Source organism: Enoplosus armatus, chromosome 12, assembly GCF_043641665.1.
Source record: "Enoplosus armatus isolate fEnoArm2 chromosome 12, fEnoArm2.hap1, whole genome shotgun sequence".
In the NCBI taxonomy this organism is placed as follows: Eukaryota; Metazoa; Chordata; class Actinopteri; order Centrarchiformes; family Enoplosidae; genus Enoplosus; species Enoplosus armatus.
The window spans coordinates 338,932-457,240 of NC_092191.1; the positions used below are offsets into that span (position 1 = coordinate 338,932).

At 44.5% G+C, this 118,309-nt stretch overlaps 5 protein-coding genes across 8 annotated transcripts; 1 reads left to right on the top strand and 4 right to left on the bottom strand.

The window, feature by feature from the left end:
• Positions 1-1,274: 1,274 nt before the first annotated feature.
• Positions 1,275-15,470, bottom strand: ppp2r5d (protein phosphatase 2, regulatory subunit B', delta). Of its 4 annotated transcripts, none has more exons than XM_070915446.1 (17): positions 15,444-15,470; positions 12,352-12,456; positions 11,572-11,743; positions 9,225-9,424; positions 8,569-8,679; positions 8,289-8,381; positions 8,061-8,191; positions 7,477-7,536; positions 6,967-7,075; positions 6,725-6,778; positions 6,285-6,455; positions 3,862-3,989; positions 3,104-3,205; positions 2,944-3,016; positions 2,350-2,397; positions 1,913-2,026; positions 1,275-1,412 (listed from the first exon to the last, which is right to left on the bottom strand). In XM_070915446.1, exons 1-17 carry the CDS (start codon positions 15,468-15,470, stop codon positions 1,275-1,277), a joined length of 1,836 nt encoding a protein of 611 aa, XP_070771547.1. The 4 variants fall into 4 exon arrangements, with proteins under 4 accessions (XP_070771547.1, XP_070771548.1, XP_070771546.1 ...); XM_070915447.1 differs by having other exon boundaries at positions 2,350-2,388; positions 11,572-11,749; XM_070915445.1 differs by having other exon boundaries at positions 11,572-11,749.
• Positions 15,471-19,482: 4,012 nt separating this feature from the next.
• Positions 19,483-33,639, bottom strand: znf318 (zinc finger protein 318). Its single transcript, XM_070915617.1, has 11 exons — positions 33,382-33,639; positions 31,399-31,508; positions 30,127-30,649; positions 27,922-29,167; positions 27,394-27,494; positions 27,170-27,269; positions 26,621-26,943; positions 24,760-24,954; positions 24,487-24,580; positions 23,761-23,879; positions 19,483-23,455 (listed from the first exon to the last, which is right to left on the bottom strand). Exons 1-11 carry the CDS (start codon positions 33,637-33,639, stop codon positions 20,891-20,893), a joined length of 5,634 nt encoding a protein of 1,877 aa, XP_070771718.1. The 3' UTR covers positions 19,483-20,890.
• A 3,449-nt stretch (positions 33,640-37,088) lies between these two features.
• Positions 37,089-50,111, bottom strand: LOC139294548 (serine/arginine repetitive matrix protein 1). Its single transcript, XM_070916464.1, has 8 exons — positions 49,963-50,111; positions 49,608-49,712; positions 49,282-49,419; positions 48,016-48,123; positions 47,553-47,590; positions 44,786-47,252; positions 44,152-44,260; positions 37,089-37,923 (listed from the first exon to the last, which is right to left on the bottom strand). Exons 1-8 carry the CDS (start codon positions 50,044-50,046, stop codon positions 37,325-37,327), a joined length of 3,648 nt encoding a protein of 1,215 aa, XP_070772565.1. The 5' UTR covers positions 50,047-50,111; the 3' UTR covers positions 37,089-37,324.
• A 9,963-nt stretch (positions 50,112-60,074) lies between these two features.
• Positions 60,075-98,667, bottom strand: LOC139293928 (cullin-9). Its single transcript, XM_070915611.1, has 45 exons — positions 98,526-98,667; positions 95,725-96,420; positions 91,773-91,927; positions 90,402-91,013; positions 89,847-89,988; positions 89,557-89,747; positions 89,093-89,279; positions 88,762-88,998; positions 88,084-88,282; positions 87,705-87,906; positions 86,649-86,839; positions 86,369-86,565; positions 85,940-86,088; positions 85,211-85,299; positions 85,017-85,122; positions 84,715-84,942; positions 84,226-84,316; positions 83,891-84,062; positions 83,467-83,572; positions 82,758-82,853; positions 82,496-82,671; positions 81,995-82,128; positions 81,702-81,887; positions 80,195-80,224; positions 79,027-79,163; positions 78,615-78,797; positions 78,243-78,400; positions 77,911-78,109; positions 76,909-77,080; positions 76,643-76,788; positions 74,388-74,514; positions 74,094-74,299; positions 73,593-73,846; positions 70,097-70,214; positions 69,185-69,433; positions 68,944-69,084; positions 68,683-68,847; positions 67,806-67,969; positions 67,618-67,711; positions 67,087-67,161; positions 66,409-66,519; positions 66,189-66,306; positions 65,975-66,108; positions 62,097-62,188; positions 60,075-61,961 (listed from the first exon to the last, which is right to left on the bottom strand). The coding sequence occupies exons 1-45, from the start codon at positions 98,665-98,667 to the stop codon at positions 61,739-61,741; spliced, it is 7,980 nt and encodes a 2,659-aa protein (XP_070771712.1). The 3' UTR covers positions 60,075-61,738.
• Positions 98,668-103,932: 5,265 nt separating this feature from the next.
• Positions 103,933-112,779, top strand: LOC139293932 (synapse differentiation-inducing gene protein 1). The gene is made up of 3 exons (XM_070915615.1): positions 103,933-104,526; positions 106,872-107,009; positions 112,621-112,779. Exons 1-3 carry the CDS (start codon positions 103,933-103,935, stop codon positions 112,777-112,779), a joined length of 891 nt encoding a protein of 296 aa, XP_070771716.1.
• Positions 112,780-118,309: the final 5,530 nt, after the last annotated feature.

Consider the following 118,309-nt stretch of genomic DNA (forward strand, 5'->3'; position numbering starts at 1 on the left):
AACAGGTTCTTCCTGGTTCTGCTGGATGCTGATTGGACGTCTACATTCACTGTGTCTCCTCCTCCTCATCATCATCATCATCATCATCATCATCATGTCCGTCTGAAGCTGCTTCAGTCTCCAGTCCACCTCTGATCCATGCTGACAGGTGATTGGTCAGGTCATGTGGAGGGGGCCGGCTCTGCAGTGAAGCTGCTGTCGAGGGACTGAGCGAGTCAGTGAACTCATCTGTGCTGCGTTCAGGTGTCACAGGACAGAGGTGATGTGTTGGAGCTCTTTTCCACTGCAGGAATTTAACGACCTGACACCTGGAGCTTCACAGAACCTGAAACTGGAGAACCTGGAAGGTTCCTGGTTCTGCTTTGTGTTTCCACTGTGTCTTACAAACCAGAATGTCTCAGGTCAAAGGTCTTGGACAGACGGAGAACGCAGCTCTATTGATTTTCTTGTTTACTTTTTAACATCAGTATCGTTCATTTAAAAATCCTCTGGCTGCTTTGTTTCCTCCGGAATCAGAAAACAAACACAAGTCACTGCTTCGGTTTCTTCAAGAAAAAAAGAAACGTCGTGATGCTGCTGCTCTACTGAGTGGAGACAGCTCACTGCTGCAAACACCAACGCCACCGGAACGTCACTGGGAATGAACTAACACTATGTGACGACACGTTCATTCAGCTTTCACCACACAGTGTCTCCAAGGGGGTCAGCAGAGACACCTGGACAACATGAAGACAGGTAGAGAGACAGACATGAGTTGACCCTCACTGCAGTTGAACATTCAGACACAGAGTTGAGAGGCTGAAACAGTGGAAACAGAAGCAGGACCAGAGACAGGACCAGAGACTCTTTCTTGTGGACTCTCTCCGGTGGTCGTTGAGTTCCTGGAGTGGAAAAGGCCTGTTGGTGATGCGTTCAGGGACCTTCAGTCTTTCAGGTCACGTCACACAGCTGGTCACCTGGAGGCCGCAGGTGTTTGAAGATGAAGGTGTTGGAGGTGTTAGTGCAACATGAAGCTGATGTCATCGTCACATGACTGTGGACACACTTTGAAACACCAGGCGGGACAGACGGAGCTTCTACAGTGTCCTACTTGTTATCGGCCACCGGGGGTCAGAGGTGAGAAGGTTTGTTTTTTTGTTTTTTTGTTGAACGCAGCATCAGATCTGTCCTGATCTGACCCCAGACCATTTTCTCCACGACAGCTTCAACTTCCTCCCCAGAGAGACGGACAGGAGGGGGACGGAGTCAGGCTCAAAAGGGACTGCCTACCCCGGTCAGAGAGCCTCCTGATTGGCTGTCAGGTACTCCTCGGCTCTCTTGTGGGCCTCCAGAGCTTTGATGGTGTAGACGTCCTGCGGCAGCTCCGACTTCCTCCTCATCAGGACCTTGTCCTTCTTCAGATCCTTCATACCCTGAGGAGGGGGACAGAGGGGGGGCAGAGAGAGACCAGGTGATCAGGAACTACCACTGTGTATTGTGGAGTCTGTTGCTCCTCCTCCTGTAGCATCGTAATAAAATGAAAAAAGTCTTTTTCGGGGGAAACAGGAACTCAAATAAACTCTGTAACTTTGGTTTGTCTCACAGACGGATGGAGCCTCATTCATGTCCAGTCTGAACAGGAGGAATGATTATAGCACTAAACCAGTTCACATGGACATACGAGTATTGTTTTAGGACAGACGTCTCAGGCTTGTCTGTCACCTCATTAATAACTCATTCATATAATTTAACATTTCTCATTTGCTTTGTTGTACTTTGATTTGATTTGTACTAATGTGAGGACATCTGTTTCACATGAACACTGCGTCTCTGCTGTCACCATGAAAGACGCAGTAACTGTCTCTTAGTGCGGTGTTTCTATTGGAGGAGCTGATCGATCGCTTGATCACACTGTCTGATGACGGCACAGTACCTGTGAGGCTTCGCTCTCCACAGTCTTCTTCAGCAGTTGGATATCTTCGGCTGTTGGAGTCTCTGTTTCCATCGAGTACACAGCCACAGTAGTACTGTCACTGTACAGCATGTACTGCGAATACACACAGATACATGTACACATATGGAAACGTTTTCAGATATCAATGAATAACAAACGGCAGATAAATGTTAGTAACATGAGCCATCATTTCAGATGGTCCGATAGAATCTCACTAGCCTAGCAACATTAAGGTTACAAACAACCCATAATGCAACACTCTCTTAAAGTAACAGGCCCAGTTCTGGCTTCACTGCTGTGAATATGCAAAATATGTCTAAGACCACGCCCCTTTTATGAACATCAGCTACATTAAAATACACACTAATATTTTTAACACAAATAACGGGACAGCACTGAAACACAACAGGACTGACCTCTTCCTGTGGGTGGAGTCCAGGCCGGAGGGGGTGGAGCTTATTGCTCTGAAAGAAAGGAACACACTGTAACTTTAACATTAGAGTATTTTTGTGTGGTACAAGTACTTGAGGACAGTGAGGAGTCAGAGAGGAGAAAGAGAGGAGACAGTGAGGAGTCAGAGAAGAGACAGTGAGGAGTCAGAGAGGAGACAGGAGTCAGTGAGGAGACAGTGAGGAGACAGGAGTCAGTGAGGAGACAGTGAGGAGACAGGAGTCAGTGAGTGGAGATAGTGAGGAGTCAGTGAGTGGAGATAGTGAGGAGACAGTGAGGGGACAGTGAGGGGACAGTGAGGGGACAGTGAGGGGACAGTGAGGGGACAGGAGACAGTGAGGAGACAGGAGTCAGTGAGGAGTCAGTGAGTGGAGATAGTGAGGGGACAGTGAGGGGACAGGAGTCAGTGAGGAGTCAGTGAGTGGAGATAGTGAGGGGACAGTGAGGAGACAGGAGTCAGTGAGGAGTCAGTGAGTGGAGATAGTGAGGGGACAGTGAGGAGACAGTGAGGAGACAGTGAGGAGTCAGTGAGGGGACAGTGAGGGGACGGTGAGGAGTACCTGTGGGTTCTGCCTGGCCAGCTCCTCTATCTTGTGCCAGATCTCCTCTCTCTCCTTCAGCTTATATTTCTCTCTGTGGACACAAACAGACATTTGATTTATTATCTCATGTTGTCGAAGGAGCACTTTGAGACACAAACTGTTGCTGTTTGAGTGTTACTTCTGTTTCTCGGCCTTGTACTGCTGCGTGCAGTCATCAAACAGCTTCTGGTTCATCTCCATGAAGAGCTTCAGGGCGTTGTAGATCAGACCGTGGATCGTCCTGAGGAGGAGGACACGTTTGATCAGAGAAACACTGGAACTGTTCAGAGATCAGATCAGAGTGCAGCGAGCCACCCTGACTCTCTAACTGTTACTCCACACAGCTGATGTCAATTGCAAATGATCAAATATTTATTCACTTTATTTACTGCAGAGGCAGAGACAGGCTGATGTTAGAGAAGCTTTTATTTCCCAGTTTACATAAACACATCACTGCCTCCATGTTCCCTGTTGGTCCTGATACATTCAGTCTATTTCCACTAATTCATCAGAACAACAGCTCAACACCTCCTTCAGAGTTTTCACATTAAATGTCTGGCCTTCCTTTTGTATGTAGGCTTTTAATGTGAACCCCCCTGCCCAGGAAGAGTTTTGTGGAGGGCAGCTTAACATGGATCCAGGACTGGAGTTAATGAGAGTCTGTTAAAACTAGAACACCACTCTGTTAATATTGCTAATTAATACTGGGTTCTAATGATTGAATGTGTGCTCTGATGTGCAGAGGACTGATAGGACTGATCTGGTTATTGATCAGGATCGGTGTTTCCACCCACAGCTCACACCGACTGCTGCATCCATCAGCAGAGATTCGTTACATCACTTAGTGTCTTTGTTTGTGTGTGTGTGTGTGTGTGTGTGTGTGTGTGTGTATGTTACTTGTTCCAGTGGCTCTTGGAGTTCTTGTAGAGGGCGGGGAACATGATGGGGAGGATCTTGGCAGCGTTGTCACTGATCAGACTCATGATGTACTCGTTATTCCAGTAATACAGCGCTCTCTCTGCCACCTGCACACACATTATCATCATCACCATCATTACCATCATCATCACCACCAACACTGTCACCATCATTACCATCATCATCATCACCACCACCACCACCACCACCACCACCACCAACACCAACACTGTCACCATCATTACCATCATCACCATCACCACCAACACTGTCACCATCATTACCATCATCATCTTTACCATCATCACCATCACTGTCACCATCATTACCATCATCACCACCACCACCAACACTGTCACCATCATCATCATTACGAACACTGTCACCATCACTACCATCATCATCACTAACACTGTCACCATCACTACCATCATCACCACCACCAACACTGTCACCATCATTACCATCATCATCTTTACCATCATCACCACCAACACTGTCACCATCATCATCATTACGAACACTGTCACCATCACTACCATCATCATCACTAACACTGTCACCATCACTACCATCATCACCACCACCAACACTGTCACCATCATTACCATCATCATCTTTACCATCATCACCATCATCATCATCACCAACACTGTCACCATCATTACCATCATAATCATCACCACCACCAACACTGTCACCATCATTACCATCACCATCATTACCATTACCATCATCATCACCACCACCACCACCAACACTGTCACCATCATTACCATCATCACCATCACCACCAACACTGTCACCATCATTACCATCATCATCATCACCACCAACACTGTCACCATCATTACCATCATCATCACCAACACTGTCACCATCATTACCATCATCATCACCACCACCACCAACACTGTCACCATCATTACCATCACCACCAACACTGTCACCATCATTACCATCATCATCACCAACACTGTCACCATCATTGCATCATCATCATCATCAACACTGTCACCATCATTACCATCACCATCATTACCATCATCACCATCACCACCAACACTGTCACCATCATTACCATTACCATCATCATCACCGCCACCACCACCACCAACACTGTCACCATCATTACCGTCACCATCATTACCATCATCACCATCACCACCAACACTGTCACCATCATTACCATCATCATCACCATCACCACCAACACTGTCACCATCATTGCCATCATCATCATCAACACTGTCACCATCATCACCATCACCATCATTACCATCACCACCAACACTGTCACCATCATTACCATCATCATCATCACCACCACCACCAACACCGTCACCATCATTACCATCACCACCAACACTGTCACCATCATTACCATCATCACCATCATTACCATCATCATCACCACCAACACTGTCACCATCATTACCATCATCACCATCACCAACACTGTCACCATCATCATCATCATCACCACCAACACTGTCACCATCATTACCATCATCATCATCATCACCACCAACACTGTCACCATCATTACCATCATCATCATTACCATCATCACCAACACTGTCACCATCATTACCATCATCATCATCACCACCAACACTGTCACCATCATTACCATCATCATCATCATCATCATCATCATCATCATCACCAACACTGTCACCATCATTACCATCATCATCACCACCAACACTGTCACCATCATTACCATCACCACCACCAACACTGTCACCATCATTATCATCACCAGCACTGTCACCATCATTACCATCATCATCACCACCACCAACAACAACACTGTCACCATCATTACCATCACCACCAACACTGTCACCATCATTACCATCATTACCATCATCATCACCATCACCAACAACACTGTCACCATCATTGCCATCATCATCAACACTGTCACCATCATCATCATCATCATCACCAACACTGTCACCATCATTACTATCATCATCATCACCACCACCACCACCAACACTGTCACCATCATTACCATCATCATCATCACCACCACCAACACCGTCACCATCATCACTATAACCATTACCACTGTCACCATCATCATCACTGTCACCATTACCACTGTCATCATCATCAAATTCGTTATTCATTATATCACATTCTGCACCAAATGAAAAAGGAACTGGTTCTGTTCTGGTTCTGATTGTGATGTAATTTTGGACCTGGTTCTGGGTTAGTTTCTTATTTAGGTTAGGATTCTTGACATGTATTTTAGGCAGTAGCTCTGGTTCTGGTTCTGCTTCAGGTTCTGTTCTTTGGTTAGGTAATTAGGTAGTTTAGGTTCTGTTTTAGTTTGAGGTTTTTTGTTCTAGCTCTGGTTCAGGTTCAGGTTTATGTTCAAGTTCTGGTACCTGGAAATGCGGGCTGGACACACACTTGGCGAGCTGTCTGAAGAGCGGCTCCTGGACTTTAACAAACTCTGATGGCTCTATGACGTCCAGGATCTCCTCCAGCTCGTTCAGGAACATCACCTCCTTCGGACTGTGAGTCTTTGGCCAGAACTTCAGCAGACCCATGATCACCTGCAAGGGTCAAAGATCACAGCCAACAGGAAGTCACACGACAGCACCTGAGCTCCTCCTTCACACAGGGCTCCACCCGAATAACATTTGAATGTTGTACAACAGCTGGTCCACAGGTGTGTTCCAGACCGGTCTCATTATGTTGTACAGGTGTGTCTGTTCATGGGTCCACCCTCTGTACTTTACCATGGAAAGAAAACACTGCCATCACCGGCAGCACATTTTGAATGTTGTCATAGAAACAGGAGAGACATCAGCAGCAGACTCACCGGCTCTGTCAGACTGCTGTCTTTCTCCAGGAACTGGACCACACAGTACGCCAACTGCAGACAGACAGGCAGACAGACAAGCAGTTTCATTACACACTGACTGTGACAGACAGACAGGCAGACAGACAGACTGAGAGGCAGACACAGACTGAGAAGCAGGCAGACAGACAGACAGACAGACAGGCAGACAGGCAGGCAGAGAGGCAGACAGACAGTCAGACAGACAGGCAGACAACTCTGACCTGTGGGTGGTAGACGCTGAGAGACTTGACTTTGTGAAGCGGCAGCAAAACTCGGATCAGAAACATCTTGTGTTCTTCTTTCAGAGGGAGAGCGAAGCCGTTGATGATACTGACAGAATCAGACAGAGACACGTTGGAGTCTGTTAAACTTCATACTGCTTCTCCTGCTGCAGCGTCGGATTCCTTTCTTTTATGTCCTTATGTCTGTGTCCAACACCCCCCCCATCCAGAAGCAGAATCCAGCATTTTGATGTGATTTATTCATTATTAAAGTGAAAAAACACATATTTTCAACATGGTCCCAAGATAAAATCTCTCTATACGCCCCTCTGGTTTTAACAGCTGGAGGTGGAGCAACATGACACCAGAGTTAAAACGCATTGTTTACTATATATCATACTGTACACATGATGCAGCTTCTGTTGTTCTGCCCTGAGCTGTACTGGAAGCAGTCCTACACTTCAACAGGACAAATACCTACCATATTGTGTGTGTGTGTGTGTCTGTTACCTCCCCAGTATCTCCAGCAGCTCAGCGATGCCGTTGTGATGTTCAGTCTCATAGATAAATCTGTAAAACAAAACCAGTTAGACAGACACTGGATTTAACTGGATTCACAAAACATCCAGTTGGTGTCAGTGCTGTCAGTCTGTCATGAGTCGAGTCAGCCAATCAGGTCATGTGACACATCGATCACCTGTAAACCAATCACTGTAGATGTAGTGAGTAGAATGATTCATGAAACATGATGTCATCCACAGACACAGGAGTCCAGACCAGGAGTCCCAGTCCATCAGTGAAGAGATCTGAGACTCTGATCTGGAAATAAGATCCTCCTGGTGTCTCACTGCTGTTCTGTACCTGTCTATGGTTCTGTACATGTCTGTGGTTCTCTACGTATCTGTGCTGCTGTACATGTCTATGGTTCTCTATGTGTCTTTGCTTCTGTACGTGTCTGTGGTTCTGTACCTGTCTGTGGTTCTCTATGTGTCTATGGTTCTCGATGTGTCTGTGGTTCTCTATGTGTCTGTGGTTCTCTACATGTCTGTGGTTCTTTCTGTATCTGGTCTTCATTGTGGTGCTTGCGTTCTGACCTGTAGAAGATGTTGTTGATCTGGCGGCGGATGTAGGCGCGGAGGCCGAGGAACTTGCCGTAGATCCGGTGGAGGATCGTCTTCAGGAAGTCTCTCTCTCTGGGATCCTCGCTGTCAAACAGCTCCAGCAGCTTTAATACAAACATTAAACGTAAAGTTCTGATGAAGTTACACATCAGGACATTTACACATTTCCATTTGTTCTGACGCTCAGAGATCAGATCTTACCGACATTACAAACTTTTGGTCGATGTATTTTTTGGCGATGTTTGGCTGGAAGTCTGGAGACTCCAGGAAGCGAAGGAAGAACTCGTACACCAGCTGTGGAGACAAACACACAGCAGGCATGTTGCTCTCTGGAAACACAACAACACATCATGACGACATGGAAACATACAAGTTTAAAGAGTCAGCAGCCTCTCATTCAAACAAACATCTCTGTAAAACACACACACACACACACACACACACACACACAAACACACACACAGACACACACACAGTGTACCTGCAGATGAGGCCAGGCAGCCTCCAGCGTCGGTTCGTCCTCTTCAGGATCAAACTCGGCTCCTGTCGGGTTGGAGGATGGAGGAAGGGTCCGGAACAAGTTCACCGAAAACTGAAAACACACACACACACACACTGTTAATACCAGACTCTGCAGCCTCTGAATGTGTATGCACTTGTGCTCCTCCATAACTAACCATGTAAATGTAAAGTACATTTTACATACACACATTTACTCAACTACTGTATAATTTTGAGGTACTTGGCACTTGAGTATTTCCATTTTCTGCTACTTTATATTTATATATTTCACTCCATCTTCTTAATATCATTTGTGTATAATATGTACTCATATTGTACATTTATCTGACAGCTTAAGTTACTTTACAGATTCAAATTATTAATAAAAATATAATCAACTAATAAATAATGATATATTATTATAGATGAAGCTACCCTGCAGTATATAAAGCGCCACCATCACCAGCTGCAGCATTAAAGTGATGAACACATGAATGCAGTAATAATTATGTATATTAACTGAGAGCTGAAGGCATTTTGTTCCTAAAGGCCTGTTTGAGGGTTCAGACTTGGTTTCAGGGTAGAACTAAGTTTATCAAGACTATCAGAAATATAAACGTGTGTGTGGTTTCTCACCATGAGGACGGCCTCGGGGTAGATGGACTCGGTCACCACTTCACTGTTGTGTGTGATGTACTCCACCATCTCGTTGAGTCCAGCTCTCTTCACCTCTTTGTATTTGAGGTCGCTGAGTGGATCGCTGACAAAGTCGAAGAGGACGCAGCACTGACGCAGCTTCTGAACGAACAGCTCCTCACGCTCCATCAGGGGGGAGTCTGGGGAGGTCGGCCACCACAGAGCAACATTATTAGATACCACATGTTCATTTCACATATTTAAGTTGATCATATATGAAGCTTTGATATGTAGAAAATGTGTGTTCTTGATGCAGGAAGAATTTCTCATGTAGACTGTACATGTTCTGAATCTGAGAAGTAAACTTCTGTTGCTCTTCTTCTACAGAGACTGAGCAGGTCTAGACCGTGCTCTTTATAACGTTATTCACAGAGACCCAACAGACACCCCATGAGCAAACACTTGTTATATAATTAAATCAATGTGACCTGGATAAGCAGCAGAAACCCGATGGATAAATGAACCAAGGAAAAATGATTCATTCATTCAAGTTTCCTGCTAGAACCTCCACCTGTTTAATCCACTGTAGGTTTGAGGTGGAGAACGTCTCCTGACAGGACTAATGTTACAGCCTCCAGCAGCCGAGAGACAGGATTGAACACAAGGCCTGTAAGTAAATGTACTAAAGTGCTTTACAGCTTGGTCTCATTAACACTCACATTCAGACACACATTGACACACCGCTGGCGACCGAGCTGCCATGCGAGGTGCTGACCTCCATCGGGAGCAACTGAGGGTTCAGTGTCTTGCTCAAGGACACTTCGACATTTGGACAGGGGGAGCTGGGGATTGAACCGCTCTAGCTCCCCTGCGACTGTGCTAACTGCTGCACCACCATGCTGCCCCAATAAACTATTTTCATAATCAAATAATCAAAACAAAAAGATTCATCCAGTGGTTCTCACATAAATGAAACAGAATGAAATACATGTGGATTTTGGACAGTTCAAAGACGTCAGCTCGGGTTCTGGGAAATTATAACAACTGACAACTTGAAGACAAAACTATTTACCGATTAATCAAGAAACTAACAGCAGACTAATGAATAATGACAACAGCTGTTAGCTGCAGGCTGTAAGTGGAGCAGGTCTGACTGCAGAGTCATGCTCTCATCACACACCTGAAACACTGAGGTCACCATGGTAACCAGGAGTCTGTCTGGTTACCTCACACCCATCTGACACTTTGAACAAATGTCGGAGGAGAATGAAAAGGACAAATTAATGCTCTAAATTTGGACCAGAGTTAAAAAGATCAGTCAATTAATCAATTACTTGATCAGCAGAACATTAATCAGAAACCATTTGGATAATCAATCAGTTCCAGTTTCTCCAGTGTGTCAGATGTTCTGTTTTCTATCAGTAAACTGAACATCTTTGGGTTTTTTGACATTTTATAGAAAAACAATTAAAAGATGAATTAAGTTAATAATCAGCAGATTAATTATTAGCAGATAATGAAAATAACTTAGTTGGAGATGTAATTTGGGCATCAAGTTTTAGAAGAAGGATTCATAGCATTGTTGGACTGTCAGTATTACGCTGTTCAATAAAACCTAAATCACTGTCTAATCTGTTAACATTATATGCTAACTGACAGAGTTAGTTAGAGACGATGGCATGCTAATATCTGAGGAGGTCATATTGTTGACTCTTGATCTAACTAATGATAATAATGATAACAATACAGACTTCAAATTACATTTCACTAAAAACACCTCAAATCAAAAAACATGATGCTAATAATGAAACTAAATGACCAAATACTGTCGGTTAACTTAGTTTAGCATAATCTGAACACAGATTTCTAGATAAATGCAGATATAAATAAGGGGTGACCCTTCAGTTTAATAAATCATTTGGCCTCCTGAAATGTTATTTAAAGGTTATATCATAGCTTGTGATGCTGCAGTGACTTTTACATAGTTGATTACTCCTGATTGGACAGCGCTACAGATGTTTCCGAGCAACAGATTTACACATTACTGAAGACAATTGTCAGTTTTAATGGTGCAACCTCATTTAGTGAATCACTGGTTAGAAACTAGTTAGTAGTTACTGAAAACTCAAAACGGACTTCATGAAGCTGCAGCTCAGTCTTAAAGGTGCATTAAAGGTACTGATGTCAGTCTACATGTGAAACTGCTGACACACTAGTGTTGGTGTTGAGTTTAGGTTAGTGTTGGTCTTGGGTTTAGGTTAGTGTTGGTGTTGGTCTTGGGTTTAGGTTAGTGTTGGTGTTGGTGTTGGGTTTAAGTTAGTGTTGGTGTTGGGTTAGTGTTGGTTACCTTTGAGTGCAGGTAGTTTCTGCAGCTCTCTGTTCTTGGTCAGGCTGAAGCGGGACGAGCTCTGGCGGCGCTCCTTCTTCACCAGCTGAGGACCTCCAGAGTATTTGATCTTGTTGAGCTGAGTGGGAGGAGGCGTGCTGTTACTGGGACGCTTACTGCCACTCTGCTGCTGCTGGGACTGCACACGCACACACACACACACACACACACACACACACACACAGGTTTGAAAGTTAGAACAACTTTTTATCAAAACATTTGTTCCCTGTGGTGTTGTATTGCAGTACAGTGGTGTAGTATTGTAGTACAGTGGTGTAGTATTGTAGTACAATGGTGTTGTATTGTAGTACAGTGGTGTAGTATTGCAGTACAGTGGTGTTGTATTGCAGTACAGTGATGTTCTGTTTACATCCTGTTTACTTCCTGTTTTCATCCTGTTTACTTCCTGTTTACATCCTCTTCATTTCCTGTTTACGTCCTATTTACTTCCTGTTTACTCCGTGTGTGGATGAGGTCGTGTCTTGTCAAACTAACCTGAGCTCCCACCATGTTCCCTCCACACTGAGAATGAAGTGCTGCTGTGCAGACAGATAGTCCTAACAGCAGCTGTCTGTCTGTCTGTCTGTCTGTCTGTCTGTCTGTCTGCAGCAGACAGACAGTCCTAACAGCAGCAGCAGTGTTTCACTTTTGCCCTGCAGATGTTTCTCATGAGACTCTGTAGCTCCATCGTGTGTTGAAGGAAACAGAGACGACTGACTGGTTTATATTTTAAAGACTCACCTCATCTGAGTTCTCGGCAGCAGCATCTTTCCCGCCGCCGCTGCCGCTGGTGCTGCTGCTGCTGTTACTGTTCTTCATGCTGCTTTTGGCAGATTTGGTTGTTTCCTGTTTACACACAGAAGAAACATTTAATAAAAAGACAAACCAACAACAACAGAACATATTTCAGGCCGGGCTGTGACTAACTGTTACTGCTGATTTCTTTCTTGGTTAATAGATTCATCGCTCTTATAAAATGTCTGGCGTCTTCAGATGTGTGGTCCTGTTTGACCAACAGTCCAAACCCAGACAGGTTCAGTTCACTGTGGAGGTGGTGGATGATACCGAAGCTGGTCTGTGTCAGAGACTGAAGACGGATTCACTCAGTCTGACTGTGATCGGAGAGTCACCTGACAGCCAGTAATAATTCATAATAAAAGATGACACTGAGACCAAACGACAACAATAAGGTAAATAAAGCCGTTCATTCATTACGTTACTGTAACATGTTGAACAACAACATGAACCGCAGCACTGAAATATTACACATTTATTCTCACATGAGACTCAAAGTATTAAAGTCAGAGAGGTGAGGCGTCGTGAACCTTCAGCAGCTTCATCGACTGCTCGTCTCAGCTCTAAATGTTAGTGCTGGGTGCAATTTGATACCTGTCAGTACATACTGAAACAATTAACTAATAAATCAATCAGTCGATGGACAGAAAATGAATCTACAACAACTAAGGATAAGAATAATAATAATAATAATAATTGTTAGTTGCAGCCCAACTACTATAATATCTATAATATAATTCAGTCCATACAGATAAAACTGGCAGGCCAATACATATTTTACGTGTGTGTTTATACAAGAAAAACTCATCTCAGCAGCGTCACAGTTAGTGTTGATGATATCAATCAATAACCAAGACATCTCATTATTATTTGAACTACACATCTTTGTGCAGGACGGACTGACTGACTCTGAACATCATCAAACATGTGATCACACCCTGATTATTGAGCGTTTCACAGAACGGAAACATTTCTAACAACAAGTCTGAGGTGTCTTCACTCCTTTCATGTGGTCCAGAGTTCAGACTGGTGTTCAGACTGTGAGGCACCTCCCCAGAGAGCAGTGAACACACACACACACACACACACACACACACACACACACACACACACACGAAGCACAGATTTTTTAGATTCAGTGTGACTACACTACACTTCCTGAGGATAGCATTATAGCATTATTAATCAATACTATGTATTATCTCTGATGCCCGTTGTAAAAAAAACTGTCCATTTAGACATCAGAGAAGAAGCTGCAGAACTTCCCTGAGAATCCTCCTGTTTTTAAGTTCCCTTCAGTATCACAGTGACCCAGTGATGGCTGTCTGTACATCCAGCTGATTCATCTACTTTTAATGGAGACGATTTGATTTTAATAGATTCATTGTTTCGTCCATAAATGTCATAAATCTGGAACCAGCTGAAATACCTGCCGGTTTATTTTCTGATTTATCAGTTGATTGACAACCCTAACCCTAATCCTAACCCACACACACACACACACACACACACACAGTACACATCTCAACTAGAGATGCAACTAATTATTTTCATTCATCATCCTGTAGTCTGAAATGTTAGAAAATAGTGAAATTGCATGTTTTCATTTCTCCCACAGCTGAAGGAGATGTATTCAAGAGTGTTTTAATCAAAAGATGTTACTTATGTTAGTTATATTATGAAGTTATGTGGCAACGAACAGCATTTAGTAGTATTTGGCTTGTTTGTTTGAGAAATGACTGTAGAGATAATTCAATTAACAAACAGTTGCCAATTAATCGTGTAGACCAACTAATTGATCAATCGACCACCGCTCACCAGCTTCAGCAGAGACATGAGGTCTCCTCTCATGTGCGTCCACCTGTTGTCATGTGACTGAAGCTACATACTTGGCTCACATGATGCTAAGAGATCCGTCTCCATGACAACTGTAAAAACATCCACCAACATCTGCTGATGAAGCCTTTGAAATGTGGTTGAAAATTCCAAAGAGCTACTAAATGGACCTTGAGTAAAGTTAGTAAATTTAGTCAAACAACTGTTTCCAAGGTCAGGAGTAAACGTTAAGGAGAACACTGCACCAAATTAGTGGTTATTGGAGCTGAAACTATTGATTTATTAGGTTTTCTGTTCTCTATCATTTCAAACTGAATCTCTTTGGACAAACACTGGACTTCACTTTTTTCTGAAATTTACGAACCAAATAGTTCATCAATTTATGAAAAAATAACCAATATCGTGAACGAAAATCTCAAACCAATGGCTGCCTAAGAGGAAGTCAATCAATGTAAAACGTGATGGATGACTTAGAAAATAATCAGCAGGGATGTGAAGTAAACAGTTAACAGAGAGGTGGTTGGTTTTAATACATTCAAGTACACAAGTGTGTGTAAGTGTAAGTACACAACCCGCTCCCATGTTGAGTCTCCGGTCATGAGATGTTTTTCACACGTTAAAATCAGCAGGAAAACTAACGGAGTCTGGTAGAGCTAACAGCTAACCGGCTCTCTCCTCGGCTCCCAGCTGGTTAGCATCACATATGTCATGTTTTACGGAGACAGACATGCATGGATGAGTCACAGTCAGTACGGGTTTATATCCGAGCCCAGCCTGTTTTCTACAAGATGAATAATTTAAGGGAACAGGCAGCGGTTCCTCCCCGGAGCTCCAGCAGCAGCAGCCCGTTAATTTCATCGGTTAGCCAGTTAGCATGGATGCTCCCTGTCAGCTAACATCTCACTTTAGCGTTGTAACAACTGGACACAACCGCTAATGTGGAGTTTGAAGTGAATACTGTGTCTGACCGGCTGGTACTGAGGAGACAACCGAAGACACAGACTTATAATGCTGCTGGCAACTCTGCAGCTAGCTTAGCTGTCCTCTGCTAGCGGGGCCTTAGCAGGTTAGCTAGCCGCTACTCGATAAAATGTAACGTCTAAAGTCTCCATTAGCTAAAAATAACGGCTGCTTCAAAGCCACCCTGTTTTATCAAACTGCAAAATAATTTAAGTCGCGCGCTCATGTAGCCGCAGGCTCACCTTCTCCTTCTTGGTTTTGTTCGGCATCTTGACTGTGTTGCAGGGTTTTTATTCCACGGAGGCTCCGTGATGTTTTTCCCCGGGATTCAGACGCTGTCACTCGGTCTGTCTCAGCCCCCTGCGCCCGTTCCCGGCCCGGGCAATCCGATTGGCTACTGACGCGCACATCTGCCTAGCGACGCCTGGAGGGATTTTTCTGATTGGCCGCCTGTGAGTTTAGTGACGAGGGTGAGGCTGAAGGGAGGTGAGGCAGGACTCGAGTCTTCCCCAGCAACAAAACACCTTGAACCTGATGGCACTGAGCACCGGCCGACCACTGCAGGAAGAAGCAGCTTCAAGTATTAAAACGGAAGTTATTTCCCAGCAACCAAACAAGATGATCATGTTATTAATAAATTATGTTGAGTGTGAAAGTTGAGTTTTCCATGTGAACATGTCATACATCACGCTGAGCTCTCCATCTTCCAGCCTGCAGACACGTGTTGAAGTTACAGCTTCTCTATTAGAAGTATTTCAGTGTTTTATGTGAATTAATCAGATTCAGACCACTCTGGGTTCAGGTGCTGAAAGTCCTGGTTGTTTGGTTCAGCAGTTCTTGGATTTATGTTTATTCGTGTACAAAAACTAAATTTATAAGTGTGCAGTCATGTCGGAGGGTTAAATAAAGATATTTATATCAGATGTGTTGTTAACTCTGAACCTTTCATCGACATGTCTGAATTATTCTTTATATCGACATTATTTAGTCCATATTTTAAAGAGTAAACATGTTTTATATTTGAGGCCTCAGCAGCACGTTAGGGTTAGTACTGGAGACATCTTCACAGAGACTCTGCAGGTGTTCACACTTGAATCGGCTGAACAACATTGTAAACGCAGGAGTGACATAAAAGGTTCTGTTGACGTAAAAACGTCTTCTCAGCGTCAGTGACGTATTACCTGAGGAATAACTGGCTCGAATTCCCTCAGTGTTGTCTGACGGGCAGCACGTCGTCTTATTTCTTGTCAGAAACATCACAGCACTGTGTCATTCAGTTTAGTCCAACTTAATTGTTCCATCACGTTTCTTCCTCAACAGCCATTCTTCCTTTATGATTCATTTCCTGTGTGGAGTCGCTGGTTCTTCTGTTAAAGGATCATTTCAACAGGTTTCTGAGCTGAGCTGCAACAACAACCATTTCTTAGTTAAACTCTAGTTTTCACCAGACTGCTTCTCCTGCTTTAATCTGATAAAACTGGAACCGTGTTTTCTGCTGCATCACAGAAGTAGAAACTTAAACACATTGTGTGAGCATCAAACAGCCGTACAAGTACACAATCAAACATATTTATGGAAATCTGCATGTGACCAGAAAACGGGAGCAATGTTTGTATGAAGCTGCTCATCTTACCTTCCTGCAGGAGACTCGTCCTCGACGTCCACTGTTTAACCAGATCCAATCTCCAGAGTTCAAGTCGTACAAAGAAACATTTAATCTGCTTTATAGTTATGAACTCCGCCATCAAAGTGACAGACACATTCAGATTTTGAAGTACTTCGTATACTGTTGGGTACTTTCATGTACAGCGATGCATCATATTCTACAAGATTAGCAAGTGCTGCCCTGTGAGAACCACGTATCTCTACAAAGTTGACTTTTCCTGTTTTCAGCGTTGTGACGATGCATCTTCCAGCTGATCTGAGGAGAGTTTAGAGTTTACTTATCTGAAGGAGGAGGAGGATGTTCTCAACACATGAAGGAACTCTTCATCCTTCAGTTCATCACAAATATTCACCACATCAGCAAGACTGAAAAATTGTAATCTGATAATTAACTAAAGCTGTCAGACACATAAGTGCGGTAAAAAATATTTGCCTCCGAGATGTGGTGCAGTAGAAGTAGAAGGAGGCATAAAATGGAAATACTCAGTACATGTACCTTGACCTTACAGTACTTGAGTAAATGTACTTTGTTACGTTCCATCACTGATCATGAGGAAAAGAAAACAAAATGGTTTGAAAAGCTTGTCTGGTCGCTATTTATTAAAACCACTACACACGTGTATATATACACACATATACTCCCCTCCAAAAGTATTGGAACAGTGAGGCCAATTCCTTTATTTTTGCTGTGGACTGAAAACATTTGGGTTTGACATCAAAAGATGAATATGAGACAAGAGATCAACATTTCAGCTTTTATTTCCAGGTATTTACATCTGGATCTGATACACAACTTAGAAGATAGCATTATTTGTAACGGAACACCAAATTTTTAGATGAGCAAAAGTATTGGAACAGAGACTTAAAATAGATTAAAGTGAATAAGACTTAATATTTAGTTGCAAGATAGCACCTTTTGTTTGAACCAACCCATTTTTCATGTGAGCAAAAGTATTGGAACATGTGACTGACCGGTGTGTTTTTTCGCCCTGGTGTGTCCTATTACATTGATTATTCAAACAATAAATAGCCCTGAATGTCTACGTTCAGTTTCAGATTTGGGTTTTGCCTGTGCAGACTGCATTTATAGTTAGAGGTGTAACCAACATGAAAACCAGAGGGCTGTCTATGGGTGAAAAACAAGCAATTGTGAAGCTGAGAGAAGATGGAAAATCAATCAGAGCCATAGCCAGTACAACCATTTGGAATGTCCTGAAGAAGAAAGAAACCACTGGTAAGTAACAGACGTCGAACGGGTAGACCAAGGAAAACAGCAGCAGTTGACGACAGAAACATTGTGAGAGCTGTAAAGAAAGACCCTAAAACAGCTGTTAGTGACATCAGCAACAACCTCCAGAGGGCAGGAGTGAAGGTATCACAATCTACTGTTCGCAGAAGACTTCATGAACAAAAGTACAGAGGCTACACCAGAGGATGCAAACCACTCATTAGCAAGAAGAATAGGAAGGCCAGGCTGGAATTTGCCAAAAAGTACAGAGACGAGCCTCAAAAATTCTGGGACAAAGTTTTATGGACTGATGAGACAAAGATGAACCTTTACCGAAGTGATGGAAAGGCTAAAGTTTGGAGAAAGAAAGGATCTGCTCATGATCCCAAACATACAAGCTCATCTGTGAAACACAGTGGAGGTAATGTCATGGCTTCTTCTGGGACGGGCTCATTAATCTTCATTGGTGATGTAACACATGATGTAGAGGATTACAAGTATCTGGGAGTTCACATAGACAATAAACTGGACTGGGTAAAGAACACCAATGCCCTCTACAGGAAGGGCCAGAGCAGTCTCTATTTTCTGAGGCGGCTGAGGTCCTTCAACATCTGCTGGACTATGCTGAGGATGTTCTATGAGTCTGTGGTGGCCAGTGCTATCCTCTATGCTGCATGCTGGGGCAGCAGGCTGAGGGTGGCGGACTCCAACAGACTAAACAAACTGGTCCGCAAGGCCAGTGACGTTGTGGGGGTGGAGCTGGACTCTCTGACGGTGGTGTCAGAGAGGAGGATGCTTTTACCTGCTAAAGAGGAGACTGAAGGGAGTGACCCCCCCAAAACAAACAACAACTGAAAGAGGCTGCAGTGAACGCCTGGAAAAGCATCACAAAAGAAGAATGCAAAAGTTTGGTGATGTCAGTGGGTCACAGGCTTGATGCAGTTATTGCAAGCAAAGGATTTGCAACTAAACATTAAGTCTTATTCACTTTAATCTATTTTAAGTCTATCTGTTCCAATACTTTTGCTCACCTAAAAATTTGGTGTTCCATTACAAATAATGCTATCTTCTAAGTTGTGTATCAGATCCAGACGTAAATACCTGGAAATAAAAGCTGAAATGTGGATCTCTTGTCTCATATTCATCTTTTGATGTCAAACCCAAATGTTTTCAGTCTACAGCAAAAATAAAGGAATTGGCCTCACTGTTCCAATACTTTTGGAGGGGAGTGTATACATACATATATGTATACATACATAATATATATATATATATATATATATATATATATATATATTTATATACACACACACACACATATAGGAACACACACATACATTAAGACTCCAGTGACTTCTGTGTAAAACAATCACTACACAGACCTGCTGTTTGTTCTCCACTAACTTTTATTACAACTCTACTTAAAGCAACAAAGTTTACAAGACGAGCAGGTTGTTTCTATTCTGACTCACAGAGAGACACTGACCACAGATCAGTGCATCAAACACAATGCAGGGCGAAAACCTGATGCAGAGTCACAGGAACCTGGATCTTCAGTTAACACGTGAACTGCAGCTTTCAAACTAACTGAGCTGTTTTTGGTCCGTGCTACGACTTTGACTTTCTGGCTGAACTGCGTGAACTCTGCATCAGATGGAAAAATCAACTGAACCTGGATAAAAAAAAAAAAAGGGTGTACAGTACGTTACCTGCAGGAGGAGGCAGAGGAGGCTCTGCTGAAAGAACGAGGAGACATTTTATCTGGGAACATGTGACAAAGACAGAACTTTAAAGGAACAGTTTAAAGGAACAGACTTCTTCTGTCAGATATCATTTCAGCTCGGCGCGTTGTTTTATATTTTTATGAAGAACAAGAATTCCCCTGAAGAGTCAAAACCCAACAAATGTATCCTACCAATACCCTAACCCAACAACAATCATCCATACACTTCATGACCAAAAGTATGTGGACCGCAGAGATAGCTGAACTTGTGACCCCTTAAAATTAGTCTGTGGGTTACAACCAAAAAGTAGGAGTACTTTAAGATGCCTCATATTATCCAGTAATTGTTTTTAAGTTTTTTTCTTTAGCTTCCTGTTCCGTTTATTGGTTTACAACCCTTTAAAATGATCTCATGACCCTTTGGGGGACCCCAGGTTGGGAGCCACTGAACTAAGTGGTCTAGCCCAAACAATGAGAAACAGACCCAGAACCATTTGGCCACATCAAGTCTCTTCTAACTTTGTGCCATAGAGCTCCACTGTTGTCCAAAAACTAGAAAATGACTATTTTACATCTCTCTTCTTGCCATCAAATCCCATCTGCAGACTCAAACCACATGTGAATGTACGGTGTGTGGACAGAAATGTGTTTGTAAATATCATTTGGTTCGACACAAAGGCATGAACTATAGGAAATACCTTTTAGTAAATATTCATAAACTCATTGTCGGTTTTTGTCCCTTTCGGGGGTATTTTTGTTATTAAGAAAAGTATAAGATTGTATGTCATGCAGGACTAGAGAAGTCCTGGACCACCTCTTTCCTAGACGCACAGGAATGAAACTGATATTTATCTGAAACATCGGACTCTGGAGAAGACAGAACAAGAGGGTTTCACTGAACGTCAAACTTGTCCTTTGAACAGATGAAGGTCAGAGTTTTAAAAGTCTCAAGTCCGTCAGCTGCCTTTAAGTCCAGTAAATTATTGATGACAGACTGTGGCTTATGATCTTCTACACATCCTGGATATACGAGTGGCTTTAAAGAAATCACCTTCCCAGAATCCAGTCAGCTCCTACTCAAAGTTAAAATCATACTCAAAGTCCAGGGAGGTCATATCAGAGGGGAGGCCCAGGGTTTCAGGGGTGATCGGCATCATCTGAGGATCCCCCTCGCTGTGTGCCCCCTCCTCCACATGCAACCCAGAGCCGGGATCTGTTGTGTCCAGCCCCTTTGGGTCTGAAGCTGCCGAGTCAGAATCTCCTGAAGCCAGCTCAGGCTCTGGCTCGGACTGGCTCTGCTGCTGCCGCGTCTGGTATCTGGTTTGGGATCTGGTTTGTCGGACAGGGTGGGGGGCAGGAGTGGTTCTCTTTGTTGGAGCTGTCTTGCCTCTAGTTTTGGGGCCTGGTTTGGATTGAGGTTGTGGAGCTGTGTCAGGATGGGTCTCTGTATGGGACTGCGGCTGGGTGTCCTGGTCTGGTTGGGGTTCAGATTGTGGCTCTGTTTGGATTTGAGGAGCCAGTTTGGGCTGGGACAGAGTTGGAGGTGTTGGTTCCAGCTCGGCAGGCTCAATTTGAGGGGCGATTTGGGACTCAGATTTAGGAGTTGAGAACTGGGTTTGGGGTACACTCCGAGCCTCAGACTGGGCTGGGGGATTCAGTTTTGTGTGGGTTGTTTGTGAAGTAGTTTGAGATGGAGCCACCTCAGCTGTTGAAGCTGGGGTAGGCTGCAAGGACCAAACCGATGCAATTTGAATGTCTGATTCTGGCTTGGTTTGGGGTCTGGGTGTGAAATTATTTGAGTCTGGTTGCGGAGATGTATCGACAACACTTGGAGGTTTGGACTGGGTAAGAAGCTGACACTGAGGTTGTGGTTTTCGGTCTTGCGGAGCAGGGAGTTGACTTTTATTCGTGCTACTCCTGTCAGCTCTGGCGTCTGTTGCTGGTTTGGTGATGGAGGAGGCGCTTGATTGGCCAATGTTGCTGTAGAAGATGTCAAATAAGTCCTGGGCTTTGGCTGCAGCCAGGTTACTCTTTAGTTTCTCGGACTTCTGAGCTCCGTCGCCCAGGTTCATGAAAGGTGGAGGCTTGACAAACACTGTGCGAGTTTGCTCGCTCTCCGGGACGCCAGGAGCTGCCACATCGGACACTATCTTTATCATTGTTGGTTGTGCGAGTTTAGCCATGGATGGGGCAGGAGTAGTTTCAGTTGGCAAAGGTTTAGCCTCAAATGGTGCAGGTTTAGTCTCAGACGGCACATGCTTTGGCTCAATTGGGGTAGGCCTAGAAACTGGTGGCACAGGCTTAACCTCAAACGGCGCTGGTCTTGACACCAGCGGCGGAGGTTTAGCCCCAAATGGCCCTGGCATAGCAACCGCGGGTGCTGACATAGCCTGAAATGGCCCAGGTACACCAATTGGTAGCTGAGGTTTAGTTTCCAGCAGTACGTTCTGAGCATTTACAGCCTTTGTGAGAGGATCTTTTGGAGGAGACTCTTGTAAACTGGTGTTTTGGGGTCTGATGGACAGGAAGGTATTCAGAGGTGCAGGTTTACCCATCATGGCCGTTTTCCTCAGGACTGCAGTGGGTGCAGGGAGGTTGGGCCGGATCCTTCCCCGGTTGGCGTCATTGGACACCCAGGGAGGAGGCGTGTTCTGGCCCGCCAGCTTCTGGGCAATCTCCTTAGCAACAGCCATAGATTTAGCAAAAGAATCCTCCACTAAAACTGGATTCTGCTTCATGGCCGCTTCGTCATCCTTGATGAACTCTGCCGCCACTTTCTCTGCCTCCTTCGCCAGAACGTTTTCCCTCTTCTTCCAAGTGAACTTTCCAAATGAAGCGGCCGTGGCCACGGGTGCTGGTTTACCAGTTTCCAGACTCTGCTTGCGAAGCTTTGCCCTCATGGCCGGACTGGGTCCACAAAGAATTTTGGGTGGGTCGTAGGGCTTTGGTGGCAGTTCAGGCTTGCTGACCTCTGTTTTCCCTGCTGGTTTCCCTGTTGGTTTCCCCGGCTCAAGCCTTTTAAAAGCTTCCTTCTCAGCCTTAGGCTTTCCTTCATCTCGCTCTCTGTCATATTTGGATCTGGATTCTGAATATTTACTGTATTTATATTTGTCCTCGTCGTCTCTAGGACCATATTTGGGACGGTCGTCATATCTGTCATCTTCTTCCCTGCGATACCGGTATCGATATTCTTCTTCTCTACTATATTTGTATCGGTCGTCCTCGTCTCTCCTGCTGTATTTACCCCTCTCCTCTTCTTCTCTGCTACATCGGTATTTATCATCCTTTTTGCCAAATTTATACTTTTCCTCTTCATCTTTCTTGCTATAAGAAGGCCTCTCCTCTTCCAGGCTTTTGTCATCTTTAAAATCCTCCTCTTTCTTGTTCAACTTCGGCTTATCCTCCTCTTCCTCTTTTTTAACTTTAGACTTCTCCTCCTTCTGAGCAGCGTCATCTTCTTCCTTCTTTTTATCCTTGTCTTTCTTGTCCTTTTTGTGTTTGGACTTCTCCTCCTTGTCTTTGTTGCTTTTCTCATCGTCCTCATGTTTGCGTTTCTTCCCACTCGTCTCTAAGGCCAGTCCTGCCTGGCGGTCGAGGTTCCTCCTCTGTTCATACAACGGATTCTCGTACATTTGTTTCTGGTGAAAGAGGCATTAAAACAAGAGTAAAGAGAGTGAATAAAATACATCCTGACATACAAACAATGAACATGTACATATGTGGTATGAACCTCACTCACATACACACAATACACGTTATTGTAACTAGAGCTTGGAAGTTTTGGCATGATTAGACATCTACCGTGGGTAATGCTGCGTTTACGTCATGTGGATTTATGGTTTCAATCTCGACTTCACCTGCGACCTCATTCTTACATGACAATGATTGGTTGTCGACCATCTCTGTTTGTGGCGCTTCTCTGCTTGTTCAAACAGTTAAATACCTTGTATTTCTCATTGTGAGTATGTGTGGTGACATGCTCTTCTGCACAGATAGCGTCTCCATAAAACTCTTTACACAGCAGGCAGAAGAATCCTCTGACGGGCAGCAAGAACTCCGAACCTGAAGCAAAACACACGCAACACATTTTAAACCCACGGGGGGTGATAAAATAAACTGTCAATCATGTTTACCTGGTGGACGTCTCCATTTCCAGTACCTGTCAGAACAGGAGAAGGTTAGAGAGGTGACATTTGATTATAAAAGTATTGTAAAAATAGATGGTGATAGTTCAGTGGTCTTATTTCAGAGCAGTAACCGATGGCAAAGTGCTAACTGCTCAGTGATACCAGAGTTACGACAGGAAATGTAGTAAAATAAGGACTCATTTTGAGCAGACTAACACCTGTAATGAGACGTTAAAGCACTTTTCCAAAGGTTACTGCAGTACGTTACATTTACAGCAGCCTACATTTGAGGATGAGACATGGAAAACAAATGAATTGACATCAGAGGTGTCGACAGGAGTCTCCTCTGTGGTTCGACGAGAGTCTTTGTCACTTCATTAGCACTGTTTTCATTAAGAGACAGAGAAACTGCAGCAGAGATCCACACTGAGCTCCACCTGGAAGCAGAAAATGGCTAACAAAATTCAGCGGTTCGGACACCAGGATCATTGGGAAAAAAGTGGTTCGGTTTCAGGGAAATGATGAATGTGCAGTACGAGTACCTTTGGCGGGTTTTGTCAGCTTCTCTACTGACGGCGTGTTCTTGAGGATTTTGGTAGGAGTGGAAGCCCAGGGCCGGTTGTACGGGTCCAGAGTCTGTCAAAAGAAAAGAAAACTTAAATATAAAGGAACAAATACATAAATGGACTGTTGTGTATGAATATCAAACCAACTCCTTCAAAGCACAAAATGAAAAAATAAAAAGATGATATTGTCTTGTACAGCCGACATTAATGGACAAAGATATTTTGTAAAATCTAAAAACTGTTACAAACCTTTCGATGCGTTTTGCTGTGCAAGTGCGTGAAAAAATCAAACATGGAACCAGAGGTGACGTTACAGTTTTTGCACCAGTGGTTTCCAGCGTCATAGTATTCAAACGGCTGCGGGGGTGGCGTCATAGCCGGGGCCACGGTGGCGACGGACGGTCCATCTGGGGACGCTGTCAAAGACGGCGTTGCCGCTGAGGTCTGCTGAGAAACAAAGATGGAGGAGGGTCAACATGGCGAGTGGAAGTCGACACAGTCAGGATTCACTCAGACAAAAACATTTCAGTTCCATCTTTGAAGATCGGCTCCACAAAATCTAAAAATGGAGAAGTTTCTTACCTTCGTTGATTTTCAGCCTCGAAGACGTTAGTCAACACGTGTTTTACGAGAATCTGGCAGTCGCCTTTATGCAGACAGTAACTTCAAATTCACTTTAAAGTTTGAGCTTGATTCGTTTTCAAGATCTCAAAGTCACAAAAAAGAACCAAATGTGCGTTTTGTGTCTTAAACTCTGAGCACAAACCTGAGATGATATCGTTCATATCAAAAAGGTCTAAGCCTACCAGTTTGGGAACTTTACAATGTTCCTATTAAACTTTCTTTCATTATTACTGAAGCTGTGAAGAAAAAGAGATCTTCTTCTAACATCTACTAACTGAGCTATCTATGTCAAAGCTAACAGGACAAGATCAGACAATCTTGTCATGAACGTTTATTATATTTAAAACATTTGAACAAGCTGAACAAGCTGTGCAGCCTTTTTTAAACAGAGATCCCACAATACTGCCGTAAAGAAGACCCGCCACTGTGTGACTTTAGAGGAGGCGTGACATGTAACACAACAGCGTCGGCGTCCCGTGTGACATATAACATGTATGTCGGGTTGATCTCGTCCTCTGCTTGGAGGTTAAGGAGCTCCCGGTCCTCGTTGTCTCCCCATTTTGCAGACGTTTTCGGTTGCTGTAGGTTAGCTGCTAACTTCTTCTTCTTCGAGTTAGCTGCTAACTGCTGCTAGATGCTTTTTAAACCCCCCTGGTGGTGGGTCGCACACATCAAAATGTCACACTCCTGTCCTGTCCTGCTGCATAGGGCCTTGGAACAACAAGGCCCAATGTGCAACACTCCCGCCTTGAACAGGCTGTATAAAAGGGGCTATAGTTCAAAACCTTTCGCAAATAAAAGCAACTGTTGCACAGAAGTCAGGTGGCTGTGATTCAAATCAAAATAAGGAAGCCTTTTTAAAAGAAGTTCAGTAGAAGAAGAGAAACATCGACAGCCTGATGCAGTGAATGATCAACACAAACGTGACACTGCTTCTCAAATAGAAGCTGGTTCTACTTTGCCGTCATTTTCAATCACTGTTTAGCATCCGTCAATAAAAGTCAACACTTCAGCACAAATGTTTCACATTAAAAGCCTTTGGTGGCTGAAAGGACATGCTCTCTTCCTTTCCTGACAGGCTTTTAATGTGAAAACACTGCAAAGTAGAAGCAACTAGAATTACTGACTGTTGAGACAGAAAAAACTACAAATGAATAACGGAAGGTAAAATATAATCAAAGAAAAGCAGTTTTGATGCAACATATCTGCCCACACAAACAAGCTTCATGGCCAACTTTTATATTTAGCTTAATCTGTTGACACCTTTCAGTGAACGCTGATGAATTCAAGGGCTAGGTTAGAATACAAGTTGTTTATCTTCACAATATTCAAAACATTATTTTAAATCAAATCAATGGTTTTAAAATGTTTTCCAAATAAATCGATATGAATAAAATATATTCTTACTTTAGGACATTACAAACGGACAGTAATGAGCCACAGTCAGCAGTATTTCCTGTTTTACCTCCTGTGTAGGTGTTCGTACCTTTAGTGTGGAGCTGCCAGCTGCCTGCCGTCCATCAGGACTCCTCTCTGGCTCCCGTTTCTTCTTCTCTGGTGGCAGCAGCGGCGGCGGGTGGTCCTCCTGGTCCGCGGCAGGCTTGCCGGTCCTGCGTGGCCGGTCGGACGGGTTCAGGCCGAGGATGAGCGCCACCTTGTCGATCTCGTTGCGTTTCTTCTCGGCGGCCTCGTGCTCTTTGCGCAGGTTGGAGATCTGAGTCATGACCTCCTCCTGCAGTTGGCTGATCTCCTGCAGCAGAGGGTCTTTGTGACCGTCCTTCTCCCGGCGCTTCTTCCTCAGGAGCTCGCCTGAAAACACAACGACACATGTAGAAAAAACAGCAACACAACAACACTGTCCTCTCCAACGTTCAGTGATGAACAAAACTTAAGAGTTTTTAGTGGTTTTAGTTTTAATGGAATCTGATGATGTGCTGCTCGTTCTTATCTACAGTAAAGCTATAATGTTCATCACATGGTCCACCACACAAAGCAGACTTGATGCGTCGGGTCCAGATAAGCTTGCAGGACTCACCTTGTTGCTTCCTGAGTCTCTCCAGCTCCTTCATCAGATATTCTTTCTTCTTCATCCTGAGCTCTCTGTCCTGCTTCAGCTTCTCTCTCTCCTCCAGAACCTGAACACAGAAGAACCGTCCGGTTCACCTGCAGTCACCATCATCTTCATCTGCAGCTACATCACTTTCACTCACACACTGAAGCCTTGGATTCATGACTGAACGTGATAAATGAAGGTAAAACCTTTTGTTTCTGGCTCTCGTTGTTCTGCTCCTCAGACACTTTCCTGTCGTGGCTGCTGCCTTTTCCTTTCTCACCGTCCTGAACAGAAGTCTTCACCAAACCTGAGGACACAACAAAGAGCAGGAAGTGAACTTCTAGTCCAACAGCATCAAAAGAAACCAGACATCCATCTTCTGCTCGTAACTAGGACTCCGTTCAGCTCCTCCTTCTTCTCTGGCTCTCATATACGTTGAGTTCATTGTCCATCACGAGCAAACTAGAACTTTAATTTTCCGGTGAAATAATGATCCTCATCAGTTTTATAGATGACATCACTACAGGTTATAAACAAATATGTAGTAAATGTACACAACATGTGTACTGCATAAAGAAGTGCACACAGCCAGAACCAGAAGCTAAACTTTGTGATCGACAGTTTGTTTCCTGTTTATGTCAACACATGATCAATAATCAATGAATGAATCAATAAACATCTTCAAAACTACAATTAATATTCCTTTAATAATCGATCACGCTGATCAGACTGACCTTTGGCCCCCGGCTCAAGTGCTGCTTTGTTGTAGGGCTGTTTGAAGGGCAGAGTGGGGGGGAAGTCTTCAGGGCCGGCCTGTGGGGGCAGGGCCATGCTGGGGGGTGGGTACATGGGCGGCCACTGCTGGTGCATGTAGGGAAGGTAGTTTCCATACTGGCCGTAACCTGGCGGGGGGAAGTTAGGGGGCATCATGCTGTGAACCTGTGAGGGGGGGTAGGTGGGTATGGGCACCCCGGGGTGAGGGGGGAGGGTGTTGGGGTCAGGGGTTTGTGGCGGCGGTTCTTTGTGCGGCTGCGGTACTGCATCGCTCCGCTCGACCTTGGTCTCTTTGACGTCTCTGTCTTTGTGAGATTTGGGCGGAGCTGAGGTCTTCCTCCGGCCGTCGTCGCTGCTCCAGCTGCCCCTCCGCCCCCCTCCGCGGCTGCGACTCCTGCTGCTGCTGCTGCTGCTGCTGCTGCTGGAGCTGTGGCTCCGCCTCCTGCGACTCCTGCTGCGGTGGCTGCCGTCTGAGCTGCCAGAGGAGTACCGTCTGCAGCGGGTGGGGGTCTTCGGAGGTGGCTTGTTTCCATGGAGCCGCTCTTTGGTCCTGGCGGCCATCTTGCTGATCTCAGCCATGCCCAGGTCCAGGCCGATGGTCTTCAGCAGGTCCTGGATCTTCTCGTACTCCTCCAGCGCCTGACGCTCGCCCTCCTCCAGCGGCTCCGTCCCTGGCGGGTAGGCGGGGTTCGACACCTGGACCGTGATGTTCTGGTCGGGGCTGATGGTGGGCCGGCTCGCGTACCTCACATCCACCTCCCCCGTGGTGGGTGGGGCCTGTATGTGAGGCGAGGCCCCCGGCAGGAGGCTGTACGCCTGGCCAATGACGGCTTTCTGCGAGGGGTAGTCTCCGTACAGTGCCTCCTCCGTCACGTCTCCGTACAGATCAAGCCCGTGGTGTCGGACCGGCTCTGACGCTGGTGAAGGTTTGGGCTCCTCTGAGTCTCCATACAGGAACTTCTCCTCGTCATCGATGTCCTCCGTGGTCTTCTCCTGAGCCTTGGCCCCTGCCGGTCCCCCCAGCAGGTTGAGGATCTCTTTGATCTCGGCGTCGAGGCCGGCGCGTTGAGCCATCTGTGGGTCGGACCGCAGCTCTGACAGCATGGAGGCCACCATGTGAGGCTCCATGCCTTTAACAGCCAGCAGCAACTGGTCTGCCACCCGAGAGATGTTGGTCCCCTCCAGACCTCTGGGAGAGTCGATGCTCTGAAACACAGAGACACAGAGCGGAGTGATGCCTCTGAACCACAGATCCTCTCCTGATGCTTAATCATTAGAACCTTTTATTTAAATGAACGAAAACATTTCTGTTGTCAGGTGAGAAGCCGCCTCCTCCTCCTTCAACTGGCTTTGAGCTTCAGGAGTCTGGCAGGAGTCCACGACAACATTTAGTTGTAGTTATTGTTCCATTTCTGAGCTTTCAGTCGATAACGTGGAGCCATCTTACACCGGCTGCTGATTAGAGACTAATTCATTAGGTCATTAGTCTACATATGAACAAAAAATGTATTGACGTTATGTTATTACAAATGAAAGTCACCAAATTTGGAGATGCAAACGTTTCACCTGACAACAATATTCAAACTCTACGTCGAAACATGTTGCTGATTCTATCTAAATTTTAATACAATAATTAATTAGGATTTTCACGTTTTTTTCATATTCCAGCTGTTTTCTGATTCTGAACTCTGTAAACAGCCTGCGGCTCTTTTTGAACTGGAAGATATTAAAAACTGTCAAGCTCTGAAAGTTGGCATCAAGTTCGTTATCTTACTTGCCTCTTTCTCTGGATTAAATCATAATGCTGATGATGTGTTTTCTTTATTAATGCTTGTGTTTGTTGATCAATCTTTTAGTTGATTGACGGATTCTGATGTCAAATATTTGTTGGTGCCAGCTTTTAAATTTTCGGACGGTTGGTCGGATGAAACCAGACCGGAGAGTCTCGCTGGGCTAAACGATGAACGATAAATGGGCTTCACTTATAAAACCCTTTTCAAAGTGCTTTACAGCTTGGTCTCATTCACACTCACGCTCAAGGACACTTCGACATGTGGACGGGGGGAACCGGGGATCGAACCCCCAACCCGCTCCACCTGCCGTGTGCCACCACCACCACGCCGAGCTGAATCCACAACAAAAATAAGTGTTAGTTCTGGTCCTACCCTGAGTGACGGCGAGTCCTCGGAGTCGTTGCGTTTCTTCAGGATGGATTTGGTCGGCAGACTCAGCATCTCCTCCAGCTCCTTCCTGCGTCGAGCCGAGTCCAGCTCCTTGAACTCTTTTCTGGATTTCTCGTCTGTGCTGCGGCTGCTGGAGCTCGAGCTGCTGCTCACGCTGCGACTCCTCTGCCTGCTCTTACTGCGGCCGTGGCTCGCCACTTTGCTGTAGCTCCGCCCCCTGCTCCGCCCCCTGCTCCGCCCTCTGGACCCGGACCTGGACCTGCTGCGGGGGCGACTCTTGCTCCGGCCTCGGCTCTTGGCCCGACTCCGATCCGGACTGCGACTTTTGCTGCGTCCCCGACTCTTGTCCCGGCTCCGGTCAGGACTGCGGCTCTGGCTCCGGGGCCGGCTTTTGCTCCTCGCCCGACTCTTACTCCGTCCCCGACTCTTGGCCCGGCTTCGGTCCGGACTCCGGCTGCGAGGTCGACTCCGGCCCCGCTCGTACTCTGGTCGAGGAGGGTAGTCTCTGTACGGATTAAAAAACAGATGCAAGAAGTGAACATATTATTAACAAATATTAAATATTAGATATGGATAGTTTAGTAAAGATGCACTTACAATATTTATTTATCATTGAGTACGATAATACAGCAACTGAAAGCATGATATGACAAATTTCACAATAATGTCATTAGAATAAATAAATCAGAGTAAAGATTAAATAATTTGGGGGTTCTAGTGTGACATAATGTCTCCTCTCAGCTGTATGTTTCTCTGAAGACTAAATATTATTTGGAAAAACATATTGCAGATTAGATAAAGTAAAATATTACTTTATAATATAACTGTTGACTTTCTGCTCGAAGTATTTTCTCAATATATTCCTTTTTATTCTTGTAATGATCATGACTTATTCAATATTTCAAGATCATTTTACAAACTTGACTTCATCTTTAGTCTACTATATTTATGAAATCCCAGTTGTTTTTCTGTAAAGGGTAATTCCAGTATTTTCAAACCTGGGCCCTATTTTTTTTTACACATATTTTGGTGTCTAAATAAGCACCAAAAGTTTTGGATCTGGTCCAGTCGATCGCCTCAGCCGGCAACCGTTAATGGGCTGCAACATAATCATTGTGGGCAGCTGCGCTGGTGACAGGACGCCCAACATTATGAAAGGGTCCTCACAGAGATAGACCTTTCTGTTGAAGTCTTGTCCTGACGGCTACATCCATCATGAGTCTAATGAACCAATAACATTTGGTTTTTTCATACCTGTCATGATGGCGTGAGTGGGTGGAGCCAGATGGTCCGGTCAACTCGTTGCCGACGGTGATGACCAGGTTGTGGTCGAGGGGACCCGCCCCACGTGGTGACAGAGACCTCTGCAACAAATATCACAAACACAGATTGATTATTGATTAGACATTAATGAGAGGTCGTTTCTGGCTTCCTGAGACAGTAGCTACAGCACGGCCTCTACTCCGGCACCACCTGGCTGAGCACGCCTGGTCCGGCACCACCTGGCTGAACACGCCTGGTCCGGCACCACCTGGCTGAGCACGCCAGGGTCCGATACCACTGACCTACAGAGGTAACTGGATGACACAGGAAGCGGTGAGTCAGGTAGAAGAGTCCTGCAGCTTCTCATAGTAGACTCATAGACTAAATGTTCGCTGTGCGTCTGGGTTTTAATTATTAATTAGGTGTGTAACTTTTTAGAGCTTTGTGATCCTGTGAGGACCGCTGCTGAGATTAAAACACATGAAAAGACGCATCGTTTTCTTTCTGCAGAGACGTCCACATACAATCAGATGAATCTGAACAGCCGAATGTTTTAGTGTCAACGAGGCCATTAGTCCTGGTCGGGGGGGTTTGTCTCCTCACGTCCTCTCTGGCATCAGTACAGCTCATATTTACTGTCATTATGGATTCATCTGGGATGTATTAATTCATCATTTTGTCTATAAAACAATGCCTATCACTTTCCAGAGTGACGTCCTGTTTTGTTCGACACACAAAAATGTTTAGCAAGCGACAAGAAAGGCTCATTCTGAAAATGACTGAAACGATTAATTGATTATTAAAATAGCTGTCGATTTCTGATCAAACAGCTGCTGTCATCTAAATCATAAAACAGATCAGATCAAAGGAGTTACTGTTCACCTGGTCAACAGGTCACATTCATGACCTTCCACCAAATCACTGTTTTATACCGGTCCAGTTGTCATGACAACAGAAAGATAAAAAACGTGTATGTGTGAAGTAAACTTCTGAACTTGACTGATTCCCTCACACAAACAAATGTTTAGATGAATATTCAGTAAACATTATTAACAGATGAATCAATAATGTAAATACAATTTAAGAAAGCATCTTAAGTCCTCAGCAGATAAAACCCAGACTGTCTGCACTGTCTGTGCAGAGTGTAGTGACCCTTTAAAGCACCAGACCATCACTTATCGATCAGTCCACCGATCAACTGCATTAATATGAACTCAACTCAAACTCAAATAAACTGGATGATGTGATGATCATCTCGCTGCAGTCAGTTTCAAGTCTCCTCAAGCTGATTTTCACAGAAATAAAGTGAAATCAATGGCTGTCAGACACATAATGTGTGCTTCAGAAAGTCGTCAATAATAATAAAAGTTCAGTAAACTGTTGGTTTGGTCCTTTGTTGTCCAACCACCATTGAACTCCACTCATATATCTGGCAGTTCAGTGAGGCGTTGAAACTTGGCTCTACAAATAAAGTTACTTAACGTAATTTCAAACCGTTAAGATGTTCTTTAAATCAGCAATTTAGACAACCGCAAAAAAACTACTTTTCATAGCGAAACACCGACTTTTATTATCAGTTTACGCTGCTTGCTAACGTTAGCCAGGACAGTGTATTTTTACGTGAATTAAGTGAAAACGACAAAGATATATTTATGCTTTAAAAGTTAAACTTTTAAGGGGAGGAGTTACTGGTAGTTTACTTGATGCATTGGTCGGGAACACTTAAGAATGAACGCTAACGTTTTGGCTAAACAAGTACTACACAATGTGGACAAGCAAGACGGTGGTAAATTGGAAGGCTTTTGAATGAAGTTTGGTGAACAGGTGCTAATAAACTATTCGTATCAGGGCTAATGTGATAGCTAACTTCAACTATAAGGCATTCTCAGGAGACAATAACATTAACTAACCGCAGTTTGTTGGAAAAATATAAATGTTCATATTCATTAGACCGTTTTAGCCCGACTGACTCACCTCTCTCGGGGGGCCACCGGCCCAGTACTCTCCGCCTCGGTGACTTCCTGAACCGGGGGAAGGGTACCTCCTGCGCGGTGGCGAGCGGCGGTAGGACTCAGGGTGACCATGGTCGTGGTAGCCGGCGTGGTACGGAGGCCTGGGCCGGCTTCTGTCATCTCTGTAGCCCGGTGCCAGGTAAGGCCTCGGGGGTGGCGGACCTCGGCCTTCGAAAGGCGGCGGGTAGCCTCCTCTCGGCGGAGGCCGACCACGGTACATCTCCTCCCGCAGAGATTCTATGGCTTCCCGCGGTCAACCAGCGGACGACTCCAGCGTTTATTTGATGCAAAGCACAAAGTTGCAGTCGCTTTACTTTGAGTTTGAACCATCTATTGAGATATTTAACAGAAACTTGATTCCCTGCAGCTCATTCTGTGATGTAGGCATGCACGCAAACCTCCTCTTTCGTCTTCATCTTTTCGTTTCATGGCAGACTGCAGTCATACCGCCACCTTCTGTACCGGAGCAGAAGACATGTTGTTGCACAAATAAAGACAATATATAACAATAAAATAAGAGAGCAAACAAACAATGTACATACCTTAACACACTAAATACATATATCCCTATATCAGCCTCCTGATATAGGGAGTTAAAACGTCCCTTCATCTCCATGACAACAGGGCAAATTCATGATGTGATCAAAAGCCTGAGAACAGCTACTACTAAAGGGACTTTTACTGCTAATATCTCTCCAAAAGAAGAATAAATCTGGAATCACTGCAAATTACCAGGGATGTGAGTAAATTCCGTTTGAACATTTTAAATAACACACAAATGGAGAAAGTCTGAAATAAATAAACAAACATATTTCTTTTAAATTCAAACAAAACATCAGAAAATCACCAGATGACAATATTTGATTCATTTCTTTTGGATTTATTTATTAAATAAAAAACAGTGATTTTAGTTCATCAGACAGCTGAAAAGTATTTACAATGAGGAGCTCAGGTCTGAATGTACATGAGGTACACATGGCCAAAAGCATGTGGACAGTTGACCCTGTGATCCAAAACAATGAGCTTTAATCAAAAACTCTTGCAGTCTCCACTTGTGGAGAAAGTCTTCAGATCTACTTGAGTAAAAGTACCGGTATCTCCTCACTCAACTTAACTAGTAACTAAAGCTGTACAATATTTGTCTCTCAGATGTAGTAATAAAAGTAAAGTACAAGTACCTCAAAGCTGTACTTGAGTAAAAGTGGTCTGTTCCAACATAACTTGCCCTCATCACCAACATCAGTGTTAAACCTCACTGACGCTCTGGTGTCTGTATGGTAGCAAATCCCAACAGCTGGTTCAACATCTGGAGGAAAGAAGAGTGGAGACTGTTAGAGCAGCACATTAATGTTCCAGGTGTCCACAGACTGACACGTAGTTGATCAGCTGCATGATCAAACTGTTATTCTACCATCTTTCAATTCAATTCAATTCAATTCAATGTTATGGATATAGCTAAAGTCATCTCAGGACACTTTACAGATAGAGCAGGTCCACGCCGACTCTTTATAATGTTATTACAGAGACCAACAGGTCCCACCATGGAGACAGAGAGACAGACAGAGAGACACAGACAGACATGCCATAGCAGCTATAATTATAATAACAATGGAAATATAACTGATAATAGCAGTTATAGCTGTAATAATAGCTGAGATATGATTAATAATAGCAATAACAGCTTTAATAGTAACAGAACTACGACTAATGATAATAACTGTAGTCATGAGAGTCAGGCAGGCCCATGGCAGCAGCAGCCAGGCGTACCAGGACCACGATCCACAGGAACCTGCGAGACGAGAAAGCTCAAAGTAAAACGTAGTGATGTCAGTAACTTCCACGTGATGGACTTTAATCATCAGGAGCAGCTTCACTTCACAGCCTGAGAGTCCAGTACAGCCAAGGCTGGACTACTAACGGGGGCAGAGTGGGCAACCGACCCCGGGCCCCAAAACTCCAGGCGCTCTGAAAGCTCCAGACTTTAGTTTGGGAATAGACAGTACTAAAGCACAAGGGCCTTAAGGGGGACCTGCTCTATTACCTCATCTTGAAGACCTGTCTTGAGGACTGTGCACATCGCATCAGGGGGGTTCATGGAGCCCCCAGCAAGTTTAACAACTACATCATAGATTATTAATGTGCTATTCGGAGCGGCCTCCCATTACGCTAAACACAGTTACATCTTCAGGACTGAACTACCACATATATGTATATATTTTACATTATATTTTAAGATCGACAAAGACATGAACAGATGATTAGAGCATTTTAAATTTGTCTTGTGAGGAGCTGGTCCCCCGGTGACTCTGGAGGCTCCTTTGATAAAGTGCTGTGTTCTGTGGTCGAGTGGATGGAAAGCCAAAACAGAAGTACAAAGATGCATTTTCATGTTTTTCATGAGATTGTTCTGCAGCGCTGAACGAGCAGACATGTGTGATGTTTCTGTTCAGTTCACCTGCGGAGTCCTGGAGTCATCCTGAGCTCCATCGTGGCTGGAACCTGCAGAGAAAACAAAAACTCACCTGATCGGCTCCAACAGGTACAACACGGCTGGAAACTTCAGTGGAGAATAAAGTGCTGGGAGATTATTACAAATATTCAGTCAGTTTGACTCATGTATATAGGACATCTTCTTTGTTTTCTACTTTTGGTTCATGTTCTACATTAACAGCCAGTCAACCTGCTGGCCTGTATGGTCAGCTCTATATTGTGTATTCTCTTACAAAATACCAAACTACAGAGAACACAGCAGGACAGAAAGGAAACAAAGTTTGATTGCGGGACGACAGCCAGTTCAGAAAATGCAGATAAAGAATGTCAAATAAACGGAAACCCATCTAACCATGTCAGCGATTACTTGTAAATATGTTGCAGACGGCATATAATAACTCATTCCATAACTTTTGTTATTATAGCTCAACTTTAACAATTCATCTGGAAACACGTTATGTTGGCTAATCAAATCCATCTCTCTGTCCAGCAGCTCCAAGACAAAAAGAGAGTACTCTTATTTTTCTTCATGAATGTTAAATGAATGCAAGTCTGCCAGTCAAATATAATTTGGTCAACAGATATCGTACAGAGCAACAATGATTTAAGAGTAAACTGCTGTAAAATGACAATATGGTGGGACTATAGTTACATATTTTTTCAGACAGTGGAAACTTTTTACAACTACTGACTCACACATATGTTCTGAAAAAGACAAACGTGAAATGTCCCGTGGGACAGGTGGAGCACTATTTCGGCTTTTACTTGTAAAAAAACTATTCTGATAATGTGTTTTACAAAATACGACTGACCTCACAATTTTCAAAAAATTTGCCTTTCATTAGCATTGGAAATGTTTACTGCAACACTTTGAGTCACATCGCCCAGCACTAACAGCAGTAATAAGACTTGACTGAACTTTTTAATTTTCAATCAAAAACAAATACAACGCAATATCATAAATGATGAAAGTGCTGATTATTGACCACTTCTATCTACATCACATTTACCTGCAGACGTAACAAATGTGTATCATTACAAATGTCTCCAAAAACATGAACATATCAACATTACAACATTTGTATTTCACCAGTATACGTTTTCTTAAAAATGATATCCATAACTGCAGGTTCTGACCTCTTGTTCATTAAGCTGAAAAGACTGAGAAGCAACAGCAGATCACTTGATGTCGAATTTATTGTTTCAAGATGGACAAACATGTTTTCCATGTATCACAGCTGCTCCTACACGGTAAGCTCCAACTGCAAAGACGACGAGATACTTTCTAGCTGGAATTTTATGAGCTTGAATAAAGTTGTTGCAGTTATTTGAATCAATGTGACTGCCTAGCTATCACTAGAAATAAAAGACAACATAAAAACAGCAGAAAGTAACTGATACACCTGAACTTTTCTCTAATTCACCTCCATCTCCCACTTCTCCAGAAAATCCTGCAGGTTCAGATTGAAAACATCGATGCCTTTGGGGGACAGATGGACGCCGTCGGCCCGATACAGACCCGTGTTTGCACCGCACCTGATGTTGTCGTGGGTCAGTGAGGTGCCGCCCAGCTCTGAGATGATGTTTTGGATCCTGCGATTCACCGTTGTTCGGACCAGATCAACTTCGTGGCTGTCAGCCGAGTGGCGCCACACCCTCCGAGGGAGGATGTTGGACCACACGAGGACACACTGAGGGAAGATGCTCCTCATGGAGGTCAGGTCCTTCTTGACGGAGGCCAGCAGGTCGGTGGGGCTGTCGGTGCTCAGGTCGTTGCCGCCCAGGTGCATGATGAGCACGTCCGGGTTGGGCCAGGTGACCTTGAGCTGGTGGAGTTGGGGCAGGAGCTGTGGCCACGTCATGCCCTGGATGCCCTTCCACCAGATGGCCACCTTGCTGGGGTCCATGCCCAGCTGCATACCTACCTCTGGAGACTTGGCCCGTGACTCCGCCCAGTACACCAGCGAATGACCACAAATCCAAACGTTCTTGGGCTCGCTGTTGATTGGCTTGCCTAGAAATTTTAACAGAATACATTTGTAAGTCACAAAGCCTTCAGAGAATCTTTTGCATGAATTGATCAAACTATCTCTCGCATTGCACTTCTAAACCTAGGACTGAACATTAATCCTCAGGCTGGTTTCACAAACATCTACTAGACTGGTCTGTAGACGCTAGACAGTATTTGTTTTTGCCCTTAGACTGTTATCAATGTGAGGTACACAGCATGGTTTTCTAGATCATCCACTGTGGGCAAAATCCAGAGATTCTGAAGGAAGATGAACTCCGACATCTATGAGGTGTAACTGTTGGGCTAAAGCCAGTTGATCTTTGTGAAACCAACCACAGATTTTTACAGGCTACAACTACCAATATCTACCAATATTTCTGAAAGTTAATTAAGTTCTATACTTTACAGTTTACCTGGTTCCGATATTGTCATAGCCTAAAAATGTACTAATGTAAAACCAAAAAACAACCTATTGGTCACAGAGAAATGTTTGTGGCACATGTATCTCTGTGAGTATTTAAGAACTTGCACCACATTCAGTTTAATTTCATGATTTTAATGATGGACGTGTCATTTAAGACAATTACATGCTGGTTTTTAAAACAATGAGAACATTCTAAGCCTGATCAATCAATGTAATTAAGAGATCAAAATGATCACCTACCTTCACCGTCAAGACAATAAATATTGCCATTCTGCAATGTACAACTTTTCTTTCATTTCAAACCCTTCTGCGTCACTTTAAAATAAAACTGCATTTATGATAAAACACTTAACATCACAGTAAAGATTTCAGTAGCTCTGACTCTTAGCTGTGTATTTACATCATCTGCCTAGCTAACGTATGCATGTCCCCATGTCAATGCTGTCTGTGTATAGAAACATAATATGCTACAAAAACGCCAACAAAGCAGTAAAAACCATTTGAATCCCGATAAGTAGTTTCATTAAAACCTCGTTAAAATTTCGTTATATTTGACAATACTTTAACTAACTTTTCTCCTATTCTGCCTTATAAGCTTCTTATGGTCTGAAGTTCAATCAGTCCAGTATTTCATTTAGAGAAAGGAAATGGAAAAGAATCTCAAAATTGTGTCCGAAAATGAATATGTTGTATGTTGATCACTGATTTAGAAATGATAACGTGGGTATTAATTATGAAATTGTAAAGAACCACTGAGTTGGGGAGGCTGGTGGATCGACTGATGGGTGTTTCAAAAGCTGATTAAATGGCCCATTCATCTGTAATATTTTAAAAATCATCTTCCATCCATTTTTAAAGGTAATTTGGGACATTTGTTTTCCATTTCTGTTCCCTCACTCCATACTGGACCTCATCTCCACTTCAGTCCAACCCAAACTGATCTAGACTGGTAGTCTGGTTGTCCGTGGCATGTGAACAAAAGTTACCTGAGCGGCATATTCAAAGGCAAAGATGAGACTTGCTGTGTGATCACAGTGGATTTAAATGCGAATAAGTGAGAGGAATGACAGATGTCCTACTGTTTGGGTGATGGAACTGCAAAGGTTAAGTGTTCAAACACCGCCTGACGCATGACAGTCTGTGTTAGTCCTGATTCAAAGACTGAAACAAAAGCAAAACAATTGACCAAAAACAGTTCTTGAGCCTGTCAATACGTCAAAAACCTGTTAGCATCATGTACTGCATTATATTACATTTAAACATGTTATGAACGAAAAAAGAACCTCAGATGTCTGCCTGTAGTGCCTGAATCCTTGACTCATATTCAAATCTAAGTCCCGATCTCACTGACTCATCTCGAAGCTTTAATATCAATAACCAACGGCTAAAGAGAATATCCGACTGGCGACCTCTAAACGATGGTATAAGCTCTCTAAGTTAGCTCCCTGAGCTAACGTTAGTCTCACAGACTTAAAGGAGAGGCTAGTTCACAGTCCGTGTCCTATTCATTAAGTTTTAAGTTAGCTTAAAAATACTGATGTGGTTAGGGTTAGGCTTATTTAGTGGGTAAATCTAGCCCTGCTGCTATGGGTTACATAAAAATGATGGTCAAGAATAATCACCATGATGATCAAAAATTGTGTCATATTCATTGATGTTAGTTATACAGTTACTTACCGTATGGATGACAGACTACCAGTAAGTCGTGTCTGAAATTGGTAAAGCTAACGATATCCAACTATCCCTTAAATTATCTCTCTACATTAGCTTCCTGAGCTAACGTAGATAGTTTCACGGACTGAAAGGAAAAGGGGGTTTGTAGCCTAAAATCCAAAAGGTCCAAATTCAGAGTTAATGAGATTAAGATACTGATGTAATTCACTTACTTAATAGACTAAGATAATTAGAAAGTAAACAAACAATTTAGCTTGGACAAGACACTACGTAATATTACTCAAACCATATTTTAAAAAAAAGATTGTGGAATATAATGTCATGGAATAATCACCTCAACGTTATACACATGACCCCTATAGTAAAACCTCTCTATGTTAGCTTTCTGAGCTAACGTCAGTTTCATTCTGAAAGGACAAGCTCACGGCTCAGAATACAAAAGGTCCCAATTCAAAGTTATTACCTGTAGAAGGTAGGTCATTTAAGTTGATATGTCTGTGATATAATTGGGCTAAACGTTTTTTAAAAATGGGACAAATTTAGCTTTGACACGATGTGACGTAACATTACTTAGCATATTCTTAACAATGACCATGACATTCAAAAGAAGCATTTAAGTATTTACTGCTTGCAGATATAGAGTTGACCACTTACTGTATTAATGACAGAGTGCTGATAAGTCACGTCTGACACTGTTAACGACATCTGACTGATGACCCCTACATGATGCTGTGAAAGCTCTCGACGTTAGCTTCCTGAGCTAACGTTAGTTTCACAGATTGGAAGGACAAAATGCACCAGCTAAAGCTGATAAAATCTGTCGGACAAAAATGAAAAACCTGCCTGCAATTCGGAAATGAACCCAATGATGTGGGAATGTCTTCAGACATCCCGTCCTTACCTCTGTGACTCAGTCATGACTTCGGTCACTCAACATTAATTCGATGATTCTTGCCTGGCCTTGCATAAATCAACTGTGACATAGACTTCAAACACTGAAGGGCTGAACTTGACTTGGACTTGAGATTTGGTTGCCAGACTACAACACTGCTTACAAATGTCATATACAATCAAGTAAAAGGATATCCTTAACTGCTGGCAAAACATTTTGGTGCCACCCATTTCAGATACAAAAGCTAGTGTGCAGTAGTGTAGTTAGTAGCTTTACATTCACACAGCTCACATAAGGAACTCTGCCTAAGAAATATGACATTTAATTTCAGTCAGTGGCATCACAACTCAGAGTCAGACACAACATGAAACAATCTGCCATGGTAAGAATTCGGTTTTAGCAGTGCTATCGATGATAAACCAGTGTATTGCCTGGCTGACCAACTGACTCATCCAAATAAATAATTTCAATGTGTGAAATACAAACTTCTCTAATTAGGAAGGCTTTGCATGGTCACAATTATGAGAAGTCTTCCTGGATCTTCTGTTAAAACGACTTCTGGATATCCAGAAAATACGGCTGAACTTCACCCAGTTTGATGCAAACAGAACTGAGCAAACTTGACTTACCCGTAACAGTTTTACTAGGACCTGGCTCAAAGACCACAGTCAAAAGTGCATTGTCCTTTATATTGGATATGGATATATTAGACGCCAAAATTCTGTCGATTATAAAAAATGAAACATCTGGAGAATCCCCAATAAACAACCCATATTAACTCAAAATAAAATGAACGTCTCAGTAAAACTCTCATAAAGGCTTTCATGAACATGGCTTGCATTTCTTCATGAATAAGATGTTAAAAACTATTAGTTTCCTGAATTTCACAGCCATATGAAATCAAGTGACATATCTATAAAGGGCAATGGCAAAGCCATTCCTACAATTCACATGAACCTGTATTTACCCCCTGAATTTTCTTTATGGTTTTGTTGGTCTTGGAAAGGCCCTTACATTTGCTCCTAACAATACAACCCTAGATGTTAACATCTAGGCAACTCTTACTAGACTGTCCTGGACTATTTAAGCCATGTCTGTAAAAGCCATCTTGACCTACAAGACTTACTGTGTCCCGGACCAGATGTGTTCTTCATGCAGTCAGCATCGAGCTGCACAAAAACATGATCTAAATGAAGTCTTGTATTGTTTGAGTGCATTTCATGTCTTTGTTGTAGCAGACAATGTCAGCTACGTAACCAATTGACAAGAGAGTGTCTAACCACTTTTAAGTAGGAATGAGTAGTACTACCAGAGTACTATATACTTTGTGCTACCGCTTAGTACTACAAACAGTAGTACAGACTGAGCCGTTAGTGGGGTTTGTCCTTTATCTTGGTCTTCGTCCTACAGTGTCATTCCTGGACAGCTGAAGCCAAGTTCTAGGTTTATTTAAACAACAGCATGTCGTTACAGGCTTCACGATCAATGAACACCAGATCAAATCCAAGTTTAGTAATGGCATTTCAAGCTAGCTGTGCTGCGTTTACACTCAGTGGTCACTGTACAAGTTCTTAGTGTCTGGTACTGTGCTGAGATTTCTATTGACAGAACATAATGCTTGAGAACATCCTTTGGCATCCTTCTCTTTAGCCGTAATGAAAGTATCCACTGGACTGTAGAGTTGATGACGCTTTGTTTTACATATGAATGGCCTCCTCAGTTCTAATGGCAAGCAGAAGTCCTTGTAGGGATCGCAGGCCTTCTTCTGAATGAGGATGTAATCATTATGTAGTGAAAGTAGTCCATAATAAAACCGATAGAAATATTGAGTATGAAGTCAATGGTCTCTACATAATCAAAGGTGCCCTATAGTTTTTGGGGACGACCCATCCCAAATGTAACAATATGACATATACAACAAAAAATTAATTCAGAGATTCATGTGCAAGAAAGTGGTTATATCAGCACACTAGCTGAAAATAAATCTACTGGAGCAGACGACATTTTCCAACTTTTAATAATCATATACCACTATGGCTTCATCTTTTTGTTCTTCACCGACACAAGTCAAAGCCAGAATTGTCTTCAGCTGCTGAACAAAATCCTCTTCAAGGTTCAATGAGTTGTGGCTCTGACATCATCTTTCTGATGTTCTGAGATTGAAGGTGTGCCTCTGAGTGACCACTGAGTGTAGCTGTATTTAAGCTGGAAATTATATACCCAAACCTAGCAAAACTACCTAGCTTGAAAAGTATCACTGCAACTACATGTCTAGCTAACTACAAGTGGTGGGCATCACACCTAAATCATTTTTTGGTACTGATCAAAACGTGTCTGTAGTATCAAGTACTGAAAGCTGTCAGGTACACAAGCTGGTATTGAATACTTGGTCAATTTTATAGTTTTGTTTACTTAACCTTTAGTCAAGTATCAAAAACTATACAGTGTTATACAGGTATCATTTACGGAAACTTGGATATTGTATTAGCACTGGCATTTAGACATTTCAAACAATACCTAAACTTACTAAATACATTATCATAATCTCATCTGACTATATAGTGCTTTCTGGACTCAAATGAGCTCCTTTAAAACCAGATACCAACGGAATCACCATATTAACAGGAAAAAGATGTTACTTTGTGGAGTTGAGATTGCAGTTGGCTTCTTTTCTTGATCGCTGGGACAAACCACTTGGCTCGGCTAATGTGTGTGGCAGAAGAGCGAATTACCTTTGTGGCTAGGTAACCTTAAAGACATGTTTATGGCTCCGTGTCACTTCCTACCTTGTGGACATCTATGGTGAGACTGCAAGATCACCTCGATGAAGAAGCATAAATCTAGCTTAGCACTAGACTGGTCTCCAGTAGATCCAGACAAAACTTAGTGATATTTCCATCATATCTTCTTAACATTTCTAACAGATCTCTGGAGATGTGGTTAATCAAGTATCTCTGACTTTCTTGCCAAAGTCTGGCTAACTGTCTGAAAGCAATCCATTTTAACCAGCTCAATGAACATGTCTAGTCAAAGGAAAACACGGTATTTATCTTCTGTCTTTAGCCCTAAAAGTCATTTAAACGGCATGCAGCTCTAAGATGTTAGCTTGAAAATGTATTTATGTATTTGAAGAACTAGCATGCCGAGAAATAACCTTACTGAAAGCTTAACTCTCAAATCCCTGTAATTCAAAGGTTGCTAGTTAAATTTAATATCTATGTAATTCAACACGTTCTGATACCTGGGGAGATCAATGTGCCGTCCTTGTTCTTCTCTCCTTTTCTGCGGGCTAGCATCTCCTTGTACTGCTGCTCCCTCTTTTCCAAAATCCTCTGGTTATACAAATCCAGCTGCAACATAAACACAAATCAAGTCATGGCTTTATCCTATACAGCTGAAACATGGCAATGTTCGAGAACCCTTCAATTTGTGTCACAAACCACACTCAGTGCAATAAACCATGTTTACTCTTCCCAAGTAAGAGAACTCTTAATTTTAATTCTTGAGTAACAGTATCTAACAGTACTTGTTTACTTTATCTTCACTTAAAGGTCACCTCCAGACATGTATTAAAACATATATTCAAATAGTCTGCTTGGAACAATAATGTGCGTCTAATATGTGTTTTTCTGCAAAAAAATAGTATAGTATAATTTACACATTAAAATCCTTAAAAATACCATTATCTATGGATATGCAAGTTTTGTTAATTTCTAAGGTTTTCCTGTTCGACATGAGATGAAAACATCCTTCTAGTGTCAAACTCTGCACATACATCATTCTGCACAGTGACGCTCAAACATCCAACTGTAGGAACAGTATTTTTGAATGGAGGGGAAAGTAAAAGAGTACAGTAGTGCCACTGCTGATCACACCTTCTCCTTCTGCTTGGTCTTTATTTCATCATCTGTCTCTGCTGAGGTCTGAGGACTGGAGGATGATGGAGACTCTGTGGGCAAACTGAACTGGACTGTTTTGACCAGTTTGGCAGGTGGCTGCACAGCTAGAGATTTCACCGTCTCAATGACCTTCAGGCATCTGGCCACTGTCGTAGAGATGGTTGAGTGGTCATCGCGTGTAGGACTTGATGTTGCCGGTGTTGATGATGGTGGTGTTGGTGTTACTGCAGCAGTGGTTAAAGACTGTGTAGGACTGGAAGGGTTAAATGGTGGAGCTGCAGGAGGCTGGCCAATAAAAGGAAAGACTGCATGATTGGACGGTGGAGTGAAAGGAGGTTGTCCGGGAGGGCGCCGAGGAGGAGGTCCAGGAGGGGGTCCTGGAGGAGGCTGCCCAGGACGCCGTGGAGGAGGTCCAGGAGGAGGTCCAGGGGGTGGTCCCGCAGTAGGTCCAAACCTCTGGGGTGGTGGACCAGCTGGAGTGCCCATGCTGGGGGTTTTGGAACTCTGTGCTGGGGGAATCTGGGTAGTGACACCAAGGGACCAGTTGATTGGTGAGGGTGGATGTTGGTAGTGAGTAGGCCCAGGCCCAGGGGGAGGTTTCGCAGGTGGAGTGGTGGAGGGTGTGCTCCCCATTGTCTTGGTAAGACTCTGCAGCTGTTGCGCCTTCTTTAGTGCCTCCAACTCCTGCTGGTCCAGGAATCCTTCATACTCAGAGACAGCTTTATGTCTGCTGAGCGGCTCCAAACTGGAGGACCTGGCAGGGGATTGGGAATGGATGTGATCCGATTCAACAGAACCAGTTCTACTTGTTCGCAGTTCTTCCCTTGGGGATGACGAAGTCTCTCTTTCTATGGATGAGGACTTTGGGCTATAGTTTTTCTCTTGGGCTCGACTTGCCAGTTTGGACACATCTCCTGTACTCAGCTTCAGGCCAATTGTACGGAGTAAACTCTGTATCTTGTCGTAGGGTTCTGTCTTGCTCTTTGGTTCGTCGTTCATTCTCTCTACTGAGGACCGTTTAGGGCTTAGTTGTTTTTTTTCCCCTTCTAGAGCTAGACTGCTGGTGGGTTGCTCTTGAGCCAATCCCACAATCCGAGAGAAACCTCTGCCATCTTGAAGTGCCCGCTCATGAGGCAGAAGGTCATCATTCACATAAACCGGTTCTGATACTTTTTCAGCATCCACCTTTTTATTAAGCATATCAAGGAAGCGATCAAGTGGTGGTTTCTCAGCTGGAGGTGACTGGCGTGGTGTTGTGTTCTTCAGTTTGGGAGAGGGGCTTCTAGGAGGCGGTTCTGTGGGAGAAGGAGGTCTGAAAGGTGGTTGGGAAGATGAAGTGGCAACAGGATGTGTCAAGGGAGGTTGGGTGGAGGGAACAGGAACTTGGCCAGACTGAGAAGGTGGTGAGGGACCATGGGGTTCTGGAGACTGGCTGCGTTTGACAGGGTGATACAGATCATTGTATGGTCGGTCTGCACATGCTGGGTCATAGTAGCGATCTTCATAGGGTTCATCATAAACATCATAGCGATCAGTGTAACGCTGGCTGGCAGACGCAGGGCCAACATAGGGAGCTTCACCATAGAGACGATTTTCATAAGGGTGGTCACCGTAGGGACGGTCACCAAAAGGGCGATCAGCGTAGGGACGGCTGGTGTACGGATCACCATAGCGGTCACTGTACCGCCGATCTTGGTAAGGACTGTATTGCCTGTCATAATAAGGATCGTCATAGGGTTGAGGAGGACGATGATGGTACTCGGGTCCCTCCGGTCGTTTCTTCAGGATAGAACGGACTGGTTTGTACTCAGTGAGTGGGATGGCAATCCTGCCATGGTCATAGTCTATGCAGGTCCCATGTCCAGGGTCCAGTCCCCTGGGGTCCACCAGTGACTTTTTGTAGGCAATCATCTCGTTCAGCTCCTCCAGCTCCCGCTTCTTCCTTGCCAGCTCGTCGTCCATTACTCCGACACGTCTGGGAGGGGGGCTCAACTCCCTCCTCCTCTTGTGACTTTCTTCGAGCTCTCTGCTGGTTTTGCTCCTCTTCTTCACAGCCCTGTCCTTGCTTCTCTCCCTGCTCCTGCTGCGGCTCCTGCTGGAGCTCTTGCTTTGGCTTTGGCTGCGACTTCTGCTGCGGCTCTTAGTGGGACTTTTGGTGCGCTTGTGTGACCTCTCTCTGCTTCGGCTTCGCCTATACCTGCTGCTTTTGTGGTCACGGTCAACGCTGGTGCTGCATCTCCTTTTGATGATACGTCCAAACTGGTCTCTGGGTGGACTCTTGCTCCTACTTTTGCTCCTACTCCTGTCCTTGCTCCTACTTCTGCTGTGGCCATATCTACGTCGAGTGGCAATGTAATCCCTTCTGCCAATGCTGGTCTTGCTGTCCTGTGTTCTAAGATTTTTCACCACCGCCTTCAGCTTGTGTGTCTCTGGTTTTTCTTTCCTGAAATGTCAGATGGAAGTAAGACATGTCACAGACAGGTTTTGCTTAAAAGAATAACTTTACAAAATTTATATTACTATACATATATACCCTGTTTAGATAGTAAAATAGGCCATTTAGTCAGGTTACATATTACCTAGTGGTTTACCTCTTTATATGTAAATATAATTAGGTAAACATTTGGATTATATGAGAACAAGAACTTTCTTGAAACCTATAGACCATCCCTATTTGTCCACGGCATTCTTTTATGGACACCTGATTGTGTTCCAATATATCAAAAATAAATAAACCCCTTACTCATTGTCTTCTGCAGCTTTTGTCAGCTTAATGGTCATCTACCAATGGAGACAAACACATTGGACAAAGTTAGAAAAAGAATGATCTCTGCCAACATGTGGTGATAAAAACATTCATTCACATATCATTTGTTCAATGAACACAGACCTGGTAACAGAAACTGGTAAATTAATTTAGGTCATAGTGATACTATAAAAGCAATGTACAGCTTTGCATTAGACCCTAAAATCATTCTATAATATATATTATCCCTTACTGAAATTACATGGTACTGTAGTACAAATATGTTGCACATAAATGGCAACAAGCAAAAGAAACGGATCACAGCTTTTATATTGTTTGTTACTGTTCTTTGTTGAGTCCAGATAGACTATAAAAATGAATTAACAACAAAAACAGAAGAGTTAGCTCTTCCTTTCTTCTCACATCATAACTATACAAGTATAAATCCAGTCCTCCTTACCTTTCCTTTGTTTGCCCCGACACCGCCCAATTTCCGAACGGGGAGGAAAACACTCTCGGTGAAACGTTTTATCCTGATGGCCTGGTTCCCCCCCTCTGCAGTTTCATGCTTGGAGAAACAATAATAGAAATGTTTTTACTCAGAAATGTTCAAGATAAAATACATTATACAAACCAGGACACTTGATTTCTATAACCGGTATTTTAGTGTAACGAACGTTCTACGTCCTCTGGAATGATTATTCTGAGGACTGGGCGGAGCGCTTGCTTGCTGCTGTAACAAAGAGTGTCTAAGTCCTGTTCACTTTTAAAGATTTCTAAATAGACAGAATGGAAAATAAGAGCAGCTTCATGGTGAACATAGTTGTTGAGCTAGTACAAAAGAGAAAGTGGTTTATTTCTTCATGAGAAGAAGTTAGGAAGTAAACACTATATTTAACCATATTCCAAGTTAGAAGATGCTTCTTACCTGACGTTAAAATATCATTTGGTAAAATAGGAAGAATTTGATGCAGAACCTTTAATGATGATGAAAAGAGATGAGTAAAACAAAATCCTCATATTAGTGGTTGATCATGGTTCTGACCATAGACTGTATAACAGAAGTAGCCACCGTGACGCCCCCCCATTGGTTTGTGGACTAACATTTCGAGTTTGGCATTTTGACCGTCACCATCTTGTTTTTTTGGAGCCAGACGTGACCATATTTGGACGAGAGGGTGGAGCTGGGGATCTGAGAACCTGAGGACACTATGCAGGCCTACCTGTACCTGCAACCTGACTGCACCTGGCTACGCCATGAGAAGTAACTGCTAACAAAGTTAGCTTGTAAATGTACTTACCGGAAAAAAACAGCGACTCCGAGAGTGTCTTTTAGTACAACCGAACCCCCTGTATCCTGTTTGACAGGTCGCCGTGGTAGCGATAAGGAGGTAATTTACTGTTTACTGTGGTAATAAATCAAGTGAGAAGTCAGGTCATTTTCTCTTATTTCTATACAATCAGACTTCTTTTTGCAACTGATGGAGTCACCCCCTGCTGGCCATTAGAAAGAATGCAGGTTTACGGCACTTCAGCACGAGCTTCACTTTTCAGACCCGTAGGTTGGTGCCTGGTTCAGACTCACCTGCAGCAACAAGCTCCGGCTTGTTGTCCTGAGGTAATATGACTTTCTGCAGGATTTATTTTTTTAATCCTAAACCTCAGCCATCAGAACTGTGTCTACTTGAAAAGGACGAAGAGGATAAAAAGGATGAGGAGGACTCACCGGGACGACGCTGAACTCGACCTTCTCATTCAGCTCCAGTCTCTTCTTCTCGATCACCTCTGACATGTGGAAGTACAGTTGAGGGTTCTGAGTGCACTTGATGAGCCCAGAGTCGTCCGAGAACTCAATCACGATGCCCTGGTCAGAAAACACATCAAACTATTAAACACACATCACAGGGTTTGGTTGGTTTTCCGATTCACATCCAGTCCTTCTTTGGTTTTAAATTCTAGCTCAACAGCTGCTCTGACTGAAACTCTGGAAACCAAACTAATAATAATAATAAATAATAATAATGCGAGGAGATGGTCGTTTAGAAGTCTTACATGACGTCGTTGTTCGATGGACTCCTCAAAGGAGTCGGGTAGGATTTCCACATAGGTCGCTCGTTCCTCTTTAGTTTCCCGATGGGTGGCTATGTTGAAACGCACCTTCGCAGATCAGACGTCAGACATTTAACATCAAGATGTAAAGAAACAAACTCCAGTTTCCTGAAGCTGCTGCAGAACAGCGAAGGCAACAAAGCTGAACTTAACTTTAAATACAAACATACATACTCGGCATGTATTTTAATTTGTATAAATGGTAAATACCCCCCCCCCCCATTAGTCTAATTATGTCTCACTTCTTGGTTTCTTCACCACCTCCTCCTCCTCCTCCTCCTCCTCCTCCTCCTCTCACCTTGTCTCCATCCAGCATGGTGGCACCAGTGAGCAGGTCGTTGGGACCGAACAGAAGCTGTTTCTGTTGACCGTTGATGGTCATCACCAGTCGACCTATCTCTGGGTCTGGTTTGGTTCTGCCCCCATCTGCAGCCAACTGATCCTTCTTCACTTCCCCCTCATCATCCTTTTTTAACTCCGTCTTTCCCTCTTCTCCTCCCTCTCCTTCAGGTTTTCCTTCCGCCTCTTCTTTCTCATCTTCATCCATTTTCTCCACTTTAATTTTGACCTGCCAGAGAAAAAAACATATTTAATTATCATTTAGATTTCTGCAGGCCTGGAAAATATAATATCACAAACTCTAGAACTTCTCCAGGATTTTCAAGACTTTTGCTGTATTTTTTTGTACCTGTCCAAGGAGCATTTGTCCTCCCTCAGCACCTCCTGGCTCCCCCTTCATCTCCTTCTTGATCTCCTTACGTGGATTTTTGGAAATGGCTCTGAGGACAGTGCCCTCGAATCGCTCCTTGCTGATGTCGTCCAGCGAGTCGGGATCTCTTATTTTGAAGCCGAGTGGCGTCCACTGCAGCACGACAGGAAGACAGGCGACAGGAGGACAGACGACAGGAGGACAGACGACAGGAGGACGGACGACAGGAGGACAGGCGACAGGAGGCAGGAGGACAGACGACAGGAAGACATGAAGACAGACCACAGGAAAAAGTCAGAAACAGTTCTTTAGCTACTTCAATGTAAATAAAGTTTTCAATTAGAGTTTTGTTATTAAATCTTTAGGTTCGAGGTAATAAGAAAGCTTGAATTTGTAAATACGAAGTCAAAAACTAAATTCAATTCTAAACTGAACTAATTCAAACATGTAACCAAATTAAACCTCAAACTAAACTTAACAGAAACATTTGTTTGGGCGACATGAACTAAAATAAATAAAGATAAATAAAGAACTTGATTTTACACACAAACTTTAGTTCATGTCACTGAAACTTTGTAAAAAATAAATAAATATATATATATACACAGCGGGGGAAATAAGTATTGAACGCATCAACATTTTTCTCAGTAAATATATTTCTGATGGGGCTATTGACATGAAATTTTCACCAGATGTCGGTAACAACCCAAGTAATCCACACATACAAAGAAATCAAAACATATATGTCCATAAATTAAGTTATGTGTAATAAAGTGGAATGACACGGGGAATAAATATTGAACACAAGGAGGTGCAAAAAGGCATGGGAAGCCAAGAAACCAGCTGAAATCTGTCAGTATTTAGGAAGCAGTCCTGCCCCCATCAGTGCAAATAAAAATTAATATCACAACATTTGAAGCCTATGAAATACTGGGAGAATATAATCTGGTCAGATGAGAGCAAAACTGAACTCTTTGGATGTCATAGCACACACCATGTTTGGAGGAGAAATGGCACTGCACATCACCCTAAAAACACCATACCAACAGTAAAGTTTGGAGGTGGGAACATCATGGTGTGGGGCTGTTTATCAGCATATGGTACTGGCAGACTTCATATAATTGAAGGGAGGATGAATGGAGAAATGTACCGAGACATTCTTGATAAGAGTCTGCTGCCATCTACCAGGATGCTGAAGATGAAACGAGGGTGGACATTTCAGCAAGACAATGATCCCAAACACACAGCCGAGGAAACTCTCAACTGGTTTCAGAGAAAGAAAATAAATCTGCTAGAATGGCCCAGTCAGTCACCCGACTTGAATCCAATTGAAAATCTATGGAAAGAACTGAAGATCAGAATTCATAGAAGAGGCCCCTGCAACCTTCAAGACTTTAAGACAGTTTGTGTGGAAGAATGGGCAAAAATCACACCTGAGCAATGCATGCCACTAGTTCCTTCATACAGGAGGCGTCTTGAAGCTGTCATTACCAACAAAGGCTTTTCTACTAAGTATTAAATACATTTCAGCAAGCGTGTTCAATACTTTTTCCCTGTGTCATTCCACTTTATTACACATAACTTCATTTATGGACTTATTTGTTTTGATTTCTTTGTATGTGTGGATTACTTGGGTTGTTACCGACATCTGGTGAAAATTTCAACAGCCCCATCAGAAATATATTTACTGAGAAAAATGTTGACGGGTTCAATACTTATTTCCCCCGCTGTATATATAATAAATCTCGTTTCATCGTCTGTTTCTCACTTTGCATTTGGCTGCTGCCAGCGCCGCCGCCACCTCGTCCTTCTTCTTCTTCTCTGCCTCTTTCTCTCGCTCCTCCTCCTCCCTCCTCTTCCTCTCCTCCTGCTCTTGTTTCCTCCTCTCCTCCTGCTCCCGTTTCTTCCTCTTCTCCTCCTCCTCCCGTCTTTTCTGCTCCTCCAGGATTTTGTCCTCAACCCTCTTTGTCCTCATAAGCCTGATCGCTCTCTTTTCCGATTTCACCTGCAGGAACAAAACGGTGGCGTCAGGATACGAAACGTATTCACTTCCTGTCCAGCAGGTGTCGGCCTGGTCTCTGTCAGACTCACCGTGGCCACCGTGAACTCCACCTCCTTGTGGATGTCTGTGGTGTTGAACTCGGTGTCGCTGAAGTTCTCACAGACGTCGAAGGGAAGCTCGCCGTGCTCCTCAGAGTTCACGATGCCTTGTTCAGCCCCCAGACAGGTGATGATGCCCTGAAAGACAGAAGACATGAAGTGACTATCAAAACAGCTGGCCAGCGGTCAGGGGGTCCTGGGCCAAAGCCTCTGTTGGAAGCAAAGTCAGTCAAACAACTACAAGAGTAGTCTCAAACCACCACAAAGAGATGCATGAAGTAGTATCAGTACTTGTATCAGTACTGCAGGTCGGTGCTGTGTAGTATTGTGGCTGTTTTTACTCCATGTGTTCTTGTTAGGTGCTTTTTGTCGGGATAATTTATCAATCAAAAGTCAGTTCATTAACTATGCAGCACTTCTTCACTTCAAGTCTGATTTACGGACTCCAGTCAGTGAGAAACTCAACACCATCAGGCCCAAAACAACAGAAACACTGTGTGTGTGTGTGTGTGTGTGTGTGTGTGTGTGTGTGTGTGTTTTAACGGGTGTGTGTTACCAGCTCTCGCTGCTCTTTGGTGTAGCTGAAGGTGAAGGGGATTTTGGGTTTGATGTTGGCCGCTCTCCTCTTCCTGGTCACCATGTCGACCAGCAGGTTGATTAATACGTGGTCGTTCTTCAGCAGCGTGACGCCGCAGTCCCGGTGGTCGAAGGTCACGTTGGTCCTGATGGGGCCGATGTTGGCGTGGATCTGACCCGGGTAACCCTGCATGATGGGCTACAGAGAGAGCAGGGTCAGGACAGGAGGCAGCGACGCAGACGCCATGTTCTACACAGCAAAGTGTTTCTTCACAAGAATCAGTTTCCATTGAAAACCAGTTCCAAACCGTCTGATTACCAAGTGCCAGTTCCAGCTCCAAACCAGCCAATTAAATTATGCTACTGGATGCGGACCAGCTGGCTCTTTTTGTTTATGTTAGCAAAATATTAATCTTACCCCGCCATCTTAACACTTAACTAACCGGGTCACTGACGAGCGGTGTTACTCGCGTGGCGTCTCGCTCACCGTGGGCTCGATGATTGGCTGGCTGACGATGCCCTCGTACAGTTCCGGGTCCAGCTTCATGTTGGGCCCCGGCTCCACCTTGATGTTGGCCTTCACTTTGAGCGAGCTGGAGTCTTCGTCACTGTCGCCGTCTGTGTTTAGGTTGGCGGCCTCCTTGTTGGCGGCGGCAGCAGCAGCGGTGGCAGCGCAGAGCGTCAGGAGGAGGGGCTCCTTCACTCGCCGGATCCTGATCGCCCGCTTCCCCACTCTCAGCTGAGACAAAACAGGAAGAATTTAGTGTTTTAGAACAAACTCCACAGCTGGAATTCAGTCAAAACTGTAACAGGAAGTGAAGACTATAAAATAGTCGAAGGAGGTTAGATTAAGCCCCGCCCCTGAGCTGCGGCGGTGGGCGGAGTCCTCACCGTGACGACGGTGAACTCAACCTCCTCGTTAATGTCCTCGGCGGTGAACTCGACATCACTGAAGTTCTCTTTGGCGTCGAAGGTAAGCTCACCGTGTTCAGTCGACTTGATGACACCTTCGTCGTCTTTCAGGCTGATGATGATGCCCTGTGGCCAACGAATGAAAACAACGTCCAGATTTAAAAGACAAAGGTTGTAATGACGGACAAAGAAGAAAACATGATTCTAGAAAACTGATCCTTAAACATCCGAGACATTCTGAACAAACTGATTTCGTTCTACAGAAATACATTTTAACATACTTCATCAGCAACAACTGTCTCCTCTTGATCCTACAGAGCTGTTACAGAGTGGAGCGTCTGTCTCCAACTGATGATCTTTGATCACTACAAAGATCACTACACCGGCTTCATTCTGGAGTTTATTTTCCTCCCGCTGATGAAGACTCCAGAATGTTTTGTTAATGAATTTTGAACTCTAATCCCACATGAAGCATCGTAGCTCAAGCTCATTACGGCTTCTTCATTTATCTGTTCAAAAGGACCTGCGTTCAAATGTTTTCACATTTCATTCTGGGCATCAATCAGATTTCACAGAAGAACTTTAACCTGCTTTTAAAACTGTCAGCTAGAGACCTGTAGAACTCTTGTACTGCATGACAGAGTATTAAAAAGGTTTAGCTTACAATATTAATATTATATATTGTGACATTATCATGACGATAAAGTAAGTGCAGTTAATAGTCATGAAGAGAGTCATCGTGCAGTTAAGTTTCTCTGGTAGTTTAAGTTGGGGATGAGGGAGCAGCTCTGACCGTCTCCCTGGCCTCCTTGGTGTGGTCGAAGGTCGCAGGGATTTTGGGTTTGATGTTGGTGGCTCTCCTCTTCTCGGTGACGATGTCGGTCAGCAGGTTGATGAGCACCTGGTCATTCTTCAGCAGCGTCACCGTGCTGTCCTTCCTGTCGAACGTCAGGTTGGTCCTCAGCGGCCCGATGTCCACGTGAACTTGACCCGGGTACTGACGCTCGCCGGGCTGCGGACCAACAAAACCAACAGGGTCAATGGCAGGGAACAGGAAGGTGGACGAGGTCGACGGGTTAAAATCTTTAGTCTGAACTGACCTGAGGCTCCGTGATTGGCTGACTGACCACCGCCTCGTAGATCTCTATGTCCACGTTCTCGGTTCCGCCGGGAGCCACTTTCACATCTGTCGCTATCAGACTGTTCTGCTTTGAAACACAAACAACAATCAGATTACAACCTGATCTGTTACACAGAAACACCATCACAACAACTAAAACCAGGCTGATCCAGCAGGAACCAACATGAGATCAACTTGATCTGCTTTATATCAAATGATGTCTTTGGAGTTAGAGAATCCTTTCTGGGCGCCTTACCTTCTCCTTGCAGGCCGTGAAGTGAACTCTGACCCCGGGCGTCATGGCTTTGGGGTTTCCAAAGAAGGCGGCAAAGCTGAAGGTGAATTTCTCCAGATCTTCTCTCTCGATGTAGCCGAAGGTCGGCTGAGGATCAGAGACAGAACATTGATTATTGACAAAATCTAGACCAAACATACAGGATTTTTTCTGCTTGTCCAGAGAGGACATCAGTCATGAGATGGGCCCTGTTGGAGTCTAACATACACTGTAGCACATAGGGGCCCAGGAACCACGTCAGGGACTCAGGAACTTTAACTGGGTTTTGACCTACGCAACCAGGGACTAAATTTAGGATCCCAAACAGTCCCTGCTCAGGGTGTAGCACTCAAGAACTATCAGTGCTGGTGGAACACAACAAGTTCAACATATCAACTTAAAGGGTGAAAATATTTCAAAGTTGTGTTCACAACTTGTTTCTGCCAACAAGTGGACAGAAACATCAATTAAAAGGTTTAATATGTAACATTTACACATTAAAATGTTGAAAACCCACTAGACCACTATGTTCAATATCATCAATGTTCAAACTCAGAGAAAATCGGCAATATTATTCAAGGTGCGTTTCATTTGGTCACCTGTCTGTGGCCTCATATCTCCTCCCTTGACCTAATTTATTGATGACATTTCAATATCGATCTAGCCTTCTACGAAATGCTGCTATGACCAGTGGCTCATGTTAGCCACCAAGCTAATGCGCATGCTAACATTATAACGTTGCAACATTCAACTCGCTCAAGTTACTTTAGTCTGATTGTTTTGACCACAGATAACAGCGCTGGGCTACCCCACCGCTGACTTCACCACATAACGTTAGCTACAGTAGTCCACTCAGCTAATGGTAAGTTAGCATGTTAGTGTTACATTAGCTAAGGTTAACTTGCGTCTATTTCATCAGAATGAAATGACATAACGTGAATAAAACTGTGAACATGATTTCTGAGTCACGTCAGATGGTCGTTGTTTAACAATAAAGACAACAATTCCCATGATCCCACGCTGCTTCACAACTTCATCAAACTACGTCTTCTGTTGTTGTTTTGATTGAGAGACCCCTAGTGGCAGAAAAAATCTGACTGATGAATAATCAGAGAGAAACGCAGCGGTGGCTCACAGTGCAGAGAGCACACCACGTATTATTACCCCTCTCTCTCTTTCTGGTCTGTCTATACTGTCGCTGTCGAATAAAGCAGAAATTAACCATCTGAATTTAAGACATTTCAGGGCCTGATAGTTACTAAATTAAGGAGCTGCAGAGACGTCGATTTCCATTTACGACATCCTGCAAACAAAGTGGCCACAAGAAGAAGCCTTCAGTGCTATTTTCAAATTAAAAGAATTGTTGCTGATCGTAATTCTACAACATCCAACACTTACTCCTTATTTTGAAGTGGTAAAAATCACCCTTGACCTGAGATCAAATAGTACGAACAACATGTGATCTGCTGACATCATCAGTCACATGACAGCGTGTGTTCTTACCCCGACGAATGAGATGATGCCTGTCGACCTGCCTGGAGGAGGCCTGAGGACGGACACACAGACAGACAGACAGCAGACCACAGTCTGTCTCAACAGGTACAACACCACAGAAGAAGACACACAGGAAATCCTGCCGAGGCAGAAGCTACAGGAAGTGACATCACACTCTGTGACAAGGTTAATTCACACGTTTACAACTAAACAGGAACTCTGGTTGTTTATTTGGTTGTTAAAGTCACAGCAGACACGTTAATCAATAAGTAATCAATATATTTGACATGAGAGGGGTCACAAACCTGCCCATAATGGACTTACTTATCAAATGTGCGCTTTCCCAGCAGGCCGAGAGCTTTGGCGGCCTTTACAGGGTCCAGTTTAGGTTTAGGTTTAGGTTTTGGGGCAGCAGCAGGGTCAGCCACAAGTGTTGTAGTGACAGCGGGCTCCTCGATGGGTTTCTTAGTTTCCCCCGAAGTCGACTCAGAGGCCGGAGCCGAAATCAACGCTTTAATCTGAAAGAAACAGAAAAACTGCTGCTGAAGACCTGATCCATCCTGACCCTACTGAAGACCTGACCCAACCTGATCTTACTGAAGACCTGATCCAACCTGACCCTACTGAAGACCTGACCCAACCTGATCTTACTGAAGACCTGATCCAGCCTGACCCTACAGAAGACCTAAGCCATCCTGACCCTACTGAAGACCTGATCCATCCTGACCCAACTGAAGACCTGATCCTATTGAAGACCTGATCCAGCCTGACCCTACTGAAGACCTCACTGGTTCAGAGAGGATGGACTGCAGCTGAAACTGTTGGGTCAATGAGTTGATTAGTTGATCAACAGAAAATGATCAATGATCACTGGTTTCAGCTTCTCAGGTGTGACTGGTTCTGTTCGTCTCTTTGGGTTTGGACTGTTGGGCAGACAGATACTGATGTGGTCACCATGTCCGTGTCTGTAACCTGATGGACTCTCTCTGTAACCTGGTGGACCGTGTCTGTGACCTGGTGGACCGTGTCTGTAACCTGGTGGACCGTGTCTGTAACCTGGTGGACTGAGTCTGTAACCTGGTCTCTACTCACCCACTCAGGCTGATCTGGCGGCGGGTTGGGCATCGGCTCCTCTACAATAGTCTGAACACACAGAGAAGAAAGTTTCAGTGACACTAAACTCTACAGACCATTAGGGTGTGTTAGCACGACAGACCGAACCAATCAATAATCAGTAACAAGACAAAGAATCAATAAAAGATGCACAAAACAACATGGAGTAAAAGGAGAGAAGTGAGAACCAGTGGAGGACACTGCTGAGCTGCTCACCTCTCCTGTCCAGCCGGGAGGAGGGTAGGCCGGGAACCCCAACGGGGGGACGCAGGCTGGAGGGGGGATAGGAGGTATGGGCATCGGTACGTAGGCTGCGGGGTCCGGAGGAGGAATCCCAGGAGGAGGAATCCCAACAGGAGGGGGAACAGGTGGTAACGTTACAGGTCCAGGTGGACCAGGCTCGGGACCCCACGGATCAGGGAGACCTTCCGGACCCCAGCCAGGGGGTCCCCAGCCTTCGCGGGGTGGTCTCCAGTCATCAGGGTGAAGTCTCCAGTCGTCGGGGTGAGGAGGTCTCATGTCGTCGGGGTGAGAAGGTCTCCAGTCGTCGGGGTGAGGAGGTCTCCAGTCGTCGGGGTGAGGAGGTCTCCAGTCGTCAGGATGACGACCCCAGTCTGGAGGAGGCAGCCAGTCGTCGGGATGAGGCCCCCAGCCCGGTGGCGGTGGTCCTCTTGGTCCCCAGTCGGGCGGCGGAGGCCCTCTCGGGCCCCATCCTCCAGGCGGTGGTGGCCCCCATCCTCCAGGCGGTGGGGGGCCCCACCCTCCAGGCGGCGGTGGCGGCGGCCCCCATTCTTCGGGCGGCGGTGGCCATCCATCAGGCGGCGGAGGGCCCCAGCCTCCGGGCGGAGGAGGACCCCAACCCGGTGGACCCATGTCGAATGGAAGTCTGTCTTCGCCCGGCGGTCCGATGGGGGGTCGGCTCCGCGTCGGTCCCTGTCCTCGTCCCATTTTGTCACCGACACAGAGCTAACGTTAGCTATCTGAGCTAGCTGCCGAGTTAACAGGCTAATGACGGTGAACGCTACAAGCACGCGACTACGTTAGTGTCCGTATCAGAGCGTCACGAGCCGAGGAATATGTTTCATCAGTCCGAAGTGAAAGTCCGGACACCGAAGAGTCTTCTTCTTCTTCTTCTTCTTCTTCTTCTCCTTCTTCTTCTTCTTCTTCTTCTGGCGATTTAAATGGCGGCCGCCAAACCAGTTTTGGCTTCTTTACCGCCTCCAGCTGCCCGGAGGATTTAACGGCAACATCTTCAACTCTCTTCATCAAAGATCAAATGTAGAAATGAAAGCATTCATTATGTTTGACACAAACAAAGACAAGATGAACGATCTATTTTAAATATTCCACTATGAAAGAACAATCCCTTAAATGATCATTTATTAATTCTTCCTGTACCAAACAATCATCATCTAAATCACTGGTGGTTCTGGTGGTTTTAGATTTTTGTTTTCTGGTGTGAGTGTGGGGGTGGAGGGAACCTCATATTACATTGGTGTTAATGGTGTTGGTGGCGTTGGGGACCTCACATTATAATGCAGATGCTCATTTCGACGCTGGACAGATTGACTCTGATGATGCTCTCTGGATGGAGAGAAACCACCAGAGGTCAGCGGGAACACACTGAAGTGAGGCCTTCAGGCGGCCTGGGAGGATTTGATCTCCATGAAGCATTAAATGAACATACATCACTCCAAATATGGCATCTGTGTTGTTGCCAAAATCTTTTTATTAGTTGGATTTATGGTTCTCTAAACAGACATTTCCCTCATGCCGATGACAGTTTTATCTAACTACAGTAACTTTACTCTAAAGTGTGTTTTCATTCGAACATGTTATTAAAACTACCCAATTGAATGTATTAATATTAAAACCCCTTCACGTCTCAGTTAAAGGGTTTATTAAGAGACTCGTTAAAGCAAAGCACTGAAAATAGCTGACAAATTGAGCCAATGAGTGGGATCAGTTCTCATTAATAACCTTTTCATAACCTGTAAACACGCTCAAAAGGAACATTTGTCCAGAGTGCTAAGCCGTCCTACATTTAATGAAGAATTCATCTGGATTTCAGAGACAACTGGAGTGTTTTAGCATGAAATCAAAGTCATCCTGTAGCGCAGCAGAAAAGCTTTTATTTAGTTTGCTGGCTGAAGTCGCTCGACTCCAGCAAAGAAACCAGAAAGAACATTATAGAACATCAACAATATGAATATAGGATCTCTCAAAATTACAGCAAAACAGGGAGTTGGAATATCAGATATCCCTCGACTCCTGCAGAGCTCAACAAACCCAAAATCTCATCCTAACGTCCTTTTTAAGACAGAAAACAGAGCAGGCGAGTCTTTGCTCAGAAAATGACGCAACAGTGAGCCGATAAACGATCGATCAGTTATTGCAGTGATACTTCAGGCTGATGTCAGAATTCACAGCTCCTACAAACGCTCTGCTCGGGGCAGAATCTCTCTTCAGATGCATAGAAACATCCAACTCTACAAACGTGTAAAAAAACGTCTTTACTTTTGTGAGTAAATCTAAATGTGAAAACAGTTACAGAGGAAGTGTTGCATTTTAATCATTTCTACTTTTCTTTACTCTCATGAAGGCAACCTCCACCGTCAAAACAAACGAAGGCAGAACGTGTGATGAAAGAAACAAAGCTAACTCAGTTGACAACAAGTACAAAAAGATGAATGAGATGTGGACCACCAGACTCCGGGTCCCTGATCCCTTTTTTTATCACTCGTCTCAGGAAAAGTCCAAAAAGCAGCAGCAGGAAACAAACAAACTCAAACATTTTGTTCTGTGGAAAAGATCCTTCATCGCTGTCGGACAGAAGAGACACCAAAACCACCGAGATCCAGAACCAGGACAGAGCCCATCAGGTGGTTCAGTACTGAGGAGACGTCGGGCCACAACAAACAGGAAGAAGAAGGTTCTGAGATCAAATTCTAAGAAGAAATCTGAGAAATTCTGAGATTCTGAGAAAGTCAACGTTAGTCAGCGTTAAGAAACAAAAGACTGGGTGTTGACTGGTTTAGGACTGGTCTCAAACTGGTTTCCAGACTGGTCTAAACAGAATTTCATACAGGTTTCAATCTAGATTTTAACTAGTTTTAAACTGGTTTCAGTCTGGTTTGTCTACAGTGGTCTCAGACTCGTTCTAACCTTGTTTCAAACTTTGTTTAAAGTATTTTAGACAGGTTTCAGACTGGGTCTTAGCTGTTCTTTTAGAGTGGGTTTAAACTGGTTTCAGACTGGGTCTTAGCTGTTCTTTTAGAGTGGGTTTAAACTGGTCTCAGACTGGGTCTTAGCTGTTCTTTCAGAGTGGGTTTAAACTGGTTTCAGACTGGGTCTTAGCTGTTCTTTTAGAGTGGGTTGAAACTGGTTTCTTATAGCATGACTTTCATGTCATAACTGACTTAGAATTGATTATTTATTCTCATCATTTAAAGACTAAACTAAGACTTTGTCTCAGAATTGAAATATTAAAACTCTGTCTTCTTCTAAACTGTGTCTTCTTCACGCGACCCTCGTCTTCTTCGGTACTTTAATTTGATGAAAACACAGAAGGTAAAATGCAGGAAGTGAAGAAAAGCGAGTGCAGCTGTGTTTGGAGCGGGGGGGGGGGGGGGGTTCAGGTGATCGTCTCCCGTCCTTCCTGACGTTCTCAGGTGGCGTCAGATGGTCGGGAGGAGGGGGGTGGGGTCGTGGCGGGGCCCGACTCGTCCTCTTGCTCTCCCCTCGACTCTGGGAGGTTTCTGTTTTTTGCGTCGGGTTCAGTCGAAGGGGCTGAAGTCCCTCTCCAGGTTCTCTGACTCGTCGTCGTCGGAGAAGAAGTCATCCTCGTCGATGTCGTCCTCGTCGTAGTCCTCGTGCCACTCGGGGACGTACTCTTCATCGTACTCGTCGTCCTCGTCCTCCGCCTCCTCGCCGCCCTCCTCCCCCGTGTTGTTGTTGTTATCCGAGTCTCCAGAGTCCGACGCTCGTTCCGACTTCGACCTGAGAACAAAGTAGAAAGTTCAGTCTGGAGTTTCCAAAGACGCCACATGTGTAAACTGGGGCATTTGTGAATTGATAAAATGATGCACATCTGGAATATTTGCACGTTAACTCATTCTTTGGTGTCATACTCACACTTTGTTGGTGTCGGTGTGGTTGGACAGGTTGGAGGCCTGAGTAGATTCTGGTTCCTGGCTGCTCTTGGACTGATAGCCGACCCTGAAGTCCTGTATTAGACAGAAATACAGGAACCTGTCACTGTAAATGTTCAGATTCAGAGTTTCAACCGTTTATATTCTGAAAACAAACGAAAACGTAAATGTGATCATTAAAAAACTGAATATTAAGACTTTTTTAGACTTAGACTTTTATTAATCCCACAGCGGGGAAATTTACTCGTCACAGCAGCAGAAAGGTGCAGAAACACACAGCAGACAGCACTGTGTCAATAAGAATTTTTTTTAAAAAGAAACAACAATATACAAATAATAAATACAGATATAAAAAATATGGGGGACAAAAATAAATATATACACAGAAAAATATAAATTATGTACAAATTGTGCAGATTTATGTGCAGTTAAACAGTCTTATAGCCGTAGGAATGAACGACCTGCGGTAGCGCTCCTTCTTACACCGTGGGTGTAACAGTCTGCTGCTGAAGGAGCTGCTCAGGGCCCCCACAGTCTCGTGCAGCGGGTGAGAGGTGTTGTCCATGATGGATGTCAGCTTGGCTAACATCCTCCTCTCCCCCACCTCCTCAATGGAGTCCAGCAAGCAGTCCAGAACAGAGCCGGCTTGCCTAATCAGTCTATTGAGCCTCCTCCTGTCCCTGTCCGTGCTGTTGAAAAACAGGTTCAGTTGGTTAGCCCAGTCCCTGTCTCGACTGTCCTGATGTCTCCCCTCATCTTTTCCATGTCCAGAGATCTTCTTAAGTCCTCTCCAGACATCCCTGGTGTTATTCTGCCCCAGATGTTCCTCCAGTTTCCTCCTGTAGCTCTCCTCGCCCTTCCTTATTTGTTGCCGGAGCTGCTTCTGGATGCTCTGCAGCTGCTCTTTGTCCCCCGACCTAAAGGCCCTCTTCTTCTCATTCAGTAGGGTCTTAATGTCGGGGGTCACCCAGGGTTTGTTGTTGGGAAAACACTGTACCTTCTTGGAAGGCACCGTATTCTCCACACAGAAGTTGATATAGTCCGTAATGCAGTGGGTCAAACTGTCAATGTCCTCCCCATGAGGGCTGCAGAGTGCTTCCCAGTCTGTTGTTTCAAAGCAGTCCCTGAGCCTTGCACAGGCCTCCTCAGACCACACCATCACTGACTCTCCACAGGTGGATGTTTATTCACCAGGGGGGTGGAGGTAAACAAGGTTGTGATCAGATCAGCCAAGCGGGGGGAGGGGGAGTGAGGTGTATGCATCCTTGGTGTTTGTATACAGTAGGTCCAGAGTTTTATTGTCCCTGGTGGCATTTCATATATTGGGTGAAGGTGGGGAGAGTAGCAGACAGGGAAGTGTGATTGAAGTCACCGGAGATGAGGAGGAGGGCTTGGGGGTGCCGAGTCTGTAGCTGAGAGACGACAGTGTGAATGAGCTCGCAGGCTGCAGCAGCATCGGCCGATGGAGGGATGTACACAGTTACAGCAATAACATGCGAGAACTCCCTCGGGAGGTAGTATGGCTGAATACCAACAGCTAGCAGCTCAATGTCTCTGGTGCAGCGCTGCTCCTTGACGCTGATGTGTCCCGGGTTGCACCATCTCTCATTTACAAACATAGCAATACCCCCGCCCTTCTTCTTACCGCTCTCCGCAGCTTTCCTGTCGGCCCGAACAAGATGAAAGCCATCCAGGGTTGCGTTTGAGTCCGGGGAAAGTTCATTCAGCCACGTCTCGGTGAAGCACAGGAGACTACACTCACGATACTCCCTCTGAAGCCGGGTTAGCGCCGTTAGCTCGTCCATCTTGTTGAATGAATGAGTTTCCCGAGGCAGAGTCCAAAAGTCCGAAAAACAGCAAGAGGCAAACTACTAATGTCACCAGATGAACATCCATAGTTCCATACTTGCTGAGGGGTCCGTGTATATAAAAATAAATTTAAAAAGTACACAAAAAGCCTGAGTCTTCAGAGGGTCCCCGTGCTGTGGAAGACATCCTGCCTCGTTCCTGTGCCAAAGACGCCGCGACCCAGTGGCTCTAAGGACTACAGACCCGTGGCACTGACCTCCCACATCATGAAGACCCTGGAGAGACTCGTCCCGGAGCAGCTCCGGCCCTTGGTCAAGCCACACATGGACCCCCTTCAGTTCGCCTACCAGCCCCGACTTGGAGTGGAGGATGCCATCATCTACCTGCTCAACCGTGTCTACGCCCACCTGGATAAGCCGGCGAGCGCTGTGAGAGTCATGTTTTTTGACTTCTCCAGTGCGTTCAACACCATCCGTCCGGCTCTACTGGGTGAGAAGCTGACGGAGATGCAGGTGGATGCCCCCCTCGTGTCCTGGATTGTCAACTACCTGACTGGCAGACCACAGTATGTGTGCTTACAACACTGTGTGTCAGACAGAGTGGTCAGCAACACCGGGGCCCCACAGGGGACTGTCCTCTCTCCCTTCCTCTTCACCATCTACACCACGGACTTCAGCTACTGCACTGAGACCTCCCATCTTCAGAAGTTTTCTGATGACTCAGCAATAGTTGGATGTATCAGTGAGGGTGATGAAGAGGAGTACAGGGCTGCTGTGGACAACTTCGTCGCATGGTGCAAGCAGAACCACCTGCAGCTCAACGTGACAAAGACAAAGGAACTGACTGTTGATCTGAGGAGGACCAAGGTGCCGATGACCCCTGTTTCCATCCAGGGGATCAGTGTGGACATTGTAGAGGATTACAAGTACCTGGGAGTTCACATAGACAATAAACTGGACTGGGTAAAGAACACCAATGCCCTCTACAAGAAGGGCCAGAGCCGTCTCTATTTTCTGAGGCGGCTGAGGTCCTTCAACATCTGCCGGACTATGCTGAGGATGTTCTATGAGTCTGTGGTGGCCAGTGCTATCCTCTTTGCTGTTGCATGCTGGGGCAGCAGGCTGAGGGTGGCGGACTCCAACAGACTCAAACTGATCCGCAAGGCCAGTGACATTGTGGGGGTGGAGCTGGACTCTCTGACGGTGGTGTCAGAGAGGAGGATGCTGTCTAAGCTGCGGGGCATCTTGGACAATGTTTCACATCCTCTCCATGACGTACTGGTCGGACACAAGAGCAGCTTCAGTGGGAGACTCATTCCTCCCAAACGTACAACAGAGCGACACAGGAAATCATTCCTGCCTGTGTCCATCAAACTGTTCAACGTCTCTGGAAATCTGTATCTACTTCACCTGTTCATACACTACCTCACTATTTATTCTTAAATGTTTAAGTGCAATAGATTTATAGTCATACACTTCAGTGCATATACATTGTTATTGTATATATTTTTTTTACCTCATTGTTCACTTAAATACTGTAAATGTGTATATTTTTTATTTTCTATTTCTTATTTTTATATTTTGTACATACTTTTAGTTCTAAATTATGCTACTTTACTCTTGAATGGGAGCACCGGAACTGTACAATTTCCCCCCGGGGATCAATAAAGTATTTCTGATTCTGATTCTGAAAAATCACACTTAAGAGACTAAAACAGATCGAAAGTTACGGAGCTGCTGTAACAGGCTGCCACCAGCGCGGTGCCACTCAAACGCTTAATATGGTTTAGACTGAGTTTCAACTGGTTTCAGACTGGTCTCAAATTGGTTTCAGACTGATTTAATAAGACTAATCAGAATTAGATTGAAACCCATTAAAAACCAGTTTGAGACCAATTGGATATCAGACTATATTGGCTGTAAACCAGCTTTAGATTTGGTTTTTAAATTAGATGTGTTTTGAACTGGTTTCACACCGGTTTTGAGTTGGACTGACTGTAGACTGGATTTAAACTGGTTTCACACTGGTTTTCAGTCTTTAGACTGGTTTTACCTGGGTTGAGTGCTGTAGGATGGCCAGCAGGCGCTCCTGGATGCGCCGGATGAGTTCCAGTCCCGTGTTAAGATGTTCTGGTTTCAGCAGCCGGACACATGAGGCCAGGTCAGTGCACTGCAGCAGAGTCTCCTCTGAGAACAACACCACCAGTCAACAGGGTCAGACCAGATCAAAGAAACTCTGTTTATAATAATGAGAATGTGAGACTCACCCAGCAGGATCTGCAGGGCGTTGGTGTGCAGGTCCAGAGCCTCCGTCTGCTGTTCCATCACGTCCATCTTCTCCGTCTCCTGGTTGTAGTAGCTGTAGACGCAGGAGTAGGCCAGCACCTGCAGACAGAGAGGAGGGCACAGTAAACTCGATGATGGTGATGATGGTGATGATGATGATGATGATGATGATGATGATGGTGATGATGATGATGATGTTACCTTACGAGCCTGAGCGAGGACTTTACAGGCATCGATGACGAAGGTCAAAGACTTCATCTGCAGAGCTTCATTAATGGACGACACTTTGTTCTCCAGGTTGACGGCAAAATCCTGCAACAGAAACTCAGAGTCATGGTCCTGTTCTGCTGGTCCTGACTGTTGGTCCTGATTACTGGTCCTGTTCTACTGGTCCTGTTCTACTGGTCCTGTTCTACTGGTCCTGTTCTGCTGGTACTGAGCTGTTCTACTGGTACTGAGCTGTTCTACTGAGCTGGTACTGTTCTGCTGGTCCGGTTCTACTGGTCCTGAGCTGTTCTATTGGTCCTGTTCTGCTGGTCCTGAGCTGTTCTGCTGGTCCTGTTCTACTGGCCCTGTTCTACTGGCCTAGTGTTGTTCTGCTGGTCCTGTTCTACTGGTCCTGAACTGTTCTACTGAGCTGGTACTGTTCTACTGGTCCTGTTCTACTGGTCCTTTTCTGCTGGTCCTTTTCTGCTGGTCCTGTTCTACTGGTCCTGTTCTACTGGTCCTGAGCTGTTCTACTGATCCTGAGCTGTTCTACTGAACTGGTACCGTTCTAGTGATCCGGTTCTACTGGTCCTGAGCTGTTCTACTGGTCCTGAGCTGTTCTGCTGGTCCTGTTCTACTGGTACAGGGCCCTGATCTGCAGTGGACAGGTACCTTGGCCTGGTGGTGGAACGTGCATCTCTCATTATAATCCTGGAACTTCTTTTCCTGCCGTGCTGCTTTACTCACCTGCAAGAAGAAGAAGAAGAAGAAGTTCAAAAATATACAAACGATCTGATGAAGGATCAGATGTTAAACCAGGTCTCTCTCAGTCCCGTCTTTGTTCTCTCTGGCTGTGAAACCTTTTCTTTGTTTTTTGACCTTTTCAATCTGCTTGTTTTTGTATCGTCTTGTGACATGTGATGTGGAGTGACTCATTAGTAATAACATAATAATAATAATAATAATAATAATCATATCAAATCAAAGACCCAGGACCAGTGGTTATTATTATTTCCAGTTCATCGGTTTTGAGATTGATTTCTTTTGTTCAGTTTAAATCTTTAACAAACTGTCAGCTGGAACATAAAGTTAAAGATAAACCTTAATACACATAATTATCACAGAGCATGAGACTGTTGTCTTGGTCTCTGATTGGACGGATTTGTGTGCTGACGGAGGTCATGTGACAGTGTGTGAACCAACCATGGCGGAGCAGTTGTAGTAGTCCTTGTGTGTTGGTTTCCAGGGTTTCAGACACCGCCAGCAGAAACCGTGGTTACACTTGGCACAGGTCATACTGAGAAGAGAGGAATACAACCATCATCATCATCCTCCTCCTCCTCCTCCTCCTCCTCCTCCTCAGTGTTTATTTATATTGTGAGTGTACATACTGCAGACAGCCTTCATTCTTCTCGATCTGAGCCTGGCAGCTCGGGCAGCGTTTGGAGATCAGCTTGGCGAGGTGTTTGCTCTGAGCCTCCATGCTCATCCCTTCATAATATCCTCCATCATCCATCCACTGAGACATGTGGCTGCAGCTGGCTGGGTAGTGGGCCTGGAGGGGGACAGGCTCACTGTGTTAGTCCAGCAAGCATGACCATGTAAGACTACATGTGTCATCACCATCACCATCATCTGCTGCTGAACCAAGGCAACAGCCGTGGGTCATCCTCCAGATGATGGTTCTTGAAAAGCTCGTTTGAGAACGACACGGCTCCATAATGCTGTTGCTAAAGTGATGAATGACATCATTAAAAACACGGTGCAGCTCTTGTATTGATCTGTCCGAGGATCAACGTCCAGGAGGACTGAAGTCTGTCGGTACTTTCACTTCGACTGTGTTTTAGTTTTGGAAACTTGGACCTGTTTATCTTAAACTGGATATTGATACTGTTCCTGTTTGTCTGGTCTGTTTATGTTGTATTTCATATTGTTCTTATGTTGAATGTTCAGATTTAAATGTTTCACCTGATTAAATGATTCAAAGAAAAGAAGACAATGTCGCATTTTCCTTCTCAGGATTCCTCAGATATGTTTTATTTCCAATATGTGCAGTCGGTACGAGATTCTTTGGTTTGTGAGATCTCGGTCATGAAACAGCAAATAAAACACGAGACGATGAGATGATACCAGATAAACTGCTCGAGATGAGACGACCTCACACTCACACACACATTTAGTTTCTTTATCCACACGTATGTTTTCATCCTCGTCAACTCCTTGGAGAGTGTGTGTGTGTGTGTGTGTGTGTGTGTTATGACCTCTGACCTCGGGGAAGTTGCAGCTGAAGCAGGAGGACCAGCAGCACTTGGAGCAGGTCCCCATGCTGCCCATGTTCTCCTTACAGAGGATCTGGTCGCAGCCCTGAGGGTTGGTGCACCAGGTCAGGTTGGAGCAGCACTCCACGTAGCCTCTGAGCAAGGCATTCTCATACTGACAAGGGGGGGGCATCAAACACATCATAAACAACTGATTTATTCCAAAATCTGATTCAGGTTGTCATGGTAACAGAGGAGGATGGGGCGTTACCTTGGCGATGGTGTCCTTGTCTGTGAGGATGTTGAGGAAGAACAGTGAGGTGGGCTGAGCCTGGCAGTCTGTGATCGGACAGTTACAGTTCATGACCAGGTTCTGTTCGATCCTTGCCGTCAGGTACTCCTGCCAACAGGACTATACACACACACACACACACACACACACACATTGTCAGAACCAGAACTACATCCTGAACATCAGGTTCTATATCTGCTGGTCTGTGTGAGCGTCTGACCCGGCAGCAGTAGTGCATGCAGCTCAGTGAGGGGACCGGTTCCATGGCTGAGGTGCGGAGGCTCAGGCAGACAGGGCAGGTGGAGGCAGGGCTTGGCGGCGGCTGAGGGTTTCGGCACTTGAGCCCCGCGGCCAAGATGAGGGTGTCGGGGTCGTCGGTGTATCGCTGCACCAGCAAGTCCACGTTCCACCTACAGTGAACCAGAAGGTGCTCGGCCCGGTCCAGATCCAGACTCAAAGTCCCTGAAACCTGTTAGGACAGAGAGGTACAAGATCACCTGTCTGACATCTAAACACACCCATCTTTGTGGTCGTTTCGGGTCTCTCTGTAGTCATAAACACAGAGTCGTTCCATCTTTACCATCCATCACGAATGACATGAACGCCACATTACACCACAGCTGCTGAAAGAGCGGTAAAAAACGTTTAAACCAGGCGCTGTGTCTGAAGAGTGAAGACAAAGCTGAAGTGCCTTAAACCTGCCTTCTTTCTGCTGGCCAGCAGGGGGCAACTCCACTGGTGGCAAAAAGAAGTCAGATTGTATATAAGTCTATGAGAAAACGACCTGACTTCTCACCTGATTTTGACCTCAGCAAACATTTTCCTCATGAGTTCATGGTCTCAGTCGCTAGTTTCAAGTCTTCTTCAATACAGCTTGATGTTCATTTAGTCAATGATGGTCCCATTTAGTGTCAAATAGACAATAAAGCAGGGTCTGCTTTAGGGCGGGGCTACCTTGTGATTGACAGGTCGCTACCACGGCAGCCAAAATAATAACATTTTCAGAGGGTGTTAAAGAATGTGTATCCGTCCTTTCACTCCTAACATCTGTAATGGACTCAGGCTGAACAGGATAAGTTCTCCTCGGTCACAAACTACACTCAAACAAACTTTATTGACAGAACAGTCTGACCTGTTGGACAGTCCTCTGCATCAGCTGACGGACTTCCTCCTGTGTCATCGTCCGACCCATCGAGAACAGAACCGCGTCCAGAACGCCGTCCTCGAACTGCCGTGGTGCCGATACCAGACTGCAACACAAACACAGGTGTTAAACAACTTCAAGAAAACGGTTTACTAGTGAAGCACTTTTATTTTGAAAAACTCTTCTTTACACAAAGCTTTTAATTTTATTCCTCACTGTGTTTCTGTTTTATTACATTGTCTAAAATAAAATAAAATAAACTGTTACACAAATGTTCAACGTTTTTTCTATCTTTTTTCAAATAGAAATGCCAAGAACAACAGACAGATTGTTGACAAGTAAGACAACACAGGTGTGTCTCTTCGTGGCTGTTTTGAGTCTCTTTGCAGTCATTTTGCAGTCGTTTTGCGTCTCTTTGTGGTCGTTTTGCATCTCTTTGCCGTCTCTTTGCCGTCTCTTTGCCGTCTCTTTGTGGTCGTTTTGCGTCTTGTAGCAGTCATTTTACGCGTCTTTATGGCTGTTTTGCGTCTCCTTGTGGTCATTTTGCATCTCTCAGCGGCCGTTTTGCGTCTCTTTGTGGCTGTTTTGCATCTCTTTGCAGTCGTTTTGCAGTCGTTTTGCGTCTCTTTGTGGACGTTTTGCATCTCTTTGCCGTCTCTTTGTGGTCATTTTGCATCTCTCAGCGGTCGTTTTGCGTCTCTTTGCGGCCGCTTTGCATCTCTTCGTGGCTGTTTTGCATCTCTTTGGGGCTGTTATGTATCTCTTTATGGTCATTTTGTGTCTCTTCGTGGTCGTTTTGCGTGTCTTTGCAGCCGTTTTGCATCTCTTTGTGGCTGTTTTGCATCTCTTTGCTGTCGTTTTGCATCTCTTCGTGGCTGTTTTGTGTCTCTTAGCGGCCATTTTGCATCTCTTTGTGGCTGTTTTGTGTCTCTTTGCGGACGTTTTGCATCTTTATGCGGCCGTTTTGCGTCTCTTTGTGGCCGTTTTGTGTCGCTTTGCGTCTCTTTGTGGACGTTTTGCATCTCTTTGCCGTCTCTTTGTGGTCATTTTGCATCTCTCAGCGGCCGTTTTGCGTCTCTTTGTGGCTGTTTGGCATCTCTTGGCAGTCGTTTTACGTGTCTTTGTGGCTGTTTTGCATCTCCTTGCGGTCTCTTTGCGGTCGTTTTACGTGTCTTTGTGGCTGTTTTGCATCTCCTTGCGGCCTCTTTGCGGCCGTTTTGCGTCCCTTTGTGGCTGTTTTGCGTCTCTTTGCAGTCGTTTTGCAGTTGTTTTGCGTCTCTTTGTGGACGTTTTGCATCTCTTTGCCGTCTCTTTGTGGTCATTTTGCATCTCTCAGCGGTCGTTTTGCATCTCTTTGCATCTCTTCGTGGCTGTTTTGCATCTCTTTGGGGCTGTTATGTATCTCTTTATGGTCATTTTGTGTCTCTTCGTGGTCGTTTTGCGTGTCTTTGCAGCCGTTTTGCATCTCTTTGTGGCTGTTTTGCATCTCTTTGCTGTCGTTTTGCATCTCTTCGTGGCTGTTTTGTGTCTCTTTGCAGCCGTTTTGCGTCTCTTAGCAGCCATTTTGCATCTCTTTGTGGCTGTTTTGTGTCTCTTTGCGGTCGTTTTGCATCTTTATGCGGCCGTTTTGCGTCTCTTTGTGGCCGTTTTGTGTCGCTTTGCGTCTCTTTGTGGTCATTTTGCATCTCTCAGCGGTCGTTTTGCGTCTCTTCGTGGCTGTTTTGCATCTCTTTGGGGCTGTTATGTATCTCTTTATGGTCATTTTGTGTCTCTTCATGGTCGTTTTGCGTGTCTTTGCAGCCGTTTCGCATCTCTTCGTGGCTTTTTTGCATCTCTTTGCTGTCGTTTTGCATCTCTTCGTGGCTGTTTTGTGTCTCTTTGCGATCGTTTTGCATCTCTTCGTGGCTGTTTTGCGTCTTTTTGTGGTCGTTTTGGATCTCTTTGCGGTTGTTTTGTGTCTCCTCGTGGTCGTTTTGCATCTCTTTGCGGTCGTTTTGCGTCTCTTAGCAGTCGTTTTGCATCTCTTTGTGGCTGTTTTGGATCTCTTCGTGGTCGTTTTGTGTCTCTTCGTGGTCGTTTTGCGTGTCTTTGCGGTAGTTTTGTTTCTCTTTGTGGCTGTTTTGCGTCTCTTTGCGGTCGTTTTGCATCTCTTAGTGGTCGTTTTGTGTCGTATGCCTAAAAACTGCTTGTGTTCTCCGTGATGGCAGACAAACGTTTTCAGAGACACAGCTCTTCATGTTCTTTAATGCTTTTTGTTGTAAAACACTGTCAGTTTGGAAAATTGTGACAATATTTTTTGATTGTATTACATATTAATAAAATGATTATCACATTCATTCATAGTGTGTATTTCATTATTAAAATTTTGTAAACTCTATCCTCAAACACTAACTGCCAATAAAGGCACACTTGTTAACATAAAATACAAATACAGCATAGTTACATATAATTACTAGTTTTATTTTTCCACGTACAAAGTGATTAATAGAAAATACACTGTTTATTTGTTTAAATTTAATTTGCTTTAAGACAAATTATACTTCATCAATTAATCATAATTATAAGTATTACAAAATAAGGCAACAAGCAGAGTTCAAAGTTTAAATCTCTTCTTTATTCTCTTTTTGTCTCATTTACATTTTGGCTGTTCTGGAGAAATCACATGACGTCAGTGCGTTTGATTCATTAACTGAGTTGGTTTTTGTTTTAATGTCTTCTGAGAAGTAAAAAGAGTCAGAAGCTGAGCAGCAGCCACATCAGAGTAACATAAAAACAACAAAAACTGAACTCAGATCTGTTTGTATCTGAGAGAACAGAAGCTAAAACGCTTTATCTTACAGCCAGTCTGTGATTTCTAAACCATTTCCATTAAGTTTCCTGGAAAGATTTGGTGCTAATTATATGGAAGTCAGTGCTCAATTGGTACATTTCCAATTAATTCATTCCAATTAATTAACAGCGTAACATAAAGAGTCTTTTAGTCAGTGAACAGAAATTCATGTCAAAATGTGACATTTGTCTGCAGGTGAGCAAAGATTTTACCATATATGGAAAATGAATAATGATAATTATCATTAATAAAGAAATTCTTTTTTCAGGAAACTGCTGACTGATTAAGTGAAGCTCATGTTTAAACAGCGTCTGCTCTCGACTGGTTTAATACAAAACCACAACTGACCAGAATGATGACTACATGCTGACTGTGACATCCCAAACCTGACGGAAAATTTGAAAAATGAAACAAGGTGGTGGTTACAGGGTTAAAACATGAGGACAAACAGTCCTTTAAATACACAATGAACACAGGGAACGGATATGAGGGCGGTGATGATGAAGATGGCTGCTGGATGAATGAATGAAAGACAAACTGCTGTTAGTAGAAACGATGCTCCTTCTGGTGTCTGTAGAACTAAGTGAAGTTAAATAACATAAACAGTGTTAGCAGAGTTAGCCCTGTGTGTAAGGTCAGAGGTCACGCTCACACCTGATGTCGGCCATGCTGTCTGCGGCGTCCTTCCTGATCTCGGTCCGGCTGAAGGAGAACTGAGCCTGGCCTTTCTGTGGTGTGGACGGGTCCTCCGGCAGGAACTCCACGATGTGCGGGTTCTCCTCGTTGCGTCGGATGCAGCCTTTGCTGATGACGTGCATGATGCAGGACAGCACGTCGCTGGTGCTGCAGCTGAAGCGCCCAGCGCCTGGAGAGCGAGAGGCTTCCTGTTTCTGACACGAGTCCAGAACCTGGAGGGGACCATCACAATCACAACTTTTCTAAATATTACGTTTTTTCTTTGATAATGATGTGAGATCTCTCTGCCTCGTGCTCTGTGGCTTCATGTTATCTACAGCTGAAACTATCTAAACTATCATGAATTCAAATGATTCTATCTGGCAGAAACATCTGGAGTATTAACATCTGAAGACATGTAAAAAATTTCACATGCGTCTTCATCAGCATGGCCTCTATCTGCTCTCTGCGACCTCTGACCTTGAAGACCAGGTTGTCGATGTGCATCTCCTTCTCCTGCTTCATGATGTGGACGATCAGACAGTAGATGTAGTTCCTCTTCCTCTCCAGCGTGCCGGCGGCATCCTCGTCCACGTTCAGGTACGTCTGTCTGGGCAGCAGCTGAACAGACGCGGGGACACCGTCCAGACTGCGAGACGCCACCTGCTGGTTCAACTGCAACACACCTGAGAGCAGACAGAGGGAGGGGAGAGTCAGAGAGGAGGAGGAGGAGATGGATGAAGGACAGTGGTGTGTTGATTATGCGTGTCTGACCCTGGCTGGGCTCATCGGGCTGGCTGCAGATCAGCGGCCCTCCCTCACTGATGAGCGGCGACAGAGCGTGCAGCAGGACGGCTGCTGACAGGCCGGTCGCCTGCAGCAGCGCGTCTACTCGAACCTCCTGCCGAGACACACAGAGAGCCAACGGTCAATGAACGCATCTTCATGATTGAAGCACATTAATGTCCAGTATGACCAGGATGTCCTGTCCTTTCAATCTGATTCTAGATCTGTGTATTTAATACCCAGTTTTGGGTGTGAAGGTGGTGAACCTCCATTAATAAATGTCATTAATTATCACTAATTAATGTGTACTAGGACAGTCTTTAATGGAAAAAGGTTTCAGTCAATTTAAAGCAGCTCGAGTTTGTATATACATATATATATATATATATACACATACATACATATATATACATATGTATAAATATACACATATATACATACATACATACATACATATATACATATATGGGCGGTGGTCTAATATTGTTAATACATACATATGTATACATATACATTTGTATATATACACACATACATATACATATGTACATATACACACATACACATGTACATATACATACAGTCATGGAAAAAATTTATAGACCACCCTTGTTTTCTTCAATTTCTTGTTCATTTTAATGCCTGGTACCACTAAAGGTACATTTGTTTGGATAAATATAATGATAACAACAAAAATAGCTCATAAGAGTTTAATTTAAGCTGATATCTAGCCATTTTCCATGGTTTTCTTGATAATAACCAAAATCACTTAAGTTCTTACATCAATAGCTATGGCATTGTACTGCCAAAAACAGTGCTTTTAGGCATTCCATGTTTTCTTTTCTGTCTGTTTTAGTCACATGATACACACAGGATTTAGTACTTGATTGCATAACCATTGTTTTTGATGACTGCAGCCATGCGTCTTGGCATGCTCTCCACCAGCTTCTGACATTGTTCTGCTGTCACAGCAGCCCATTCCTGTTGCACAAATTCAAACAAATTTGCTTTGTTTTTGGGCTTGTGGTTCTCCATTTTGAGTTTGATGATTTTCCACAGGTTTTCCATTGGATTTAGATCTGGTGATTGAGCAGGCCAAGGCATGGTTCGAATGTTCTGGTTCTCCATCCAGGCTTTAACTGACCTTGCCGTGTGGCAAGGGGCATTGTCTTGTTGGAAAATCCAGTCATTCGAGGCAGGAAAGAGTTTTCCAGCTGATGGAAGAAGACTGTTTTCAAGAGTAGCCCTGTACATGACCTGGTTCATTCGCCCTTCACACAATTGCATTTGCCCTGTTCCACCCATACTGAAACAACCCCAGATCATCACTGATCCACCCCCATGTTTTACTGTAGGGGCAAGACAGTCTGGTTTGTAGGCTTCTCCAGGCTTCCTCCTAACCAGTAAGTTGGCTGGAGTGGGCATCAACTCAAAATTGGATTCATCACTGAAGAGAACCATAGCCCAATCATCAACAGTCCAATCCTTGTGATCCCTAGCAAAGAGTAACCAGGCCTTCCTCTGCCTTTCGTTGATGAAGGGCTTCTTCCGTGCCCTGTGTGACTTCAGACCTGCTTCAAGAAGTCGGTTTCGAACTGTCCTTGCCGAACAAGTCACATTTCTCGACAGTGCCCACTCATTTTTAAGGTCCCTGGAGGTCTGACGACGATTCCTGACACAGGAACGGATGAGTGCACGGTCATCTCGTCGGGTAGAAAGACGTTTCCTGCCTCGACCAGCTAGCAATTTGGTAGTACCATGTTCGGCTTGTTTTTTCTTGGTGTAATGAACGGCTGTCTTGGAGATCTTCAGTTTTTTGGCTACCTGTCTCTCACTCATGCCAATTTCCAGCAGTGCCAAGATGGCTGCCTTTGTGGCTTCACATAATTCTTTTGTTTTAGGCATTATGTGAGAGTTGTGCTACGGCTTGAATGTAAGCAGGAAACCACTCCAGGCCTTTGCATGTGCAGTGCTGCTTATGACATGAAATGGCCTCTTATATACCCTGGGAATACAATTAAGCTTAAGCATGTCAAATAGGACATAAAGTATTATGTAATCAGCTGCATTTTTTGTCGTGTTCATTGTATTCTTCAGGTAATATACCTTTAGTGGTACCAGGCATTAAAATGAACAAGAAATTGAAGAAAACAAGGGTGGTCTAATAATTTTTTCCATGACTGTATGTATATGTACATATACATATGTACATGTGTGTGTGTGTGTGTGTGTGTGTGTGTTACCTCATGGTTGTTGAACTGCAGCAGGATGAACATCTGCAGTGTGGAGACGTGCAGCGTCCAACAGCCGAACTGCAGCTCAGCGTGACCGAGCCACGTCCACTGCAGCCGGCGAGGCTTCGAGTGACTCAGACCACACATGTACTGACCTGACACACACACACACACACACACACACACACACATTTGATTCTCTGGTAAATAAGTCAAGTTTATACCAGACTTCAGCCTGGTTTATAACAGAAACAGGACTAGTTACTGGTACTCACTGTGGGTGTAGAACTGGGTGAACTGGTTCAGGTAGGAGCAGAGTTCAGCTGGAAAATGTTTTGTGGGTTCGTCCAGGAAGCAGAGCGAGGAGACAGCCCAGCAGCGTGGAGACAGAACCAGAACCTGGACCTCGGCCTCCTCCTCTGACTCCGCCCACTCCTCCTCCATCATCTACAGCAGCAAAAAAAGGACAAACCGCATCAAACTCAAACCTTTAAAAGACAATTCCTGCATGATTCAGCTGCAGCTGAGTCTTCATGGTGACTCTCGGCTCCTGGTTTATCTGTCCTGGTTCTCTCTCGGCTCCTGGTTTATCTGTCCTGCTTCAATCTCGGCTCCTGGTTTATCTGTCCTGGTTCACTCTTGGCTCCTGGTTTATCTGTCCTGGTTCTCTCTCGGCTCCTAGTCTACCTGTCCTGGTTCACTCTTGGCTCCTGGTCTATCTGTCCTGGTTCACTAACAGCAGACAGACTCAGTTAGAGACCAGCTGCTGAACATAGTGCAGCATTTAGCAGCTAAAGAGCCAGATGTTTCCCTCAGGAGGTGGAGGAGACCAGAACCAGAGCTAACAGAGAGAAGACTGGACTTCATTCATCAGGAGACACAAACACGACTCCACATGGAGGACCGTGTTGTTCTGTAGCTGCTGGAGGTGGAAATAAGCAGCTGTTTGATCACAAGTTCAACACATGAAGTCGAAAAAGAGACACAAATGAGACTGAACGCAGCACCACCACGTTGTTCACTGACTATATATTTAATTTTGTGTGTTTCTAAAGCAAAACGTTTCCAGACTGAAGACACCTGGTTTCTGATACGAAGAAGAAAATAAGCAAAAAAGTCCTCACAAGTTAAAAGCTTCAGGAGATGAAGAGGAGCTTTGAATCACGCTGGAACTCGACTCTGGTGTTTGTCAGAAGTCTGTTCAGTACTTCATAGAATCACACACAAATCAAACTAACTAAAATAACCGTGAGAAGGTTTTGTGGGTCTTTGCTGACCTGATCATGCTCCTGCAGGCATCGGTCCAGCTGCTGCAAGCGGTACAGGTGGAACTCCTGCTGCAGCTCGGCCGACTCACTCAGGTTCTTCAACATCTGCTGAGGGAAGCGACTCGGGAAGCAGCTGCCGATCTGATCGATCACGGCGGTCTCCAACCACACGTTCCCCTGAGCCAGCAGCCGGTCGCCCAGGTAATACCTGAGACAGGGAGAGAGATCAACTTCCTACTTCCAGCATTACGCTGTAATGTTTTAGAAACTCCTGTTAGTGCATTCAGACTGTCGGTTATCAGTGTGGTTTTGCAGCTGTGTTAGTGTTGGTGCGTTCAGACCTGTAGAAGTGTTCGAAGGTGTTGGCGAGCTCCAGACCCGACAGAAAGAGCATCGGCTCCAGAAACTGCTGCAGTCGCTCCAGAGTCTCCACGCTGCCACACGCTGCTCCGCTGGCCTGGATCATCTGGTCGATGTACTGAGCGAAACGCTCACTCACCTGCACAACACACATCAGCACGTGGTACAGGTCCACTAAAACCTGAGTTTAACACCAGCCAAACAGGAAGCACTACTTTCATGTGTTTCCAGTTGGGAAAGGATTCTTTTTCAACAAACCTGCAGATTATTTTCTCGATTGATCATTTTGTCTACAAAATGTCAAAAATGCACACTTATTCCTTAAACCAGACTTAACCCCCATCAGGACTCACGTGCATGGCTCTGAGGATGGAGAGCTGCAGCAGGGCGGCGGAGAAGCCGTGTCGGAGGGCAAGGACAAAGGCCGTCTGCTGTCCGAACAGCTCCTCCATGGCGTTCTTCAGCCGCAAGTACAGAGTCCGGTAACGCTCCACGAAGTCCGGCAGACTGCAGCTCGACTCCAGAAACTTCTTCACCTGAGGGGGGGGGGGTCATGTTTATGTTTCACCTCAATCATCTGAGGACCAGAAATGTCGGGACCAAGTATAGTAACAATCCAGAGATATTTAGCATGGATGGATCAACATTGTTACGTTTCAAACAACAGAGCGATTGTGAAGCCAATAAAATATTGATTTACTTGATGGTAAAGAAACAATTTAGATCTTTTTAAAACACTATAACCAGAGAAAACTTCTGTCTTACCTGGCGCTGTACCACTCCCTGCCAACAGAGGGCGATGCCTGCAATGCTGCTGCTGCTCTTCACTTTGGGTTTGACTGAGGAGGATGATGAGGAGGAAGAGGCCGCGGTGGTGTCTTTGTTTTTACCCTCTTTACCGTCTGGAAGACAAATTTAAAAAGGTTGATTTTCTGAATGAAGTCTGTCATTGATGAATTTAATCAGAATAATGAAACCGAAATGATAACTGCAGCCAGAAACGTAAAGATAAAGCAGTGCCTCTGTTCTGTCCTTCTTTTCCATCTGAAAAGAAACCACATCAGTATCAGGACTACAATGGGAACAGGAAGTCGGCAGTAAAAATAAGAGCAGTCCAAACTGAAAGAAAAAGATGGGGTGTAAACGCGTCCTGATGACTTGAGGTTTGTTTGAAGGAAGCTGAATGTTTCAGTCAGTTCAGACGAGGAGGAGAAAGTGTCTGCTGACGCCCCCTGCTGGATGTGTTTTAATCAAACACCACTTTAGAGTTTAGAGTCTAAATCACCAACAGCTTGATTCTTGGTCCTTGTTTACTTTGGTGATATTCCATATTTCTCTTCATGTTCAGACTCAAAGCAGCAGTTAATGTGTCTACTAACAGTGTTGTGTGAGTGTATCACAGCCCGATATATCATCTTATTATTATTAATATTATTATTATTAAAAAAACTCATCAGTGAGCCTCACTGTTCCTTCATCGCCATGAACACACACACTGTAGTTTCTAATGACTCAGTCCCACACACACTGTCCTGCTGCCCCAAATACTCACTAAAGCACCACATGTGGATTCATCCGCCACTGAAAATAGTCCCCAACAAATGCAGTATTTCCTCCTGTTAGCTTGATAAAAACTACAGCGAGCAGCTGTTTGAAGAAATGACTGAGCCGATTCACGTCTTCAGTAGGAACCAATAGGCTGTGAGCTGACAGCCACAGACAAGAAGTCTTTTTACTAATAACAGATATACAGAATAACACCAAACAGACAAAGATCGTTCAAACAGGAAGTAGAAAGAGCTTTTTATGGACTGACAGTTCATAAAACAGCAGGGGGCGATGCGACGACTTCCTGTCCTCATTTGGACATATGAAATGTCACAGAGCAGAGTGTAAACAAACAAAATGGCCTCTAAACTCAGCTGTTACTTACTCTTCAGCTCTTTGCTTCGGTTGAGACCTTCTGAAAACAAAAAAGACTCTTTAAACATGGAGGACGACTGAAAACACTCAGCATTCATCCCGAAGACATCTTTTATAATTATTGACTGTTCTTAATGAAACGAGGCATCTTTACATGTGACGGCACTCTTCATTCATTCCTCTGTGTGTTCTTATACCCTGAAGCACTGCCGGAGTGCAGTTCTGCAGTAGTAATATTGTACATGACAATACATTCTACCTTGAACACTTTATTAATTTTCTATCTATTCAATTTTATGTACGACGTTACATGTGGCTGCCCAGGATGGCCCAAAAATATAAGCTTCATTTATTTAAAGCTTTGAGACGCTTCATGATATGAATCCATTTTTTTATTTTCGCGTGCAAAACATTTGAGCTGCACTGTCATCGTTACACATACAGGTAACCTCATACAGCTGCAGGACCAGATTCAACTGATGCCGGGTTCAGACTACACTGTGGTCTCCGTGTCAGATCAGGTGACTATACTCATAAGCTCTTGTGGTGTTAGGGACAAGAATGTAAACAAACATGGTGTCCGAAGCAGTGTGTGATACTGGCTGTGTTGTGTTGTGTTCAGAGAGCTTCCCTCTGTCTCACAGCTCCCCCTCTCCCTCGCAGATGTCGTGAAGCGTCCACTATGATTCACTACACGGGATCAAACGGTCAGGCTGCTATCAAGCTGATATTGTGTAGTCTGAACCCGGCACAAGTAATCATTTATTATTTATTAATAATCAGTTCCAGGACAAATAGAGTGGAAACGTCGGTGACGATATCTGCAGACAGCTGATAGCTAGCGTTAGCTTCCCAGTAAAGTCTGCTCATTGATCAGTCGACTCTCACCTCTCTGACAGATCTCAGATCAGTCTGTGCCCGTCAAAGACACAACAGTCAGAGCTGCTGATACCTGGAGGCCCTACAGTCCTGTAATCTGCACAGGTGTTCATACAGTGTAACCAATCTAGTCACAGTTTACAGGACTGTCAGCTACCATCTACGTCACTCTGTGACTGTAAATATTTTACATGTTTAAATAAATGTTCACCACATAGAAATCTTACACATCAAAGAAGTCCGACTGTTCCAATCCACATGTAAAGGCCTGCTGCTGAAACCTGTTTGAGCACCGTGTACATACTGTGCATTTCTAAACTGGAGAACGTGTGACCCAGATGTGTTCTGTGTGTTTCTTTGAAACATCAATGTCCGTCTTTGTCTCTGGAGAAGTCCAGTGAACTCTGAACTCTGGATCAGACGGCAGACAAAGTTACTTGAAACACTGACGGTTCTCTCTGGATTTTAAAGGATCATTACAGTTATCTACAACTTGGGTCCTATTTTTGTCAGTTTTGGTCCATTCGGTTTTGATAACTATCTCTTCTTTCTTGACCAATCAGACTTCTTTTGAGTAATGTCACCGTGATGTCACCTCTCAGATATTAACTGTTCTTGAGTGGATGATGTTGACTCACTTGATTTGACAGGGGGTCTGAGCTCCTCGCTGTCCGGTGAGCTCGTGTCTACGTGGACCAGGAGGTGTGTGAGACGCCTCACTCTGGAGTTAAAGATGGCTGCCCGGCTTTTACAGCGACGTGCCGACTCAGCGTTATCCAGGTACTCACTGAGCAGCCAGGACAGAGGGCTGGACGCCGAGGATTCTGGGTAAACACAGAGGGATAATAATACTGATATTATTACTGCAGTGAGGTTAATACACGTTAATAATAGTGTGAGTGTGTGTGTGTGTGTGTGTGTGTGTGCGTACCTGACAGTGTGATGCTGTGGACAATGGGTGTGATCAGAGCCTCCCAGCAGGTTCGACCCAGAGCTTCAGCTGCCTCGGCGTCCGGCAGGAAACGATCTGCAAACATCTGCTCGTGTCTCAGAGCGCTGTTCAGTCTGAACACACACGAACACACACACACACACACACACACACACACAGTGTGTATTAACATCACTGCAGTATATCAGCAGTATTACTGTAGTATTTACTTGTTGAAGAGCTGCAGTAATATTAGCAGTATTACTGTAGTATTTACTTGTTGATGAGCTGCAGTAACTGCAGTAATATTAGCAGCATTACTTTAGTATTTACTTGTTGATGAGCTGTAGTAACTGCAGTAATATTAGCAGCATTACTGTAGTATTTACTTGTTGATGAGCTGCAGTAACTGCAGTAATATTAGCAGCATTACTTTAGTATTTACTTGTTGATGAGCTGTAGTAACTGCAGTAATATTAGCAGCATTACTGTAGTATTTACTTGTTGAAGAGCTGCAGCAGCTGTGTCTTGTCCTCCATCACCTCTTGACACCAGGTGTGGGCCTTGGTGCTGTAGAACAGGTAGGTCCGACAGCACAGCTGCTCCTTAAACACCGGCCAGAACGTCGGCTTCGGACCCAGAACCTCAAAACCGTGGACCCGAGTGTCGATACCACCCTGTCAGAGAGAGAGGGGGGGGTCAGTAGATACAGGTGGGGGTCAGGATATGACAAATAGAAACAGAGTGGAGCTCAGAGTCTGACCTGCTGACATCTCTTGACCCTGATCTGGATAATGGACCAGAACCTGGTCATGTTCTCCAGGAGAACCACCCGACTGGCCGACGGAGTCACGTTCACCTGCACACACACAAACACACCAGGACAGGTTGGATTAATGTTACACACACGATGAACGAAAGCAAAGAACTGGTTCAACAAAGAGAGCTGGAGCCAGTGGGTCCCTCATCAGGCAGCTACCACTCCATCCTAGGGAAACACGGGGAGCTCATGATGTTACTCTTGTCTAATAATAATAATAATAATAATAATAATAATAATAAACTAAACTACAGCACTTTCCCAAACAAAAGCACAAAGTGCATTGAACAGTGTTTCTCTGAATGGTTCTTATTGGTCGGCAGCCCGTGCAGGTCTGCTGCTTTAGTACAACAGAGATTTTACAAGCTGATTATTATTCTTAATATTGTATTCACATGATCAGACAGGTTTGTTTAAGGTGGTCTCTTAAATCCAGATTATAATAGACAAATCTGGATTATAGAACAGCGTGTGCATTATCAAACTTCACTACATCAACACATCCATACTGTTATGACGTCTGGCGACGTCTGATAAATGGTGGATTTGGACCTCGACACTCGAGACTTCCCAACAACAAGCCCGTTAAGGCCACATTTGGATTCAGCCCACCTGACCGGGCCGCACCTCCATCAGAGGAGAGGAGACTCACCGTGTTGAGTTCAGTGTTGATGTTGGTGGGCTCGTCTCCTCCCAGAACCAGAATCCGGGCCGGCATGTAGCTCGAGTCCTCGCTGGCCACCAGGATGGCCAATTGTCTGCAGACACAGAAGTTCATCTTTCAGCTGCATCACGGCTTCATCAGCTACTGCTTTTATTTTCTATATGTATTTACACATTCTTAATATTTATGTTGCTTTTGTGTTCTGGTCGGCACATGTTATTGTCCACTGTCATCAGTGGACTCCTGTAGTCTACCTGTCTAAAGCCTGGCTACCCAACTCATTTCTGTTGGGGTGATAATAAAGTTGAAGTTTGTAGTTTGTTGTTGCACGCTGGTGTTCAGCGTGTTCACATGTTTGTGTTGAATATTACTGATGACAGCAGTACTACTTCTTGTAAACACCATCTTGTACCTGATGACGACTCCTTTGTGCATGTAGATGTTGATGAAGTGCGAGCCGGTGCAGCCGTTGGACTCCCAGTAGGTTTTGGGGTTCTTGTCGGTCAGTTTGTTAGCTCGATGGTGATTGGACGAAACCTCCACCTTCTCCCAGCACTTATCCTCCTTCAGCTCCACACTGGAACCTGAACACATCACCAGTTACACCAGTTATGAAACACCATCTTCAACCTTTTTCAAGCAGGCCACAGAGAAGTCAAGTAATAACTTGTGTTTATTTACAGCGTTATCAAATGTTTCAACTCACGAACAGAAAAATAAACCACACGTCGTTTGATGTGAACAGACCTTGGCAGAGATTCCTGAGGAACACGTCAAAGAAGGGGATGTTGATTGGTTGATGGCTGCGACGGTGCTCTTCAATCTGACCCAACACCATCTGACAGGAAACAGGAAGTAGACCAGGTAAGGAGCATGACAGGAAGTAATGTTTGTTGTGTGGTCTGAGGGCGACTGGCTTCACAAATCATTTCAGAGTTTCTTAACAGCGACTGTCTGGTATTTACTATCTTGAACACATCTTGAAAAGGGCATCAATGACCGCACACAGAGCTGCTGCCATCAGGAATGTGTTTTAGATTCTGTTTTATTGAATTATTATTGTTTTCATGCATGTGATTGTGTGTTTTTCTATAAAGTCTTTTGAATTGAGTTGATGGCAGAGCCACAAATACCGCTGCACTCAAGATCCTGTTTCAACTGTCGCAGTGTCCTCCTCGAGCATGAAGGTTATATGTGTTTGGAGTCCTTGAACGCCCCTCCCTGTTTCCTGTGTACCTGGATGCATCCTGCGAGGACGCTGGTGGTCATCTTCTTGTAGAGGCTGGCGTACTTCTCACAGTCAGTGATGAGGTCTCGGAGCTCGGTGACCAGCAGCAGGTTGGTGCTGTGTTTGTCCAGAGCTTTGACCAGAACCTCTTTGGTCCCCAGACGACACATCACCACCGCGTAGTCTTTGTTCAGAGACGCCAGCCGGTACAGGAAGCGGATAAACAGCTGGACCACCTAAACAACCAGTCACAGGAGGTTAACTTCATCACAAGGCTCGTTTGTTCCATCTGCTCCTGGTCCGTACTGACCTCTCTGTCGTTGATGAAGGCCGTCATGGAGGACAGGCAGGGCTCGATGCTCTCGTGCCACGGCAGCACGTCTTCCTGGTAGTTGTCCAGGAACTTGTTCAGGATCCTGCAGGAACAAACAGCCAATCAGTTGAACTCCACAACAACAGCGTCATCATTGGGGTCAAAGTTCACAGGCTGTGGTTGGTCAGTACCTGAGGATGGAGAGCTGGACGGCCCGGTCGGCTCTGTGCTGCTCCATCAGACGAACCAGATCCTGATAAGTGTCCCGACTGTGAATCACCTGAACAAACCATAATAATCAATATTCAATGACACACAGAGGCAGACTAATCAATACATGCTCTGCAGGTGAGCTGGACTAGATTAATATCACTGCTGTTCAGGTTGAGCTCATGTGAACTACTTCAAATACTGTTGGCTAGTTTCATCTGCAGCCATGCATCATATTCTATAAGATCAGCATGGACTTGTAGCGTCGCCGCCCTGTGAGAACCACGTATCTCCAAAAAGTCAACTTCTCCTGTTTTCAGCTTTGTGACGATGCATTTTCCAGCTGATCTGGGGAGGGTTTAAAAAGTCACCACAAACATCTGGAGATACGTTAGTTCATCACAAACATCTGGAGATACATGGTTTTCACTGGACAGGAAGTAAATAGTAACTACAGCTGTCAGACAGATGTGGTGCAGTAAATAGTAGACTATTTCCCTCTGAGATGTGATGCAGTAGAAGTAGAAAGAATCACAAAGTACAGTTAAGTACAGTACTTGAGTAAATGTACTTCGTTACGTTCCACCTCTGTTTGTAGGCTGAACAATATAAAATATGTAAATCAATGGTGCAGCTTGTCGGCGGGATCAGCGTCTGTGTGTGTGTGTGTGTGTGTGTGTGTGTGTGTGTGTGTGTGTGCGTGTGCGTACCTGGCTGCGCTCCTCCTCCAGCTGTGAGGTGTCGTCACACAGCAGCTGCTCCAGAGTCTGGATCACCTCTTTGGTGGCCGTCAGCTCCTTCAGACTCACAACCAACATCTGCAGCTCCGTGTCCTTAAAGTCCAGCTGCTCTCGACACTCTGAAGACAGTTTAGAAACAGACTGCTTTTATACCAGAGTCCTTTACAGCGTGCCTCCCTCTCAGCTGTGGTTTTATTTGACTCTTAGATTTTATTTTTTATATCGAGAACAAAAGCACAGAACTGCAACATCCACAGCATCCTCGTCACAAATATTAATAAACAATAAAGTCTGGCTGGTATCAATATAGACTGAGAGCCCAGTGCTCCACAACACATGGCCTTCCATACGGTTTATTACCTTGAAAACGAAACAGCTGGTCGTGGTCACGTGACGTACCTTTGCTCTCCAGCTTGTGCACCATGGAGATGTGGTTGAGGGCGATGATGGCCAGCATGGTCTCGGCTCTGGACAGAGTCAGGCACTTCTTGAGGACGGTGGTGACGTCACAGGCCACCAGCTGCTCCGCCAGACTCTTATGGTTGGAGATGAGCATGATGATGACCAGCAGGCCGTTACGCACCGACAGCATGCAGCTGCACAGACGATCAATCAACAATAATCAACACCAAGAAACAGACCAGAGAGGGTAAAACCCGAACGTGCAGCAGTCACTTACCCTTTAGTCTTGAGCATGAGGTCGATGGCAGCCGGGACGGCTCCCAGCAGGCCTTTGGAGCCTTCGGGCGTGGCCGAGCCGATGCTGGCAAAGATCTCCAACATCATCTGAGTGCCAGACTCAGAGAGGGGGAGGCTGCTGCCGACGCTGCGCAGGTCGTGTTTACTGGCTCCAGTGATCACCTTCAGAGTCTGGCAACAACAACAGCAGCACAGGGTCACAGGGGCGGCAGGTGTGTGACCTCATCGTGTACTGTTAGATTTTACAAATGATTCTCAAATGATGATCACGTTTGCTTCTATTAGCAGAAAAATAATGGTAGACACTGTGTTTTTTGATCCTCCTACTAGGAGTCGCCAAAGTCAGATTGTATTGTTATTATTATATTAAATCAAAAAAGGAAAACAACTTCAGCCACAGCCTTTGATATAAACAGCTGTTCTGTCAATAAAACATTAGAGTTGTACATTAAACAGGAGAAAACGAAGACGATATGCGAGTGAAATGTTGCGACAGTCAGCTGAACAAATACGTCAGTGACTGACGACGAATGAGAAATCAGTGTGTTAAAATCAAAACTTCTTTCATCAGATTGTTGCTGTATACAGCAAATCAGTCTCATCAATGGTAACGTCGGATCAAAAACTGATGAAGGTCTGAGGGCCGAAGTGATCGACTGGACGTTTCGGCTCTAAACTTGTCAAAGTGTCATTTTCTTGCTTCGACTGCAGTGGAGAAGCATCTTATTTCAGGAGGATGAAGCTCTGTCACCAAACTCTGTGACGTTTTTCTTGGTTTTTACAACAGAATCAACCTGCTGAAGATCTGACGTGTCAACCTGGTTTTCCTTCTTATATTTTCTTATTAGTAACTATCTCACATAAATGTTGTGATTCATGTTGTCGCAGCTCTTCATTGAGTGAAATATTCAAACCACAGACTCACTGTTCTTTAGTCTGCATCATTCAATCAGATACACATTATATTCTACATGTCTGCTGTGGTGTGTTCACTGGAGTCTAAAGTAGACTTCAGTGGATGTGGTGCGTCTCTCACTGCGAGCGCCAGCTGCTGGACGTGAGTCACGGTGGAGAACTCCTGCATGCAGGACAGGACGGCTTTGACTCCGCCCTCGGTGGCGAAGGAAACCCTCCACTCGTATTTGAGCATGAGGAGGTGAGTGAGTCTCAGCGTACTGATCAGCAGGTCTTTAGAGGACGAGCCCAGCAGCTCCACCAGCAGCTTCAGCATCTTGTCCCTGTCAGGGGACCAACAGCCCAGAGTGAGACAGTTTGAGGTCTACAACACATCAACAGGGTCATTGTTCATGTCACCATCAGAGCCACTCTCACTTAGTCTCCACAACTACACATCGGCTCTGTGTATTTCCTGGAGCACGGCCTCCATGTGGCCCATCTCTGTAGTGGTTTCTCACCGTATGGTCTGGGCCGAGTCGCTCCTCATGGAGTTCTTCTCCTGGGCCCCCTTCTCCTCCAGCAGCCTGGTGATGAAGAGGACGGCGGCCAGCTGCTGGGCCTGGTCTGAGCCCGACCCCCCCTTCTTCAGGATGTCCACCACCTCCCCCAGCTTCTCCAACACCGTCTTCTTCCCTTGGACCCGCGGGTTGTTAAACACTGCAGGGAGGACGGGACAGTCAGACCTCAGCTACGTCACCACGACACAAGCTTCTGCTTTTGAGACACAAGATGAACATGACACCTGCCCCCCCCCCCTCAGGACGCCTGTCACCCCCCCTCTCAGGACACCTGTCACGTCCCCCTCAGGACACCTATCGCCCTCCTCAGGGCACCTGTCGCCCCCCCTCTCAGGACACCTGTCACATCCCCCATTGGATACCTGTCGCCCCCCGCCCCCACCTCAGGACGCCTATCGCCCTCCTCAGGACACCTGTCATGTCCCCCTCAGGATACCTGTCGCCCCCCCCCTCAGGACGCCTATTGCCCTCCTCAGGGCACCTGTCGCCCTCCTCAGGACGCCTGTTGCCCCCCCTCTCAGGACACCTGTCACGTCCCCCTCAGGATACCTGTCGCCCCCCCCTCAGGGCACCTGTTGCCCTCCTCAGGGCACCTGTCACACGCCCCCAGGACAGCACCTTTCATCTTGTCCTCCAGGTCTTCGGGGTATTTGCTGTCGTCCTCTGTGGGCAGCTCGCTTTCCGTCTCCGGGCTGCCACAGCCTGAATCAATAGGTAGTTCCTTCTTTGCTTTCTTAGAGACGGAGCCCATCGCTGAGGAAGACGAGGCCGAGGGTGACGATGAAGAGGAGGAGTTCTGTCCCGCTCCTCCTCCTCCTCCGCCTCCCAGGCCTGACGAACCCAGAGAGCTTTCAGCTGGAAGACAAACCACAGTCAGACTCATCAACACTGCTTTACAACTCAAACTCAAACACAGAGGCGTCCTGCAGCGGCCGGTCTCCGTCCTCACCCAGCAGCTCTTCATCCTCCAGACTTCCTCCTCCTCTCCTCAGGTAGTGTTTGGAGAAGGTGTGAGAGCAGAGCAGGTCACTCAGGCATGACGACGGCAGCTTCTGCTTCAGGTAGTGAAGCAGCTTCTTAGCCACGTCTCCGGGGACAGACAGACCAATCAGAGACGAGTCGTCCAGCTCCGCCTCCTGGAGGGTGAACAGACAGAGACAGACAGATTGACAAGAGACAGACAGTGTATTAACTAGTAACAGAAAGGTGATTTCTGACATGTAAACCTGGTTTCTGTAATCAGGTTCAGGATCAGAAAGAGGATTTCTTGTTTTCATGTATTCATCTTTTTCCCTGTGAGCGTGTGCAGGACAAAGACTTCAGGGACAGTCCCAATGAGTTCCCTAGGTTACATTTGAGACTTTTCAAGACCAGCAGTTTCCCAGCATGTTCCTTGGTTTCTGAGTTTCTCACCTGGTCATCGAGGCTCTGCAGCAGGACGCCATTGACCTCCTGCTGCTGTTTCGGCTCCAGTTTCTTGATAAAGAAGAGGATCTCCCACCACTCGGCCCGACTCAGAGCCAGCGGCTCCCTGTGCAGACCCTCCGACAGGTACGGCAGGGAGTAGAGCCCCCCAGGGGGCTTTGAGAAGAATGTCTGACTCACTGAGGGAGCAGAAGAAGAAACATTTTCACCTCCTGGAGTCAGGTGGACAGACAGAGTCAGGTGGATCCTTTAGGTGTTGCTCAGGGATCAGATCTTACCAGCTGTGAGTTTGAGTGTCTCCGTCAGGGTCGAGGCCTTCTCCTGCGTCTCCTTCTCAGCCTGACTGCTGCTGCCGCTGCCTAGTATCTCCACCATGTGCCAGTGGACCCAGTAAGTCCTGGACAGGGAGTTCCAGTACACCTGATCACAGAAACAGGTCTAGTCTCAATCATAAGTTCAAGGTCAAGGCAAGCACATCTATTCTGCTGTTTAAACTAGTTTGAAGGGTGTCCACATATAACATAATAAATTAGTGCCTAGTCCTAACACTGACTCTGAGTCAGAAGCTGTGGCAGCTTGAAATCTGTGTTTGAACATTCAGCTCTGAAACTAAGAAGTAGCAGGGACTTTGGGGGGGACAGGAACTACATTTAGGCCCAGATTCCTCTGGTTGAAATACATATATGGTTCCAGGGTTCCTGGAAAAGGCCTTGGAGTAAAAAACTGACAGCTACATAGCTACAACAGGTTTACATCCAGTGGGTCTCAGTGTTTGCTCTTCCTGTCGAAGTCACAACACAAACTACTTAAAACACGTGTTGGCGTTTCCTCACCTGAACAGGTGGCGAGCCATCGTTGCTGTAGCGAAACTCTCCTTCGTCTCCGGCGCTCACCTCCTCGTAGTCCTCCAGCATTCGGACCATCATGCCGCTCTTCAGGTTGTCCTGGACGTACTCCACATAGGCCGAGCGGCTGGCGAAGTCAGAGCGTGTTTTGTACCCGTTTCCTGTCTTCTTCTTTGGTGGCGTGGCGGCGGGAGCCGCTACAGCGGCAGTGGCAGTGAGGACGACGGGGGAGGCACAGAAACGAGGCTGGAAGATGGACCTGAGGACGGGGCGGTAGGCCTCCTCCCCCTGCTCCTCACCACAGGCCCCACCTCCTCCCGGGCGGTGGGCAGAGCCATCCAGAGGCTGGCGGTTCCGGTCCCAGCCCATCACGCGGACCAGCTCCGAGATCAGGTTGGCCATGGCCATGGTGAAGTCGAACTCTCGCTGGACGCGGAGGTGCTCCGTCTGGTGGGTGGTGCTGGAGGAGGAGGCGGCGGGGGAGGGGCTGGCGTCCTGTCTGTCAGAGCTAGACTCTGCCCCCGCCGTGTTGAGTTTGTCCATCAGAGACGTGACGCACAGGTAACGCTTAACCAGAGAGAAGAGCAGCTTCCCAGGAATCTGAGCACCAACAGGACAGACATTAGCTCACACCTGGAAATAACACATTAATAACTAACACTAATTATAATAATAATAATAACAATACTAATAGCGCCTTTCACACCTACAATGCAGCTCATAGTGCTTCAAATTGTATATATAAAAAACATTTTAACAAAACACACAAAACATTAAAATACAATAAAACTGGGCAGAATTACAGAAATATAATTCAATAGATGAGATTAAACAAAACAAAAATAAACTTTAAGATTCAATAAAAGTCCAGATTCAGTCTGAAGATGTTGACAGAAGTCACATGGCAGATATATTTATGTTGTTATATTATGTTATATTTAGGTGGTTCCACAGTAACTAAGCTCAGCGTCTCCAGACGTCTTTGTCTGAACGGTTGGAACATTGACGATGTTCTGTCTGATGACCCGAGACAGTCGCCTCAGTATGTGGATATGTAATGTGACCTGAATGAGGTCTTACAGGCTCAATAGGAACTACATTCTACCAAAGAAGCAGTTTGTGTGAAAACATGGAAATTATTCAGAGCAACAGAGACACAATAATACACCCAAATATGAGAGGCCATATTTTACTGGATGTTACGTTTGAACAAGTTTCTGTTGAATCATCTGACAGAGACAGAAATCTACATATCTGACATAAACCAGTGCAGGGAGGAGAGCTGGTGAACGGACCCTTTAAGACTTGAGATTCAGGTTGGAGGGAAACATCATGCCTGCAGAACATGTGTGTGTTTACCTGAGGCAGGTGAATCCCTTCAAAGGAGATGCCGTGCTCCTCCGATGACGTGGTTTCAGCAAACAGTTCCAGCAGAGTGTAGCGGTTATCAAAGTCCATGTGCTGCTCGATGCCGTCCTGCTGGCTGAGGGACAGCAACACGTAGGCCCGACTACCTGCAGAGCAAACAGGAGGACACGGCATCAGAGACAGGAGGACACAGCGTCATATCAGGCAGGACAGAGAGTGTCAGTGTAAGAGGGAGGAGGACACAGCGTCAGGGACAGGAGGACACAGCGTCATATCAGGCAGGACAGAGAGTGTCAGTGTCAGGGACAGGAGGACACAGCGTCAGGGACAGGAGGACACAGCGTTAGGGACAACAATGTCAGAGGGAGGAGGACACAGCGTCAGAGACAGTGTCAGGGTGAGGAGGACACAGCGTCAGCGACAGTGTCAGAGACAGGAGGACACAGCGTTAGGGACAACAATGTCAGAGGGAGGAGGACACAGCGTCAGAGACAGTGTCAGGGTGAGGAGGACACAGCGTCAGCGACAGTGTCAGAGACAGGAGGACACAGTGTCAGAGAGAGGAGGTCAGAGGGAGGAGGACACAGTGTCAGAGGGAGGAGGACACAGCGTCAGAGACAGGAGGACACAGCGTCGGGTGCCACTTCACACAGCAAGGCCACATATTTAATGAAGGAATACACTCACATAGAGAGGACACGTGTCTGATTCAGCTCAGCAGGTGATGAATCAATCGATCGATCAATCAATCACACTGTATGTTCACTTTTCAGAAATTACTCAGAGCAGTTTTTACATGTGACAAACAGCTCAGTCAGTCATGTTTGTATTGATCAGCTGGACCTGTATCATCAATGGCTGTGATCAGACGGGGGAATCCAGAACTGACGCGTGGATTCTGTCCTGCCTGATCAGTCGTCCTCCACATCATAGTAACAGATAGAGAGAGACACAGAGTGAACGCTCAGCTGCTGCACTCAGATCAGATCTGTAGTCCTTCACTAGTGTCACATCAGAGCTGTGAGAAACATCTGTGTTTAATGGAGGATCTCTGCAGCAGCAGGCTCCACCCCTCCCATCCAATTGGCTGCCTTTCTCTGCCTCGCTGATGTCCCATTGGTTCAAAATATTTCAAATGATCTCTCTCTGAATTGTGTGTCGAGCCCTGACATCCAGATTCTGCAGCAAACATCCTGCTGAGGAATCAAAAAGCTCAACAAGCTGTTTTTCTTAATGAAATATGGTGAGTTTGTGGTCTCTAGAAACAAAGTCAGAGTGAGTGAGTGAGTGAGTGAGTGAGTGAGTGTGTGTGTGTGTGTTGTTGATCTATAACGACTGTTTGTTTCCTCCCCGCGACCTCGATGACTCATGGGAAAAACTCTCAGCTGCTCCTCGCCCAGGATTTTCTCCACATGTGACCAACAAAAAAAGAAAAATGTGTCCGGACCACAGCAGGCTGAGAGGAGTGAGACTCCAGGAAGACGGAGAGAGAGCGTTTTTTCATTTTACACCATTTAAAAATGTAAAAGTAGTTTTGGCTTCAAACACGTGATCTGTGTGAGCCTGCACAGCACTGACTCACAGGATCTCAGTACTACGTCTAATAGTCCAACGTGGACTCTGAGGAGTGACAGAGGAAAGAGAGAGACTCAGCATGGTCACTGCAACAGACTTCAGCCTGTGTGAGAACAATGAAATACAAGCAGACATCACTGACTGAATGTGATCCTCATTCATAACCACGGATACAAGCTCTACAGGGCCTCACAGAGGGGGTGTGGCGGTAGGTGTATTCATACCGAAGTGTTCGGTTCCTTACCTCCTGTGACCAAAACAATTACTGTCAAACAATATTATGTCTATTTCTGTGGACTAGGTATGAGACCGTTCTCTGTATTCTACAGGATGGAAGTATCTGGTGAAAGAGCTCGAGCTCCAATGAGCAGTGTGCTGTGTGCTTATTTGCTCTTATTGACAATATGTCACTATCTGAGTACAGTAACTGTTACAGTAAGAATTATGGCCAATGTTTACATTTTTCAAAATAAATGACAAAAATGTTATTTATTAGTTATATTTTAGTTTTCCCTGCTGAACTGAAAACGTACCGAAAGAAGAATGGGTGCACGTCAAAAATAACCTAAACAAAACTAAATAAAACCATTGAAAACGACAACTGTGACGAAATATTTGACTTTTACCACCAACGAATAAAAAGTTAACACTGTTTTAAGGAAAGGGCGGCAGTCACATGGCAGCCATCTGTCGTGTTAACTGCTCTGCTACATCTCAGAGGGAAATACTGTACTTTTTACTTCACTACATTTGACACTTATAGTTACTTTTCATGTTATAATACTATATAATACTTTTGCTTTTGATACTTTAATTGCGTTTTGCTGAAAATACTTCTGGACTTTTGTTAAGGTCACAACGGTTAACATCCAACAGGAACAAATCATGAACGGGAGGACAGAGTCTCGAGCTGCTTTCACCTCCAATTCGTTTGAATCGGTTCAAACGAACCCTGCTGTGAAAGCTGTCAATCAAAGTCTGGTGCGGACCAAAGAACCGGACCCAGACCGCCTGAAGAGGAGGATCTCAGTCCAGGTCCAAGCTTGTGGTGTCAAAGCAAACCGACCAAACAACATTATGTTCTGAACGTAGATCCACCTGCTGATGCTGAACTGTTCAGGAAGTGATGATCCACCTGTAGAAGCCACGTGTACTATTATGTACATCATTTGGTAACCATGGCAACACGTATGCTCATCTGCTGTGTTTGTAACCTACTGTGTGTCCTGGAAGTCTCCTCCTGTTTGTCATTATTCATGACCTGCGGACGATTTGCAGTCTAATAACACTAATAATACTAATAAAACTAATAATACTATTAATCATTTATTTCCGTGCTTCTTTCTGACTCCAGAGAACATAAATAGCTGCAGTCAGTCAGAATGTGATTTCCTCTCGTGCTTCCTGATGATGCATTGCAATGACGCAGAATGACATCACCAAAACTGTCCAGTCAGTGAGCGCCCTGTCGGTCATGTGACTTCATGTCTCCTCTTGATTTGATTGTAAAAGTTAAGTGTGAACAGGAACCGGATCACAACTAAAAGACAACAATCTCAACCTCTGTGCAGATTTTGTGCATTACTGTTGTTGCCAGGACGACACTGATCAAAGGTTACCAGCAGAGACAACAGGCTACTGGCCCTTTGGACCTGAGGGTCTAGTTTGGACCAGTTCAGTTCTGACTGTACTGGGTCAGTTTCGGACCTCTGTGTCCACATCGTGTCCGCTGACCAAAGACACAAAGGTGGACTGTGATTAACTCCTCCTCCATGTCCTAAAGTGTGTTTGTAGTCAGTTTGACTCGTGGTTAGTTTAGTTTCACCTGTTAAAGGAACAGTTCAACATTTTGGGTCTGGAGGTCCCGAGATGATCCCGTGTTACACTACCAGGGCTGACCGGGCATAGCCAGATCACTTGGAGAGTTAGAAGTCCACTCTCATGTCCGAACGCTAAAGCTACATCCTGCAGCTGGTTAGCTTAGCTTAGCATAAAGACTGGAAACCAGCAGCTCTACAGCTCATTGATCAACATGTTGCGTCAGGTTCATTTCAAGAGTAAAAATGACACATCGTTGTTTTATGGGGACTATTTCTTGTGCGGACAAAGTCACTTCCTGAAGTCATCGCATATCGATGTCATCATATTTCCCCAAATGTTGAACTGTTAGTGCTGACGGAGCATGAAGCATCAGTACTGTTGCTGTGGTTACCTGCCTTTTAGCTCTGATTTAAAACAGAATTAAACTGTTGATCAGAACTTTGTCTGAAGTGCCCACATGATTTTAACACACACCTGCCAGCCAATCAGAGAGCAGTATTTTCCCTGCTAGTGTTACAAGTTTCTTATAAATAAAGTTTGAGGTTACCTGCATCATGTGAGGCGAGTGCTCGCAGCATCTTTCCGGCGCTGCGTCTGGTCTGCGTCTCCTTGTTGCACAGCAGCTCCATCAGCAGGTTGAGGGCGCCCGTCTCCTTGAAGACGCCGACCAGCGAGCCGATTCCGGCATAGGCGCTCAGCACATGGATGGTGTGCGTGATGCTGATGGAGAAGTCGCTCTTCTTGGTCATCTGCTTCCTGGCTCGACGCACCAGGTTCTTCACGTCCTCCTTCATGTCAGACAGCTCCACCTCGTCAAAGGTGACGTCAGATGGGAACTCGCCGCCGCTCCTCAGACCTCCGTCCGATGACTCGCCGCCCTGCTGCTTCTCCTGCTGCAGGGGGCGCTGTGAGTCCGTTTTCCTCTTCCCCAGCAGGGTGGGGCAGTTGGCGTACACGTCCTCTGTTGACATCCACATCAGCATGTTCTCCGTTTTGCTCTCTCCTGACGTGGAGCCGCTGGACCCGCCAACCCCAGAGCTGCCACCCCCCGTCCCGCCCGCCTCGCTGGCTCCGCCCCCAGAGCTGGAGCCGTCGTCGAAGGTGACGAGGCACCAGCGAATCAGGTACTCCGTCTGGCCGTCGTAGTTGCGGCGCTGGCGGATCAGCTCCTCTGGATATGCCTGCAGCCTCGGGCCCAGCTGGACCAGCAGGTTCCCATTGCGGCGTTCACCCACCATGGTCGCTAAGGAGACATCAGAGGAGCAGCAGTTGATTGGACGTTCAGAAAGCTGATGATTACATGTTCAAATAGTAGTAGTATATAGTAAACAGGGCATCTGCAGTTTATTCAAGTCAGTCCACAGAACTTTAAACTAGAGGATAATCCCATCCTTCATGAAGGTCATTGTTAGTTACACCGTTATTTACTTATTTGTTGTGATTCTTCAGGAGACTCTGCGTCCTGGTTTGACCCCTCCTACACTGTCAACTATCAAAGAAAGGCAATAATTAAATAAACCTTAAATGAGGCACCACTATTGAACTTCCCTTCAGAGTCTCGGACACCCTAGCAACCACCTAACAACCACTTATTGACGCCATGACAACCATTTTAACATTTCAACTCCTTTCAGCTCTTCAGCTGTTTTCAGTTCCTACATATTATCTGCCACTTGATTTTCTTTCATTGCTTTTGTTTCAATTACCAGTTCAACTACTTTCAGTGCTTCGACTTCAGGTGTGGCTCCCACCAAAATACATTTCATAAGATCAAAACAAATCTGAATGTTGCTGCATTTGGTCAGTTTCAAATATTTCCACTCTAAATGTTCAAAGGACCATGTTGTTCAGAGTAAGTCAACATTTATTCTGATTTTTTCTGTAAATCATAAACTTTCCTCTGATGACTGCTGATGGTTTGAAACTCAACCACAAATCATCATCATCATCATCATCATCAGCGTGCTGGAAGGAAAATCTGAGATTTGGGAACGTGTATATATATGATAGTTGAACAAAACTGAAAGGATTGAGTTACAGAATGCTTCTGAACAGCAGTGTTTAGCCGGATACAGAAGCCCTCTGGTTCCCACTGTGAATATGACAACGGTCACTGTGTGAAATTAGGTTTTCATTTTCGGTTTGCAGACTCACGCTTCCTCTTTCTTGACTTGCCACGGCATCTTTTTTCTCTGAAAGCTAGATGTCACACGTGCTGCTGGGCGTGTTGTCTAACGTCAGTTAGCTTCACCAGGGGTCAGTCTAATAACTGATGAAACTCTGACTGACCACTGTGGCTGTGCTGCTAACAGGTTAGCCGAAACCACACGCAATAGTAATGACACTAACATATTTTTATTTATTAAACACTAAATTAGCTATTGCTGACATTACGTAGCCATCAGTGCTGTAGTCAGCATACAAGCGGTTATGAAGTTAATTCATTTCAGTAAATAGCCCAGCCCTTGATGTAACGTTACGTTATCTGAACGCAACAGACTGCCAAGCTAGCCACAGTTGCTAACGTTAGCAGTCGTTTCTATTCTGTGTTTTAAGTTCACGTCATCAGATTTAATAACTTTAACAGAACAAATGTATCTTCGTCTCGTTTGCTAGCTAGTTAACTAGTCAACTAGTTCACATAATCGACCTGTCAACGGTTTAAGTCCCTATCGATAGCTAGCCTAATGCACGCCGTCCTGGCACCTTACAGAGAACGTCACACCAAATTCCATTTCAAAATCTCCTGATTTAAGGTAACGTTGATTATGGGCCAAAATAAATGAAAGATTGAACATTATTTAAGACAATTATGTGATTCCACAGAATCTTATGAGAAATTCGGCATCTACATACTTAACTAACTACCCTTATCTAGATAAAACGTCAACTTCTATACTTAGGAATCCACTTATCTGTCACCTGCGTTCTTACGCTGACAATATTTGGTAGGGCAATATAGTTGGAAAAACATCTTTAAAAGTTAATTCTCTAATGGGTTACGTGCTGTTGGATCGGCTATATGTACGCCAAACTGAAGTGTGTCTCCAGTGTACTCATGAAAGAGCTGAAATACAATGTTATGATTGAACTACATATTGTTGTTTATAAGTAGAACTGCGCTTAATTGGCGGGTTGGACTTCAATTTGGGGTCTCGTTCTCTACATACAGCATACGGCACATCTTGGGCTTAACTGTGCTTACAGCAACTCTGGATGACAGCGCCGAGGAGCCGCGGCGGGCCTGCCTAGATATCCTCTCGCCTCTCGGGTCAGGCAGAAAAGCAGCGCCACTGAAACACTCTCCGGCCTGAGGAAACCGCTCCACGTCAGGTGAGTTCGACTTACCTGCCGTGTCACAGACTTTAGCCTTCGTTTCTGTCTTCCCCGTCAAGCGCTGTTTTCTCTTCCGCCCTAACGTGTCGTTTCCCAGCCTGGTAATGTTTGTTTTGTCGTTATCCACCGGAGGTCCGTGCTGTTGGATGCGCATTTGCGCACTGTGACAGCAGCAGCATCAGGGCTGGATTCTTCTTCTACGTCTATTTCTTACTTTTCTTCTTCTTTGTGTTTATTGGCGTATTGCAAACCATCGTGAGATGAGCACGACGCCACCTGCTGTATGTGAGTGTAGAGTCACTGACTGTTAAAAGAAGTCATCTAAACGTGAGAAACAAATAGAAGAAACAAGCAGCTTGATTCTGGTCATAAACTCTAAAACAACTTACGATCCTTAAGTCCTTAAAGAAGATTCTTTTAGACCTCATGTGTATAATATAGTTTGTATAATATAATAATATAGTGTCTGTTTGCCCTTCAATGTTTTTATAGTCGTCGTCTGCAGCCTTCAGCCTGTCTCATAGGCCTCCTGTTTAACACCAGTTCCCAGTTTGGTGTTTATCCTCTGTGTTGCTGTATATATTTATTTATACATGTTCTGGGTTCACAAATACAGTTTAGAAAAACAAGAAAAAGCAGCAAACAAACAAACTTTCTTCAACGATATTTGGGGCCAATGAGTAATGACAGAGGATCACTTCATCAGTCTTCATAATCATAGCTTTAAAAATGAATTATTACGTCATTATTACATAGTACAATAGTTACATGTATTTTTACTTTGATGCCACCTGGTGGTAAAATCAACAGACTGACAACACTCATCTGCATTGGAACGCAGACACAACATTTGTTAACAGTCATTTTTAGATCTATCTCTTACTTGAAGTTTGTGGCACATTTTCACATTTTTGCCTTCTTACTGGAGAAGCTGACGTATCATTTCAACCAAAGGTCAGACGGCTTTTAGAGCGTTTTAGGAATACATTCGTTTAGACTCTGAATGACTTTTCTTTCTTCTGTCTTTGGTTGCCTCGTTTGGTTAACTAGTACTTGAGTATCTCCATTTTATGCTGCTGTATACTTCTCCACTACATCTCAGAAGCAAATATTGTACTTTTTTACTTTTACACTTAATTTATTTAACAGCTATAATTAGTTGTTACTTAACACATATAGACTTTTGCTTATTAAACAGATGATACTCAACACATTGTTAAATATTAAACTAGTGTCTTGTGTGTTATCAGTTCCACCAAAGAGACATTTTCCTCTAAACTTCCGTATTCCGTAAGCAGTATTAACAATATCAGGTACTTTTACTTTTGATACTTTGACGTGAGCACAAATTACTTTTTACTGTGGTCTGGGTACTTTTACTTCAGTACAGATTTTCACCCCAAATTATCACACAGATGAAATTTAAAAACAAAATGTTATAATCACATAGTAAGTTGAAGTATTCAGTTATCAGTCATTATGACACATAATAAGACAATATTTCCATTAAGTTGTTACTTGAATGATACTTAATAAAATGTCAGTGCATCTGTTAAAGTGATTAACAGGAAGAAACACTAAGTGCTGAGTGGCTCTGGTCTGTTTCACGAAGTGAACCTGAAGTGTTGATGTTTGTAGAGCTGCAGTAATCTGTCCTGAACAGCAGAGGGTGCTGACGTTTCATCTCCCATCCAGAGTCCAGGAGCTGAAGGCCTCTTCTTCAAATCAGACGTCTTCATTCAGAGACACCAAACACTCTTCAACACTAAGAAGAGATTATTTCAACCTCTTATGAATCATTTTAGATATTAAACCCCAAAAGGCCTATATATGTTGGTGTTAGCATGTTAGCATCTATCAGATTAGCAACATTTTTTTCCACACTGAGCTGATAAAATGCAGCAGAAGGAAAAAACTCAGAGATAAACTTTAAAACACACGTTGTGGAAAGTCTGATGGGTACCAGGAAGAAATCAAGATTATGTGAATATTATTACTTTGATCAAGCTGATGTTACATTGTTGGAGACAATCATACCACTATTACTACTACTACTACTACTACTACTACTACTACTTATATACTTATATTTCCTTTTCTTTTCATGAATCCATCATGAAACTGTTTGATCCGACTTGAGGAGGAGCACTGAGGGGCTTTAGGACCATGAGGAGGAAACCTCTGCTGCTATTTACCATGTACACACACATACACACACACACACACACTCCTCTGTATTCAGCGCACATGCCTCCTCCTCCCTGTATAAGCCCCCAGCCAGTAAACTGAGGTAAACTGTCTCTCTGTCTCCCTTTCTCTGTCTCTCTCTCTGTCTTTCTCTCTGTCTGTCTCTCTCTCTGTCTCTCTCTCTCTCCTCCTCCTCCTCCTCCACCTCCTCCTCCTCTTCTTCATCTCTTTTCTGCAGGAGAATCATCCTCCGACCAGACGGACACCTGCCTGCCCGCCTGTCTCTCATCTCTCCCGGCTACTTCTTTCTTGGAGCACCGGACCATCACACCGGGACTCTCTCGGCTACTGTACGCGGCTCAGAGCGCACGGAGGGCGGCTGGAGGAGCGAGGAAGGGTCGGTGTGAAGCCTGGACGTACTGATTGGATGGATGGATGGAGGGTCTCACCTTGGGAGGTGAGTATGTGCGCCCGTGCGTGTTTGATGTGTCCTCTCGTGATCACACGACATGTTTAGCATCAGCGGGATGACGTCAGAGCCGGTGACACTGTCGGCATTCAGGTTCAGCGAAGGCTTGATGAGATTTTACCACATATATGTTTATATATACGGGCTGTAAATATCGGGGGGGGGGGGGGGGGGCGTATGATGTGAAACATCAGACAGCACAACCCACTTGATTATTATATTATTACATCACCTGATTGATCAGTTGCAGCACTTGGCTGATGATGATGTCACAGGTGAGTTGTTCAATATCTGCTGTAATATTCTAATATTCAAGGTCTTTCTCCTTGCCACTGTCTCCAAAGTGTTTCTCATGGTGGGAACTGTTGGGTCTCTGTAATAACACTATAAAGAGTCGGTCTAGACCTGCTCTATTTGTAAAGTGTCATGAGATGACTTTTGTTGTGATTTGGCGCTATATAAACAAAATTGAATTGAATTGAAAAAATCACTTTTGGAGGAACTGGACTCTTTAGAAGCCGTCAGAGAGATTCAGCCCTTTTTGTTCTTTTGCTTCTTTCCACTGACTGAACCTTCAGCAGCACATGTTAGAAAGGTGAGTACTCCTGGTACTTTCACAATAAAACGCCTCCTGCCACTTCACAGTAAAAGTCCGGCTGCTGCTTCCTGGTCCTCTGAGGGAGCTCTGTGCCGTGTTTAAGAAGTAAAGGATAGAGAGGATTTTACAAATGCAGTAACTCACCAGATGTTCATGAAACATCTGCGACAGATGTGCAGGAGACGTTTGGTTGCTGTAACTCATTTTTTATGTACATTTCTGAGATTTTGCTTCACGTTCAGCAGGTTTACACTAAGAAGCATTCACTCCTCTTCATCATCTGGTCCTTTTAATTTAACCTAACTTTTTTCTAATAGAAGACTTAATAATATCTGACTGGCTAACTGTTTAATACTACTTGAAATATATCATACTGTAACTTGAAAAAGCTCATTAAAGACAGGCGGATGGAAACGGACTCACTGAGAGCAGCAGAGATGAACACGAGCTGACCCTGGATCTGTTTTAATGAGCTCATTAACGACAGTCTGACCTTCAGCCTCACAGCCTGAACCAACAGCAGATATACACAGATACAGGAAGACACACACACACACACACACACACACACACTGTTCACTGAAGCATCTGATTGGATGCAGGATGCTGCTTAGCAGGTGAATTATCTTTCACAGTCATGTTTGCAAACACATATCATATGTGTGTGTGTGTGTGTGTGTGTGTGTGTGTGTGTGTGTGTGTGTGTATGAGTGAGTGAGTGGGTCTCCCTGTTGATGCGTTCAAGGACAGTCTGACATCTGAGATTTGCTGCTGAACGGAAGTCTTGAAATGCATGAAATCACCACATTCACATGATGCTTTACATAAATAAAAGGTTCCAGGTTCTGTTCAGTGTTCCTGAACGCACCACCAAGGAAAACTTTTCCTTGTTTTTTGACTGAGAGAGCAGTGCAAGACTTCCAATGTGTTTATACTCTGTCTGCAGTATGATTTTTAGAAAGATGAAGTGAAATGAATGGAGGGAGAGAAATCCACCCACAAACTGGTGGTTTTTGTTTGCATGCATGCTGAATCAGCTGTTAGCAGCTCCTGTCTGCAGTGTCCGCATGGACAGACAGACAACTATCACTGATCACTGAGACACTGAAGGAAACTTCAGGAAACAGGAGGATTCTCAGGCAGGTTCTGCAGATATAAGAAGCAACTTTTTTGTTTGATTTCTAAGCTGATTTATGGGCATTTATTCTGGACTGACATCAGAGATAATCGGGGGTGTAGCAGTTAATTCTGGACCCTCCCTGGATCCACGGCTATTCATTCTGCTATCTTGGTGGGCCCTGCACACGCAGTCCCCTTTTCCCCCCAGTCCGATGCCCCTGGAGATAATGAGATCCTCAGGAAGTGTAAGTCACACTAAATCTAAAAATGTGTGTGTTAAGACTCAGAAACTAAAATAACACCTACAGGCACTCGTTCCTCTCACCTTACACAGTGTCTTTGCCTCATGTCTCTCCCTCATCAGCCCCCCTTCAATTCTCCCTCACCCCCCTTGGGAGGCGCCTCACAGTTTAAAAACTGAAACATAATAAAAACACAAAAATGGTCTTTTAAAGTCACACTGCAGAGAAAAGGCTGAGCGCTCTGAGAAGAAGACGCTGATGTTTGTAGAAAGCTTCAACAACAAAACAAGACGCTGCTGCATTCAGGAACACGCATTAATATTGAGGTATTTTAATTATAGTATTATTAAATTACTTCCAGCTGTGCTAGCAGTGAAGCTTTAGGGATGTTGATATTATTATTTTCACACACACTTTTATATTTCCTTCATGTGTTTTTGTTTCTACGTGTGTGAAACAATAAATAAACAAATAAATAAAGATAAATAAATGTCTGTTCAACCTGAAATATCTCAAAATGTGGAACAACTTCCCCAACTGCTAAGGTGCATGGAGAGAGAGACAAAAGTCTGATGAGGTCAGACTTTTAGCACCAGGGACCCACAGTGGGTCTCCTGGGTGTCAGGCTTACATCCAGTGGTAAGAGGCGCATATCTGTGAGGAGCTGTTGCTCCTTTTCTCTGGTTTTATTGTTTTCTGTTTCTGTTTCTCAGGAGAGTTCAGCCTGCAATGCCTGACCTCTGACCCCTGACCCCTCTGAGAGACACCTCTGAGGAGGAGGAGGAGCAGGAGCTCTGAGGAGGGATGGAAGGAGGAGACGAGAAGAGCCGAGGAGAAGAGGCTGAAATCTCCTCCAAACTGGGGACGGCCTCGCCGAGAGGAGGAGGAGGAGGAAGAGCAGAAGGAGGAGGAGACACCTGCAAACAAAATGGCCTCATCAACACCCACAGGATGGGGGCCGAGCCTCGGGAGGCGCTGCTGTTGGTGTACTCAGCTCCTCAGTATCAGGGTCATGTGGTGGTCAACACCCCTCCTCAGCAGGAGAGGAGCAGTGGACGAGGAGGAGGTGGGGGTCCTCCTCAGCTCCTGAATCCCAGCGCCCTCCTCCCCCACCAGGCAGTGGCGGACCCCCGCCTCGGGCCGACCCCCGGCCTCCTCCTCTGCCCAGAGAGCATCCTGCGGGCGTGGGGTGAGGCCGGGGGAGGTGACTGTTGCGAGACCACCTTCATCGAGGGGCTGGGTCCTGACGCCTCCTCCTCAGCTGCTGCTACCTCCTCCTCCACAAAGGAGGCGCTGCTGTTTGCTGACGGGAAGTTTCTGGACTTTTCTGGAGAGGACTCGAAGATTCACACGCTGTCATATGACATCGACGATGAGGACGAATTCCAGGAGCTCGAGGTGAAGATAATGTCATGTGAACAGTCTGTATGATGTCATGTGTACAGTCTGTATGATGTCATGTGTACAGTCTGTATGATGTCATGTATGATGTCATGTGTGCAGTCTGTATGATGTCATGTGAACAGTCTGTATGATGTCATGTGTACAGTCTGTATGATGTCATGTGTACAGTCTGTATGATGTCATGTATGATGTCATGTGTGCAGTCTGTATGATGTCATGCGTACAGTCTGTATGATGTCATGTGTACAGTCTGTATGATGTCAAGTGTACAGTCTGTATGTCATGTGTACAGTCCGTATGATGTCATGTGTACGGTCTGTATGATGTCATGTGTACAGTCTGTATGTCATGTGTACAGTCCGTATGATGTCATGTGTACGGTCTGTATGATGTCATGCGTACGGTCTGTATGATGTCATGTGTACGGTCTGTATAATGTCATGTGTACAGTCTGTATGATGTCATGCGCACGGTCTGTATGATGTCATGTGTACAGTCTGTATGTCATGTGTGCAGTCTGTATGTCATGTGTACGGTCTGTATGATGTCATGCGTACGGTCTGTATGATGTCATGCGCACGGTCTGTATGATGTCATGTGTACAGTCTGTATGATGTCATGTGTACAGTCTGTATGACACAGTGCCCCCTGCTGGGTCAAAGATAAACGTTACAAAAGCAGCTGCAGGTCCTCTGCTGTGATCAAACGACTGTGTGGAAGTCAATGTGAAAGACTCACGTTCAGCGTCAACAGACCTCTTTGAGACCTCCACCCCTCCATCTTCTGTCCTTCACCCTCCATCCACCAAATCCCCAAACCTGCATCCTACTCTTTATTACCCATACTCCACCTTCACAATCCTCCACCCTCTATATTTCAACTTCCACGTCTATTCTCCATCCTTCTTCGTCAACCCTATATCCTCCATCCTCCTCCTAAAATCCTTCATCCTCTATGCTTCATACAGCGTCCTCCACCCTCCTCCACTGTCTGAGTGTCTCATGTTCAGCCTCCAGCAGCAGAATAACACACCTCTTGAATTTTGATGTCGACCAGCTTCATCAAAGAGCTGAGAGGGAGGATCTGTAGAGAATACAGAGAGGAGGAGGAGGAGGAGGAGAGAGGGAGTTGTGGAAGAGGTGAGAAGAGGTGGAGATTAGGAAGTGGAAACTGATGGAAGAAGAGCTGAGAGGTGAGATTTACTCAGACAGACAGACAGACAGATGAATCTGGTCAACTAATATTTGTCCTCATCAGAAGAAGCTCAGTGAATGTGCTGAGAGCTGGACTTGTTGTGTAAAATCTGTGCTGACTTCAGTGGTGGAGGTACTCAGATCCTTTACTACAGTAAAAGTACTAATACCACACAATGAAAATACTCCACTACAAGTAAAAGTCCTCTATTTAAACCTTCCTGCAGTAAAAGTATGTAAGTATTGTCAGTATCACAGTAACACTATATAAGTACTGTCAGTATCCTGCTGTAGATGTTTCAGGTTAAGCTCATTTGAAGTACTTTGTATACTGTTGGGTACTCTCATGTAAAGCGATGCATCATATTCTCTGTTTGGAGCGCTGCTGTCCTGTGAGAACCACGTATCTTCAGGCTTTTTGATTCACGTGTGTCACAGTTTTCTTTACACGTAGTTACATGAAGGTTTTAAATATTTTGTCCATCATCGTTCTGACATTGTGTGTCTCTGAGGTTGTTTTTTGAGCCTTTTTCAGATGAAGCATATTTTATAATCCATCTAATTGAGCGCTCTGACATCCCTCCATCCATCCAGTTGTGAGTCAGTGAGCTTCCAGCAGAATGAGATTAGCGAGCTGCAGCTCTCTGAACGACACATTTGGCCGCCTAACAGCCAATCGCTTTAGGGACGATTAGCTGTAAATGCTGTGATTTTGTCTCTGTAAAGTCCAGCTTTAATCTACTCTGTCCCTCTAATACCGGAGAGAGGGCTTACTGAAGGAGTGCCTGCTTTCACTTGCATACTAGTAATAGAATACATAGTTTATCACAGCACAGGTGAAATGTACATGAATTATTATCATAAAGACTGTCTTTTATGTAGTCACACTGAATATTTTCAGAATAAAACAAAACAAAAACATTTGATCTGTATTTTGATTTACAGGTGTTTTGAGCCTCAACAATCAAAATATATCCAGTCAGAAATACAAAACTCCTACTTGACAATCTGTAAATATGATCTTCTCCTAAAAACATGCTTGAAGTGAACATCAATCAAAGATAAGACAGCGCTGTGTTTCTGTGTTTGTCCCCAGACTGCAAGTCATACCCACTTGTGTGTGTGTGTGTGTGTGTGTTTCATCAGAGTGACTACTCCAGCGAATCAGAGAGTGAGGATACCTTCCTGTTGATGCCTCCCAGAGATCACCTGGGCCTCAGTGTCTTCTCCATGCTCTGCTGCTTCTGGCCGCTCGGCATCGCCGCCTTCTACCTGTCGCACGAGGTGAAGACACGCCCCCACACACCTGACCTGACACACATTCACAGTTCACATGTTCCTTTTCACACTGTGGCAGTTGTATCATAGTAGTAGTAGAAGCAGCAGTGATACTAACAGTAGTAGCACTACTAGTATGGTTAGAAGTAGTATTAGTACTAACAGAAACAGTTGCAGCTGTACTGCTGCCGGTACAAGTACATTGCTGGGTAATAAGTAGATTACAGTACCAACAGCAGCAATAGCAGTAATACTAGCAGTAGTATTGGTAGATTAATAATAGTTGTAGTACCAGTATCTGCAGCAGCTGCAATACAAGCAGGTGATGTAGTGTGTATCAGCTGATGTAGTGTGTATCAGCTGATGTAGTGTGTGTGTGTGTGTGTGTGTGTGTGTGTGTGTGTGTAACAGCTGATGTAGTGTGTGTGTGTGTGTGTGTGTGTGTGTGTGTGTGTAACAGCTGATGTAGTGTGTGTGTGTGTGTGTGTGTTTGTTTGTGTGTGTGTGTCTGTGTGTGTGTGTGTGTGTGTGTGTGTGTGTGTGTGTGTGTGTGTGTGTGTGTAACAGTAAGCGTGTGTTTTCAGCTAATCGGATGATTCCAGACATGAGAAGGTTCAGCTCAGTTTACAGGAAACAGACTCCAGTGGTGATGAGGGATGAGGACACGTCAGAATAGGGTACTTTACTGTCAAGGTACTTTACTGTCAAGATACTTTACTGTCAAGGTACTTTACTGTCAGGATACTTTACTGTCAAGATAGTTTACTGTCAAGATAGTTTACTGTCAGGATACTTTACTGTCAAGGCACTTTACTGTCAAGATACTTTACTGTCAAGGTACTTTACTGTCAGGATACTTTACTGTCAGGATACTTTACTGTCAAGGTACTTTACTGTCAGGATACTTTACTGTCAAGATACTTTACTGTCAGGATACTTTACTGTCAAGATACTTTACTGTGAAGATACTTTACTGTCAAGATACTTTACTGTCAGGATACTTTACTGTCAAGACACTTTACTGTCAAGATACTTTACTGTCAGGATACTTTACTGTCAAGACACTTTACTGTGTGTGTGTGTGTGTGTGTGTGTGCGTATCAGCTGATGTAGTGTGTGTAACAGCTGATGCAGTATGTAACAGCTGATGTAGTGTGTATCAGCTGATGTAGTGTTTGTGTGTGTGTGTGTGTGTGTGTGTGTGTGTGTGTGTAACAGCTGATGTAGTGTGTAACAACTGATGTAGTGTGTAACAGCTGATGTAGTGCGTATCAGCTGATGTAGTGTGTATCAGCTGATGTAGTGTTTGTGTGTGTGTGTGTGTGTGTGTGTGTGTGTGTGTGTGTCCCGCTGTGTGTGATGGTGGCTGGGTATTTAAGTTTTTAGTGTGGACTTCAGTGTTTTCAACCTAATCGGCCTCCCATAGATCTGCTGCAGTTTCTTTTTCTTGTCTGTCTGTTTTTGGAACATTAATACAAAGCTGCTCCTACACACACCGACACAGTACACCTTATATAACTGATCTGCAGTCAGCCAGAGGAGGACGGCCACTCTACCTGTCTGACTGCTGATATTTCAGAGCATCTTGCTGAGTTCGTGAACATTTCAATGAGAGAATATTGAGCTAACTCTGGTTTCAAATATAGGTAAACAATTCGTTTCTTAATTGATTAGTCAATTAATCAGTGACCATTTTGATAATAATAGTTTTCAGTTATTTGTTGATTAAAAAAACTTTCTCTAGTTTCAGCTTCAAATAACTTTGAACTTAATGTCTTTGGAGGTTTTAAGGGCAATTGAATGAATCATAATAAAATCATAATAATAAATAATAATAATTCCTTATTCAATTACAAAATGAAGAAGAAGAGCCACATAATAATGTAAGAAATTGAAATTGAAATGAAAGAAAGACGTTTTCTGGACTAAAACAGTTCAATATTTCTTTCAGGTTGGAGCAGTTGTGTAACACTTTCTAGTTGTTGGAGATTTAGGAAATTGTGTTGCTTGTGTGGTCTTTGGCTCTGTGTGGTCTTTGGTTCTGTGTGGCTCTGTGTGGTCTTTGGCTCTGTGTGGTCTTTGGCTCTGTGTGGTCTTTGGTTCTGTGTGGCTCTGTGTGGTCTTTGGCTCTGTGTGGTCTTTGGTTCTGTGTGTGGTCTTTGGCTCTGTGTGGTCTTTGGTTCTCTGTGGTCTTTGGCTCTGTGTGGTCTTTGGTTCTGTGTGTGGTCTTTGGCTCTGTGTGGTCTTTGGTTCTGTGTGGCTCTGTGTGGTCTTTGGCTCTGTGTGGTCTTTGGTTCTGTGTGGTCTTTGGCTCTGTGTGGTCTTTGGTTCTGTGTGGAATTTGGCTCTGTGTGGTCTTTGGCTCTGTGTGGTCTTTGGTTCTGTGTGGTCTTTGGCTCTGTGTGGTCTTTGGCTCTGTGTGGTCTTTGGTTCTGTGTGGTCTTTGGCTCTGTGTGGTCTTTGGTTCTGTGTGGAATTTGGCTCTGTGTGGTCTTTGGTTCTGTGTGTGGTCTTTGGCTCTGTGTGGTCTTTGGTTCTGTGTGGTCTTTGGTTCTGTGTGGTCTTTGGTTCTGTGTGGTCTTTGGCTCTGTGTGGTCTTTGGTTCTGTGTGGTCTTTGGTTCTGTGTGTGGTCTTTGGCTCTGTGTGGTCTTTGGCTCTGTGTGGTCTTTGGTTCTGTGTGGAATTTGGTTCTGTGTGGTCTTTGGTTCTGTGTGGAATTTGGTTCCGTGTGGTCTTTGGCTCCGTGTGGTCTTTGGTTCTGTGTGGTCTTTGGCTCTGTGTGATCTTTGGTTCTGTGTGGAATTTGGTTCTGTGTGGTCTTTGGTTCTGTGTGGAATTTGGTTCTGTGTGGTCTTTGGCTCTGTGTGGTCTTTGGTTCTGTGTGGTCTTTGGTTCTGTGTGGAATTTGGTTCTGTGTGGTCTGTGTTAGTTGTATAGCATGAAGTCTGGAGAATTTCAAATGTTTTAAATGGAGTTTTGTATTGTGACGCAGTGAACAGGAATATTCAGGCTGAGAGGATTTCAGTCAAGCGTTGCCTCGTTGTTGTGTGGTGGTAGCTGATCTGCTGCATGTTTTGTGGATGTGATTTCCATGGCAACTCCACACCTACAGCTCCAAAAGAAACAGGGCTGGTTGCCAGTGGCAACGCTTCCCACACTGAAATCCATCACTGAACAACATAAAGCTCTGCAGCAGCAGGGGCAGGAGGAGGGAGGTTTTGATAAAACCACAGAGGAGGTGACTCATGTTAAAGGAACAGTTCTGGTTATCATCTCTCCCCCTCCTGTCTGTTGGGGGGGTCAAAAGTCAAACGCTCTGCTGGCAGTGTAATCATAACAACTTCAAACAGTAAACAGGCTCAGTGTCTGTGTGTTTTCAGCTAATCGGATGATTCCAGACATGAGAAGGTTCAGCTCAGTTTACAGGAAACAGACTCCAGTGGTGATGAGGGATGAGGACACGTCAGAATAGGGTACTTTACTGTCAAGGTACTTTACTGTCAAGATACTTTACTGTCAAGGTACTTTACTGTCAGGATACTTTACTTTCAAGATAGTTTACTGTGAAGATACTTTACTGTCAGGATACTTTACTGTCAAGGCACTTTACTGTCAAGATACTTTACTGTCAAGGTACTTTACTGTCAGGATACTTTACTGTCAGGATACTTTACTGTCAAGGTACTTTACTGTCAGGATACTTTACTGTCAAGATACTTTACTGTGAAGATACTTTACTGTCAAGATACTTTACTGTCAGGATACTTTACTGTCAAGACACTTTACTGTCAAGATACTTTACTGTCAGGATACTTTACTGTCAAGACACTTTACTGTCAGGATACTTTACTGTGAAGATACTTTACTGCCAGGATACTTAACTGTCAAGGCACTTTACTGTCAGGATACTTTACTGTTCAGAGTTTATGATAAACTGCATCATAATCCTACACTGACTGTAGCTTTTACATCCGACACATCTCTGCTGAGCTCTCCAGCAATCATCTCCAAAACAGATTAAATCTGTCACTCACACATAGGCTCTAACTGGGCGGCCTGCCCGGGTAGATCAAGACCCGCCCAGGTAGATCAGGACCCTGAGACTGAAGGAAACTTAAAATCATGAGGATTCTCAGGCAAGTTCTGCAGGAGCGCAGTTTTATTTCTAAGTGGATTTATTTGTGATGGACATCAGAGATGTGATAGATGATACGACAATGTCCTCATGTGTTTCATGTCTGTCTGTTCAGATCTGACTGAGTTACAACTCTGAGAAGGAGAACCAATCGTATCCATAACTCTCAACCTACACTGAAGCTGGCATTTAAAAAGAGCTTCTCGTGTTTCTGTCCAGCAGCAGAGAAACAGATCACTAACTGATATTTATTGTGCATCAGGTCCTCACAGCACCCTGAGGTCTAAAATTAAACAGGATGTTTTGCTTCCTGATCAGATCAGCTTTATTAAAAACAGATTGAAGAGCAGAGTGACCCATGCGTCCTATCTGATGTTGTTCCTTTGTTTTCTACTCTTGTTTCTGTCTGTTAACCTAAAATAAATCTGAGAAAAGGAACCATCTGTATCTGACAAGGACTTCATTTATGAGGTTGAGCGTAAAACGTCTTGGTCATTAACGGTCTGTAAGGCTGAAGGTGTTCTTGCTGCTGCAGTTCCAGTTTCAAAGAACCATAACAACATTATAATCTGGATAACTGGTTCCAGGCTGATGTTATTGTGTCTCAGTTTCGTTATCAGTGCAGCGAGTTTGTGTTGGTGGTTTGATCATCGAACCCTGTGAACACAGAGAGGAAGGAAGACTCTCATCTTCCCCTGAACCACAGGAAGACTCTTAGCCGGCCTAAGAAACTTCGGCCCAGCCTGCGCCGGTGCAAGCCCAGGGGAGATGGCTCCGCCCATCTCTACCTGTAGGTAACCTGCAGGGGGAAAAACACAAGAGGCTGCCACAATGCTAACATGCTAAACTACGATGGTGAACATGGTCAACATTATACCTGCTAAACATCAGCATGTTAGCATTGTCATTGTTGACATGTTAGCATGCTAATGTTTGCATTTAGCTCAAAACACCACTGTACCTAATGTTGCGTTTGTTTCATATCGTAACCGTAATTACGAGCTGCCGAGTGGAAAAAAGTTCACATCAGCGTCTTAGTTGTAATTCCGAGTCAGAGATATCGCGAATGTCTGACAGTGACATTATCTCCCACTTGGTGAAAAGAACTACAGAAGTGTCAACAAACCGACAGCAAAATGGCTGCAAAACCTCCATCACTGTCAGTTACACTTAAATCAAATCTAATATAAACCCCAATTTAAGTGAATTTAAAGGGTGCTCTACTCAGTTTGTTAGCTTGTTAACAAACTGCTCCAAATATGTAACATGCTAAAGCATTTAATTGGCGTAAAAGCTAGCAGCAGGAGTGACCGTCTTGGAATAATGTGAACACTCCAAAATTGGAATAAAGGGAAGTTTTCTTGTTCTTCCCATTCTGCCAACATTACATGAAGTCCAGCCTCCCAGAGCTGCTAACATGTTAGCCTGGTTTTAGCTACTGGCAGCTAACTTCCTCCTCCTTTCTTTGTCCCCACCCCCAGACCAATAAGGCGGTGTCTAAAGGAGACTTCCACCTGGCGAGCTCCAGTTCGAGGCGGGCTCTCTTCCTGGCTGTGCTGTCAATCACCATCGGGACAGGTATCTATGTGGGCGTGGCCGTGGCACTCATCGCCTACCTCTCCAAGAACCACCACTGGTAGCCAGGGAGGGAAATGACCCATCAGACACCGGGAACGTGTTTGGGATGTTCATCCTCACCTGGAGTTCAGCTCTCAGGTGAGCGTTTCCTCGGCAGGTCGGCCCTCGGTGATGAGCTGGAGGAAGACTTCCTGTTAGCGGCAGTGGCCATTCAACTGAAACACACCAAGACGTTGGTGTTTTTACATGGTGATATCATTCGTCTGTGTGAGGTGACATGAAACCTTTAAACCAATCAGATCCCAGGATCTCTGTGAGGAATTGTGGGAAGCTCCAGCAGTTTGTGCTTGTCTCTGATCGCAGTGTGTTTTAAAGATGAAAGTTTTAGGAATCAAGACTTTCAAAGCAATTAAATATAAATATACAACAAAAAGCTGTTTAACAGCAAAGAACTGTTTGTTGAAATGATGAGGAAAACTTTGCAGCTTGCATAAACAGATGTTGATACTGCAGCATCGATCTAAACTTTAAATGTTTGAAAAGATCATTAAATATTAACTGTACTTTGTTCAGTTGCCCCTCTTCTGGCCGAGGAACTCTAAAGTTGGACAGCATGCTCTGACCAATCAGCAGTGACGATGTCTCCGTCCTGTCAGTGTTATTTTCAGTGAACACAGGAGACGCTGACTTTAACATCCTGTTTTAGCAGAAACACACATATTCAGATCCAGAGTCCTGCACCTGTTACCAGACTGCAGTCTGTCAAAGTCTCATGTACTTTAAGTATGAACAGTATGAAACAGTATGAAAGTATGAACATTGTGCTGCTACAAACATCTCATCCAAGCTTGAAGACCTTTTTTGTGGCTGTGGCACAGAAAGAAAATGTCCCCTTTGTAATCCCGCCTACAAAGCTGTGATTGGTTGGGAACAGCTGTGAGTTAGCACGACAGCAGACCTGCTAAAAACCAGAGATCTTATTCAGAGTTCTGGAAACAGTTGAGATCCACAAGTCAACATTTATTAAGTTGAACTGCTGCCATAATTTCATTCAAATGAATTTATGTAAGCCTGTCATAAAGGGCGACTGGACCTAAAATAATATTAATAATAATAATAACAATTATTATTATTATTATTATTACTATATAATGCCAACATGACCAAAGCTGGACAATCATCTACAGAAAACAGAAGAGTAATACGACTAATGACATAAAAAAATCACACTGGAAGTGAACTTTAACACAAAGAGATAAGCAAATGTACTGGATCACTGACACTGGATCACTGACACTAGATATCTGACACTGGATCACTGAAACTGGATCCCTGTTACTGGATCACTGTTACTGTATCTCTGACACTGAATCACTGTTACTGGATCTCTGACACTGGATCACTGATACAGGGTCACTGTTACTGGATCTCTGACACTGGATCACTGACGCTAGATATCTGACACTGGATGACTGTTACTGGATCACTATTACTGGATCTCTGACACTGGACCACTGACACTGGATCACTGACACTGGATCTCTGACACTGGACCACTGATAATGGATCACTGACACTGGATCACTGTTACTGGATCTCTGACACTGGACCACTGATAATGAATCACTGACACTGGATCTCTGACACTGGATCACTGACACTGGACTGGTTCCTGTTTACCAGGAAACACAAACTGGATCGATTGCTTTCAACCTTTGTGTCTCTGATAAAAGAGAAACTGTTGAACTCTGTGTGAATTTGTTTGTTTCTGCTCAGTTTGTGTGCTTCTGTGCAGGTTTTTATCATAAAGACACAGCTGATCAAATAATGTGTGTCACACTCAGACTGGCCTCAGAAAATATCTGCAAAACATTCTCCCTGTTGGTTTTAAAAGAACCAGAATCTAAAATTACCAGTTTACTTTTCATTCGTGCAAGTTCCTAATCATCAGTTTCTCGAATGATTTCCTTCTTTCAGGACAGACATTAGTTTCAGTTCATTTCTATATAAATCAACCTGCAGAGAGAAAATCCATCATCTCCATTCTCTGAAACCATTTTCATCATTTTCTGCTGTCTGAATCCATCAGGGCTGTAAAACCAAACAGAAAGGCATTTGCAGATATTTCTGAGAGCTCCAGGTCTGATCAAATAGCTCTTTAATAAATCCACTGCAATATGTCTCCTATGTAACCAACTACCCCACCCGCCTGGGACTACAGGGTGATTGAAACAAACACTAACTCCACAGGAGGACAGGTGATCAGGTGATGTTTGATCCAGGTCTGACCGAGGCTTAATGTTTACAGGGCGGAGCTCTCTCTCTCACCGTCTGAGCTCACGTTTCCCAAAATCAGCCTGATGCTAAGCTAACCTCCGCTCTGCTGTTAGCTAACAGATCGGACACGAGGAAGTACAAGCTTCATGTCCATCTGACAATCAGGTTCCCTCCAGACCAACCAATAGATATTATCTCTGTTCTCCACCATGTCCGCTAACATCCACCTGTTTTTACGTACGTATTTTAAAAAAAACTGAGTGGGAACTTTGGAAATTTGGAACAAAAATTATATCTCATGAAACTGCTTCCTGTTGTCTGAGGTGTAAAACAGAAACGGCTTACAACCCATTCAGTCAGGTTTCTGTCAATAAAAACTGTGACAAAAAACAATGATTGACAGTCGAGAACTAAATAAAAAGTAACCTTTGAAAACGAGGACATGTTTGCATTTTTCATCAACGAATAAAAACAAAATGATAATGTGAAAGATGGACGAATGAACTGATTACTGCAAAGTGTGATGAAGCTGCAGAATCCCACACTGTAGCTCCTCCAGCAGCCAATAAGATCTCTTGATCAGAAGCTGCTGGTAATAAGAAGCATCTTCCATTCAGTAAGGCTGTGTCTGTCAGTAATGTCTTACGTTACTGGGAGAAACAGATTTATGGGCTAAACTCATCAACAATCCACTGAGAGTTCAACAGGAAGCAGAAACAAAACAGCTGAAACAAACTATGAAGCATGTAGCACAGCAAAGATGGCGACGCCTCAAAATACTGAGAAGACATAAAACTTGAAAATGAGATGGATCTGTCAAATAAAATATCTTTAGTTTCAAAAAAAATTTGTGTCAAAAATAAAACCCACTGGAGTTGAATGTGACTGGTTGGTCTGGAGACTGAGAGACTCTGAACTACAGTCACAGTTTGAAAATGAAAGCATGTCATAAATCTGCTCTGAGATCAGTTTGGGAAACGAGAGCTTGGTCTTTATTTCATTCTTGGCAGCTTTACATATAAATACTGGGCTAAAGGGCTGAAACCATCATCACTCATGTTGTTATATTGTCACTCTGTAGACACACCTGCTGGGCTGTGATGTCACCCACACCTGTACACTTACTGAGTGTGTTAACACCTGTGGTTCCTTTAATCAAACTCACACTTAAAGGAACATTCTGACACTTTGGTAAATCCTGTCCACCAGAGGTCGTATGGCTGAAAAAATATATATATTTGTGTTTAGATTTGATTAAAACCTCAAAACACTTAGAGACCGATTGATGCAATTTGCATCCAAAATCACACTCATAACTCAGTCGGATCTGAACTCACAGACATGAAACTCATGTTGAATCATTCAGAGTGACGCACATCATCTGTGACGTCTATCAGAATAAACCTCAGAGAGGAAAGATGCTGCAGAACCTGCCTGAGAATCCTCCTGTTTTTAACTTTCCTTCAGTCTCTCAGTGATCAGTGATGGCTGTCTGTCCGTCCATGAGGACGCTGCAGACAGGAGCTGCTAACAGCTGATTCAGCTGCTGTGATGGAGACCATGTGACTTCATGTAAATAAGCTCCCTTGTTTTTTAAAAAAAGACTGATGTCTGAAAGACAGAAAACAGTCGAGTCACAGCATGTTCACTGCTGTACAATAATCTTTGATTGATAAAACATGATTTTACACATAGAAGTTACACATTAACACTGTGTCTTATTCTGTGTTCTGATTGGCTGATCTGGACAAAAGGTCATGTGTTATAGTAGTATATGTTTCAGATTATTAATCAGTGCTTTCATTCAGAGGGTATAAATAACAAATGACATCACACTTTACACTATCCAACCCCCCCAATAATCATTATTTAATATTAAATAAATTGAATTAATATATATTTTCTACCATGTGATCGCTGGTGTTCTCTGTAGAAGATGGATATCAGTTTCATCTCTGTGTACGGAGAGGTCCAGGATGTGTTTAGCCTAGCTTAGCACTGACTGGAAGCAGGGGAAAGCTGTTCAAAAGGGAAAGCGCACACACACACACACACACACACACACACACACACTTCCTGCCCAGCTGCAAAACAAACAGAGCTGCTCTGTGATTGGTTGTTTTTCTTCTTTTTAACAACCTCTGGACTTCAAGTGCTTGCTTATAAAAATTAAATGTTGTTTTTCCACTTAAATGTTTGTTTGTGTTTAAATGATAAGTTTGGCTTCAGCTCACAGATCAGGAGGGTCAGGATGTTTTAATGTAATCTGACTCTTCATCAGTGCCATCATCAGGTCAACATGTTAATGTGTCCAGTACTTTGGTTTATGACCAAATGTCTGCAGAACTGATGACATGTCAGGGGATCAACAAACGTCAGGAGGATTCATCCGGGGACCAAAGTTGGGGACAATTCGTCAAGTAGATATTTCACTAGATAAGTGAAAGCTTTGACCTGATGAGAAGTTGTTAGAGTTCATCCTGAGGGGAACATGAAGGTCTGAACCACAGTTCATTACAATCCATCCAACAGTTGTTGAGATGTTTCGGTCTGGACCGAAGTGGAGGACAGACCGACTCGCCCCCGTCATTTACAGTTTCATATAAAACTGAGAAAAGCAGCAAATCCTCACATTTGAGAAGCAGCGTTTTTGCTGTATGAGTAACAGAAAAGATGAACTGATAATCAATATGGCTGGGGATGATTTTTTTCACCAATCAACTAAACATTCCAGCACGAGTGAAAAGGCTGTCACCTTCATCCCACTTGAGTTTTCAGGCTCAGATGAAGATGATGAGGAACATAGGAAACACCTCACTAACAGCGCATTCAAAATATTAACTGGAGCTTCTGATGTGCCAAACCAAACAATAGGCACAAAAAAGTATATTTCTCATGCTGAGCTCTGTTTTCAAAGCAGCAGCTGTTTCCTAAAAGCTGATGTCAACATCTCACAATTAGATTAAATGAGACTTTAATGAGCTCGAAGGGGAAATGTGGTCATCACGGCCGACGAGCACAGAGCTGATCAGAGTTACAGGAAAACAAAAGAAAAGAAGAAGATGTCAGACAGAAGCAAACAGATATAGAATCACCAGAACCATTTTCTTCTTTACCCCAAATTTCCTCTTTCATCTCCTTCTACCTCTCTACTTTCACCCTCTTTTAAACCTTCACTCTCCACCTCCAGCAGGGGATTCTGGGTACTGTAGTCCTGTATGAAGGTAATTCTGAAGCTGCTCTGGAGAATCATGTTTTATTTATGAAGATCTTTTAATAATGATTAGTGATTTAATTAATGTCATTAACCCATAC

Excerpts from the sequence above, each read along its gene's own strand:
- ppp2r5d (XM_070915445.1), bottom strand. The coding sequence starts at position 15,470 with ATGCCGAACAAAACCAAGAAGGAGAAG. Across the intron at positions 6,779-6,966 it reads TCAGCGTCTACCACCCACAG|TTGGCGTACTGTGTGGTCCA; the intron begins GTCAGAGTTGTC and ends GTCTGTCTGCAG. Across the intron at positions 3,017-3,103 it reads TACAAGGCCGAGAAACAGAA|AGAGAAATATAAGCTGAAGG; the intron begins GTAACACTCAAA and ends TTGTGTCCACAG.
- znf318 (XM_070915617.1), bottom strand. The coding sequence starts at position 33,639 with ATGTACCGTGGTCGGCCTCCGCCGAGAGGAGGCTACCCGCCGCCTTTC. Across the intron at positions 31,509-33,381 it reads CCGGTGGCCCCCCGAGAGAG|AGGTCTCTGTCACCACGTGG; the intron begins GTGAGTCAGTCG and ends TATTTGTTGCAG. Across the intron at positions 23,456-23,760 it reads CTCACAATGAGAAATACAAG|AAACAAATGTACGAGAATCC; the intron begins GTATTTAACTGT and ends CTCTTTCACCAG.
- LOC139294548 (XM_070916464.1), bottom strand. The coding sequence starts at position 50,046 with ATGACCATCAACGGTCAACAGAAACAGCTTCTGTTCGGTCCCAACGAC. Across the intron at positions 49,713-49,962 it reads CCATGCTGGATGGAGACAAG|GTGCGTTTCAACATAGCCAC; the intron begins GTGAGAGGAGGA and ends TGATCTGCGAAG. Across the intron at positions 47,253-47,552 it reads AAAGCTGCAGAAGACAATGA|GAAAGAAAAACCAGAGACAC; the intron begins GTAAGGGGTTTA and ends CTGACATTTCAG.
- LOC139293928 (XM_070915611.1), bottom strand. The coding sequence starts at position 98,667 with ATGCGCATCCAACAGCACGGACCTCCGGTGGATAACGACAAAACAAAC. Across the intron at positions 86,566-86,648 it reads CTCATGCTCAAGACTAAAGG|CTGCATGCTGTCGGTGCGTA; the intron begins GTAAGTGACTGC and ends TCGTCTGTGCAG. Across the intron at positions 79,164-80,194 it reads CCGAAGCAAAGAGCTGAAGA|ACGGTAAAGAGGGTAAAAAC; the intron begins GTAAGTAACAGC and ends TTTGTCTTCCAG.
- LOC139293932 (XM_070915615.1), top strand. The coding sequence starts at position 103,933 with ATGGAAGGAGGAGACGAGAAGAGCCGAGGAGAAGAGGCTGAAATCTCC. Across the intron at positions 104,527-106,871 it reads ACGAATTCCAGGAGCTCGAG|AGTGACTACTCCAGCGAATC; the intron begins GTGAAGATAATG and ends GTGTTTCATCAG. Across the intron at positions 107,010-112,620 it reads CCTTCTACCTGTCGCACGAG|ACCAATAAGGCGGTGTCTAA; the intron begins GTGAAGACACGC and ends CCCCACCCCCAG.